The 144,179-nt window shown below is 40.1% G+C and overlaps 3 protein-coding genes and 2 long non-coding RNA genes across 15 annotated transcripts; 2 read left to right on the top strand and 3 right to left on the bottom strand.

Annotated features, from left to right (window-relative positions):
* Window positions 1–12,321: 12,321 nt before the first annotated feature.
* CHMP7 (charged multivesicular body protein 7) lies at window positions 12,322–21,688 on the bottom strand. Of its 2 annotated transcripts, none has more exons than XM_003758070.4 (10): window positions 21,301–21,688; window positions 20,182–20,353; window positions 17,351–17,536; window positions 17,101–17,234; window positions 15,688–15,736; window positions 15,348–15,467; window positions 14,845–14,943; window positions 14,571–14,631; window positions 13,867–14,046; window positions 12,322–13,723 (listed from the first exon to the last, which is right to left on the bottom strand). In XM_003758070.4, exons 1-10 carry the CDS (start codon window positions 21,597–21,599, stop codon window positions 13,671–13,673), a joined length of 1,353 nt encoding a protein of 450 aa, XP_003758118.1. In that variant the 5' UTR covers window positions 21,600–21,688; the 3' UTR covers window positions 12,322–13,670. The 2 variants fall into 2 exon arrangements, with proteins under 2 accessions (XP_003758118.1, XP_031806759.1); XM_031950899.1 differs by lacking the exon at window positions 21,301–21,688 and adding an exon at window positions 20,547–21,177.
* A 29,322-nt stretch (window positions 21,689–51,010) lies between these two features.
* Window positions 51,011–81,229, top strand: LOC105749071 (tumor necrosis factor receptor superfamily member 10A). 2 transcript variants are annotated; one of them, XM_031950898.1, is made up of 9 exons: window positions 51,011–51,391; window positions 74,377–74,458; window positions 75,136–75,264; window positions 76,457–76,571; window positions 76,936–77,012; window positions 77,094–77,198; window positions 78,434–78,471; window positions 79,625–79,688; window positions 80,517–81,229. In XM_031950898.1, the coding sequence occupies exons 1-9, from the start codon at window positions 51,332–51,334 to the stop codon at window positions 80,825–80,827; spliced, it is 981 nt and encodes a 326-aa protein (XP_031806758.1). In that variant the 5' UTR covers window positions 51,011–51,331; the 3' UTR covers window positions 80,828–81,229. The 2 variants fall into 2 exon arrangements, with proteins under 2 accessions (XP_031806758.1, XP_012395505.1); XM_012540051.3 differs by lacking the exon at window positions 51,011–51,391 and having other exon boundaries at window positions 74,239–74,458.
* LOC116421424 lies at window positions 65,668–74,373 on the bottom strand. Its single transcript, XR_004231777.1, has 3 exons — window positions 74,287–74,373; window positions 72,092–72,199; window positions 65,668–65,861 (listed from the first exon to the last, which is right to left on the bottom strand). It is a non-coding gene; the product is annotated as an uncharacterized LOC116421424 (long non-coding RNA).
* Window positions 81,230–82,905: 1,676 nt separating the features above from the next.
* On the bottom strand, window positions 82,906–112,843 carry RHOBTB2 (Rho related BTB domain containing 2). Of its 6 annotated transcripts, XM_031950893.1 has the most exons (11): window positions 109,776–109,882; window positions 108,993–109,548; window positions 104,050–104,251; window positions 97,306–97,409; window positions 96,724–96,909; window positions 94,904–95,919; window positions 93,917–94,035; window positions 89,678–89,828; window positions 88,454–88,542; window positions 87,674–87,779; window positions 85,847–86,165 (listed from the first exon to the last, which is right to left on the bottom strand). In XM_031950893.1, the coding sequence occupies exons 3-11, from the start codon at window positions 104,239–104,241 to the stop codon at window positions 85,948–85,950; spliced, it is 2,181 nt and encodes a 726-aa protein (XP_031806753.1). In that variant the 5' UTR covers window positions 104,242–104,251; window positions 108,993–109,548; window positions 109,776–109,882; the 3' UTR covers window positions 85,847–85,947. The 6 variants fall into 6 exon arrangements, with proteins under 6 accessions (XP_031806751.1, XP_031806753.1, XP_031806754.1 ...); XM_031950891.1 differs by lacking the exon at window positions 109,776–109,882 and having other exon boundaries at window positions 82,906–86,165; window positions 108,993–109,324; XM_031950894.1 differs by lacking the exons at window positions 108,993–109,548; window positions 109,776–109,882 and adding an exon at window positions 112,767–112,843.
* LOC116421423 lies at window positions 110,016–126,826 on the top strand. 4 transcript variants are annotated; one of them, XR_004231774.1, is made up of 5 exons: window positions 110,016–112,246; window positions 112,664–112,826; window positions 118,228–118,587; window positions 120,297–121,692; window positions 125,692–126,826. It is a non-coding gene; the product is annotated as an uncharacterized LOC116421423 (long non-coding RNA). The 4 variants fall into 4 exon arrangements; XR_004231776.1 differs by lacking the exon at window positions 125,692–126,826 and having other exon boundaries at window positions 120,297–121,146; window positions 121,630–121,912; XR_004231775.1 differs by lacking the exon at window positions 125,692–126,826 and having other exon boundaries at window positions 110,024–112,246; window positions 121,103–121,146; window positions 121,630–121,912.
* Window positions 126,827–144,179: the final 17,353 nt, after the last annotated feature.

Below are 144,179 nucleotides of genomic sequence, written 5' to 3'. Positions count from 1 at the left end.
GGACTCTGCAGGTGTTGAGGTCTAGACCAAATGTTGAGGTCTAGATTTGGGGTACCTAAATGAAATTAGGGTTTAGTTAAGGTCTAGTGGCAGGTTTGGGGTACAGGGAGTCAAACAGAGTTCCCCTGCAACCCCCTTAGATTCGGCGCAAGGATACGGTGGTAAATGAGGTCTAGTAGCCGCACGGAATTCCCAATAAAAGCATTTATTGGCCCAGAGAGCTAGATTGGTAAAAGAGGTTTATTATTGACTTTAGAAGTAGGAGACAGGTGAAGGTAGAGACAAGGAAGGCACTGGACAGAGGGTCCAGTGGACAGAGGGTCCTCACATGGCTACCATGTTGGGAATTTCTGCAAAGAGGGGTTCCCAGCATGGCCCCTTTTAAGTCGGAGACTTAGCTCGAGGGGCTTTGGGGTGTAGCCCCGAAGTTGGCTCAGATCCAGGTGGGGCTGGGACAGGTCCCGATCTTCTATTGGAATTCAAAGGGACCAGGATTTGTGAGTCAAAGGGTAATTTACATTAACTAGGGGGGGTTGGGAATCAAAAATTGGAATCTTTCCTGCATCACAGGGAATGGGTGTGCAGGATTGCTGGGTGTGCCATCCCCATCCCCAGGGGGGCCCACAGATGCGGCCTAATGCACTCTTTGCAAAGGTCCCACTCCCACGTGCCATTATGTCCTCCCTGGACACCACCGCCTTGCCTTCGTACTGGCCAACCCCAGGGGAACTATTCTGGCCCCACCTCCCCCTGCTTCCTGGCTGGGAAGGCTCTTGCATCTACATAGCACCACACCACAGGGACAGTGGATGTCACCGTTTCCCAGGATGGCCAGGTTTATATCCCTGATGTGGGACACTGACCTGCACCACCAACACTGGGGGTGCCAGTGAGTGTGATCTCCCTCAGGCCTGTTGCAATTTCACCTCGGCAACTTGCACCAGCTGCACAGGTGGGCCACAAGCCAGGTGCAGCCATCATCATGCACCTCCCCAGAAAGTGACCATGGGGAACCCATTCCGGGATCATCCTGGCAAGCTCCTTCACACTGCTTCTGTGGCTCCTTCCCTAGAGCTTCTCCGTAACCTCCTGAAAGCTAGCATTCCAATCAATAGAATGCTTTGTGACTATACTCATCCATGGGGCGGAGCAACCAGGAGACTGCTTCAGAACCTGACCTCAGGCACCGTCTGTGCACCTAAGGGATATGCCTCCCTCTGCAAAGTAAGTTCCCCATCCCCCTCCAGCACCTCTCAGGGGCTCATTAAGAGAAATACCTCTGATTGGGACCCCCCACCCGTGATTCTCTCTACCCCGGGCCTGACTCCTTTCAAACACTGTGGGGCCTGCACCCTGGGTTACTCGATTACCCCTCTTACTGTATACAAGACCAGTACCCCATTCTGGGGAGACATAAGCAGGATTTTGGGAGAATGCTCTGTGGTACTTGAAGAAAGGGGCTGGGATGCTGATTCCCTGGGTTGGGTACGTAGAGCATGAAAGCTTTCCAACCTAATTGACCAGCTTGCCAAGGAAAGGGCTCATTCTCTGTGCGAGATCCAGGAATCCCTTGATTCATTAGTCAATGTGGTCTGGGATCATCCTCTAGTGGAGGTGCCTGTCTGTGCTCTGGCCTATGCCTCTTACTGCATGTACATTAACAACTCAAGGAAAGTTGAGCTGCACTGAGAATCTTACGGAAAGCTGCCTGGATGCAAGACATCCACGAGTAGTTTCTCATCCCTCCCCGGTCCTCCTCTGAGTGGGATTCCTGGGTATGGTCCCTACTGGCCCCTATACTAACTCCTAATTATGATCCTTTTGCTCATATTTGGTCCCTGCATTTTCAGATTGCTTGTGAGATTTGTTTCCTCTAGGCTCCAAGCTGAAAACTTCCAGCTTCTCTTACAACCTGGAAATCCTGAGACAACTGATGTGCAAAACTTCGCATCCACTGGACACTGTGGCTGCTGCTTTCAGATCTCAATTCTCTCCCCCAAGCACTATTCCCCCTCCCCTCCTTTAGGGTGAGCTCTACGGACCATTTCCAGCAGGAAGTAGCTAAAAGACCTGAGACCTCTGACCCTTTTCCCAAATGAATTATTGTTTGAGGGGGGAGATGATGAGAGAGAACCCAGACAGCCCTGTAAAGTTACGTAAAATCACCAATAAAAAGTTATACAAACTCAAATGGTCTTACATTCTCTGGAGACAGGATGAGCCTCCAGAAAATGACTCTTTTCATATACAAACTCAAATGGTCTTGCCTATTCTTAGGTTTCTGTATAAAGTAGGCTTTTAGAAAATGTCTCTTTGCAAAAATCAATTCTCTCTCTGTTGAGGTGTGGATCGAATGTTGAGGTCTAGATTTGGGGTACCTAAATGAAATTAGGGTTTAGTTAAGGTCTAGTGGCAGGTTTGGGGTACAGAGAGTCAAACAGAGTTCCCCTGCAACCCCCTTGGATTCGGCGCAAGGATACGGCGGTATATGAGGTCTAGTAGCTGCGCGGAATTCCCAATAAAAGCATTTATTGGCCCAGAGAGCTAGATTGATATAAGAGGTTTATTATTGAGTTTAGAAGTAGGAGATAAGTGAAGGTAGAGATAAGGAGGGCACTGGACAGAGGGTCCAGTGGACAGAGGGTCCAGTGGACAGAGGGTCCTCACATGGCGAGCATGTTTGGAATCTCTGCAAAGAGGGGTTCCCAGCGTGGCCCTTTTAAGTTGGAGACTTAGCTCGAGGGGCTTTGGGGTGTAGCCCCGGAGTTGGCTCAGATCCGGGTGGGGCTGGGACAGGTCGGGATCTTCTATTGCAATTCAAAGGGACCAGGATTTGTGAGTCAAAGGGTAATTTACATTAACTGGGGGGGGTGGGAATCAAAGATTGGAATCTTTCCTGCATCATCTCAAGAATTGCCAGCCAAGAACTCCCTTATCTTGGTGTTTCTCTAACAATAAAAGCCTTTTTTATCATAGCCTTTGAGTAAGTGAATTTCCTTCATACAAGCCCATGCTCTGGAGAACCAGGAAATGACTCACCTAATTCTGCCACACCTCTCCTTCAAAACCCTGTTCTCATCATTGGGAAAGCCTGATCTCTCTCTCTCTCTCTTTTTTTTTTCCAGATCAAGGGGAACATAGTTTTATTTTACACAATTTTTACAGAATTCACTTGTGTCATTTGGAAAAATAAAATACTATTATTATTTTTTTTAATGAGGAGGCTTAGATTAGCAGTATCCAAGTCAGATAGAAATGAGGAGCACTATATAAGGATCCTTGGAGGCCACATGCATACTAAATTTTTACATGTAGTACTATCTATATTTTATTGCATTTTTATTCATTTTGCTAAACATTTTTTCAAATGCATTTAAATCTGATACTCATCATGAAAGCATTGGTTGTGGACCACACACAGTTGAATGTTACACCTTTAGGCTACATGACCTCTGAAATCCCCTCTAGCTCTCTTAGTCCTGTAATAATTAGGGTGATTTAGTCTCCACAGAGTTATGAAAAATTGAATTGGAGAAAGGAAACAAATTAGAAAATTGAAACCTAAGAAATGGGAGGCTGGGACCATAAGAACATCAAAGAAAGTAATTGGGGTGGAGGTTTTAGATTTCAACAGGAATCCTTTTCCCCTTTCAGGTTATCTTCCCCCATAAAAATGCAAGCTCCTTGGAGGCAGGGATTGGCTATGTAATGAGGGGTGAAAATTCAGATTCTGCAACTTCTGCAACATTCAATTAATGGGGAATCAAGTGACTTGTACTTCAGGGTAGGAAATAGTGTGCTCATTCTTGCAGGAATGTAAAATAAAATCTTTCCTGCATTCATCAGAGTCAGTGAAGTTCCTGGTAAGAGAGTTCGTTTCTTACAGTCCCATTGATGAGATCCCAAGGGTGGGTGTGGTGGGCAGAAACAAACTGAAGTACGGATCTTTATCCGTAGTTGTTCTCTGGGGCAGGCAGGAAGAAGGCTCTGAGCAATCCTGTCAGAAATCCAAGTTATGTCAAGTGCCTGAGGCTAAATTTCCCCTGGTGGGAAATTTGGGCTTGTGGCCCAAGGCTTCTACATTGACCCTCCTTGGAGTAACTCCCCTTCAGCCTGACATCACTGACTAGTAGGCCTTGTGCTCTGTATTGGTTTGATCAAGTGCTCTTTTATCACTGTGCTTTCTCAAGATAGCATCCACATGCCTTCTAGAGACAAAGTGACACTTCATTCCTAAGAAATTACTAAAATAAACATTTGCCTATAACAAACCAAAACAGAATTGGGAGAGGTTTTAACTGAAGCTTCCCAGAGCTGGTCTCAGTCACCTATGATACCAGAATTTAAAAATTGAAAAAGAAATCTATGGATAAGAGAGATCCAATCTTGGCTTGTGAAGAGAGGAGAAATTGCCTTGAGAGCTGAAAGAGAACTGAGTCCTAACCACTCTTATGAGAGCACACAGTTCATGGACCCATTGGATGTCAACTGTGTCCCTTTTAATCTGTGGGGGAAGGGTGATTCAGGGTCTCAAACGCTCCAGACCTCTGGGAGAAGCCCACCCTTCCGTCCATTACTCCCAAGATAAGTAATCTCATTCAATTGGAAATCTCGGCCTGGTCTATGCCCTATTGAATTGAAAATTAGTCGCTTAGATTCAACCGGAGATTGGCCGAAGGTCAAAGAAGCCCCAATAGATCTGCTGTATACCCAGACATTTCACAAAAGTAATCCTAACAGAATTCTTTGCCCACATCTTAATGTAAATAAATCCCTTTTTGCCACAAAGTTAGGACTTTGCGAATTCTTTCACAAAGAACCTGCAACATTTGATGCGGGTAAGGTCCCTTTAAGATTCCTTTCTTTCTGATTCCCAGTCCCTCCTAGTTAATGTAATTACCTTTTAATTCACAAATCCTGGTCCCTTTGAATTCCAATAGAAGATCCGGACCTGTCCCAGCCCCAGTCCCGACCTGAGCCAACTCGGGGCTACACCCACAGGCCCCTCTAGCTAAATCTCCCATTATAAAAGGGCCACACTGGGACCCGCTCTTTGCAGAGGTTCCAAACATGCCAGCCTTACGCCTGGCACACCAGGACCCTCTGTCCACTGGAACTCTCTGTCCGGTGCCCTTCTTATCTCTACCTTCACCTATTTCCTTAAGTATACTTTAATCTTACTTCCAAACCCCATAATAAACCTCTTTTATCAATCGAGCTTTTCAGGCCAATAAATGCTTTTACTGGGGACTCGCAATGCCACTAGACTTCATTTAACACCGTATCCTTGTGCAGAATCCTTGGGAACTCTATTTGACTCCCTATACCTGGAACCTGCCACTAGACCTCAATTAAACCCTAATTTCATTTACCATTACCATTACCAATGACCATGTACCATTCTTTGCACGTATTAACAATCCTGAGTTCTCACTTGATTTGATTCTTAGCTCTCTGAGGTCAGGCCTTTGAACCGTTTTCACAGCCTTTGACAACACTGATCACTGCCTTCTCCTTAATACTTTCCTCTTTTTATGTTTCAGGTCTGAAGAGGAGCTGCTTTCCTCCGACCACAGCTTCCATCTCCAGCCGCATGTGACTCCTGAGGAACCACAACTAGGGCACCGGTTGGACAACTCCCCTAAGCTCCCACATGAATTCCCCTTGCACCAGGAGACTGCCACTTCCTGCTGTGCCCATCTGCTCTACAGCCTTGGGCTCTTTCTGGATTTCTGGAATTCTGTGTCCCCTGAGGGGAGGCTGCTAGAGCCCAAAGGAGGGACTTCTATCTGTGCTAACTCAAGACAACCCCAACCTGTACATTATAGCCCAACCTCCCAACCAAGAAGTGGAAACCCATCTATGCAAAGCCCTCTCAGATTTCCCATCAACTTAGGCACCTGTTTCTTGAGAGAAGAGAAAGAAGAAGTCAGTGGGAAGAGGAACTTTCATCTCCTATTGATTTCCAACCTTTAATGTATAGTGTAACTGGGCATGTCATCTGACCACCTATCTCTAGCCCGATCTCCAGCCTCCTCTGAGGCTCCCCTCCCCTCAGTGATGAACATTCTCACATCTGGTCATATCCTACACGTCTCAGTGATTCTGAGCCCTGTGACTCATCATCTAATCCTGAATCCCATAGCCCACCTCTCACTTATTCTCATCTTCCTCAACTCTCCTGTTCCAAAGGTCTTTGGACCTTCCACGGTAGAATTCCTGCTCCACAGCCAACAAACCTCCCTTCATGCTAAATCTTTTTCCTCTTCTACTCCTTCCATCTTTCAGTCATCACTGACACCTGGCTCCTCCACACAGCATCCCTTTTTCAGTCCTGAATGCACCTTTATTCATTTTCCTTCTGGTTTTCCCTCAAACACTCTAACCATTCAGCTTCTCAACCTACTTCCACTTCAGCTACACACAAAGACAGTCGTAACCTTCATCTTGCCCTCCCCTACAAATGCACCACCTCCATCTTCAGGAATTCTGAAATCCCTTTACCTAACCTTAACCTACCCTCTCTATCTTCCCCTAGCAAACCCTGCTCTTTATCCATCCTGTGACTTTTAGTCCCCCCACCTCTCAGTTCTCTCTTCAGGCCATCACCCCTGCACTAACCACACTGCTCCTTTCTGCATTTTTGACCCCTTGGTGAACCAGTTCAATCTGACATTGTCCTTTTCTCTTGAAAAGGTCCTTATCATATCAAAGGGTTTCATCCTGATAAACCTCAGTAGTAGATAACTTGCCATCCACTGTCATCACCCCTACACAAATACTGAAGGATGAAGGTAGACAAAATCATAAGACTGTTCTAAGTTCATTACATATTTATATTACATTATCTTACCTGGACCCTCACTGCTTCTAGGCAATTACTATACCTCTTCTATCATTGTCCTACTCTCCACAGGAGCTCTTCAAACCTTTTCATCCCTCCTCAAATCTTCCATCCTCTTCGCTGAAAACTTTGCCTCATTATCTTGTAGCCATGAGCTTCCTCTTCTCCCCTCTCACTTTCACTCAGATGGCCTCTACTACTCTCTTCTCCTTCACCTCATTTCACCTGATGAAGTGTCCATATTGCTTACCAAGGTTAATGCCTCTACCTGCCTAAAAAACACCCTTTCCACTCTGTTTCTTCCAATAGCTTGCTCCCTCAGTTATCCCCACTCTCACTTATTTTCAATCTGTCACATCTCTTTTCCCTGCTGCCTGTAAATATACTCATTTCTCTCATTCTTAAAAATTTTTCACTTCATCCTTTCATTCCTACTAACCAGAACCCTATTATCTCTTCTGCCCTAAAGGCCAAATTCCTTGAGAAAGTCATCCACAATCAGTGCTTCCACTTTTGCTCCTCTCAACCCCTTGAATTGATTGACTTCATCATTCCACTGAATCAGCTCTCTCCAATTATCAGTGATCTCTTTATTGCCGATACAATGCCCTTTTCTTAATCTTCATCCTCAACTTCTCTGCAATCTTTACCATTGCTTGATCCTTCTTTCTTTTTTTTTTTTTTAAGCTTTTATATATATATATATATATATATATCTTTTTATTTACAAGATATATGCATGGGTAATTTTTCAGCATTGACAATTGCAAAACCTTCTGTTACAATTTTTCCCCTCCTTCCCCCCACCCCCTCCCCTAGATGTCAGGTTGACCAATACATGTTAAATATGTTAAATACAATATATGTATACATGTCCATACAGTTATTTTGCCACACAAGAAAAATTGGATTTAGGCAGAAGGTAAAAATAACCTGAGAAGGAAATCAAAAATGCCGGTGGACCAAAACAGAGGGAGTGGAAAAGCTATGTTGTGGTTCACACTCATTTCCCAGAGTTCTTTCACTGGGTGCAGCTGGTTCTGTTCATTACTGAACAAATGGAACTGATTTGGTTCATCTTATTGTTGAAGAGAGTCACGTCCATCAGAATTTTTAGTCCTTATTTCTTTCTAGATTTTAGAAATATTACTCTTTCCTGGCTCTCCTACTTGACTGCTTTTTTTCAGTCTTCTTTACCAGATCCTCTTCTAGATCACCTCTAACCATAGTTGTCCCACAGAGTTATCCTTGAATCTCTTTCTCTTCTTCCTTTATATTATTTCATTTGATGATCTATCTCATCAGTTCCCATGGATTTAATCATCACTCTTGGGCTGATGATTCCCAAATCTAATTATTTAGCCCTAATTTCTTTGCTGAACTCCCATCTCCATGTCTTTCAAACATCTCAAATTGGATGTTCAGTAGATATCTTAAACTCAAGAGGTCCAACACTGAAATCATTATCTTTCCCCTCAATTCTTCCCCTCTCCAACTTCCCTATTAATGGTGAAGACAACACCATCCCCCTAATCCCTCAAACGCACAATTTGGGAGTCACTCTGGATTCACTACCTGCCTTCCTCCCCCAAATCCAATCAGTTGCCAAGTCCTGTCCTTTTTTCCTTCACGCCATCTCCTGTATATGTTCTCTTTTCCCCTCTGACATTGCCCCCACTCTGATGCAGGCCCAGATCATCTCAGACCTGGCCTATTGCTACTCATCTTTCCCTACTCCATTTGATCCTTCACAGGACCATTAAATTGCATGTTTGACCATTTCACTATCCAATTTAGTCAACCTAGTGACTCCCTATTGCCTCCAGGGTCAAATATAGAATTGTTTGGCTTTTAAAGTCCTCTATAATTCTGTTCTTTTCTATTTTTTTTTAGTCTTATTCCACGTATTCCCATTATATAAACTGCAATTCAGTGATACTGGCCTCCTTAGTGTTCCTTAGAACAAGATACTCCATCTCCCAATTCTGGGCATTTTTATTTGCTGTCTCCCATGCCTGGAATACTCTCTCTCAATTCCACCTCCCAATTTCCCTGACTTCCTTTGAGGCTCAGCTAAAATTTCACCTTCTGCAATGAGTCTTCCCTATCCCCCTGAATGTTACAGCCTTCCCATTGCTGACTAACTCCATTTTACCTGGTTTATCTTGTACAGTTGCATGCACCATCTTCCCCATTAGACTTTAAAGTTACTTGAGAACAGGGCAGTTTTGCTTCTCTTTGTACCCCTAATGCCTAACGCAGCAGGTGCTTAATAAGTATTAAATTTTCCCAGCAGTTTAGGTTCACAAGACAAAATAGTCTATAGCAATCTAGGGTTTGACAAACCCAAAGATCCCAACTTTGGGGATAAGAATTCATTATTTGGCAAAAACTGCTGGGAAAATTGGAAATTAGTATGGCAGAAATTAGCCTTGGACCCACACTTAACACCATATACCAAGATAAGATAAAAATGGGTCCATGATTTAGGCATAAAGAAAGAGATCATAAATAAATTAGAGGAACTTATAGGATAGTTTACCTCTCAGACTTGTGGAGGAGGAAGGAATTTGTGACCAAAGAACTAAAGATCATCATTGATCACAAAATAGAAAATTTTGATTACATCAAATTAAAAAGCCTTTGTACAAACAAAACTAATGCAAACAAAATTAGAAGGTTAGCAACAAACTGGGAAAACATTTTTACAATTAAAGATTCTGATAAAGGCCTCATTTCCAAAATATATAGAGAATTGACTCTAATTTATAAGAAATCAAGCCATTCTCCAATTGATAAATGGTCAAAGGATATGAACAGACAATTTTCAGATGATGAAATTGAAACTATTGCCACTCAGATGAGTGTTCCAAATCACTATTGATCAGAGAAATGCAAATTAAGACAACTCTGAGATACCACTACACACCTGTCAGATTGCCTAAGACAGGAAAAAATAATGATGAATGTTGGAGGGGATGTGGGAAAACCCGGGATACTGATGCATTGTTGGTGGAGTTGTGAACGAATCCAACCATTCTGGAGAGCAAACTGGAATTATGGCCAAAAAGTTATCAAACTGTGTATACCCTTTGACCCAGCAGTGTTTCTACAGGGCTCATACCCCAAAGAGATACTAAAGAAGGGAAAGGGACCTGTATGTGCCAAAATGTTTGTGGCAGCCCTGTTTGTAGTGACCAGAAGCTGGAAAATGAATGGATGCCCATTAATTGGAGAATGGTTGAGTAAATTGTGGTATATGAATGTTATGGAATATTATTGTTCTGTAAGAAATGACCAGCAGGATGAATACAGAGAGGTTTGGTTTACATGAACTGATGCTAAGTGAAATGAGCAGAACCAGATCAATATATACTTCAACAATACTGTATGAGGATGTAGTCTGATGGAAGTGGATTTCTTTGACAAAGAGAAGATCTAATTCAGTTCCAATTGATCAATGATGGACAGAAGCAGCTCTACCCAAAGAAAGAACACTGGGAAATGAGTGTAAACTGTTTGCATTTTTGTTTTTCTTCCCAGGTTATTTTTACCTTCTGAATCCAATTCTTCCTGTGCAACAAGAGAACTGTTCAGTTCTGCACACATATACTGTATCTAGGATGTACTATAACATATTCAACATGTATAAGACTGCTTACCATCTAGAGGAGGTAGAGGGAGAGAAGGGAAAAGTCAGAACAGAAGTGGATAATGTTGTAAAAAAAAATTACCCAGGCATATGTTCTGTCAATAAAAAGTTACAATAAAAAAATTTTTTTTGGTCAAATAACAGCAATTTCATGGGAGAATCTGGACCATAATCCAGATCTCCCAATTCCTGGTTCTTTGTACCTATGAAACAAAAAGTTTAACTTGGGCAGGACCTTTCCTGCCAAGATGTGCCCATCTTGATTTCTTTTTATACCTTGAAAACTATGTCAATTTAATAAGTTTCCTTTGAAATGCCATGTATTTTATTTTACACATTTAAAGACATCATTCTGAGGAGTCTCTAATCTTCACCAGACTAACAAGAACCCCTGGACTAGAGGTACTCCAAGATCAAGTTCTACCTTCTCAACATGTTATTTATGCCTCCTTTTCACTGAGCCACCACCAAGTGAGCTCATACATAGTCTTATAACCTGACCTCCATTCTTCAAATCTCTCTTCTCCAGTCCTTCCTCCACAAAACTTTCCAAATGACATCTCCAAAGTACGGGATCTGATTAGCCAGTCCCCTGCTCAAAACCCTTCTAGAATGTGCCTGACCATATAAGTCTTCCAGATGTTACAAAGTATCATCCGTCAAACAACATACTTTCTAGTCCAACTGTCCTAGTTCTTCCTTGTACAAGGCATTGAATTTCCCTTTTTCTGTCTGCATAGGTAAGTTAGTTTTCCATTTTTGGAATTCATGCTTTTATTTTCATATCCTTACTTTCTTCAAAGGTCAGTTCAAGTACTCTTCTAGGTCTCCTGACCACACTCCACACTTACTGGAGGCTTCCTTTGACAGAATGAAAGCTCCTTGACAACAGAGACTATTACATTTCTGTCACTCATTCCCAAAACTTAATGTATCAGTACCTGATAGATCACAGTCCACAAAGACCTTTGCCAATCTTTAAAAGAAATCTCCTCCCTTGAAGGAATGTCCCTCTTATCACCCACCTGAATTACTGCATTTGCCTTTCTAACTTATCCTACCACTTCTGTTCTCTCCTCTTCTAATCCATTCTTTATACCTGTTGGTCACCTCACTCTTCTCATCAAAAATCTTATTTCCCATTACTTCACACACAAAGTTTGGTTGTCAAGCTCTCCCAATCTGGCAATACCCTACCTTTTCAGCTTTATCTCATGATGCTCTTCTTTACCAGGTAACATTTTACCTGACTGTACAAATCTCTGCCCTCTTAACAAATTTAGTGTTCACATCTCCATGCACGCCTTTTGTTTAGGCTGTTCTAAAATACCTTAAAGAACAACTCAAACACCATCTCCTCTATGAAGTCCTTCCTAATCCCCTTAGACTCACATAGAATGTTGTTTTGCAATTTCAGAATATATGAGACACCCATTTTTTCATTTAATACCAAATCACATTTTCAGCTTCCCTAAGATATTGAAGTTATTGAATGTTGCTTGGTTGGATTTTGTCAAGTTCTTTTTTATACAATGATTATACATCTTTCTGTGTTGGGCCTCCTCAAGGCAAGGGTCTTTTGTTATCTAAATGTTTTATTTCAATAGCACTTACTGTACTGCACCCAGTAGATAGTTAATCACTGTTTGCTGCATAGTGCTAGGATCCTTCTGGGGCTTGGTTTCAGAGTACTTTAAACATCACTTGTCTTTTAAGTCGACTACCACCATCCAGGACAAGATTTAACAGACCTTAAGTTAAACAGCAGACTTGACAGCATAGAACAGTAACCCAAAAGAAAAACAGAGCCAGAGTAGACAATGACCATGATTTGTTTTTTCTTTTAATTATGTACCAGATAGAAAAGGGGAAAAAATAGTGATTGTTTCTCTTCACCCCCAACAATTCTGTTATTCTGTTTATCATGGTGGAATGGGAGAGAAATTTGTTGACCATGAGTCTTGCTCCTGCCCTGGATTAAGTTCCTTCTTTCCCTTTGCTCCACATCATTTTGGGGGCAAGAGCAAATAAGTTAGGCAGAAATACTTGTGCTTCTGCAGCCACAGTGGCAACATAGCCGCCATCTTCTCTCCAGACTACTGTTTCACTCAGCTCCTGCTCTGTCTCTGATTCACCAAAGGGCAGAGACAGAAGCAAAAATGTGGTAGCCTCAAGAGGCAACAGTAGGTAGCGTGTGTTCTGACAAATAAATAATGTGGGAGGCATATACCAAGATGGCAGAAGGGTTTCAAACCCTTCTGCTTCTATTGCACAAATTGGCTCAGATTCCCCTACCCTTAACAGTGGTCTATCTGTGAAAGAAAATTCTTCTGAAACTTGAGCAAAGAACTCACTCTTGTTTTACAGGCTCATAGGAGGGAGGTTTTGTTGTGTAGTTTGTCCGGGGTCTTCTGACCACCCCAACAAAGGCAGAGCAAGGGGGGGCAGCCTCTTGCTTTGTAAGAGATGGGACCTGGCCATCCACAATCCACAAAGGATGGCTCCACAATCACCCAGGTCTCGCCACCCCAAATTCAAATGGGAGTCAGTAAGAGCCAGAGGAGACACCACCTTGAATTACTCAATTTCAGAGCCTAAAAAACTTGATGCAATGATAATAAAGAGCAGAAACTTTTATACTGTTTGTTTTCTCCTTGAAGAAGCAGCAGTTAAGTCCCCTTGAATAAAACTTGTCTGATTCTCCTCACCAGTGAAAATGGAAATGGGTAGGAATAAGTTATTTAAGTAAACTTATAAACACCTACAAGTAAAGATGACAAGTCCCTCTAACCAACAGGAGAAAAACTGTCTGCAATCTCCCACCTTTGTTGGCTGGAACAAAATTCTAGTGGGAGTTGGTGGGTGAAGACAAACATAACTGGGCCAAAGTTAAGGACTGCAGGCTATATGGAACAATAGGTCAAACACGGGACATCATAGATTGTGGCACTATAAAGATGAGAAGACAGACAGGTCCATGACACCAGCTGGGAGCAAGCCTTTGGAGCAAAACTTCCAGAAATTACTTCTGTCCTGTAGTAACTGGGAGTATCCAGCTAAATAGAGTAGTCTTTCTTCCCCATCCCATCAAATTCTTAAAGAGTTTTTCAATTAAATAACTATGTACAAACACGCACGCCTGATATCTCCTTATGTAGAAGTCCTGGGATAACATTAGAGAGTGGGTTCCAGCTGTCTTTTGGAAGATTCATGGTTTGGAAGCAAACCTACGGAGAAGAGAGAAGAAAACATGTGGCACAGATGTCTAGCTCCAACCCACTGGGCCCTCTCCATCCTGGGATCAGCAGCCACCTAGCTAGCTGGGGTGCCAAAATCCCAACAGAAGCCCGTTGTTAACATGTGTCCATACCTTCTTCTGAGAGGGACAGTTTCTCCAGCTCAGCTTCAAGCTCAGCATCTGAAATGCTGGGATTAGGCACATTGGTGGAGAAGAATGGCTTTTGGGGAGTATCAGGCAAATCCAGAGGTTCTTTGGTGGTGTCCTGGAGGAGGATATCCAGTTCCTTCTCCAGTTCCTCACTGTCACTATCTGGAGAGAAAACAAGTCAAGAAGCCACATAAATACTCAAAGAGGGAAAATGATCAATACTCAACACTGGCAGATAATGATTAAAAAACAAACCATGACTAAGTCTGTTAAGTTGGGAATACACTGTAGCTGTACATGGAATGACTATTTTTTATGAAATCACTAAAGAAAAGGGCATTCAAAAGGAGTTTCATTTTTAGCAGATTGGAAGAAAATACAATATATAAGTAAGGTCTCTCTTCTGACCCTAGGAAACCTTTTGTGCCTTTTAAGGGAATGCAGTTTCCCCAGTGATAAATAAAATACCTTATCATATCCCCACATCCAAGGAGAGTGAGATACAAAAGGAACCTTAAATCGGAATGGAAGTGGGGCCATGAAGGGACACATCATTTCCTGCAGCTGCTTCCATGTTAAAAGTGTCAGGCACACAGGGGCTCTAGATAAAGCCCTGTTTGCTATCACATGTGGGGAAAATGTGGCCAGATGAAGGAAGGTATGGGGACATTTTTTGGACAACTCACCTAAGCCATTTATCCCCACCCCAGCCAGAGTCTGAGAAACTTCATCCTGGGTATCACAGAGCTGTAAGAGAAATAGGTGAGATCTTGAGCCAAGTGCTTCTAAATAGTATAAAATGTAGAGAGGACAAAGGAAATGGCAAATACTCAGAAATGGAAACAATAAATCCAAGTAGGACCTCAATAACCAAAAAAAATAAGATCAAAGGAGATTTTCTCCATTTCAACTCCATTTCAATCTTCTTATCATCTTTGTTCCCAGTTCCACATTCTATACCTCTTGGATCTGGTCCACCAGACTCTCTGCTTTCTCCACTGTGATGTCCTTCATGGAAAGTTTGAGGGCTCCTACACCAGCCTGATAGGCATTAAAAACCTAAAAGGAAAATAGAAGTATTGGTACAGGTAAAAGAATATCTAAGAAAACAAACAATATTTTGTTTGGCTTCTTGAAATCTCTATATATTTTCACAACTGCTAATCAGGAAAGACCACAGGCTTGCCACAAAGAAAGAACCCTGGTCAAGCAAAAGCAGGAAACAGTGAACAGGCAGCAAAGGGGAAGGAGCAGGTTGGAAAAGCCAAGTGTGACAATGAGTTCTGCAGTAAGGAAGGCATCCCTTGGACCTTCAAGAAGAAAAGGAGCCAATCACGTTTTGCATAGGCTAGTTAGATCAAGTCTAATGTATGGAGAAAAATTACACAGCAGTCAAAGCACTAGCAAGGCCAAAGAGTAACTGAGCTCAACTAATGTGGTTGTCCCCAGTGCAAGCAGATTACCATCTGATCTGTTTGGGAAGCATAGATCCGATCCAGAATGCCTTGTACTGTGTCCAGCTTGGCATGGAGGGCCTCAATGCGCTTTTCTGTCCTCTGCTTTGATTTGAGATGCCTTAGTGCCTAGAAGAGCAAGGGCAGATGTGGTCAGGATCTCAGTCGAACCCCAATCTGCAGTAGTGGGCAGCGAGGCCGGAGACTCCCAGGAGCCCTATTGGCCCTGTTAGGGGGCCAAAACTGCCCGGTTTTCCAGACATGTTCTCCCTCCCAAGGTTCACAGCGGGGTCTCTGTCCAGGCCGCTGAACAGGATGGACAGCATGGGAAAGGAGGACAGACGCTCACCAGCTGCTTCTTTCCAGTGCGACATGCTTGTCGGGCATCTTCTTTACACCTGTGAAACACAAGGGGAGACTGAGGAGAGCATAGCTAATGGCAGAGTGGGCAGAGGGGGCCTGGGATCCAGGGACTCACCTTCCTGAGCTCCACTCTGGCCTCACCCACCTGCTGGAGGCCTGCCAGGGCACTTCACCAAGTGTGCCCAATTACCACCTTTATAAGATGAGCCAACCCCCCCAGTATCTTTGCCAAGAAAAGCCCAGATGGGGTCACAGAGTCAGATACAATTGAAAATGACTTAACAACCATCAAGCAGGTGAAAAAAAAAAAAAAAAAAAAGGCAAGGGACCTTGAGCCCAAATCTCATTCTGCCTACTGATCAATATCAGTATCAATGATTGTACTGGCACACAGTTCTAGAATGCAAGTCTATGAGATCTTAGAGATCTTAGAAAGGCAAAGGGGCTTGAATGACCTGCACTATCAAAAAACCAAATTATTGGTAATGAAACCAGGAATTCCCCTCCCAGAGCTAACAACCATCCCAAGGCTCCCATTCAACAATGAAAATATTCCACTTACTCCAAGGGACCAAAACAAGAGCAAAATAGAAAATAGAAAATAGAACTGATCTTAACAATTTAAGGAAATGTTCTCATCTTCAGAGTCTAAAAAAGAGCATCTACAAATTAGTCTAAATGCCTATTACCATCCTTTATCCTGTTGCCTTCAGCTAATTTCTCCTTAAGGACCTTAGCAAGGCAAACCCATGCTATTTGAACTTGCTTTGTACAGACCACCAGATCCAGCACTACTCACATTTAATAGCCCCCATTTTCTTGGATCCTGAACACCATATTTTTTGTTGTGCCTTTTGATCTGCAACTAAACATTGAAATAAATCAACTCTAAGGGGCAGCTAGGTGGTGCAGCGGATAGAGCACCAGCCTTGGAGTCAGAAAGACTTCATTTCAAATCCAGTCTCAGATGCTTGACACTTATTGTGTGACCCTGAGCAAGTCACTAAACCCTAAATACCATAATGAAGACCAAAAAAAAAAAAAAAAAAAAAAAAAAAAGGAGGGGGACAAGTCACCATATGCACTTTGGAGTGCTGTTTTTGCTAGTGCATGGCTTCCTCCATCCCCAACCTTACAGAATTCAGAAAACCAAGACTCAACTCTCACCACTACTGGTGCCCCCAGGTAAATCCCTTCCTCTCTCTGGCTGTCTTCTTCCCTCAATAAAATGGACAGAATATTCCCAGTTCCTAAAACTACACCTATAGTGACTCAGTAAACAGTGAACAGCTTTATAGGAACCTGAAAAGAAAACATCATGCCCCCAAGTGCTCTCAAGAACTCTGAGGACTAATCAGGGCAGGGAAGGCTCAGTTAACGCTTTAGGGCAAGAAGTTACCTCTCTGCTTCCTGGGACAGGGACTCCACCTTCCGTGAAAGCAGCCGTTCACTCTGCATCAACTGGTACACCCCCACATCCACATCATTTACTGGGGAGACCTTGGCATGTAGCCCTCGGGCAAATTTCACAATCTGTAGGAGAACAACAAATTATTCCTGTTCTGAAAAAAAAATTCACACAGAAAACCTGATGATGATCTATTACTAGATATTCAGCAGATATTTATAGAAATTCCATCATTCAATACCTTCTCACCATTCTGCTCTAAAACAGTGACTCTCTTCTCTTTCTGCAGCTGTAGCAACACCAAATAGAAGGTTCGCTCATCCAGGCAGGAACTAGCACAGAGGGTGCTCAGCTCTGACAGGGCTACCACAGGATGAGAGGAGATTGGAGAGTTCTGATACAGACGATAGACATCCTCTGCTTTTTCCTGTGTGAGAAGAAAGGAACTTATATTCCCTCAGTGTTTGGATAAAGAGACCTGATCTTTCTAGATCCACAAATATCTCGATCAAGCCAACTTCTTCAAGTGAGATTTTCTTCTTAAAAGTTTTGCTTTTTAGGGACAGCTAGGTGGCACAGTGGATAGAGCACCAGCCTGGAAATCAGGAGGACCTGAGTTCAAATCTGAACTTTAGGAAGTGCATAACACTTCCTAGCTGTGTAACCCTGAGCAATTCACTTAACCCTAATTGCCCCAGAAAAAAAAAATAGAATAAAAGGAAAAAGCCATGGAAAAAAGTGAAAATAGTATAGTAAAAAAAAAAAAAAAAAGTTTTGCTTTTTAAAAAGATGAAGAAAAAAAATTAACTAAATATGATTTTTAAAATTTAACTTAAAATTTAACTAAAATAATGAGATAGCCTAATCTTATAAATCAAAATCAGGCCTCCAAATCTACCCAATTTAACTATATACTCATATGCCTTCCACTTGCCACTACTTCAAACAAGTCTTTTGCCTCCACTACATCATTTTCCCTACTGATAAAATAAAGCAATTTAATGCGGTGGGCTGGAATTAGGACACATGAATGTTAATCTTAGTTCTGTCATTAATGAGCTACATGATATTGGTTAATTCATCTCTTTGTGACTAGTTTATATTGTATAGAATCAAGATTGAACAAAATCATATATAAAGTCTCTCAAATCATCCCTAAAATCACCTCAAAAAATACTATAAAAATAGAAATACTAAATCTTGCCCCTCTCCTTTCAACCAAAGGATTTTATATGTAAGCTAAATACTAGAGTTAAAAACAACAACAACAACAACAACTTTTTTTTTAATTAAAGGTACAAAAAATTCAATTTTAAAGTTTTTGCACAAACAGAACCAAGGCAACTAAGATTAGAATGAAGTTAGAAATTGAGAGGGAAATTTTATAGCAAGAGAATTGAGTAAAATTTATAAAAAATGTGTCATTTTCCCAACTGATAAATTGTCAAGGGATATGAACAAGCAAGTTTTCAAAAGAAATCCAAGCTATTACAGTCATATAAAAAAAGCTCTATGGGGAAAAAAAAAAACACTCAAGAAAAATAGTTCAAAAGAGAGGAAAGAGACAGAGAGGGAGAAACAACAACACATGACACACACAGAGACAGACAGTGGGGGAGAGGAGAAAAAGAAAATGCTTCAGTCTGTATTCAGACACAATTAGTTCCTTTTTTGGATATAGTAGGATTTTTCACCATAAATCCTTCAGAGTAGTCATGGATCATTATACTGTGGAGAACAGCAAAGTCATTTACAGCTGGTCATACCAGAACATTGCTATTACTGTGTATACAGTACATTTCACTTTGCTTGAGTTTGTGGAGGATTTCCCAGGTTTTTCTGAGAGCATCCTGCTCAACAGATGAACTCTTGATGGAGTTATGAGTTTGTTTATTCTGGAGAACAATTTGGAAGTATGCCCCAAGGGCTACAAAACTATGCATAACCTTTGACTCAGCAATACCACCAATAAGTTCATATTCCAAAGAGATCAAAGAAAAGGAAGAAGTTCTAAATATATTAAAAAATATTTATACCAGCTCTTTTTGTGCAAAAAACTGGAAACTTTCCATCAATTGAGGAATGAACAAGTTGTGATATATGATTGTGATCAAATACTATTATGCTCAAAAAAAAAAAAAAGATGAGCAGGATGGTTTTAAAGAAACCTGGGGAGATTTATATGAACTGATACAAAGTGAAATGAGAACTAAGAGATCATTATACATGGTAAGGGCAATATTGTAAGACGACCAATTTTAAATGGCTTACAATTCTCAGCACTACAATGGCACAATTCTGTAGGGCTCATAAGGAAAAATGCTATCCACGTCTAGAGAAAGAACTGGCAGAGTCTGGATATAGATCAAAGCCAATTTTTTTTTTTTACTTTTTTTTTCTTTTTTGTTCCAAGTTCTCCTTTGCAAGAGGGCTAATATAGAAATATGTTTCGCATGATTCACATGTATAATCTATGTCAAAATACTTTTCTTCTCAAGAAGGGGGGGGGAGGGAATTTGGAACTCAAAAATAATTTTTAAAAATGTTAAAACTGTTTTCACTTGTAATTCAGAAAAAATGGAAACATTCTTTAAAATAATAAAGGTACAAAAAAATTAAATGAAATTAATTATATAATGATTTTGGGAGATATAACTATAAATCCTAAAAAATTATGCCATCTTTTCCCCTTGGACAGAATGAAGACTTTCTTACTTCTTGGGGAAGCTGATTATGAATTTTTTCAATAAATCTCAGATCACAAAAATTTCCTAAATCTAGTTCATTTTTTATTCCTTAAATCCTAGAAAGCAAATTCACGTGTTCTTAATTTAGTCCTCACACAAAGGGTTTTTCTTGTAGCATAGGAGAATGTCCAAGTAACTATAACTAATATTCTAACACTCTACAAGAGAAACCCCTAATTCTCCCTTCCCCCTACATATTCTGTGGCAGACTGAGAGTACATCAAAAAAAATTAAAAAAAATTAACTCTATCTCAGGATCAAATGGCGAAATAGTTTTAAAAAAGAAAAACGTGTTCCTCTTCTGCTTGTACCCAAGTGCACCTACCTTAAGCAGCTCCACAGCCACCAGCACCTCTTCAGCAGGAACCTTGTTGTCCCCCAGAACATTAGAAAGAGTCCATTTGAGAGGCTTCAAGAGGAAGACACCTACTCCCCATGAAATCCAGCTGCTGTCCACACTGGCCATGAAATCTGACTCCCGTTGTAGCTCCCCTCGGCTCCAAGAACAGAAGAAAAAAGCCCCGTCAGCTGGGGTGTGTGGGACACTTTCAGTCAACGCCCCCCCCCCCCCCCCCCCCCCCAGCCATCAATCGGTGAAAAACGGAGACGAGAGGACCTACGAAGCCCACGCTGCGGCCTCTTCTTATAGGCCAAATAGAAAGAATCAATAAGTGTTAATTGGGAATCTACCAAGTGACAAATGCCGTGGGGGATAAAACGATAAATCAGACGCAGTCCCGGAGTTCATGTTGTCAAGGGCCGCAGGATCAAGCGCAAATAAAATTCAAATAGAAAAACGGCCTATTTCCGTTCATCTTGTTGCCCATTTCCTGGCCACGGGACTTTCCACGGGACTTACTCTGAAGTGGGCCGCCACTGACAGCTCATAATAAGCGCGCGCGCGCCCGCCGACAGAGGTGCGTTCGCAGGCGAGGAGGCCTGAAGCAAAGACCAGCACTTCATTGCCGGATCTGGCCGAGTGGAGTCAGGGAATGGGCAAACAGCGGCTTTCCCGCCACCGCCTCAACAGCTCTCCATTATAGCCACAATCCAAAGCATGCTCCACAGCGACAGAGGGAGTGTGTGCAGAAAGACTTAGCTTAGCCCGTCCCATCAGTCCCAGACCACCCGGCAATGTGGAATCAACATAAAAAGGGAAGGCTTCCACCTGACAAAGAACAGGCGCGCTCAGCCGTCAGTTTTTCCTCAGAGAGTGCGCCCTGCATAGCATCCTTGGCTTGGGACATCCACCTCCACACGCATGCCCTAAATCTGTCTTTCCAGATCACAAGATATCCCAACAATCCTTGATGATCCTCATCTGTAAAATGGGTAGGGAAACACTTACCTGCCCCTAAGGGCCCCTCCCCCTTAGCAGAGGGGAAAGAGAGGGTGCCACCCTGTCCCCGCCCCCAGCTGGAAAGGCCCCGCCCCCGCCCCTCACCGGAGCAGGTCCTGGAGCACTGTGGCCAACCCCAGCGGGACGCTCCCCTTGCGCTGGAAGGCCTCCTGAAGGTCGCGCAGGCGCAGACGCACCGCCCCCTGGCGGCGACTGTGGCTCAGCACCAGCGGCGCCCAGAAGCCCATCTTGCTGTCCCAGTCGGTGCTGTTCACCTCCCGACTCCTCTTGAAGGCGGAGAACAGGAAAGACATCCGTTCTTCATCTTCTTCCCACTCGGGGGGCAGCAGCCCCGCCGGGTCCCCCCCGGCTGAGGCCTCGGACTCCTGCCCCGGGGACCACATCGGAACCCCTGCCCCGCCGAGGCTCCGGACACAGCCCTGGCCCAGGTCCCCTTCCGCCCTAGTGCCTTCCCGGCTTCCGTTCTTCCACCGCCGCCTCCTCTTCCGTCATCACCGTCGCCACCACCCCGGATGAAAAAAGTCCCAGACAACCTCACTGCGCATAAGCCAAACCCTCCTTTTTTCCGCCAAACACCGGTGTCGGGTTTAAAAAAAAAAAAAAAAAAAAAGTCTCGAGGCCTCACAGGGCGCCTGCGCCACCCTCTTGTGGCCTTTGTGAAGGGAAAAAAAAAAAAAAACTAATACATGCGCGGTTGAGGAGGATCGCGAGGTATTGTTTTAACCATAGAGTTTTTCGAAGAGTCATAGAGTGGCAAACAGTTACGTCACCTATCCCCATGCAGACATCCTTTCCAGCGAGTGGAGCTGGCGCACGCCCACGAAAAAGCTCCCACAACAATTCCTCCAGGATGCCCCGATTAATTTCTCGCCGGCACCCTTTCGGACTAAGCCTAAATTCCCTTTAGATTTCCGCGTCTTCCCGCCTCGGTGACGTCACAGGGAGCCCTCCCAGTCGGTCGGCGCGCCAGGCACGTGCAGGTGTGCGCAATTCCTCGCGTCACCACGTGGGCGTGCCTCCCGCCAGCGCCCCTGGAGGGATCCGGGAAAGGGCGCGTCTCCCCGGGAGAGCGGGGCAGAGCTTTGCCCGGGGCTCGCCCATCGGGTGGGGTGTAGCGACTGCTCCTTGATGCTACGCCGTCCTTATCTCGGTTAAAAGTCCGACGTCTAAGGAACCGACGTTTTAATTTCGTTTTTTTTAAGTGAAGGTCCCGTTCCTCAGTAGGGTTAGCGGTCAAAGGATAGGAAGTGGCGATTCTAGAATAGTAGCAGTATTCATAATGGCAAAAAAAAATTAGAAACCGCTTTTGCCCGGGAACGGTGTGGCGTATGGACATAGAAAGATGTTACTGTGCCATGAGAAGTTACAAGTATGAATCTTACCAAAAAATGCAGGAAGACAAATTGAGGGAAAGAGAATAATATCAGGATAATGACGTATCATCGACTGTGACTATAAGTGATAACAGCAGCAACAAGACCTGAAAAAATACACAGATCTTAGAATAATACATTAAATAAGTCATTTTTGCCACTTTCTTGCTACCACTGAAATACACATTAAAAAAAAAAAAAAAAAAAAGCTTGGAAAATAACGAATTGTAAATATTAAATGTTGTCTAGTTCTAAAATCCTCTGAACTTGTTTCATACTGGATATCTTCTGGGTGTCTCATGAATATCTCCTATTCAATATGTCCAAAAAGGACTCATTACCTCCCATTCCTAAATTTGCTTATTGTCCAAATTTTTCTAGTTGAAGGTACCATCGTTTTCTGTTGCCCAGTTTAGCAATCTCTCCCTTACCCTGATCTCTCCATATCCATTCAATAGCCAAATTTTGTTGGTTCTGCAGAGGGGAGTACTGGTAAATATTTAACAAGAAGCTTTTCCTCAAAAAAAATATATATATATTCACAAAATACTTTTGATGTGATTTAGGTGAGCAATTTCTAATTCCAAATGATGAAATTAATGTTGAGGCACCAAATTTTCAGTCATGTGAAGAATTCACCATGGCCATTCTCTTTGGCAAAAGGTAGGTTTATTTAGAAGTTACAGACAAAATGAAGAGATATAATAGAAAACAGGAATAGTAAATATGAAATAGAATGGGGAGAGCATATAGTTAGCAAGGAAAGGGTTTAACAAACCTTGGGAAGGACAAATTCCCTAGTGGAAAAAGGAAATATCCCATGAGGTTGGAGTGTACTCTTAGCTAGGCGGTTAAATACTAAAAGGAATTTAGCACCCTAAAAGAGTTAACTATAAAAAGGAGAAAGACACCTTGAAGCAAGGTGGGGGGGATGAAATGAGAGACCCCACCTGGCATATGGGAGGAGTGAAGGGAAAGAATGCCATGACAGACTATAATCCCAACAGGGATCCAGCAAAGATGACAGATTTATAGGAGAAATTTAACCTCAAAGGTTTGACATAACTTGGATTTCTGGCTGGACACAGTAAACTGGGGCTATAAGGTTAATCTGATCTCCATCAGTGCCTTTCCCTGCTTGTCTTTGGAAATAATTCCATCATTTTCTTTATCCATCTCTGCCAATCCCACCTAGTTACACTTTTAAATCTAACTGACATTCACATTTTCTCCATCACCTCATGAAAGTTTGGACCATCAACAAATAAATTAAGCACTTATTTATAACACATCAATTTCTGAGATCTAAATGCTCATTCTGAAATGCTAATAAATGACTGTATCGAAGGGTCCTTTTAAACTGGCTGGCTTTAAGATTTCTTACCCTTCTGTTTGCTTCTCACTACTCATGCAACCATCAACCTAGTTCAGGCCTTCATCCCCTTTCATCTAGATTGCAATAATCTGCTACTTGGATTCTAGTCAATATCCAATCCATCTTTTCTATATAGTTGCCACTATAGGAAAAGATAATGCACATAAGAGAAGGGGTTTTAGACAATATTCTACTTCCCTTATTCTGTAGCCAACTAGTCCTCCTGTTCCTTGCACAGGACACTCCATTTCCCATCAGTGCCAGAAATGTCTAATAGAATCTCCTCTTCCTTTAAAATGATCCCCAGATTATCTTTCCTAATGTCTTTCCTATTGTTCCCCCCAACTCCTAGTATCTATAGCTAGTATCTGAGGCTGCATTTGAACTCAGATCTTCTTGACTCCAGCCAATGTTCTATCCACTTTGTCATTTTTTGTATTTGTGTGTTTTTGTATTTATATATTAATTTTGTGTATATTTGTATACATATTTGCATGTATTAATTTTATATTTGTATATATTGTATTTATATATTTTAATTTTTGTATATATTAATTTTATTTTTATTATCTATACTTGTAAATATTGAGAATATCTCTTATTGGAATAAAAACTTATTGCAACAAGGGATTACTTCATTCTTTGTAATATTTCCAGTGCTTTGCACAATGCCTAGCTTAATAATGCTGCTGACAAATAATAGTTTATAATAACTATTTAGAATGCTGAAGTTCTGTTCTAACTGTATCCTGGTGTAGAATAGAGAGAGAGTACTAATAGCTGTGGACTAATTATAATAATAAATTGTATTAAGTTTTCCCATATTAAAAATTTTATAAATTTCAGTTAAATATTACAATATTGTTGGTTCATCTGAATCACTACTACTACATACTAAGCATACATACTACATATATGACTGGAAATAAGAGCTCAGTGAAATTAAACAATATTAGGCATTTACTTGGTATAAAAAATTTTGGACTAGTTTGAAAACCAAATCAGAATTTTTTTTTAATAATTATAATTTTTTATTGACAGAACCCATGCCTGGGTAATTTTTTTACAACATTATCCCTTGCACTCACTTCTGTTCCAACTTTTCCCTCCCTCCTTCCACCCCCTCCCTCAGATGGCAAACAGTCCTATACATGTTGAATATGTCACAGTATTTCCTAGATACAATATATGTGTGCAGAACCGCACAGTTCTGTTGTTGCACAAGACGAATTTTATGATAAATGCCATTTACTTATTTTTTTTTATTGTAACTTTTTATTGACAACATATGCCTGGGTAATGTTTTTTTACAATATTATCCCTTGCAGTCACTTCTGTTCTGACTTTTCCCTTCCCTCCCTTAATCCCCTCCCCGAGATGGCAAGCAGTCCTATACATGTTAAATAGGTTATAGTAGATCTTGGATACAATATATGTGTGCAGAACCAAAGAGTTCTCTTGTTGCACAGGAAGAATTGGATTCAGAAGGTAAAAATAACCCGGGAAGAAAAACAAAAATGCAAGCAGTTTACATTCATTTCCCAGTGTTCTTTCTTTGGATGTAGCTGCTTCTGTCCATCCTTGATCAATTGAAACTGAGTTAGATCTTCTCTTTGTCGAAAAAATCCACTTCCATCAGAATACATCCTCATACAGTATTGTTGTTGAAGTATATAATGATCTCCTCATTCTGCTCATTTCACTTAGCATCAGTTCGTGTAAGTCTCTCCAAGCAACCAAATCAGAATTTGAAAAATTATAGAATATTGTGTTCCAGTTTCAAATTTAGAACTTAGAATGAACGTTTAGATTTTTTTTCCCTTATGTTATAAACCCTGTAAAGGTGTAGATGTACACATAAAAAATGTTATATATACATCTGTATATATGTAGAGAGGCAGGGACAGAGAGACAAGACAAACAGGAATTATGGTTAGGTCATCTCATCAAAGTGAAGAACCTGACTTTTAGCAAGAGCCTAATGTGTATATCCAAGGAACCAGAGCACTTACTCCATGGGATCACTTCCACCTATGTTTTCCCACCAGTTAAATAGTCGTTGTCCACAATATATAAACTAGGATTCTTTAGGCACATGTCCATAATCCCAATTTTGTACAGTTTGGCTCTGAGAAGGCTCAAGCATTGTCTTTTGAAGGACTTCCCTTATTACCTAAACAATCTCACAAAAGTTACACGGCAGAGGAAGTAAAGGCCTCCTGATTGTCAAGCAAAAACTCTTTAAGGCAGACCAGAACAAATCCTAGATAATTCCCAAACTAAAGAGTTTTTTGCAAAGGCCAAGGCCTGTTATTATACAATGTCTGCCTGTTGCCTGTTAAAGGACTGTTCCAACCCTAATACTTACAGAAATTAAAGTAAACAATAAAAGTTTAAAAATATATAAAATAGGAAAGGAAAGAAAATGAGATTCCCCTCTCAGAGGAAAAGTCTAGTTTCAAATGAGCTTTTAATAAGGATTGGGGACCTGGATTCAACTGGAAATTAGCCTCCTCAAACTCAGCTGAGAAACCAAACTATCTTGAATGAGTAAAAAAAATTCCCACAGATACTGAAAGCACAACCCATACATTTGTCCACTGGATTCTTTGCAAATGTACAAGATAAATTCTCTCCAGGGATCTCTGCAATACATGGAACCATATTTCCCCAGCAAAAGGATAATGTGTTCCAAATGGAGGTCCAAATTGATCTAATAGGACAAACAGGCTAAACTCCTATGACAACAGAGAGGCACTCTGTTGCTTTTTCACAATTGTTGACCTGTTAAGCAAAAAAGAGTTTCAGGAATATCTTCCACTATAATACCTTATAGGTGAGTATTCCATAGTATTTTTGGATTAAGCCAGACTGAATCAGTACTAGATACCATTGAATAATTCTCCCCTAATCTATTTAAAAATATGAACAAGATTTTCAAGTTTTATTTTTAAACTGCTTTACTTTTTGTGTAAAGCTTTAGATTTCATATATAATGAATGTGTTATTTTCAAATTTTCCATTATGATACTAATCTATTAATTAAATCTTATCACTTAAAGAATTCTAATTGATCAAAAATTTCTCCAAACCCCTCCAAAGAACAAAAGCCTCCCCAAAAATAAAACCCAATTGTCACTATATGTCAAAAAAAAACTTGCAAATTTTTTTTTCTCCAAATTAGATTATTTTCCTGGGGTTATAGGCCTAAAAGAGACCTAAGAGATAATTTACATTATCTTTACCACACCCAGATATCAAAAGACTCAGGAAGGTTAAGGAGTAAGCCTAGGATGAGCTGCCACTGCCCATTACTTCCCCTATTGCAAACTAGTCTTGGGGTAGCGTTACAACCAATGGTTCTTTAGAGAGAAGAATCTTTTACTTCAGTCAGAAAGAGTGTGCTCATGGGAATGATACACCTTGAATGCAGAAACAGGAGGAAGCTCTATACTGTTAGTGCCCTCCCTTACCCCTCCACTCAAGGTTCAGATTGGCCAGTTACAATTGGTCCGATTTATAGTTAGTTAAAATTGGTTGGATTTACAGTCAGAATTACAATTGGTCAGATTTACAGCCCTCTTTATTCACCAATTCCAAATGTTTGTGCCTTGATTGGCTCTAGAAGGTTTGGGCCAGGTTAAGCCTGGACAATTTTGTCAGGAACTTTGTTATTTAGTCAGTTCCTTGATTCACATGGTGATTCTCTTAACAAGATATTTCACCCCTTCCTTCATCCTGTTTTGGCATCCTGGTTATCGATGGAAACCTAACTTTTCCTAGTCTTCACACAATTAATCTTTGATCAGTAATATTTTGAAGTGTTAAAAGTGTTCTTTGCAGAAATGGAGGACTAAAGTTATGGACTACAATAATTCCTATATAATTTTTCCCTTGGTATGATTTTTTAGGTTTGTAGATCTGCTTTCATTTCCTCTTTTTTTATTAACCATAATAAGTGATGTCTCATTAAAAATAGAAAGGGGATATGATGTATTTAGAAATTAAGATGATATAAATATAAAAGATATCAAAACAATTTTAAAGTGGCGGAGGATGGTTTTTTTAAAGTTCAGACAGTGTAGAATCAAGATTTCCTTAAATTTGGTATGTAAATATTCGTGAAACTGCTAATTAGAAAAAGAAAAAGAAAAAGAAAACAAAATATGAGGAGGGAGCAAAAGTATGATATTTCCCTGAGAAGAAAGTTCTTCGAATACTCAGGTTTAAAGTCTCTACCCTCTGATGTGGCTCTTAGCAAAGGTTTAAATTCAAGATAACTGCTTCAGGAAATGCTGAATCATCATCTTGGGGCATGTATAGGCTTTTCTCCTATATTCTCTAAAGTTTTAAAAGTATTGCTTTTACTCTCTTTAGAAATTCAGCGTACAAACAAAACTAATGCAGACAAGATTAGAAGGGAAGCAATAAACTGGGAAAATATTTTTACAGTCAAAGGTTCTGATAAAGGCCTCATTTCCAAAATATATAGAGAATTAACTCTAATTTATAAAAAATCAAGCCATTCTCCAATTGAAAAATGGTCAAAGGATATGAACAGACAATTCTCAGATGAAGAAATTGAAACTATTTCTAGTCATATGAAAAGATGCTCCAAGTCATTATTAATCAGAGAAATGCAAATTAAGACAACTCTAAGATACCACTACACACCTGTCAGATTGGCTAAGATGACAGGAAAAAATAATGATGATTGTTGGAGGGGATGTGGGAAAACTGGGACATTGATTCATTGTTGGTGGAGTTGTGAACGAATCCAACCATTCTGGAGAGTAGTTTGGAACTATGCTCAAAAAGTTATCAAACTGTGCATACCCTTTGATCCAGCAGTGTTACTACTGGGATTATATCCCAAAGAGATTATAAAGAAGGGAAAGGGACCTGTATGTGCACGAATGTTTGTGGCAGCCCTTTTTGTAGTGGCTAGAAACTGGAAACTGAATGGATGTCCATCAGTTGGAGAATGGCTGAATAAATTGTGGTATATGAAAATTATGGAATATTACTGTTCTGTAAGAAATGACCAACAGGATGATTTCAGAAAGGCCTGGAGAGACTGACATGAACTGATGCTGAGTGAAATGAGCAGGACCAGGAGATCATTATATACTTCAACAACAATACTATATGATGACCAGTTCTGATGGACCAGGCCATCCTCAGCAACGAGATCAACCAAATCATTTCTAATGGAGCAGTAATGAACTGAACTAGCTATACCCAGAAAAAGAACTCTGGGAGATGACTAAAAACCATTACATTGAATTCTCAATCCCTATATTTATGCCCACCTGCATTTTTGATTTCCTTCACAAGCTAATTGTACAATAATTCAGAGTCTGATTCTTTTTATACAGCAAAATAATGTTTTGGTCATGTATACTTATTGTGTATCTAAGTTATATTTTAATATATTTTAACATCTACTGGTCATCCTGACATTTAGGGGAGGGGGTGGGGGGTAAGAGGTGAAAAATTGGAACAAGAGGTTTGGCAATTGTTAATGCTGTAAAGTTACCCATGTATATATCCTGTAAATAAAAGGCTATTAAATTAAAAAAAAAAAAATAGAAATTCAGGGGGCTGAACTTTCTCTGCTTCCTAAAATCTCGCTAGCAATCTTACTGTGATGAATGATGCAAGAGTAGACCAAAAGCTAAGGAAATTCATGAAGCAAATTACTCCTTTTAAAAAATGGTTTAATATTTCCAAATTACATTTTAAAAAATTGCTAACATTCATTTTTAAAAAATTTTGAGTTTTAAAGTCTCTCCCTCCACCCCACTCTTGCCCTGTCCCTTGAGAAGACAACCAATAAAATATCAATTATTTGAGAAGGCAACTAGTAAGATATCAACTATACAATGATGAAGTCATGTGAAAGATATTTTCATATTAGCCACATGAGTAACCCTTTTTTACCAACAGGAGGAAGCCTAGAGTCAGCTGAGTATACAGCTGGGTAATAAAAAGAAAACTAACTCCCTCCAATTACAAAGCTTTGAAGAACATAGGCAACCACAAAAGATAGATTAATATTAGATCTGGATGGATCATTTAGAAGAGTCCATTTATTCATGGAGGTATAGAGGAACAAAGAGGGGAGATGACAGTGTAAGGGATTTTGAATTTTGTATCTAATGCTAGGATTTTTTTTACTAGGCCATGTTTCTTTCCTAAGGCAGCTGGACAGTTAAAGGTGTGACCTATAGGACTAGATACTTATTGGCCAGAGAGGGAGGTACAAAAGCTTCTGAGAGTGAATAGTGAGATACTGGTAGAGAAATGGCCTTATTCCTGCTGAGATTGTGTTCTCTGTTGAAACAGTTACTTCAAAGAAAGATCCTATCTCCCCTCCCTGTACTAGCTCAAGCTAGGGGAGGCTTGAACTTTTTCCCTTCTCCACAATTCATTCCCAGACCTGTTTGGTTCTCTAGGACTATATTCACGGCTTCGTGTTTGCTAAAGTTTCCAGGGTAAGGAAGAGGAGCTAACAGATTTCCATAGCATTTTTATGCCATTTGTCTCCAAACTTCACTTTGTCACTGTTCTTCCAGCGGCACAGATCTCCTGCTACTTTCAAGTCATGGAGCCCTTGAATGAGGGCTTGATAAGGGCTGGGGGTGAGGAAGAGACATAACTGGGAGTCCTGCCTGGGTGGGAAAGATAACAGTCTTACCGGAGGTGGTGAAAAGTCAAAGCCGTTCTGGAGTTCAAGTTTTACATGAAAAAGAAAAGATGTCCAAGAACGATATGACTTCACTGCATCCTGAGAAATCCTGGGAGGAAATGTAATCCAGACCAGCTTTGAACATAATCTTACATTAACCAGGAAGTCTAGGACACAAGCAGGATAAAGAGCTATGACCAGGAAGAAATTTCAGCCTTCTTGTTCCTCTAGGGATTTCTACCCAAATGCAGATTGGAGGAAATCTGTAGAATAAATTAATGGGTGATACCTTTTAGTATACAATTTAGTATTTTCATCTTCTTTTCTAGAACTTTCTATCGTACCTGGAATTCCCTTTCAATAATGAAATCACAGGTTTGGGCAAAAAAAAAAAAAAAAAAAAAATTCTGGACAACTCTAAGGATTCTAAAATTAATGGATAGCTGTATTTTTCCTCCCACATCTTCTTCAATGACTTGAATAAAAGCAAAGATACTATAATTATCATATTTTGAGTTGATACAAAACCTAGAGGATGTGCTAATAAGTTGGCACTGGGATCCAGGCTGGAATGATAATCATAACTGAAGAATATAAAGTATAATAGGAAGATATATACAAATTGGGGGAGAGACAGAGAGAGAGAAAGAGAGAAAGGGAGCCCTGTACTTGAGATAAAAACAATCAATACATACATTATAATAAAATTATATTTATATTACACATTAAGATTTGTTATTTTGTTCAGCCATTTCAGTTATGTCCAACTCTTTATGATTTTATTGATTTTTAAAATTACACTTTAAAAAACAGGCTTAATGGAAAAGTGTTAGAATCCTTACAAAGTGATGTCAGTTGCCTAATTTGGCATGGTACTTAGCGAATTCTCTAGCTTACTAATGTATTCAAGTACTCATTGGAGTTCACACTTTTGGGAGATTCACAAGTCAGTATTCAGAGTCAGAAACCCACAATCCCACTCTCTTGGAGAAGGAGTCTCGGAGGAGCTTCAGTAAATCGGTCAGAGTCAGTTCAGAAGAAGCCCACTCTCGGAGGCAGAACCAGATTCATTCATCCCATCTCACACCACCGTGGTGGCTGGCCTCCTGTACTTCCCCCACTGAGACCAAGGCTGGTCTGAAAGGCTCTCCAGAAAGCTGCCCAGCCCCACGCAAGGAGACAAGACTCTGAAGGAGAAAATAAATGCTTGGATTTTATCAGCTGGCTGAATTTGAGGTGATTATTACTCTGAACTGAAACTAAGGCTGCCTCCAGAGGACCTCCCCCAAGAAACTTGCTCCCAGAGAACGATCATATTATAAAAAAGAAGAGAACACCACAGAAAAGTTCAATGAACTAATGCAAAACTGAAATAAATAGATCTATGTAAGCAATATATACAATGACTACAACAATAAAAATTGAGACAACAGAAATCATGTCATTCCTTTTCACAAGAAGCTTTAATAGTCTTTAGGGCAAGCAAAACCTCTTATGTTTAAAGCTTTTCACATCTGACTCAAGCCTGATTACTCATTATTCCAGGCTTCTAATTTCAGATTTCTGCTAACATTCTTTTCCCTCAGACAACCTACAGTTTGGTCAAACTAGTCTACTTGCTGTCCCCCTGTATATGGTATTTGTGTTTGAACTGAGGACTCTAGCTCTCCACTTCCAAGCATGCACCAACATGACTATTTCCAGTTATAAACCACTTTACAGGAAATCATCAAAGAGAACTGCCCAGAAGTAATAGAACCAGAAGGTAAAATAGGCATTGAAAGAATTCATCAAACACCTTCTGAAAAAGACCCTAAAATAAAAACTCCAAGGAATATTGTGGCCTAATTTCAAAACTATCAAACTAAAGAAAAAATATTACAAGCAGCCAGGAAAAAACAATTCAAATACAAGGTGCCACAATAAGGGCCACTCAAGATCTGGCTGCCTCAACATTAAAGGATCAAAGGACCTGGAATCTGATATTCTGAAAGGAATTTTCAGTTTGTGGAAGAAGTGAGGAAGTGAGGAAGAAATGGACTTTTGAAAGAGAGATGAGTCAGCACTGGGTATGTATTCAAATAGTGTTAACTAGCTCAGTGAGTCTCAATATGTCTCTGTTTCCTTTATGGATTGATGGAGATAGGGAGAAAAAAATGGAGTTATTCATCCCTTTAGAATAAAGAGGCAAGGATTCTTGCAATCTTCTGGATAGAGAGACAAGGCTAATGCCCCATCCATATGTACATATGGCCAGGGAATGGGCCTCCTATTGCTTCTGTCTCTACTGTGTCTATTTTTTCCTGAGGCTGAGCCATGTCTTGCCACTGGGTTTCTGATGACTCTGGGAGAGAAAATGAAGCTCATGACTGTGCATTTCTGCCCCATTTAATCCAACTAGTGTAAGTCAAGCCATTGTCCTCATGACCATCTTTGAGAACAAAGGACAATTTTTTTCCTGCCTTAGTTGAAGGAATGTCAGCAGTTAAATAGATCAGAAAATGAGTTGGCAGAGTTGTGGATGTTGAAGTCTCTGAGTGTTACTCAGTGTTAGTCAGAGAGTACTGACAGTTTAGCCCAATCCACCAGGCCAGCCCTGAGGGGTAACAAGGACACTCCCTAGTATGGGTTGGATCCTGCTGCCAAATGCTTCACCAATGCTGCATTGGAAGGGTGGAATGCTTTATATTAACGGCTTTAGATTTAAGTCCTCTTGCTATGAGAAAAGTGTTGCACTGAAATGCTATTAGTAAAACTGTGAATTGGTCCAACCATCTTAGAAACCATATTAGATCTAAACCCTAAAAGTTACTCAACTGTGCATATCCTATGACACAGATACACCACTATTATTAGGCCTATATGCAAAAAAAAAAAAAAAAAAAAAAGGAAATAATTGACATATACAAAAATAATTATAGCAACTCTTTTTGTGATAGCCAACAATTTGAAACTAAGAGAATGTCCTTCCAAAGGAGAATAGTTAAACATTGTATTATATAAATGTAATAGAATATAATTGTGCCACAAAAAATGTTGAAATGGTCACTTTCAGGAAAAAAATGTGGAGGATCCCAAGAAACTAATAGAGAAGTGAACAAAATTAGAAGAAAAGTTATTCGGTGATAAGCAATAAAAAGGATTTAGAAAGAAGGTAAAAATAACCTGAGAAGAAAAACAAAAATGCAAGCAAAGAATAACAGAAAAAGTATAAATGCTGTGTTGTGGTCCACACTCATTTCCCAGTGTTCTTTTGCTGGGTATAGCTGGTTCTGTTCATCACTGATCAATAGGAACTAACTTGGATCCTCTCATTGTTGAAGAGAGCCACGTTCATCAGAATTGAAACTCATATAGTATTGTTGTTGAAGTGTATAATGGTCTCCTAGTCCTGTTCATTTCACTCAGCATCAGTTCGTGTAAGTCTCTCCAGACTTTTCTGAAATCTTCCTGCTGGTCATTTCTTACAGAACAGTAATATTCCATAATATTCATATACCACAATTTATTCAGCCATTCTCCAATTGATGGGCATCCATTCATTAAAAATTACACTAAATTACTAATTCTGTATTTCCTGCCATCATAATATCCCCAAATTGTGCTTTTCTTTTTCTTTCCCCCCGCTTTCCCCTTTCCCTAGTATTAAACTTATAAGCCCCACTTGTGTCACAGAGTTCTCCCTCTTTAGGATCTCTCCCTCCTCCCTTTGAATCCCTTCCTCTTTCTGGTACCCTTCCCTTATTACTCTTTTTCCTTTTCCCTTTTCCTCTATCACTTTTTAATGAGATGAGAGAAGATTCTCTGTAAAATAAATATGTCAATTATTTTCTCTTTGAGCCAACAACACAATGTTCCTTCCCCTCTCTAAGTTCCCTTAGATATGATAGGTTCCCTTTGCCTCTTTGTGGGATGTAGTTTCCCTCTTTTTATCTCTCCCTTTACCATTTTCTGACACTATCCCTTTTCCATTTTTACTTCCCTTTTTTATGGTTTATCAGTAAAATCAAATTATACATGTGTTTTTTTTGTTTTTTTTTTTTTGTATATCCACAACTGAAATACAGTTCTCAAGAGTTCCTTTTACCCTTTTCTGCTTCTTTTGAGTCCTATGGTTGGAGATCAAATTTTTTGTTTACTCTGGCTTTTTCCTTAGAAACAAATGGAATTCCTCTGTTTTATTAAATGTTCATCTTCTTCCATGGAAAAAAATGCTCAGTTTAGCTGGGGAGTTTATTCATGACTGCATTCCAAGTTGTTTTTCCTTTCAGAATATCAGATTCCAGGTCCTTTGATCCTTTAATGTTGAGGCAGCCAGATCTTGAGTGGCCCTTATTGTGGCACCTTGTATTTTGTTTTTTCCTGGCTGCTTGTAATATTTTTTCTTTAGTTTGATAGTTTTGAAATTTGGCCACAATATTCCTTGGAGTTTTTATTTTAGGGTCTTTTTCAGAAGGGGCTCGATGAATTCTTTCAACGCCTATTTTACCTTCTGGTTCTATTACTTCTGGGCAGTTCTTTTTGATGATTTCCTGTAAAAGAGTATCTAGACTCTTTTTTTCATCATAATTTTCAGGTAGTCCAATGATCCTCAGGTTATCTTTCCTAGATCTATTTTCCAGGTCTGTTGTTTTTCCAAGTAAATATTTGAGATTTTTTCTAATCTCTCATTTTTTTGGTTTTGCTTGATTGATTCTTGATGTCTCAATGAATCAGTCATTTCTATTTGTTCAGTTATGATTTTTAGTGAGTTATTTTCTTTATTAGCTTTTTTTACTTCTTTTTCTATATATCCAATTGAGCTTTTAAATGAGTTGTTTTACTCTATGGAATTTTTTTCCATTTCACTAAATTTTTTTTTTTTTAGTGAGTTATTTTCTTTTTCCAATTCACAAATCTTACTTTCTTGGGAATTCTTAACCTTTTCCAATTCATAAATTCTGTTTCCCTGCACTTCTTGGGAGTTTTTTACCTTTTCCAATTCACATTTCAGGAAGTTGTTGCTCTCTTGCGTAGCTTCTCTTTCCTTTCCCCATTTTTCTTCTAGTTCTCTTTTAAGGTTTTTAATAGTCTCTTCTAGAGAGCCTTTTGTATTGGGGACCAACAATTGTCTGGAGACTGTCTGCTATTAGTCTCCTCGGGGTTGAAAAGCTGCTCTCTTTCTATATAGAGCTTCTTTCTATATAGAAGCTATTGATCATCCTTTTGATTTTTTACTCATTTTGTTAAAGCCTGTAGGGTTTGTCTTCAGAGCCAGAAGGTTACTAGCTTCCTCTGCAGAGCAAAGATAGCTGTCCTGCCAACTGTCTACAAAGAGCAGTGAGGTACTGGAGTGCTCTGGGAAAGAGTTCCCTACTCAGAAGTAACTCAGGCCTGCAGGACCAAGCTGGGAAAGTGCCCTGCAAAGAATCCTGCTGTGTGGGTTAACGACTACCCTGGGGCTAGACGCTGAGCAATGAAAGTTTTACTACTCCAAGCCAAAGCCCGCCCTGGAGCTGTGGGTATTAGTGGCTGAAGTGAATAGTCCCCTGACAGGAAGTGTCCCTGGTCCCCCTGCAAAAGTTCTATTGCCCCAGGCTGAGCCCCCCCACTGTGCATATTAGAGGCTGCCCCAGGCTGTGCCCCCCTGCCATGCAGATTTGTACCTGACCCCACAAAGGCCCTGAACTGCAGGATGTAGCTGCAGGGCTGTGTTACAGGTCTGTATGAGTCACTTCTGGTTTTGAATGGTTATTGCCGGATCTTGTTAGGTTCTGGTGTTTTTTAGAGAGTACCTTCTATCTTTGGCTTTAATTTCTCTGCCGGTTTACTGCTTTATAATTAAGGCATAGCAGGTGGCCTATGGGAGAGTCATCTCTAGCCTCAGAGATCATTCCCGCTCCTGGTCTGCTCCAGACACTAGTCTCTCCCTGCTTGGGCTGGTCTGTTCCTGGCTCCCTCTCCAGCTGGTCGTTTCTTACAGAACAGTAATATTTCATAACATTCATATACCACAATTTACTCAACCATTCTCCAACTGAAGGGCATCCGCTCAGTTTCCAGTTTCTGGCCACTACAAAGAGGGCTGCCACAAACATTCTTGCACATACAGGTCCCTTTCATTGGGTGAATTCTCAACTCCATTTGGTTTACCTTGGCAATAACAAGGATATGTGGGAGACGTTTGGATGCCATTTGGGATAAGGGATGCAGAGGAAAATGCCTGGAGCTCTATAGGGATATCTTATATTATAGGAATTCTTAGGAAATTTAGGTATGTCCTGTTTAGAAAGGGACACTTTTGTGTAGACCCCACTTGGATGAACTTATGTACTGAAGGAGCCATTAGAAGGGTTTCAACTTAGGATCATTTTCTCATTTGATAAAAGTGATAATTAGTCAATACCACTTCCCTGATCACTGAAATGATTGGGGAACTCTGTAGTTTAGAAACCTCACTGTGGTTTAGGTTTCTGGAAGCCAGTTTTCTTTTTCTTTGTTTTCTTGTGGTTGTGGTTTGAGAAAGGCTATGTAAGGCTAAGGTTAAGCAAGTAGAAATATCTGGTGAACTTTGTAAAAGATTCTGGTTGTTTGGAGACTTAATTGGATGACATTAGGGAAGCACATGAAAGAAACATTGCTTATATCTCCACAGAAAACTGTTTTGAATTTGGGACAAGGAAGTGAATTTGGGATGAGAACCCCTGCCTATTTGCTGGGAAATGGAAATTTTCAATTGGGGAAATATATAAATGGATCTCTGGGAATGTGTAGACTGACTCATCTGGAGGCTTCTTATGCTTTCTACCACATAGATAGGAGTAGCCCCTTTTACAGATTGTGTGGCCAGAAAAGTTTCGCCGTTAAAACAGGCCACCCTGGAACAGTGTTTTTCCTTCCTGTGTGTTGTCTAGAGAATGAAGATCACAGTTCATCTACAGGACAGGTGCCTCAAACTGATGCAAGGAGGAGAACTTCCTTTTCTCCTCCCTCTTTTACTCAAGCACCTTTTGTTCTGTGTCAGCAGTCATATGCTGGCAGTGATTCCCACCACACTGGCATTTTCGCCATGGTAACCTTGAAGTCAGGAATCCAGGAAGGATGTTGCAACTAGTCAACCCAGCAGGGAAGTCCAGAGCAACTAGGGTGCCCTGGAATTAAGCCAAGGGTAGGTGGGGAAGTTGGACTTGGAACTTTGTGCTCACTATGTTCTGAACTAACTTGTGAATCTAATTTCCTTGCCCAGAGACAGAGGTGGCACGAGAGAGAAGGATACTTGTGTTTTCCATGTTTTGGGGGAGTGAGCTTGTATATTTGTGATTATACTCTCTGAAGAAATACTTTTTTCTTGCAAAAGATAATCTGATTATTGGAACCTCTATACTTGACGAAAAAACATTAGTGCATGTCAAGCCTTTTGCAACTCCTATGGGATTTTTTTTTTCAAAGGTTTTAAAGCTGAAACCTTCCATGTGTGTTATTTCCCCCTCTAGATGTATTAATTCAGATCAGACATTGTCTTGATTTTCTATTTCTATGTATTTCCAGTGTTTACCATAGTGCTTTGCATATAGAAAATGCTTAATAAATGCTTTATTCACTTAAGAGAGCTGTGTGGTAGGATGCAAAGAATCTTAGATTCCCTTAAAACACTCCTTTGACACTTAGAGATGCACCACTGCATGAGGTCGTAAAAGAATTTGCCCTCAGCTTCCTGCACCCAATCCAGAAGTTCACAGAGTCCTTATGTTAGTTCTAGGATAGACAAACCACTCAGGCAGGTTGAAGATGAACATTTTGGTTATGGAAAATTTAGTTTTCTTTCTTTAAAAAAAAAAATCAAGTTAGCTGATTTTATTTTGTTACTGGTTTAAAAAACAACAACAACAAGAAGTTGAACAGTGGAATAGATTATGTACACAGCATAGAGAAGAAAACAAAAATAGCATCTGAAAAACCAAAAGACCCCAGTTACTGGGATAAGGAGTCACTATTTGACAAAAACTTAGGGGAAAATTAGATACCAATGTGACAGAAATAAGATTAGGCCAATAGTTTCTGCTATATACCAAGCAAGCTCCAAGTCGATACATTACGTAAATATAATATAAAATATTATATATTATATATAAAATAAAATATAAAAATAAAAGTCATTATAAACAAGATAGAGAAGAAAGAAATTGCCTTTTAGATCTATGATTAGATGAAGAATCCATAACTGAACAAATGATGATCACACAAGATAAAATAGACCATTTTGATTATGTAAAATTAAAACACTCTAGTACAAACAAATCTAGTGCATCTAAGATTAGAAAAGAATTAATTAAGTGAAAGAAAAATGTTTTTGCAACAAGTTTCTCTGATAAAGATTTCATTACTAAGATAAAAAAATGATTCAAAATTTATAAGAATAAGAACCATTTCTCAATAGATAAATGATCAAAGAATATGAACAGGCAAATTTCAAAGGAAAAAATCTAAATTGTCAGCAATCAGATTTTTTTTTAAATGCTATAAATCACTAATAATTAGAGAAAGGGAAATTAAATCAACTTCAAGGTTTCACTTTGGCAAAAATGATGAAAGATGAAAATAACATTGGAAGATATATGAGAAAACATACACTAATGCACTGTTATTGGAGCTGTGAATTGTTCATCATTCTGGAAAATTGGAACTATGCCCACAAAGTTAAAAATTTGTATATAATCTTTAACTCTGATATACTATTAAGACTATCTTCCAAAAAAAGAGGAAAAGGATCTATATTACAAAATATTTATAGCAGCTCTTTTCATGATAGACAAAAGTTGAAGAGGAATTTGTCTTTCTATTGATTTTTCTAAAATGAAGACATATACTCATCAGTCCCACTCCACAATAAATTCCAATGACTTCTATCATCCTCAGGAGTAAATACAAAATGCTCTGACATTCAGTGCCTTTCATTATGTTTATCCCTTATTTTTGCCAGTCTTCTTATATTTTACTCCCTAATTTATTTTCAGTGACGTAGGCCTTCTGGCTGTTACATGAACAAGAAACTTTTCTTGGGTTTAGGCACAATTTTTTCTGGCTGTCCTTCTTGCCTGGAACTCTGTCTTGTGCTCCAAAAACTGAACTTCCTGGCTTCTTTTCAGTCCCAACTAAAAACCCATCTTCTACTAGAAGCCTTCATTAACCTCTCTTAATTCTAATGGCTTATCTCTTTTAATTATTTTCTATTTAATCTGGTATACACCTTGCTTTGTACATATTTGTTTACATATTGTCTCCCCAATTGGATTATAAACTCCTTGAGGTCAGGGACTATTTTTTGACTCTTTTTGTATTCCCAACACAATGCCTGGAACACAGAAGGCATTTAATAAATGTTTATGTAATGAATGAATGAATGATTGAAAGGCTTAATAACTTAAGATAAATATAATAAATATTGTGCCACAAACAAGGATGACCTGGACAATTTCAGAGGGAATTAAAAATACCTTTATGAACTGATGCAGAGTTAAGTGAATGAAACTAAGGGACAATTTATAAAATGAAAAACACCATTATGTAGAAAAACAACTCTGAAAGGTTCTAGAACTCTGATAAATGTCATGATAAACTACAACTGAATAAAATAAAATATTCACCTGAAATAGACGCGATAGAGTTAAAGTTCAGAAAGACATATACATTTTTAGACAGAACTAATGGAATAATTTGTTTTGTAGGAGAAAACATTAAGGAATTTATTTTTTTTTAATTGTTTAACATGGAAGAGAATAGTAGAAAGGACAAATTAATAAAAAAAATACTCACAAAAACAAGTATGCATGAAATAAAATGATTTTTAAAAAAATTTCTAATTATTTTGTAGGTGGTAAAATTTGTTCTATCAAAGCATTTCAAAGAAACAAAATGAATCTAAAAATAGCTAATTAACAATGATGGAAAATTGGAGCTCACCTATTATTTACAAGTTTCAGTTTGGAAGATATATATTAACTAGTATTACAAATAATCAAAAGGAATAAAATCTATTATAGAAATGACATTGTTTTACTCGTCCAGTACAAAATCTTTATTTCTATCCAGGGAGACAACATCACACATATAAATATGAAATACATGCAAGATAAATTCAAAATTATTTTGTGGGAGAAGGCACTAGCTATTGTATGGATGAAGAAAGGCTTCATATAGAAGAAATGGAACTTTGAAAGAAACTAGAGAATCTAAAAGCCAGAAGTAAGAAAGGAGTTCATCCCAGGAAGAGAGAACAGTCAGTGCAAAGTCAGAAAAGTGGGAAATGGCATTTCATGAGTGAGAAACACCAATAAGTCCAGTTTGGCTGAACACAAGAGTATAAAAAAGGGAGTAATTTACAATAAAACTTGGTATCACTGACTGGGGCCAAGTGGTAAAGGATCCTAAATGTCAGAGAACTGCATGACCCCTGAAGTCTCTTCCAATAGTGAAATTTGGCAATTCATTTACCTTCCTTTAAAAATTGCCTTGCAGAATTTAGAAACACCTAGAAAGACTTACATGAACTGATGCTGAATAGTGAACCGAACCAGGAGAACATTGCACACACTAACATTGTGTGATGATCAATCATGATTGATTAAGCTCTTCTCAGCAATACAGTAATGAATATAATTCCAGTATTCCAATATAATTCCAAAAGACTTAAAATGGTAAATGCTAGCCACATTCAAAGAAAGAACTAGTAGAGCCTAATGAAGATTGAAATATATTATTTTCATTTTCCATTGTTTTTTTCTATTGTTCTATTTCTTATTTTACAACACGGCTAATATGAAAGTGTTTTACATGATTGTGCATGGGGCAGCTGGCTGGCACAATGGATAGAGCACAGCCCTGAAATCAATCCGCCTCAGACACTTAACACTTCCTAGCTGTATGACCCTGGGCAAGTCACTTAACCCCAATTGCCTCAGCAAAAACAAACAAACAAAAAAGATTATTCAATGTATATCCTTATATCAGATTGCTTGCCATCTTGGGGGAGGGAAGAGGAAAGGGAGAGAGGGAAAAAGTTGGAATTCAAAATCTTTCAAAAATTGAGTGGTATATATAATTGGAGCACGTAAAATACTATTAAAAAGAAAAAAAATGCCTTGATGAAAGGTGTTTAAAGAGATTATTATAATCCAAATATATCTAATTTTCTATAGATTGATAAGTTCTGTCTAAGATTTAGGTGTGGACTAACAAGGCAATAATGTACTGAGAGTGAGCCAATTATTAACTACTAGCTGAAACATAGAAGTAGAAAGATGAATCAGTGTTGAGAGAACTAGAGCTATTAGATCAGTCACAAGGCGAGTTATAATATTACAGATAAACCTGAAGAAAGAGTTACAAATATCTCTTGGTGACAATATTAGAGATTGCCCATGCAAAAAGTCCATTGCATAAAATTGCATGCTTCCTGGTGTCATGTGAAGTATTACGTTTGAATAAGCTTATTTTTTATTAGTTATGATGTTCATTTATAGCAATGTCTCCAAATTGTTTTCTGCATATACTATTGTTTATATTTCAATCGTGTTTTATATAGAGACCTATTGGTAGTGTTAACTGTTACAGCTAAGCAGCTTTAACTTGTTATTAGCCATGCTGATTGTTTTTGATTTATTGTTCATAGATATGCATGAAATTCTGAAATGTATGTCATTTCCTGTATGTGGTTAGTTATGTTGTCACTGTAAGATTTCCTGTGTGTAGTTAGTCACTTTGTTCTTCTGGATGATTTTCAAAGTAGTGCCATGGCCCTTTTTCAGGCCTTCTATTTATCTTTATTTTGCACCTTTCACTCAACTCTCACCAGTCTTTAGGAAGCTGTGATTTGCATAGTTACTACACCTTGGTAAAACATTTCAGCAGGAGGATCTCAGGCCATGAGTAAGGGGATGACTACCCCAAGCATTAGTGGAAAGGCAAATGTGAATAATTTATTCCAAGGGACCATGAAGGTGATAACAATTCAAAGGCAATTCTGGTTTAGAAAAGATTATTTGAAAATCATTAATCTGAGATTATGAAAAGCATAATCTTTCCAAAGAATGAAAAGTAGTTGAGAAAATGATCAGGTTCTTCTTGAAGAGGTCCATGACATTAGGGAAGTGACATGCAGGTGAATTGGATTTAAATGAGGATGGGCAGGTAAGATCACCTGCCTCATTTTCCCCTCCAGAGCCAAGAGCAAGATGACTGGAGGTGGCCCTGGATGCGATGGGAAACTTTGGCCTTTTTAAGCTAGATAGATCTGGGTTAGATATCAAAGACATCAAGATCATCCACTGCATCCCAAGCCATTACTAGCTTTTTTGACTTTTGTCCTGGTGACTCTGGAAGAAAGAATGAGACCAATGACTTGATGCAAAAGACATCATTCTTACCATTTTGCCATTTTCAACCTACCTCAAAATCCTGTGATAATGAGCAAAGAATGATGCAGCAGGTACAGATATATTAGGAGCTATAGTCACAGCCCTACTCACAGGTGGTCTAGGTTAAAGGGTTATCTCCAACCTTTTAAATGGTAGTGGAATTTAGCAGCTGGGGTATCTGAGTTACCTTTTCTAAGGACCACACTGCTCACCTCCTGGTATGAAAAAGGGTCTAGAAAAAGGTGCCCTAAAAACTGTCTGCTTCACTTAATCTAACCCTGGTTAGCTTATTGCGACAGATAGGGATACCACCCTGTGGTAGAAACACACAAAGACACATAGACACACACAAATGTACAAAAATTTTGCAAAGATGATTTCATTCAGCATTGGTACATGGAATGTGTGCACAATTACAGACAGCAAGAAATGCAGTAGATCTGAAAGACAAACAGCTCCTGTTGTGAAAGAAACTGAGTAGGTATCCTAGACAAAAAAGCAGCCCTGAGCGAACAAGGTTGTTAAATGTAGCCCATTTTACCAAAATCAGAGCCAGATTCACATTTTTTTTTCTGGAATGGCCACAGTAAAACTGGCTGGCATAGACTTTGGAATAAAATTTAATTTAATTTAGTCAATAAACTCACACACCCCACAAAAGAGCAAACTACAGATTCTTGACAATGTGATTGCCATTTGCAGAAAAGTCCATGACAGTATGATGAACCCTTATGAGATCAAAGAAAAATTTTATGAAGATTTGGAGACCCTTATCATCAATGTGACTTACTCTCTTTCTAATTAGGAAGAAGCTAGTATCAAATAATTTTATTATCAGATAATTTTCAGACTGTGGGGAAGCAACTCTTTAGCAACCCCCCCTTGGACATCCCCCAATCTCTGGGTATCTTCAAACAACCTTTTGAGATATTGATTAACATATCTCTAGCCAGGTACATTCCATCTGACTCCTGATCTCTCCTTCTGAGCTCCCAGGTCTGGCCTCTGGTCCCTCCCTCTGAATTCCCACCTTTACTTCTCTGGTCTCCCTAAGAAATCCATTAAGGATAAATTACCCCTGTAAAAGATCTGCTTATGATGAAAATCTTTGCTAAATTTCCTTCAGGATTAAGTCCACTAGGAGGCACTCTCTTTCTCTCCTTCATAGTGTTTTCCTTCTAATGGTGTCATTCTCCTTACTCTAACTAACTTAGATCAATCTCACCTGCTAGACAATAGCTTTCCTCTCACCTCGTGGAGTATTTACTTTCTCCTGGTTAATTTATGAGTTACTCTCGGGAACTTATATACTCTCCCATCTATTTCATACTTACCATCCAATCCATCCAATCATTGAACTACTGAGAAGAACCAAGTCTTTCATAGTTCATCATCACACAATCTTGTTGTTACTGTGTATATTCCTGGTTCTACTTGATTTGCTCATTATCAGTTATAAACCTTTCCAGGCAATTCTAAAATCTGCTTGTTTGTCATTTTTTATAGAACAATCATATTCTATTACTTTGATATACCATACTTTATTCAGGCATCCCAACTGATGGGCATCTACTCATTTTTCAATTCTTTGCCACTGCAAAAAGATCTGCTATAAACATTTTTGCATATGTGGGTCCTTTTTTCTCCTTTATGATTTCCTTGGGATACAAATCCAGTAATAGTAGCACTGCTAGATCAAAAGGTGTGCACAGTTTTATAGCCCTTTGGGCATAGTTCCAGATTGCTCTCCAGAATGGTTGGATCATTTCACAATTCCACCAACAATGCATTAGTGTCCCGGTTTTCCCACATCCCCTCCAACCTTTATCATTATCTTTTCCTGTCATCTTAGTCAATCTGAGAGGTGTGTAGTGCTATCTCAGAATTGTTTAATTTGCATTTCTCTAATCAATAGTGATTTAGAGCATTTTTTCATATTTGTTTTTCAGGATTTACTTTCTCAATACCAGCAGCCTGAGTGGTCACTGAATTCCTTTTACAAGCTTTTGCAATTACGGGTGCAAGCAATAAAGATAGATAATGAACCTGCATATACTTCTAAACATTTTGCACACTTTTGTGCACAATACCTTTTAATCCTCAAGGTCAGACAATAGTAGAGAGGAGAAACAGACATCAAGACACTTTAAAGAATGGCTTTAATTTCATCATCTGAAATTTGTCTGTTCATATTTTTTGATTATCGTTTGGGGGAAATGTCAATTATTTAGAGCACTTTTCCCAGCAAGAACAGTTTCTTGCTTATGTGGAGGGAAAGTTAAGTCGACATATAATAGGCATCAGTGAAAAGAAGCGGGTAACTTTCAGAGATTTGTTGTACAGCACTGCAATTATTCATCTGGGCAAGAACACTCACAATCATCACAAACAGGATTGGTTTGACTAAAATGATAGGGAAATTTGGAAGTTACTAAATGAAGAACAAGAACTTCATGGGGTCTTACCAGAAGGATAGTTCATTCATCTCTAAAAAAGATAGCATTCTATTTCATTTAAAGTAAAGTACGAGCAAAGTTTAGGGAGATACAGGATTCTTGGCTCAGAATTGTTTGTTCTTTGTTCTCCATGACATCATGAAGTGATTTGCGAGTGAACTGGATTGTAGTGAGGGAGAGTTGTGTAAAGTCACCAGCCTCACTTTCTCCTTCAGAACCATCTGGATCCTGTGGCAAGATATAAATCAGGACAACTAAAGATGTCTCTGGATGCAGTGGGAGACCTTGGCTTTATTAAACTAAAGTCTTTCCCAGGTCTCAGTTTGACTGAGACAATGCCCATTCATTGATTAAGGCTGGGTAATAAATGAGGCAAATAATGACCTCTTTTACCTAGTCAAAAAAAAAAAAAAAAAAATCAATCTGGGAGGGGAAGACCAGGGTTTGGCCAAAACAAAAACAATTGTTATTTACACTCACTGTATATCTTGGCTTAATAAAAAGGTAGCTGAAATTCAGTTTTATGTTAATAGTAACAATCCAAAGTGTTTTTATGATTCTCTGATAGCTTTTATGGACCAAAAACCTATGATGCATCTCACTTACTCAGTGTTAATGAAGTCACATTGATTAGCGATAAGGAGATGATCCTGGAGAGATGGACTGAATATTTCCATAGTGTTCTCGACAGATTGTCATAAGCCAATACTGAAGCCATTGACCATATACTTCAGTCTGAAAGTCAATCTGTCTCGAGATGAACTTACAACTAAAGAAATTTTGAATGCCATTAGGCTCTTCTCATGTAGTAAAGTGCCTGGTACTGATTCTATCCCAAATGAAATTTAAAAGGCAAGGGGTCCGCTGCTCATGGAAAAACTGACTGAAATCTTTTGTAAGTTATATGGCAAGAAGAGGCCCTCAGGAGTTCAAGAATATTTCAGTTTTCTCTCAGTCATTGCCAACAAGGTTCTTGCCAGACTCTTTCCTAATAGGCTGATCCCTCACCTGAAAGAAGGCTACATACCCAAGAGTTAGTGTGGCTTCATAAAGGTTGAAGAATGATCTATATTGTGTTTACTGCCTGACAACTCCAGGAGAAATGCTAGGAACAGAATAGAGACCTTTGTATGTACATTTGTCGATCTGACCAAAACCTTTGATACTGTCAGCTATGAGGATTTGTGGAAGATTATGTGCAAAACTTGGTTTCCCAGACAAGTTCATCAGTATTATACATCAGTTATATGATGGCACATTTTGCACAAATTCTGGATTATGGATAATACTCTAATGCTTTCTCTGCCATCAATGGAGTAAAGCAGGACTATGAAATGCTCCTATGCTTTTTAACATAATGTTTTCAGTGATATTGTTAGAGGCTTTCATCTAGGATGAAAATAGCATCAAGGTCAGCTACCACCCTGATGGTAAATGTAACTTGAAAAGGCTCCAAGTCAAGACTAAAGTGAAGGGAGAATTGATGCATAATGTTTTCTTTGCACATGATTGTGTACTCAGTGCAGCCTTTGAGGGTGAGATGCAACAGACTATGGATTGATTCGTTGCTGTTTGTGTTAATTCTGGCCTAACAATTAACTCCAAGAAAAACACAGATGCTCCACCAGTCAACACCATACCGTTCATATGTGGAGCCATCAGCAAATAGAGCATTTTTTAATGCTATGGATAAGTTCACTTATCTTGGCAGTATTCTTTTCAGGGATGTGTATAGATGAGGAGGTTGATGCACACATTGCCAGAGCTAGCCCAGTGTTTGGAAAGCTTCAAAGGAAAACATAGGAGAGAAGAGCTATTAGGTTGCCTACCAAACTGAAGGTCTATAGAGCCATTGTGCTAACTTCACTGTTATACCTGGACAGTATACCAGAACCATTCCAGAAAGCTGAACTGTCTTATGAAGACTCTGAAAATCACCTGGAAAGATAAATATACTAGATACTTAGATCCTTTCATGTGTTGAACTACCAAGCATTCAAACTCTACTGCAGAAAGTGCAACTCCAAAGGGCTAGCCACATTTGTCTAAATGCCAAGCAACATTTGCCTAAAAGACTTTTATGGATGGAGAACTCACACAAAATTAAGTGTTCACATGGAGGTTAGAAGAAATGATATAAAGACACTTTCTTTTTTTAGTTTCTTTTTTTATAATAGTTTTTTATTCTTCAAAATATTTGCAAAGAAAATTTTCAACATTCATCCTTGTTAAAACCTTGCGTTACAAATTTTTCTTTCTCTCTCCCTCCTTCCCCCTCCCTTAGACAGCCAGTAATCCAATATAGATTAAATGTGTGCAATTCTTCTGAACATAATAAAGCCACTTTCAAGGTCTCTCTCAAGAACTTTGGAATCAATGGTGAGTCATAGGAGATACTGGCACAGAGTAGTCTACCATGGCGTGACTGCATCAAAGAAAGTACTCTAGGGGCAGCTAGGTAGCACAGTGGGTAGAGCAGCAGCCCTGAATTCAGGAAGATCTGAGTTCAAATTTGTCCTCAGACACTTAACACATCCTACCTGTGTGACCCTGGGCAAGTCACTTAACCCCAATTGCCTCATCAAAACAATAATAATAATAATCTATGAGCAAAGCAGAATTTCAATAGTTTAAAAAAAAGAAAAGAAAAAAGAGGAGATCCACAGATTTAGAAACATACCTACCTATTCCAAATGTTAAATGAACTATTTGTGCCTGATCTGTGGTAGAGTCTTTGACTTGTATTGATCTGATCCACCACAGTGGGGATATACTGTATACTGACCCCAACATAGTGATATCACTTTAGTCCTCTTCAGTTATGAGGGGCAATAACCAACTACACATTGTAAAGTTCTTTGGTTTTCCTGGGGTCTCTGGGGTAGCCTTCTTTTCAGAAGATTAATCACCACAACAATAGCTAGGTGTTAAAAGTCCAAATCCTTTATGATCTCCTTGCCTGAGGCTGGGCAGCTTTCTTAGAGGCCTTCTAGAGTCTTGGTTTAAGTGGAGAAGCTAAGGAGACCAGGCCAGCCACCACAAGGCTGATGAAGATGGAAATGAACTTCTCTCTCCTCTGAGTCCCAGGGCTTGTGCTTCAGCCTCCAGCCACCACAAAGGTGGACGATGGAATGAATCTTTCTCTGCCTCCTTTGGCTGAGTTTGTCTCAGTTTATATGCTCTACACTGAGGCAGGGGCCCTCAAACTTTTTAAATAGGGGGCCAGTTCACTGTCCCTCAGACTGTTGGAGGGCTGGACTATAGTATAAACAAAAACTTTGTTTTGTGGGCCTTTAAATAAAGAAACTGCATAGCCCTGGGTGAGGGGGATAATCGTCCTCAGGTGCCGCATCTGGTCCGTGGGCCATAGTTTGAGGACCCCTGGATCACTAGGAAACCATTATTTGTTGTAAGATTAAATCAATTATACTGAACTTAGAGAAGTATTAACCACTATGCTAAACTAGACAACCATTGTATTTATCAATTCCACTGACTTAACATCTTGTAAGAATCCTTGTTTCTTATTGTGTATCTAATTTATATTTTAATGTACTTAACATCTACCAGTCATCCTGCCATCTGGGGGAGGGGGTGGGGGGTAAGGGGTGAAAAATTGGAACAAGAGGTTTGGCAATTGTTAACGCTGTAAAGTTACCCATGCATATATCCTGTAAATAAAAGACTATTAAATTGAAAACAAAACAAAACAAAACAAAAACATTAGTATTAAGTAAAAAAGAAAAAAAAAGAAAAGAAAAAAAAAAGAATCCTTGTTTCAGAGTTCTGGCCCATAACAAGGTATCAATGTGCACTTATGTTATTTCAGTTTCAAAAGTACTGAAGACTGGTTACCCTGGAACACCAAGGAAATCATCCTTGTTATTTTAAAGACTTAAACTGTATAGTTACAGGTTTGGGATTTACCCCAACTGATCTTTGCAAAGGACTGCAAAGACTTTCAACTCAGGGGAATTTAACCCAACTCCCCAAACCCATTGGTATGATATTCTCTCTGCATTGGTGGAGAGTAATGCCTCCCCATCTATATGAAAAGCAGGAAAGATAAGGAGAGAGGAGAGCTCTAGTCTCTTGAAGAACTCTTGAATCTTGATTCTCTAGGTCCCTTGGGTTTTCTTCAGCCTCTACAGACTATAGGTAACTCTGTGTCCCAACTTTGAGGGAGAAGATGGATGGTGGACCCCATTTTATGACACTTTGGGAAGATGTTGACATTCGAGGAGGTGGTAGTCTCTATCTCACTCCTCCCCCCAGCTTGCTAAACTAAAACCCAGGAAATTTCCCCTCGGGTAAGATTGGGGATCCTCTCTTGATTAAGATGACTTACTCCCCTCCCAACGTGAGAATCCGTTCACTCTGTATTGGGGGTGTGTGTGTGTGTGTGTATCATATATAAATAATTCCTCTGATTTCTATTTCGTTGCTAACTCGGATGGATGCTTTCATCGCTGTTGACAAAAACAACCACGTGAATGAATAAATAAAACGTCCCTAGCCCTAAGCATGTTTCTTGAGGGCTCTAGTTCTGACTGTCATCTAAATCTCTCCTGCGTGGCAAACGGTCTCTATTTAATGAAACAAGATGTAAGTCTGGAAGAAGGAGTAAGAAAGGACCGCTTCCGAAAAACAAGGTTTATCCATCATTCTGCGGAGCACTCTTTTTGGGCCAGTCTCCTTTAGAACATTCTATTAAATCGTTCCTATTTAAGGTTGTTTTTGATCGGGGAGTTGCGCTTCTGAAGGATTAAGTCCGACAGAGCGGAGGTAAGGGAATCAGAAGACTTTGACAATAGTTCCAGAAGAGAGGCAATAAAGAGAGGTGGCGAGGACGGGGACCGAGTCTGGGACGGCTAGGATTTGATTGAAAGTTTGTGAAAAAGAGGATGTGAAGGGGAAAGGGGCATCTGTGACTCAAAGATTTGCTGGCCTTTACTTGCTGAGGCCACTTTCCATTGTGCCGTGACACTTCCGGTATACATGTTCCCAATAGAATCCATAAAGATATTCCAGAAAACCAAAGGAATCACAGGATCGAAGATCACAGACTCTCAAGAAGGGCACGGATAAATTTCAGTGTTGCAACAAACAAACAAACAAACAAACAAACAAACAAATGAATGAATGAATGAATGAATGAATGGATGACGACCTATGTTTCCCACTCATCTCCAGCTGAAGTTTGGCGTTTTCCTTCAAGTACGTTTAAGCAGAGCATCGAAGGCCCCACATTCCTCGTACCCCGTAAGCACAAATATTTTGCGGCTGAAAGTCGCTCTGAACCGAGAATCCCCAATTCTAAAATTCTAAAACAACAACAACTATAACAACCCCCCCCAAAAAAGAAAAACCCAATTTCTCTGAAAGCGCGCTCCTGTTGCGCAACCCAGGGAATTTCCACAGAGCCCCTCCTCCGTCCGCACCGCGGCCCCGGGAGTGAGTTCCTTCTCGGGTCCCGCCCGCTCGGGGGCGTGGCGCGCGTTGGATCTGGCGAGGAGACTATAAATGGGGGGTTGTTGGGAGCGGCAGGAGCCGCTAGACGCGCCTGAGAGCGGCGACGCGACCTTTCCCAAGCAGGGCGCTCGCTCGCTCGCTCGCCCGCCTGCACCGAGCGTGGGCTTCCTTCGTCGCGAAAGGAGAAAGCTCTTCCTGGCGCTCCCGAGGCTAGCGGGGCGCGGGCGAGCGCGGCTCCCACAGGTGGCGCGTGCGCGGCTCGGCGAGCGCGGCCTTCCCCGACCGATGGAGGGCTGAGGTCCCGCTGCTCGGCCGAGCACGTGCGTGGGCGGGCGGCCCGCCTCCCTCCCGGGGGGATGTGCGCGCCGCGTCCCGTCCCCGGGAAGCATCTCCCTGTCGTCGTGGTCCTGAGCCTGGTGAGTCGGCTTTCCTCCCTGCCTTAGCGAGGGCTCTCGGGGCGCGCGGAGGAAAAGCGCCGCCCGCGTCCCGGCCCGGGAGTTTGGCTGGGAGGAGGGCGGGGTCGGCGTTCAGCTCCCCCGGCCCCCGTCCTCAGCCTTGCACCCGGACAAGCCCGGGCAAAGCGCCCTCTTCAGGGTTCGCGGGGGAGCCCCGGTGGGAAGGGGAGGGCCGCCCCTCGGCTGCCTCGAGCGCGGCGCCCGTCTGGGCTCCGCTTCGTTACTTATACAATGAAGGGATTGTGCCGAGCCCCTTCCGCCCCGTCCCGTCGGTCCCACACCTGTGGTCCTCCAGGGAAAGCGTGCCCTGCTCTGCACCACCGAGAGCGAGGGTTTCCTCCGAGAGACTGTGGAGGGAGGAAACAGTTGTGCGCTTTCCAGCTGTAAGGAAATCTCAAAGCATCTTGACTCATTCTCGTACTTTCCCCCCCCCCCCCCCCCCCCCCCCCCCCCACTCTACCTATCACGCATGCCTGGAGCCTTTCGTTTATAAACTTTACATTATTTCTCTTCTGCGTAACAGTGAGTCATTGGGTGGGGAAAGGCATGACTTCTAAGCCGCGAAATGACGGCGTTTTCTATTTCAAGTGCGGAATGAAACACTTATCGCGGCAGGGGAGAGAGAAGGGTATCCGACTTGTAGTCGGCCAGAGCCTGATGCTTAATCGCCGTGTGACTGCAGCTAATTCCCGAGCCACAACTCCCCCTGTGAAACGGGGAGAATGACCCCTATACCTCCTCAAAGCGGCGTTTTTGGTTGCTTTACCGGCTTCTGAGAAAATCTTACTTAAAATTGTTCAACATGTTATAAACACATTTCTGAGGAGATTTCCTTTTAGCGCTTCAGGGAAATTTCTTTCTTATTAAATAAAGCTTTTTATTCTCAAAACATACGCATGGATGATTTTCCAACAATGACCCTCGCAAAGCCTTGCGTTCCAAATTTTCCCCTTTCCCTCCACCCCCTCCTCTAGATGGCAAGTAGTCCAATATAGGTTGAACCTGTTAAAATATGTGTGCACATTATGCTGCGCAAGAAAAATCAGACCAGAAAGGAAAAGAATGAAAAAGAAAACAAGACGCAAGCAAACGACAAAAAGTGGAAATGCTCTGATGAGATCCACGTCCACTCTGTCACACCCAGCTCTGCTTTAGTTCTCTCAACTATGAAGTGAGGATTGTAGCAGCACCCATCTCCTAGGTTGTTGTCAGCATCAAAGGAATAAATGCTTGTAAAGTGAGGCGCTTGGCAAACAGTGCGCATTAAATAGATGCTCCCCCTTTCCCCTCACACGGTCACTTGAGGAAAATCACTTTGAGAGTTGGATGGAGATAGAATGAGGAAAGATCTGAAGTAGACAGACCTATTAGAAGTTTGTTATAGTAGTCCCAGGAAGAGAGGGGAAGGACCTGAATTGGGATAGTGGCTGTGTGAGTGGAAAGAAAGGGATGTATGTTGGTACAAAGAGAGGACAGGATCCTGAACAAGCGAGGGTGTGGACAAGGCGGGTACCTGGGAGGACAGTGGTAGCTCTTTCTCGGGAGACGCACAGCATCTTCTTTCATCGCTCCTTTGTAGGTGACTTGAATTTTCATAATGCTCAGAATAACTATGATTTGCAGCGCTGTTACTGTACAGTTTTGGTTCTGCTCATTTCATCATTTCATGCAAGTTTTTTCATTTCTTCTAAAATTGATCTGCTCATCATTTTTTACAGCGTGGTAGTATTCTGTCACCGCTGCAGACCACAGCTTGTTTGGGCATTTCCTCCATTTCCGGCCCACAAGGAGCTGCTATAAATACTGTAGGACATACAGCTGGGAATGAGGTTGGAGAGTGTCAGGTGGATTGGGGACAGACTAGAAGGGGAGCATATATGGGATGGGAGAAATAGCTTCAGTTTTGGAGTCAGAGCTTCATTCTTCACCCTTTTCTACTTCTTTTTGATTTTAACTAAGCCATTTATTAGGTATGGATAACACACCAACATCCTGCCTTATGTAGTTTAGACTGTGCTGGGAGAGGAAAGAGAAGATGTTGCATCTACTTAGAAGATAAGTAAGGAGAGGAAAGAGAAGATGTTGCATCTACTTAGAAGATAAGTAAATATAAAGTAATTTTAGGAAAGGGTGAGCATTATTAACAGCTGATGATATGGGAAATGTTCATGATTGAGGCTGCACCTAAACCTAGAAAGAGAAAGTCTAAGCCTCAGGGATGAAAAAGGGAGTACTTTCTAATTACTTAAGCTTTCTAAACTTACTTCCTTCTCTATAATGGGCATAATGACAATATTGAGGTGATGGAATAGTTGGGTTTTTTTTTCTGTTTTTCTTCGCTCTGAATAAATTCATACAAATTTTTCAATGTTTTTTTTTAAACCATCCTTTTCCTTATCTTTGACAACACAATAATATTCTATTACATTCATATACTGCAGTCTGTTCAACTATTTGCTAACCAAGCACTCCCTTGGTTTCTATTTTTGTTGTTGTTGTCGTCGTCATAGAAAAGAGGTGTTATAAATATTTTTGTAAGTTAGGGTTTCTTCCTTTTTTTCTTTTATCTTATTGGGAATATAGATCCAGCAATGACTGCAAATTCAACATTATACACTGTTGAGCATCTTTTTGCACTTAATTCAAAAATACTTTCTAGAATAATTGGGCTTATTCATTTTTACCAATATGCCCATTTTCTTGAAACCCCTCCAACATCTGTCATTTTTTTTCCTGATCAATCATGATTTCAGAGGAATCCTTCCAGATTGCCAGATGTAGAATAAGAAAAACAAAAATAAGTTTAAAAACTTGCTAAAAATATTTTAAGAAACAAATTTTTTGATATGACCAATGTGATAATATATTTTGCTTGATTATACTTATGTAACATATTGCTCTCTCTTCTCTAGCTCTTCCTTTCCTTTCTCTCACACCCTCTATTTTTTACTCTGTCTTGTTATAGGCTCCACTCTTATACATCTTATACCTTGCCCCAGAAGCCTCCTCACCCTGGAAATTTGCTCTATCCCAGATTTTTCACACTCTGATCCTGTGGACTCTTCTGACTGGCTAGTTTCTCCCAGAATCTCTATGTTAAGGACAATGCCCAAATCGAAAAATGTCTCTGATTCTTTCCAGCCTCTATTCCTGACTTTCTGGATTTTTTGTATAATTCCCCCATGGGGCACCTTCTTCCAGCTTTCCTTTTTCAGAAAAGCTTTCCTTTCCTTCAATGTGCAGTTTTTCCTTATTGGACTATAAACTTCTAAGGCAAGGATTAAGTTTTTTTTCTGCTTCCATTTGCATTTTTGATAGTTGGCACAGAACCTTGTACATAATAAAACTTAATGAATGCTTATTGACTTGGTTTGCCTTTCATCTTTCCTTCATCCTTCCCTCCCTCCCCCTTCTTTCCTTCCTTCTTTCTTTTCATCCCTCCCTCCCTCCTTCCCCTCCTTCCTTCCTTTCTTCCTTTTTCCCTCCTTTTTTCCCTTCTTTCCTTTTAGTGGATGGAAGGAAATAGGAGAAAGAAGGGGGAAAAAAGATGTTTGGAAAATGGAAAAAAATTTAAATGCTGATAATAATACTTGCACATATTTTAAAACCATTGAATAATTTTAACATTGGGAAAAGAGAAAAATATATAGGATAAATTGAAAGTATAAATGTAAAGTAAGTTTTGCTTTATTTTTTACAAGATAAGTTCTGAACCTATAGTAGGAATAAATAAAAAAGCTTTTATTTAGTATCTACTCTGTGACAGTACTGTGTTAAGTGCCATAAGAATAGTAATTTCCCTCAAGGAGCTTACCATTTAATAGGGGGAGGCATCACACATGGGAAGTGATCCAGAGGAAAGTATATTTTGGTTTGCAAAGTTACAGGGATGGTGAGTGAAGCCACAGGAACAGAGTTATCTTGGTTAAAATTTTGAAACTAGAATGTCAAGAGGAGGGAAGGAGAAGAGGGCAGAGTGGTTAGAGAAGAATTAACCATGAAATGAAGCAAAATGAGTGTGTCATTAGCCTAGGCTTATAAGTAGTGAAATAATAAGGTAACCACCAGTCAGTATATAGGGTTCCTGAGTAGGAGGTCTAGGTTTAAGGGCTTGGTTTCTGGGGTTTATGGTTTGTAAACTTGGGAGATGATTATTTGATGTCCTAGAGGTTCTTTCTCCTTACTCTTTCTTGAAATGATTGTTTTGTTTCTTGTATAACTAGCAGTGACATACCATAGACGGTAGATTGCATGATGGTCAAAGCAAATGGGCAGACCTTCTTCTGCTCTGTCCATCTGATAGGATGATTGTGCTGAAGCTTAGGAAGCTTCACTTAGGAAGAGGTAGCAGTTATAACTGAATGGAGGAGTCTGGGTAGGTTTTCTAGAAAGGGAAGCTGGGAATCCTTGGTTCTTGCATTGGAAGTGATAGAAGCTGGTGGAGGAATCAGTCACTCATATTTTGGAATTAGCTCTGTATTAAGCACTCTAAGGAGTTTATGGTCTGTTTGATCAAACCATTACAATCGGAGTTGAATGAAAAGTAAGAATATTGATCAACACCTGATCCATTTAGAAAGGAAGTACTGGAACAATTCAAAGAAGGAAGAGGGTACTCTTGGATGGATTGGTTCAAGAATGCTGAAGGAGAAATATTGCATAGAAGTGGGAACTCTAGCTCATCTGCTTCATTTTATAGAGAGCAGTGGAAGTTTAGAGAGATTAAATCAAGTGCCCACTTAGTTATAACACTGTAGAAGAAACTAGAATCTAGACCTAAGTATCTATTATACACTTGATATGAGTTAGGGCTCCTAACTAGATGGAAATAAGATAACAAGAATAAAGGGAAGGTGGTCATTGTAGCCATGAAAATGTCTTATATTTATATAATCCCATAATGGATTTTCTTTGCTGAAATCTGTGAAATGGATAGTACTTGTATGATTGTCATTTAAAACAAAACAAAACAAAAAAATGTACTATAGTGCAGTGCTTCTTGAACTTTTTCCACTAGCAACCCCTTTTCATCCAAAAAATGTGTATGTGATTCTGGGTATATAGTATATAAAATAGATTTACAAATCAAACATTTACTGATAATAAATCATAATTCCATGACCCCCACATTCAGTTATGAGACCTTCCATGGGATCACAAATCACAGTTTAAGAAGCTGGGATCTACCAGCAGTGTTACTACTGGGATTATATCCCAAAGAGATTATAAAGAAGGGAAAGGGACCTGTATGTGCACGAATGTTTGTGGCAGCCCTTTTTGTAGTGGCTAGAAACTGGAAACTGAATGGATGTCCATCAGTTGGAGAATGGCTGAATTAATTGTGGTATATGAATATTATGGAATATTACTGTTCTGTAAGAAATGACCAACAGGATAATTTCAGAAAGGCCTGGAGAGACTGACATGAACTGATGCTGAGTGAAATGAGCAGGACCAGGAGATCATTATATACTTCAACAACAATACTAGATGATGACCAGTTCTGATGGATCAGGCCATCCTCAGCACCGAGATCAACCAAATCATTTCTAATGGAGCAGTAATGAACTGAACCAGCTATACCCAGAAAAAGAACTCTGGGAGATGAACTAAAAACCATTACATTGAATTCCCAATCCCTATATTTATGCACACCTGCATTTTTGATTTCCTTCACAAGCTAATTGTACAATATTTCAGAGTCTGATTCTTTTTGTACAGCAAAATAACGTTTTGGTCATGTATACTTATTGTGTATCTAAGTTATATTTTAATATATTTAACATCTACTGGTCATCCTGCCATCTAGGGGAGGGGGTGGGGGGGTAAGAGGTGAAAAATTGGAACAAGAGGTTTGGCAATTGTTAATGCTGTAAAGTTACCCATGTATATAACCTGTAAATAAAAGGCTATTAAATTAAAAAAAAAAAAAAAAAGAAGAAGCTGGGATCTAGCAGAAAGAATACTGACTGGATTCAGAAGACTTGAGTTCAAATACTGCCTTATGTGAATTTGTGTAAGTCACATAATCTCTTTCGTTCTCAGTTCCCAACTTCTGTAAAATGAAGAAGGTTGAATTCTATGGTTCCTTTCAGCCCTAGATCCATACAGAAGATCACTAGCAACTCAGAGTTCTAGCAAAATACCTGAGGCTACAGGTATGGAAGCAGAGATATAGCTAGAGATAGGTGAATAGAGAGAGAACTATAGACAGATAGAGATAGATATGTAGATGGGGAGAAGGAAGGAAGGAAGGAAGGGAAGGAGGGAGGGAGGGAGGGAGGGAAAGGAAAATGTATCTTGTTCTGGCTGGTTCTCTGACCACTCCTCCATTCTCCCCTTCCAGTCAATATAAGTAAGGTAGACAATCTACAGTGGCAACAAATTGGCAGGAAGTTGCACAGGGAAACTTTAATGTTAATGTAAAAATTAGCAGTTAATTAAAAGTCATGTAAAAACTGTTCCAAAGATCAAAAGAGCATGATTTACAAATTGTATTACATATTAACCAAAATTCACATCCTGGTAATATATGCTGAATCAGCAGAAGCCATCTAGAAGCACTCTCAGGGGTTCTGGTCCTATGATGTGTAAATCTCAGACAAGTTCCAGATTTGTCTGCAGTAAAACCAGCAGAAGACCAAGTGATAATTTAGAGAAAATGTGAATGGAGTAACTTAAAATTTTACTAATAACTTTGAGATAGTTTGGATATGAAAAATGAAATTACCCCAAGGTAGCACGGAGAAAGATTAGTCTGTCAGATTTCTGACCCATCCCACCCTGCCCAACACACCTTCATTTTTGCTGGGTCCTTACTGCCCAACACTCCCAACTCTAATCCACAGTTACATGAGTGATGCTCTCTGCTTCTCCCCCTCCCTCTCCGCAGCCCATTCCCTCCCCCCATCCTGTCAGTCTTTGTATCCCTTCTCCCTGTTTATTTCTGTACTATCTATGCCTGTTCACCCCTATATCTGTTCCTTATTAAAACGTGATTGCTACTTTACTTCTGGCTGCCATTATGGCGTTTCCTAGTCTGTATCCAAAGAAGCGGGCATACCTGCTCCATTTCAAAATTTCATAAATTATCAGTTATTTGTGGATATAGACGTAGACAGATAGATACCTATGATGGAGACAGCATTCTATATGTAGTAAGAACTTTGCTAAGTGGAAAAAATACACATCTCTCACAGGGCAAATGAGATATCTGTAGAAGGCTTATTAGCACAGTGTTTGAAACACAGTAGATACTTAATAAGGGATTGCTTCTTTCCTAATAGAAGCAAATGAGTTATTTTCTGTCTTCAAGAACTTAGATTGCATCTTCTGTGAGAAATCTTTCCAATAGAAAATTGAGGTTAGGGAGATTACAGCGAGTATTTCTGATAAAGGTCTCATCTCAACTACATAGAGAACAAGTCTTGATCAATGGTCAAACAGGCAGTTTTTAGATAAAGAAATCAAAGCTATCTATGGTCATGAAAAAAATGTTCAAAATCACTATTGATAAGAGAAAAATGTTTTCAGCAATATAGATCTAAGCAATCCCTAAGGACTCATGATGGAAAATGTTATCCATTTCCAGAGAAAGAACTAAAGTTGCATTTTCTCCATCTCTCTCTTTGTCTCTCTCTGTCTCTCTGAGTGTGTCTCTGTCTCTCTCTACCTCTCTCTGTCTCAATCTTTTATTCAAGTTTTCTTGCACAAAATAATATAGAAATGTTTTATTAGTTGCAATTGCATAAGCTGTATCGGATTACTTACTGTTTCAGAAAGGGTGGAGGGGAGGGAGAGAGAGAATTTGGAATTCAAAACTTAGAAACAAAACAAAAATAATTTTTAAAAAGTTTATATGTGGAATTAGAGAAACAAAATATTATTTAATACAAAAATAAATTTTAAAAGTCTTTCCTAGTCCCTTAATGCTACTAACCTTCTCTGCGAAATTATCTTCCATTTATTATCATTCAGTCATTTCCAACATCTCTCTGTCTCTATTTTGGAGTTTTCTTGGCAGAGATATTGGAGCGGGTTTCAGGCAAACAAGTGACTTGCTCAGCTACTAAATGTCTGAGGATAGATTTGAACTCAGTAAAATAAATCTGACTTCAAGTCTAACACTCTATATGCTATAACACTTAGCTGCCCTCAGCTTCCATTTACCCTGCATACATCTTGTTTGTACGTAATTGTTTGTATGTTATCTTCCCCATGAGAATGTGAGCTCCTTGAAAGCTGGGACTGTTTTTTGCTTTTCTCGGTATGCCCAACACCTAGCACTTGCTGGGACACATAGTAGGTACTTAATAAATGCTTACTGATTTGGGGGAAGATAAAATTAAAAAAAAAAGGAGCTGAAAAGGAGCACTGTATATAGTGCTACCCACTATATATGGGCAGCATAGTTGCCATTGTTCTGGGTAAGGTAACAGAGAACGCTCTCCTATTAAAACTCAGGATGGTTTCAGGTCTTCAAAGTCAATGTCTTAAGTATCTTGTGGGAGGCTTTGGAGAATACCTGAGTGGGGTGGAGCTTTGGTTCTGGGCAAGAGAAATTGAAAGCTTACCTCTTAAGTGCCCATAGTGGATCTAGGGAGCAGAGTTCAAGATGCAGTGCCTTCTCCAGAATAAATTAGTTTGTGTCAAAACAGGAATTTGAACTTCTATCTCCTTTACTCTGTTATCAGCTATCTACTTCAGGCTCCATAAGCAACTTGCCTACATCAAGAGCACTGTTCTGGTATATTAATCTGTTTTATCAATCTATTGGGAGGTGGAGGTGGGGGATATTATGGTAAAGAAGTTACTGAAGCTAGGGCAAAGTGATTCCCCACTGCCCCTTCACCCTACTCCTCTCTCCCTTATAAACTGAGAATAATCTGTTCTCAGCTACTGCCCCCTTCTCCTCTTCACAATGTTAGGAGGGCTGAAGGTTCTTAGGGCCAGCCTTGAAGTCATTTAACAAGCATACATTAAGACAGATTTAAGTGCTAGGCACCGAGGATACAAAAACAAAAAGCTTACCTGTTATTGGAGAAATATAATACATACAGGGCAATAGTGATCACCATTATTTCTCTTTTTTCAATTTCATCTTCATTTTCAAATGTTCTGCTTTCATATCATTTATATTGCTATGACATACTCCTAATAGAGGGTATTATTATGCCTGATCTATGAACTCTTCAAGGCTTCAGTCTTTCTTTTTCCAACTTTTGATGGAAAACCTTGGCAAGTTTTATCAGAGATATGTCTCTTGTGTATTGTCAGATTTTCTAGGATAAGGTAGAAGTGGCAAATGTTCATAGTCCTAGTAGTGACCCAGCAGTTGCAGAGATTTCGAGTTAGACATAGGGCAGTAGTTTGTCACACCCTTTCCAATCGCAATTTATTGCTCTCTGAGCTGGGATAGAATTGGGAGTAAGGTACTTTGTGCTTTGTGGCAGGACAGGTGGCTGGATTCCAACAATGGGCTAGCCTTGGATCAGGATCCAAGTGCATAGTTACAGTAACAGTCTAGGAGTCTAAGGTCCTAGATGAAGTGGGCTGTAGTGAGATTGGCTCCTCCTGTCCCAGATCCCAATTTGTTTACTTTATCAAGTACTTTGAGTAAAAAGTGTCCTGGAAAACCTCCCCTTGGGCTCCCTTGTGGGTAGGACTGTGTAGTATATATTACTGTTGGTTTATTTGTCTCACTTAACCTTCTTCCCCCAGAATGACCTTTGGGTTTATGGAAGGGCTGGCAATTAAAGGGCTGTTTCTAAGACTTTTTTTTTTTTTTTTTTAAAGTCTAAGACAGCTCCCTGAAATTTCTGTGAAGGACTTCAAGTAGGGGAGGTTAATGGTTGAAAAACTTGGAATTTTGAAGAACAATCAAGCAATTTATCTAGCATCATCTCTTAGCACCCGTGGAAGACCAGGAGGAAATGCAAAAACAAACAAACAAACAAAACAAAACAAAAAAAAAAAAAAACTTTCTTCTATGGGGGACCTCCCATTACACTGAGGAACTGGGAACAAATAAAACTGTATTATACTAAACTGTAGCACATTCTCCTTAATCAAGAATCAGTAGCTGGAACTGAGAGAGAATCCTGCAGAAGGATTCTGGAGTTAGGGCTTTGTTCCTCTCTGACTTTCTTCTATAACTCTATGAGTGTTTTTAGACCCTTCAAAGATGTTTCAATTAAGTGTTAAGAATTTTGACTCAGGGTTCAATTTCTGCTCTGGGACTTTTGCCTTTCCAGTTGAGTTTTGTTAACATAATGGGAAGAATATTTTTTTAGTCTATTTTACAGATGGGACTTTACAGAGGCACCTGAAAGAGAGGCCAAATGACTACTCATCTCTATGGCCATGACTTTCACCTTGACCAGTGGTTATTCCTAATTTAATTAACATTTAAGAAACTTTCATCACCCTCATTCCTGACTTCTTCCACTAGTGTTCATAGAGGGTGTACCTGGTATTGCCAAGAATTTCTATTTTGAGATAAATCGATCAGAAAATGTTTGACCTCAATACAGCTCACTTTTAAAGTTTCTATTTTTAATGTAAAAATTAGCAGTTAATTAAAAGTGAATTTAGTTATGTTTTAGTTTGATGACAAAAAAATAACATCCTTTATGGGAAAAAAATAAGCATTTATTAAGCACCTATTAAATACTATAAACACTATATAATAGTATCTCATTTGAACCTCATAACTCTGGAAGGTAAGTGCCATATAATTTTCATTTTATAGTTGAGGAAATTGAAGCAAAGATTAAGTGATTTAGCCAGGGTCATACAACTGCTAAGTTTTTGAGATAGGATATGAACTCACGTTCTTCTGACTGCACTCTTAATATTAATCTATCCATTGATCTACCCAATTCCCTCGTGAGCCTCTTGTACAAAATGTCTAACCGGTGGTAATCCAGTCCCTGAATACTTTGAATTACAGGAAATGCCCTGTCTTCCAAAGAAGCTCCTACTATTTTGATACCTCTGATTGTTAGAAAATGTTTTCTTATCTATTTCCTAAAAAGATACTCATAGTCCTAATTCTAACCTCTACAACCAAGCAGCCTAGATCTAATCCCTCTTTCAAACCTTTGAAAACATCAATCATCACTCCCCTCCTCGACCTTTAGGTCTGCCACAGGGCCTGAGCCTGCATAGTTTCTTCATTCATTTCTCTAGTTTGCCTTCCCCAAAATAGGTTGCTCAAAATGAGCCACAGGGCCCTAGATGTAGTTTGACCAGGACAGAATATACTGCAAGACTACAATTGTCTATTCTAGATACAAATTTCTTAACTTAATGTAGCCCAATTTCCTTCTTTGTCACTAAAAATATTTTTATTAAAAAACCCACAAGAAACACTACCATCCCATTCTACCTCCCCCCCAAAACTCAGATGCATTGTGGTTGTTCAGTCCTATCAGACTTCTTGGAAAAGATATTGGAGCAGTTTCCCATTCCCTTCTCCTGCTCATTTTACAGATGAGGAACTGAGGCAAACTTGAATTAAGTGGCTTTCCCAGGGTTACACAGCCAGTAAGTGGCTGAAGCTGAATTTAAACTCAGATCTTTCTGACTACAGTTCTGGTCCTCTATGCACTACACTACCTAGCTGCTCTCTTGTTCTCTGCCCCTTTCCCCAAAGATATATGGGTGTACAAGAAAAGTTGCAGAGACAATATACACAAGGATCTGTGTTTGCTGCTGCAATAATTTTTTTTTACTTAATAAACATTTTGATTATCTTTTCTTTAAGTATCACCCCACCATTTCTGAAAGTAGTCTTCCTTTCCTTCTCAGATCTGCAAGCCATTCCTTTTAACAAAAAAGAAAAGGGATGGGGAAGGGGAAGAAGTTAAATAAAACTAATCCACACATCAATCAAATCTGATGATATTATATTCCACAGCCTCCATCTCTCCAAAGAAAGGAAAAAAGTCAACATTTTCTTTACTTGGTTGCCAAGCTTGGTCATTCTAATTATACAGATTCAGTTTATTTGTTTTGACTGTTTCTACTTCCTATGACATCAAGGAATTGATATCATTTGAAACAAAATGAGTACAAAATCCCACATGTCCTAATTTGGAATCTAGCAGTCACCTTAATCTTCCTTCCTTCCTTCAACATATACTCCAAATTTCTTGCCTCCTTTCCCCAGACTGTTAGTATGATTATAACCTAAGGGCATAAAACAGATTATTAATATTTATAAATATAGCTTATACCTTCATTTATTCAAGAACTATGTTCCCATAAAAGTCTTATCCTTAATTGTATTTTAAGCATACTCTTTAAAGAACCTTGTAGTGAATCTCTTTGTACTTACAATAATTATTCTTTAAATCATCTTTCTTGTTTATTAGAATGTTTATATTTTGAATTTTCTTAAAGTAGGGCATACCTGCACTTGGCCCATAACTCATCATATGACATTCAGTATATACATTCATGACCATCCATGCCTCTTAACCGTATCACCCTCTTTTCATCTTTATCTTTGTCTTTCAGAATTCCTATCTCCCTTCACAGTCCTAGCTCAGTGTCACCTAATTTGTAAAACTTGCCCTGATTCATCCAGCTAAAAGTTTTCTTTCCCATTTCTAATTTTCCTAGAATTCTCTGGATGTCACTGTTGACCCTCATCATTACTTATCTTATATCACACTATCAGTCCACATAGTAGATGTCCTTTACTTTCCTAAACCCAGTAGAATATAGGATTTTTTGAGAAGCTTTTAATCTTTTTTTTTTTTTTTTTGTCACTATTAATGGGTCCCTAGTAGCTATTTAATAAATGTTTGAAAAAAATAGATTCAGAAAATGAATGCCCTGTATTCTGGAACTGTAGGAATTGATTTCATCTCATTAGATTAGAACTAGGCTGCTTGGTTCTAGAAGGTACAATTAGGACTATGAGGAACCTTTTAGGAAATAGTAGGTCAGAACCTAACATAAGGAAACATTTTCTAACAATCAGAGGTATCAAAATAGATTGAGCTTCTTTGAAAGATGGGCATTGGAGATGGAGATGGACTAGCTGTAAGGTCAGTTTCAGGAGACTATAGTGTATAAATCATAATGAATAACAAGACTAGAAGGATGCTGGATTGTGCAGTTTTAAATGACAAATGGAGGAGTTCATTTTTTATAAAAATAAAGACATTAGAATTTCTTTGGAGGAATGGGGGCTAGTTTACACAATCAATCCTGTACTTTAGGAAAATTACCTTGGGGGCTTTTAGGAAGGTGAATTGGAGGATACCAAGTAGAAAGGTATTACCATAGTGAAAGGAGGTGATGGCCCGAATTAGGGGCCTGTCTGAGTTGGGAGGAGAGGACAGATAGATGGCACAATAGAGCACAGGACCAGAACAGAAAGCCCTGAGTTCCAATCCAGCCTTATAATTTGCTACCTGTGTGATCTTGGGCAAGGCACTCAGATTCCTCAGCTGTAAATTGGGAATGATAATATTAACTACCTCCCAAGATTGTTGTAAGAATCAAATAAGATAATATTTGTAAAACACAAAACACATTTTAGTAACTTACCAGTATGACATTTTCTGGATAAAAAACATCATCTTGGCTAAGCTGGCAAGGAGAGCCTCATGGAACACAGGTTGGTCTTTATATGACAGTATTTTGATGGGCTTCTACTCAAAGCCCCCTATTAGGTAGGACCTACCAGAATTTATTCATTGTTGACACAACCTTTAAGAACTCTTGTTTACCTCAGTAACACTGGATGTCATTTTAAAAATAACAGTGAAGTTTGGGGAGAGTCATGAATGGGAGGCCGACCTGAAGATTTTAAGAGTCAGGAAGACCTGAATTTGAATCCTTTCTCAGGTAACAGCTGTGTGATCCTAGTCAAGTCATTTAAATTCTCTCTAAAACCTTAGCTATCTTATTCATTAAATGGAGATGATAATAACAACACCTCCCTTATGGGATTGTTGAGATTATCAAATAAGGTAATACATATAAAGACTTTTGCAAAATGTTTCTAAATTCTTGAGGCAGGGATGCACCCAGGCACAACTTTAAAATTAGAGACATTTTCTTCATCAATTTAGAAATGAGAGCCATTTTCTCCATTTTCTTAAGTCTAGACAATCAACAAAACAATATATAAAGTCTTGATTTGTAATATTTGCTTCTGAGGTATAGATATTCACACTGAAAATTTAATTAAGGCACTCTTCCCAAGCCAGTATAGAAATGATATGAACTGGTTCCAGCATGTCTGTTTAAAATGTGTCATAAATGCGAACCATTATTGTCTATATTTATGAGAATCGATACCTGTGAAAATATGTCACACAATCCTAAGCAATGACTCATATAGATATAGTCTACTTGCATTTGCTCCTGGTGAACTTTGATCTCAAAATCTGTCCCTTTAAGGTCTTCTGGGCTGTGGAACAGAAACAAAGATTGAAACGGAGATTAACTGAAGGTGAAGCATGGTAGAGTGGAGAGAGAGCTGGCTCTGGCTTCAAGTGTCCCCTACTGATACTGTGTGACCTTAGACCAAATCACCTCTTTGGGATCTCGATTTTCTCATCTGTAAAATGAGGGGGAGAAGGGCATCTGATTTCATCTAAGACCTCTATAGAGGTCCCTTCCAACTATAGAATCTATGATCTTAAGTTTCTAAGTGCTAGTTTGAATTAAATAATTACATGAATTATACATCCAATAGTAGCTTTAAGAAGGGAAGGTATTGGCTGGAGTAGCTAGGACATAATCCTTAGAAGAAATGTCTTGAGCTAGGTGAAAGGAAGAGTAGGCTTTAGATAAGCCAGGGATGGCGTAGTGAATAAGAGAGCTCCAGACCTGGATGTTGTTTGTTGTTGATTTTGATTCTCCTTTCTCCTCTTCCTCCTTCTCTTTCTCTTCTTCCTTTTATCTCCTCCTCCTCTTCCTTTCTCTTTCTCCTCTTCCTTCCTCCTTCTTCTTCCTCCTCTTCCTTTCTCCTCCTCTTCCTTCTTCCTCCTCCTCCTTTCTCCTCCTTCCCTTCTCCTCCTCCTCTTCCTTCCTCCTCCTCCTTTTTCTTCCTCTTCTTCCTTCTTCCTCTTCCTTCCTCCTCCTCCTCTTCCCCCTTTCTCCTCTTCTTCCTTTCTCCTCCTCCTTTCTCCTCTTCCTCTTCCTTCCTCCTCCATTCTCCTCTTCCTTTCTCCTCCTTCTCCTTTTTTTCTTTGTCTTATTTCCTCCTCCTCCCCCTTTCTCCTCCTCCTCCTCACTTTTCCTTGTTTCTCCTTCTCCACCACCTTCCCTCCTCCTTTTTTCTCTTCCTTTTTCTTTCTCCTCCTCCTCTTCTTTCCTCCTTTCTCCTCCTCCTCTTCCTTTGTTCGCCTCCTCCTCTTTTCTCCTTTTTTCTCCTCCTTTCTCCTCCTCCTCCTTCTCTTTCTCCTCTTCCTCTTAACTCCTCCTCTTATATCCTCCTCCTCTTTCTCTTCTTTCTCTTATTTCCTCTTCCTTTCTCCTCCTCCTCCTCTTCCTTCCTCCTTTCTCCTCCTCCTTCTCCTTTTCCTTTCTCCTCCTCCTTCTTCTTTCTCCTCCATTCTCCTCCTCCTCTTCCTTTCTCCTCCTCCTCTTCCTTTCTCCTCCTTCTTTTTCCTCCTCTAAATTGGTCATATTTACCTTTACAATCTTATCCTTTGAAATGTGGTATGACAAGATTTTACAAGGATGAATGTTGAAAACTACTTTTGCATACATTTTGAAAATAAAAAAACTATTAATAAAAACTTTGTGAATGTAATTGGAAAATTAATTTAAATTTATAAAATACAATGCAAAATTAAAGAAATGTGGTGTGAATAATTAAATGATTTTAAAGGATTAAAAGATTTTTTTGGGAGGGAGTGACTAAAATATGACCCAGAGATTCCATTACTAAGTATATATCCTAAGGTTATTCACTAGGAAAAAAAGTGTTGCTATAAACATTTTGGTGTATATGTGACCTTCCTCCTCTTTCTTTTCTTCTTCATACCTGCCTTCTTTTTAAAAAGTGTTTTGCGTCTTTGGTTTTAAATGAGCCTTAAGAATCAGGTGGATTTGTTATCTCTTCCTGCTCTGGTAGCTAACCATCTAAATCACTAATCACATTAACAAAAGTCTGGAAACAAAGGGAGTCCAATAAGATGCTTAAGAGTAAGTTATCATTCATTCACTTCCATATTTATGTTAATATGAAGAAAACCAAGGATGAAAGTTACCCATGTCACCACTCGTGAAAGGACTTATGTCAGCCCCATTCCTGGATTACCTCTGTTGATCTTACTATTATTAAGACTTTTAGCTCTCTCTGATTTGGTTCTTGAAAACCTCATTCTTGGCTGGTACCTGTAAAGTTTTTGGTTTTAGTAATAGATAGAGCTCTGAGTTAGCAAAAATGGAAGGAGATAAAAAGCAAACATGTCTGACCATGGGAGAAACTCATGATTTATTATAAAGTAATAAGGTCAGTTGTCTAATGTGACTTGTAAGCTTGCTCTAAAGACAATTTTGAAAGAGGAACAAGAACGAAAAAAAAAAACACTTTTAAAAATATTTTATTTTTCCCAATTATATGTGAAGATAGTTTTTAAAATTTATTTTTTTTTAATTTATAGTTCTAAATTCTCTCCTCCCTCTTCCTGAAGTGTTAAGCAATTTCATATAGCTTATATATGTGTGAGCTTGCAAATCGTATTTCCATATTAGTCATGTTGTGTGAAAGAGGACATAAACCAAAAAAGGAAAAAAAAAAACAAAAAAATAAAGTGGAAAAAAATGTTTTGATCTGTATTTAGACTCCCATCAGTTCTGTGTTTGGATGTGGATAGAATTTTTTGTCATGAGTCCCTAAAAGCATTTTTTTTTTTAAAGATGTTCTAAATGGTAAAATCATATGGAAGGGACAAAATGACTAACCAATTCTGGACATGTGGAAATGTACCTCTTTCAAAATAAATTGGTCATATTTATTTTACAGTCTTATCCTTTGAAATGTGGTGTGACAAGGTTTTACAAGGGTGAATGTTGAAAACTACTTTTGCATGCATTTTGAAAATAAACTATTAACAAAAAATGTGTAAATGTAATTGGGAAATAAATTTATAAATAAATGCAAATACAATATAAGATAAAAAAAAAGAAATGTGATGTGAATAATTAAATGATTTTAAATGGTTAAACAAAGTAGATTCCTATTGGTGGGGAATGGTGGCTAAATGAATTGTGGTCCATAAATGTGATGAAATATCACTTTGCTCTAAAAAGCTAGTCTAAAGAATATAGAGAAGATTGTGAAGACATATTTGAACTGAGTGAAGTAAGCAGGACCAGAGTTCAGAAGAGAGGTCAAGACTACAAATAAGGATTTATATAAATCACTACAAATAAGTGCAGTGGAGGTTTGGGGAGTGATTGCCAAGGAAGAGGGAGTATTAAGTGGGAAGAGAAGAGAGCTCAGGCCAGATTCTTGAGAGCATCTTCACACAAATGATTCAAGGGAAAGTGATTTAAAGGTAGGAGGAAAACTAAGAGAATATTGTATTTCTGAAGTTGAGGAAAAAGATGAATAAAAATTGTGGCCAGTGATGTTAAAAGTCTCACAGATGTTGAAGAAGCTGAGAACTAAGAATAGATCATCGCATTTGCCAATAGAAAGTATACAGATATAAATGAAGGAAGGCATTCATGACCTGTAACAGAGTAGTTTTAGTGGACTGGAAGCCAAAAGGAGTTTAGAATGAGTTGAGGAGAGAATCATTAAAGGAGAAATTAAGTCATTGAGTGTAGACAATTTTTAAAAATGTTAACAGTGAAAGGGAAGAGAGAAATACGTTGAGAAGGTAGCTCAAGAGGGCTTTTAAGAAAAACTTAAGCATGTAAGTAGGAAGAAACTGAAGAGAGAAATTAAAGCTGCATGAGCATGAGAAAAAAAGGGATGTCTGATGGAACAAAGTTCTGGAGGAGTAGATAGGGAGTGTGATTAAGGGTACAGATAATAGGAATTAATCTTAATGAGAAAGTTTACATGACCAAAGTGAAGAAGGAGAAGATGAGCAATGATGACACAGAGAAGATTTGGAAAATGGAAATGAGGGAGCTCTTGTCAAATGACCTTAAATTTTTAAAATAAAATTTTATTGATCTTCTATTTTTACACCTAAATTTCCCTCTGTATTCCTCCCTCTCCTCTCCTTCTCAGAGAGTAATCCCATATAATCAAAATTTTTTGGGGGGGGGAGGGCTGAGGCAATTGGGGTTAAGTGACTTGCCCAGGGTCACACAACTAGGGAATGTTAAGTGTCTGAGGCCAGATTTGAACTCGGGTCCTCTTGACTTCAAGCCTGGTGCTCTATCCACTGCACCACTTAGCTGTCACCCCAAAAAAAGTTTTTTAAGAAAAAAAAGGAAAAAAATTTGTAAAACCAATCAATACATCAAAGCAGTCTGAATATAAACACTTAATATATTAATATGAGATAATGATATTAATTGTGCTTTGCACTGATGCTACAAAGACAGAAATGAAAGAGTCCTACATTACAATTGCTTGAATCTCAGATTCCCTAAAAGAAATTTTATTTTGTATTTGGAATATCTTTGGGTCAAAGTTTATGAATAATTCAGTGACTTTTTTCATGTAATTCCAAATTTCATTACAGAATGATTAGTCCAATTCACAGTTCCCTTAATAGTATATATGTATGCCCCTCTTACAGTCTCTTCAACACTAACTTTTTGCTTTTTCTCACTTTTGCCAATTTATTAAAGTTACCCTTTGAAGACAAATTTAGGTGGAGAAATAGGAGAAGTAGAGGAGAGACCTTGAAACCTATGGGGAAATCATTGCTCAGGAAGGGAGAAGATAAGGCTTGCTGGACATAAGTGGCAAATTTTTTTTTTTGAGGTAGTTGGGGTTAAGTGACTTGTCCAGGGTCACACAGCCAGGGAATGTTAAGTGTCTGAGGCCAGATTTGAACTCGGGTCCTCCTGACTTCAGGGCTGGTGCTCTATTTACTGCCCATAAAAGTGGCAATTATTCACACGGTAAATTTTTGTGTTCCTTGTTTCCCATTTGATTCTGAGACCCCCAGGTCAGACAGCCTGATGGGAAGCCTGGTCTATATCCTTGTAATACCTTGATATTACCTGCTAGGAGGAGGCAGAGTGGCAGGTAGAGTGGCTGGAGAAGGTTCCTCCGAGCTTGATTACCTCCCTCAGCCTCCAAAATGCAGAGAGACATGCTGGCAGATTTGGCAACAGTCAGACCCCAGAAAAGAACTGAGCCTGCAGCTATGAGGGATAGCAGCCCCAGGGTCTGCTGACAGAGCTGAGGGGCAGTGGGTCCTCAGGCTGGAAGCACATCTTATTCTTCATTCAACTCATTCAACTCGTCTGTTATTTCTACTTACTTAAGGAGTAGCAGTGCTTTTTGCACCTTTTAAAAGTCAGTGCCCTTTGGCCAAGCTTCCATCACCCTCCCTTAGTTACATCTCTGTCAGTTAACCCTGTGCAGAGTAACCCAGTATTCATCAAAGGATTACTTGAGTGTTCTAATAATGGTATTCATGAGAGAATTTTCTAATAATTATCTGAAATGAGGGCCTGCTTTTGTAGACAGGGATTAAAGCTCTTGCAAAGTAAAATGGGTTTCCCATTAGGGTCCTTTGCTTGGGGTGGGGCCCTTATTTGAACCAAATAAGAGGATTCAAGCACAGAAAAGAAGTATTTCCAGGGATCAGCAGCGTCAGGGTCTAGGAGCACAGAGTAATTGTCTTGTGTAGTCTCACCTAAGCCAAGAGTATAGAAACTTATTAACCAAACCACTCTGAGTCTGCCTCTTTTTGGCAGTTTAAAAGTCCTAGTTTTGTCTCTAAAGTTTTAAAAAATGTGACAAATTGATGTCTTGGATGTTTTCTGGGAGAAGGGAGAGGTGTCTGTACAAGAAAAGAGTTCTGCAATCATCTGGATGGCTATATAAATGGATTGCCTATCAGTTGAGTTTTCTCTGATTATTTTCTTGATTTATGGTTTCTCTGTGTTTGGTTGGGTCTCCATTATTATTCGAGCTGTGTTCTAGATATATCAATTTATCTTGCAAACCTATTCTTCATTTTTTTATTACTAATATTAACTTGGGGGGATGTTAACTTTTTATTAATATCACCTTCATTTCCAATTACATTCTTTCCTTCTACCCCTCCCCAGTTAGCTATTCCTTATTTTAAAAAGAAAAAAAAAAACGTTCAGCAGGATCATCTAGCAACTATGACTAAATACAACATTCTACATCCATAAGGAAAATACATTTTTTCCCCCAACTCCTGGTGAGGGCTTGTTGACTTATTTTTAAAATAAAATGTTATGTTTTATTTTATTTTTCTTTACTTTGTTCAATATTTCTCAATTATATTTTAATCTGATTTGGGCCTCAATTAAGAGTGTTGTGGGCTACAGGTTTTGTGTTTCATCAGTCAATAAATCATAAACATTAATTAAGTATGTGCCAGACACTGTGTTCTAACTACTGGGATTAAAAAAAAGAAAAAGTTAAAAGATAGTCCCTGTCCTAAAGAAGTTCTCCTCTAATGGAGGAGATAATAAACATATACAAATAATAAATATACAAAGCAAAATATATACCTCTGGTGTCATGGATACCAGGAATCAAGAAATCCAAAATTCAAATTCCACTTTGGACATGAGCTCTGTGATCCTAGAAAGTCACTTCCATTTCTCTGTTATCACCATCTGTTTTGATAGAAGAAATTTCCTACACTTAAGAAATGATTTCATTTTCTTTTCTACATACACACTGTACATACACATACGTATATGTAATTTAGAACTGCTATAGTTTGCTGAATCCTGCCTTCCTTCCTTTTGCTAGAGCCGTTTCTTTCCTAGTTCCCATCCTTTAGTGCCTTCCCTAACAGATGACTTTCCGTTTTTACCTTGTATACACCTTGTATACAATTTCTTCCACATCAGCCAGCAAACATTTATGAGATGCCTCCTTTGTGTCAGGCCCTATGCTTGCTCTTCCCCCTTTACAATGTAAGCTCCTTTAGGACCGGGATTGTATTTTTGCTCCTTTTCCTCCCTATCTGTGGCACACAATAAATGCTTAATGTTTGTTGACTGACAAAATTAACTATGAATAATTATTATATGGCACTTTGAAATTTGCAAAGTGCTTTACAGTATTATTTAATTTTCTCTTCACAACAACTCTGGGAAGTCAGTGCAATTATCATCCCCATTTTACAGTCGAAGCAAATAGAGATTAAATGACTTGCCCATAGTCACATTACTTTTAATATCTGAGATCAAATTTGAAATCAGGTCTTCCAGGCTCCTTACCCAGCACATAATACAATATGTAGCAAGCTTTCATGTATTTAGCTTTTTAAGGTTTATGAAGTACTTGAAAAAAAATTTTTGGGAGGGCAAACAAAGGAAGGATGATTCAGTGCTTACAGGCTTCCTTCCTGGTTTTGTGTGTGTGTGTGTGTGTGTGTGTGTGTGTGTGTGTGTGTGTGTGTGTGTGTTTGCTACTGGGATTAAGTGATTTATCCAGAATCACACAATCACACAGCTAGTTAAATGCTACATGCCTGACATCAGATTGAACTAAGATCCTCCTGACTCCAGAGTTGGTGCTCTGTCTTCTGCACCATCTAACTTCCCCCGCGTTTCTGGCTTTTAATGGAAAGAGAGGATGGGTAGGTATGTAAGGGACTGATTGGGAGGGGAGGGGATACTGGATATATCACTCTTATTTTTGTGAAAATTTCTTTTTTTTTAATTAATAGCTTTATTTTCAAAATATATGTAAAGATAGTTTTCAACATTTACCCTTGCAAAACCTTGTGTTCCATATTTTTCTCCCTCCCTTCCTACCTAGACAAGTAATCCAATATAGGTTAAATGTGCAATTCTTCTATACCTATTTCCACATTTATCTTGCTGCTCAAGAAAAATCAGATCAAATAGGAAAAAAAATAAAGAAAAATAAAACAAGCTAACAACAACAAAGGTGAAAATACTATGTTGTGGTTCACGTTCAGTCCCCATAGTTCTCTGTCTGGATGCAGTTGGCTCTATCACAAGTCTCTTCAAATTGGCCTGAATCACTTCATTGTTGAAAAGAACCATGATCATCATATAATATCGCTGTTGCTGTGTACAGTGAAATCCTGGTTCTGCTCATTTCACTTAGCCAGTTCCTGTAAGTCTCTCCAGGCCTCTCTGAAATCATCCTGCTGATTGTTTCTTACAGAACAATAATATTCCATAATCATATACCACAATTTATTCAGCCATTCTCCAACTGATGGGCACCCACTCAGTTTCCATTTTCTTGCCACTAAAAAAAGGGTTGCCACAAACATTTTTCCTGTGCAAATTTCTAATAGAGGAAAATGGGAAAACTCTAATTTAGAGATGAATATGAACAAGCCTATAAAGCCTTTGGGATGGAGAAGTGCAGGAATTTATTTCCTAGGATTAAAAATAATTTTAAAAAATCTATTAAAAGGAGCAGAAACTGTGGTTTAGCACAGGAACAAAACTGATTATAGACAAGAGTTTCAGTCTCAGTTAAGTCACATTAGAAGAGTTTGGCTTTTTCAATTACGTTTTATCGTGACCCTTATCTGATTGATTGATTTGGTCTGCTCATATTTAGACCTCGTTTCAAACTGGCAAAACTAAGATACTCTATTGCCAATCAAGGAGATTATGAAGGCTTTTATTAACAAAAATAAAAAAAAACAGCCCTTTAAACATCCATTCAACTAATATAGATATAGCTATTTAACTTGATTGAACTTAACATTTCAAACGATGTCAGGATGGAAAGTGGGCAGGAGACGACAAGGGAGGAATCTGGGTTCAGGCCAATCCTTGTTTCTCTGTCTCTGCAGTTTCTTGTTGATTCAGTTGGTACCATGACGGCAGGCCCCCAGCAGCTCCAGAAACATGGCCCGGATGTCCAATGTCCAGCAGGTATTCTGAATGAAGTCTCTTACCTCTTTGCCTCTCCCCACCCCCTTTCATTTTCTGGAAAAGGAAAGAGGATGAGTTTTTGTCTTGAAGTAGCTCTTTGTCCTTTGCTTTCATTATCCATACCTAATGTTTTGGGTACACAGAGAGAGTTCCAAGCCCTTTATCCAATTTCAGGGACAAAAAAGCACTTGGATGAGTTCCATTAGAGTTAGTCAATAAACATTTATAAACCGGGCATTTTGCTGAGAGCTGGGTATACCAAGAAAGGCATAGGATGGTCCAGGGAATGAGGGATGGGGATGGGGACAGATACACATAAGCTGAAGAGGAAGGGATAGTGGACCAGAGACATGTAACTCTGCCCTGGTGGGATGAGGGATGGAGATGGGGGCTGAAGACAAAGGGGTAGTGGACCAGAAACATGTAACCCTGCCCTGGTGGGATGAGGGATGGGGATGGGGGCAGATACAATTGAAGGGTTAAGGGGTAATGAATGTGAGACAGGTAACCTTGCCCTGGTGAAGTCCAGGTCCCAGATTGGGAAATGATGAGAAGAAAGGGAGAGTGTCAGAGTTAATTATGCCGATGACTCTTTCCTGCTTTCATATCTCAATCTCCTAAAGCCCTATCTGGGTGAGCCATAGAAAAGGTCACCCCTCACTCTTTTTGATTTCTAGGACAATATCTGAAGACTATTTTGGCCCGTAACAAAACAGGAGTGTGTGCACCCTGCCGCAGTGGGATAGATTTTACCGAGTACCCCAATGGACTTCCCTCCTGCATCCCTTGTCAGATCTGCAAGCCAGGTACAGAGGATGGGGGCCTCAGAAGGCTAGAGTAGAGACAGGGTGGTCCAGTATTGGATCTTGGTTTCCTCTTCAATCAAATAAAGAAGTTGACTTTGGGGATATCTGAAGTCTTTCCCAGTCCTAACAACAATGTGGTTCCAAAATAATTGGGAGTGAAGGATGGAGGGATGGGGTTTGGGGGGAACTTGTACTACAAGAGTATTTCTACCCTTAACCAGCAGAGGGCAGAGGGAGACTCAAGTCTAAGTAGTTTTTGAAATAGTAAAGCATTAGAATTTGACTCCTAGGAATCAAACAATCACACTATCAAAAAAAAAACTATTGATAGCTTAGCAAATGAGTGCAGACAGAATTTGAGGTAGTACATGGTGTATTTGAAGAATTTGCCTTTTCTCTATTCTTCATTTTTTGAAAATGAGTGTATTTGGAATGATCCTGATTTTACATGGATTTTCCCTATCTGTCCTTGGGGTGTGTAAAATACAACAAACTTTGATGTGACTCCTTGCATTAAGAACAACTGGTAAATGAGATCAATTCAAAAAGCATTTACATACTATGTGCCAAGCAGTGTACTATACATAATACATATTATTCATATAATATGATTTATATATATTATGTGCAGAAAATATAATGTACACTATATATAAATATAAAATGCCTTATATGCAGAGATATACCACAATCTATACATACATGTAAAATGCATGTGCATATATACATACACATGTGGAATTGTATATTTGTGTGTACATGTTGTATTCTGTGCGTGTGTGTTATTACATTACAACAGTGTAGTAGCCAGTATCCTATACTCAGTCCTGCTCAGTTCCAAGCATCCAAACCCTTCCCATACTCTAAAGCCCAGATTAAGAACTCCCCACTTCATGGAATCTTCCCAGTTGCCCATGCTGATGACCTTCTATATCTGTGCCACTTACTTAAGCCTTGAAAAATAAAGACAAAGCAGTGTCTATTAGCAGTCTCAGGTGCTTCTTGGATGTCTCTCTCCATCTCTCACTCTCAGACCTAATATTGGATACACAGAAGATGGTCAGGCAAGATTTCTCAGGCTGAATTGAATTGCCCTGCAGGAGCAGGGGAGGCAGAGGAACTTGGAACTGAGCAGTGATGGAAGGTGAAAGGGGAGATGGAGCCTCAGACCTAACTTTCTCTGTGTCCCTAGGCCAGAAAGAGGAGAAGCCGTGTACCATCACCCAGAATACCCAGTGTCACTGCAAGTCTGGCACCTTCTGTCCAAAAGACCATCCCTGCGAGATTTGCAAAAAGTGTAAATTCGAGTAAGGCCCCAATAAGGCTCTCCCCAGATCTGGGGACTACTGGTGGAAGACAAAGACAAAAGCTTTTCCATCAGTCCCTCCCTCACCCCTTATTCTTCATCATTCTCTTCCTTTCTTCAAGTACTTCTGGGTCTGGCCATTCATCTAGAAACCCCCAAACTATTTTATCTCTTTTTCTCCTCCCCCACACTACTTTATCATTCCACTTTGGGTGGTTCTCACCTAACGGTGGAAATCAATTTTGCATGACTTGCCAGTCCCCAGCCTCAGCACCTGCCCTTGCCTATCTTCTGAATCTGGCCCTGCATTTCTTAACTATTTCACCTACATTTGGTTCATTTCTTCCTCTTTCTTTTCTGTCCAGGTGCCCCAAAGGGATGGTAGAAATCAACCCTTGCAGCCCCTGGAGTGACTTGGAGTGTGCCAGACCTCTGACATCAAGTATTCACACAGCACATGGATTAGTTGGTGGGGACTAGGTGGCTGGAGCATGCACATTGACCATTCTTTCTCTGTTCTCAGACACAAGAAATCATTGGCTACGATATCTATTGTTAGCACCAGTATTGATCTTCGTGGTTGGTCCCTTAATTTTTTTCCTCCGTGGTTTTTGTGCATATCCTGAAGGTAAGGGAAACACCCCTGGGGTAAGGAGTAGATAGAATGGGCTAAGGAGTCCTTGTTCATATTGTATTATTCCTCCATCCCTCTCCCAACTCATCCCCTCTTTTCTTCCATACACACATCTCCCTCTCCACTTGTGCACATCCTACACATCCATTTTTCAAGACCCAGTCTTGCCTCCTTCATGATACCTTCTCCAGCCATCCCCTGCCCTTCTTTATTAAGCTAGGTGATCTCATTTAGACACTTAGCTCCCTCCTAGGATGAGCTGAATTCAAATCCCATCCTTGATGCTTTTGATCTATGTAGCCAAGTCATTACATCTGGTAGGTAGCAAATGGCTATAAGATTGTTTTGGGTAGTCTCTGGGGTATCTCCTTGAGGGTTCCCAGAAGGATGTCTATACAGATGGCCTTTCCAGTTTTAGTCAGCCACATAATGAGTTTTCTTATCTGTAAAACAGGAATAATAATACCTGGATCATTATGAAGCTTAAGTGAGATAATATAACTAAAGGACTTTGTAAATCTTCAAGAGTTAATAAATGTAGTTATTATTCATCTCTCCCTCATCAGTTCCTACAAATACATCTGTGCCATGCAATTTAGTACTTGACTGTATGCTGACTTTTATTATCTCATAGTATTTGCTAATTACTTTAAACTGTTTTGTTTTTCCAGTTAAGTTATGTGCAGGTGGGGACTAGGCTCTCATTTATGTTCTCTCTCCTCCTTCAGCTCCCTCCCTCCATAGAACTAAACCCAGTGTCGGGTAGGTAAGAGGCAGTCCTGAAAAACTTTGGCACAAAGCTCTGATTTAGAGCTGGAAGAGACCTGAGAGTCAGTGAGTCAAAGCCCTTCATTTTATACATAAGGAAACTCAGAAGTTGTAACATCTCTCCCCTTACTGGGTAATATCTTCTACCTTGTTGAGAAAACCTTGAGGATAGTTATAAAGAACCATTACTCATGGCCTATGACTTCTGAAATCTGACTACCTTCTTTAGACTGGATAAGTTTCCTTAAACTATATCAGCCATTCCTGAGGTCTGTTCTCCCCCACATCCCAACTAGATCCAGAGCACTAGAAAAGCTATCATTTTTTCTGTCCTTGTCCCCTCTTCACTAAATCAAATGCCCATTCTATACCCAATACCATCTGCACCACTGGTAGGATATTGTTGGAAAGATGCAGTTTCCCTGATCAGGTATTTTCTCCTTCCTTTCTAAATATGACAGTTGATCCAGAAAAAGCCAAGTCTCCTGAGAAAATCGAGGTGAGACACAATTATATTTATTTGTTTTTCTTATTTGTAAATGGGTTGCAGAATATCTCCTTAATTCTCTAAAAGATACCTAGGGCACATATCTTTCAGGGTCCCAAATTGCATATACCCTTCAGCATTCTCGCTTGGCCATTTTGCCTCAGGCAGTCTCACTTGGGATAACATTGTTAGGTCACCCTACTGAACACTCAAGGGTCTTGGTAAATAGTTCCCAAGCAGGAGCCTCAATCTCTAGGATGGTGTCAGAGGTGAGAACTACAACTTCCTCCTTTCCCCAACACTTCCTTCACACCCACCAGTGCCACAAGATATTCCAACCTCAGCAGAGAACGGCTATCTTTTAGTGAGTGAACTCTTGGGATCAGAGGGTTACAGCTGAAAGATGACCTCAGCGGTCATCCCCTTTCTCCCTCCATTTTACAGATGAGGAAACTGAGGTCTGGAAAAATTAAGTAATTTATGTAAGGTCACATAGGGCAGCCGAGGTGGCTTAATGCACAGGGTATTATATTAAACCTGGAATCAGGAAGACCTGATTTCAAATCCTGCCTCCAGCACTTATTGTATGATTCTGAGTAAGTTATTTAATCTCTGTCTAACTAACCTCTGTTAATTTCCTTATCTGTAAAATCCTCCTAGGGTTGTTTTGAGGATAAAGCACTTTATAAATCCTTAAGTATCATAGAAATATGATGGCATTCGCTATTATTAGTGATAAGTAGGAAAATTTACTTTTAAGGACCTAGCATCTCATTACCCCATATCTTGAGGCTTCTTGACCTGCCTGTGAAGTAGAGACTGCCACCCTCTCAATATGTCCACACAACATGGTCTTGTCAATGGGCAGACAAGGTTCCTCAAGAATGGGGGAATGGCTTTCCTGCAGGGAAGGGCTGCTCTTGTAATAAGGCTGATTAGGCGTTGAGGAAAAAGGAATTATAGTTAAGAGAATTAATATTACATTTCTCTGGTACTTTTCATCAGCCAGTTGAGATTGAAGGGATAGATATAACTCTTCCTATCTTACAGTTAAGGAAACTGTTCTACCAAAGTCAAAAGATTTTTGTTTTTATTCACTGTCACACCACGTAGTAGGGCAGCCAGGCCTCCTGACTTCCATTGCTTTTCTCATTCTCTCTTGCAGATGACTGGCCTTCTAAATCCACAGTCACTGTCACTATTCCCAGCTGATGGTAACCATATAAAGAGTAAGTGTCTTTTTCTTTTAAAAGTCTTGGGAGTAGGATGAGTGCCAGGGAGTAGAGGGCCTGAAGGGGATGCCCTGAACCAGCAAAGTCAAACTCAAATAGAAACCATTAATCTGTGTAGGGATTTCTGCAGGCTTCATATTAATTTAGTTTTATAATGTAATGTTACCTATGTTGAATTCTATTTTTATTTATTTTATTAAATATTTCCCTGATTACATCTTAATTTGGTTCCCACTTTACTCTGGAGGGCTACAAAGTCTGAGTGTTTGACACCTCCCCCTTAAGTTTCCTCCTTCATTTCACCACGCTGGCTTAGTGCTGCTGGGAAGGGATCATTTGGAATGAAAGTGTAGGAGTCGGGCAGTAATGATTTCTACTGAGTTACTGAAATCCAAAGTTGAAAAGACCCCAGAAGGGCTCAGTGTGTTTCTTGTAGATTTCTTTTGTTATTCCTCTCTGTTCCCTGCCAATCCACGCCAACAATGACCACCTCCCTTCCCAAATTCTTGAGGTATTCACTGTATATATAACATTCATTTGGCATTTATTGCAGACTGCTAGTTTCCCTAGCTAAACTGTATTCCCTGTAAGGGTAGTAGCTATATCAAACTTTTAATTGGATTTTTTTTCAGTCCCCTTCAGAGCAGTCCTTTCCCTTCCAACATGGCTAAAATATTCATTGGTAATTAAGAAAGGAGGCTAAAACATGCAAGTTATATCATAGTAGCCTGGTTCCTATGTCAGCTACTCTCATTGACTCTTATTTCATATCCCTAGAAGTCTTTTTTCTTCCCTCTCACCCCAAACTAACTATTTCTTCTCTAGCTTTGGAGAAGTCTTTTTATATCTTTGAAGAGGAGGTACCTTGGGAATCCTGGGACAAGTACATGAGGCAGCTGGGGCTGAGCAACAATGACATCGTTTCAATCAAACACACTGAGACGAATGCTCAAGAACATCCGCATAAACTGCTTATGAAATGGCTGAATAAAACTGGCAAAGATGCCAGTGTGGATTGTTTACTGAAGACCCTGGACCAGATACACCAGAAAGCTGCCAGACAAAACATTCAGGACAGACTCATCAAGAGCAACCTCTATATCTGTCAGGAAAGAGAGGATGAAAAAACAAATTAAGGAAGGGGCTTCAGATATTGATACATGCTACCCTTCTTATTCTGTGAATACATTAACTTTGAATGAACAATCAAAGAATAACCAGACATGAAGGATATGCAGATACCTGATTTCTAAGGATTCATGTTTTCCCCCATTTGTAAAACCAAGAGATAGTTGATCAAGGGGTTCAATTCAAGATCAATATTTCTCATGGGGTTTCTGGTCTTAGGATGGGTATCAGAATGTCATTGCTTTGTATGCTCTAGAACCCACTGCCTTAAGGTAGCAGGGTAAGAGTTATGTGTAGGGATTATTTATATATTTATCTTAAAATTTGTGTCTATATGTTCATGTATACATACACACACCTGTGTCGATACTGGTTATGGGGGCGCATTAGCTGCCAAAAAAAAAAAAAAATGGAAACTGGAAAATGTCTAAAAATCTTCTAGGCCAAAGAGAAGGTTTTTCCTTTCTGGCTCTGCTTTCTGTATTCTTTTGTTCTGCACTTAGTTTGCTCTTAGACCACTTTAGATAAAACAGTGAAAGGAAGAAGCTGGAGAATGGGGATTTGGGGGAAGTAGGTAGTCAACAACTACTTTCCTGAAGTTTTGCCATATTCTGAAGGCCTGTGATTTTTTTAAGGTCGTATCTGTTTACATCTATATGATTACAGTATTACCAATATGCTGCCCGTGTTAAACCCTTGCCCAAAATAAGTGTTGCTTGTTTTGAGGCCTAAGATACAATACAGGTGGTTCTCAAATGTTTTTTTTTTTTATTCTATACTTTAAAAAAGTAAATTAGAAAATGTCTTTTTTAATCCAGTGTGTCATTTTTTTAAAAAATAGTGTCATTTTAAAAAATTCTTTGCAGTAAGAAAAATACTATGACTATGTAACTAAGTCCAAATATAGTATTGTGACCTGGGCAAGTGGCTTCACTTATCTGATCAATAACTTTTTAATTAGTGAAAATGGGGACAATACACATCCGTCTTTACTCCATGCATATTGAGAGGATAACATTCAAAAGCACTTTGAAAACTGCTACAAAAATGAACTTTTTTTTAGTTTGAATAATTATTTCATTGTAGTCTAATGGAAATAAGCACAAGACTTGGTTCTTTCTAGTCCTTATTGCACAGTAAACTTATGTGACCATGAACCAATGAACTTTGTGAACAAGTCACTTTACTCTGGGTCTGTTTCATCAAGAAAAAGAACTTGGGGCAGCTAGATGGTATAGTAGACAGGATAATGGCCCTGAAATCAGGAGAATGAGTTCAGATTCAGCCTCACACTTAATACTTTCTAGCTGTGTGATCCCAGGCAAGCAAGTCACTTAACTCCAAATGCCTCGGGGGGGGGGAAAAAAAAGTGAAGAGACCATCAAATCACTTTTAATCAGTTCTACTTTTCTTTGTTAGTCTGAACCAGTAGTTTCCCAACTTATGTGGCTAGGTTGGACTCTTTCAGGCGACTTGTTTCTGGTTATGTTTCAAACTCTATGGAACAAGAAAGTTACTGTCTTTTGGGGGGAGATGTTTCACTTTGGTTTTTCTTATCTCCCAGTCATATATTCTTCACTTCTGATAAGGACTTCATTGCAGCTGGTTTTCTTTGTAGAACCTGTGTCTAAAACATACATTGCAAGTTTTGGGCTTATGTTCTGTAGTCCTGTTACACTGTGAGTAATATTTACCTAATTTTTCTCGGTTGGCCATATGTGGGGTGGAGATGCTGATGAATAGGAAGGAAAAACCAAAGGGAATCTCCACCACTGAATAAGCTGCTTTTGCAGAAAAAACTGAAATGTCCTGCTGCTTAATCAGACACTACTGCCCAGGATAAGGGATTACTTGTGTATCTCAGGAATCATTTCAAGTTTAGGGGATCACTGTGAATTCTGATCCTACCAGAGAACAGCTGTGACTAGGAAATGGAAACTTTATGCACTTAATGTGGAATTAAATGTTTTGTTACTAACGAAGTATAATTGTAAATGGAAGGACCCTTTTTTTTGCTTCCCTATTTTCTCAGAATTGGTCCAAGAAACAAGGTCATTCCAGAAGAGCAAGAACAATAACAATGGCATTGTGTATAAAAGTTATGTATTTATGAATTTATGATCAAATTAAATATGAAACCTTGTATAAAAAGAGGGTTTTTTTTTCTCCTCCTCCCCTCCCACCTCCCATTGAGTATCATCAGTCCTTTTCCTCTGTAATTCGGTCAGCCATGCCCTGCATGGATGAGTTTATGTTAACTCTTGCCAACTCCTGGAGTTCATCTCAAAGGCTGAGGAGATGTGAGGGCAACGTCTCCATCTCTTGCCCCAGCAGAGAGGTATATCTGCTTTGCTGCTAGGGGTCAGAGTATGTCCACCCTCTAAGGGCTGGTTCAGCAAGGTTGGCACCCCAGGCCACAAACTGGACCAGAGTGTGATAGAAATTGGCTCTGAGGGCACAGCAGGGGAGAAGGGGAGAGGGATCCCTGAGGGAGTAACTGTCCTTCACTGGGCACTGGGCAGTTTCCCTTTTTCTCCTCTCTTCTTCCTAGACTCTATCCAGGCCTACCTAGGAAGAGAGCCTTTGAAAAGGAAGAAGTCACTTTTCCAATCAGGAAACTCCAATTGCTTAGCTGGATCTCTCCTTTTCTCCCTCAATTGACTTCCTAGCCTCTTACTCCAAATGCAGACCTGGAAATTTTCTGGCAACCTCCCTGTCAGGTGGTCTTCTAGAGCCCCCCACCCTTTCATCTTTTGTCGGGCAAGTCCTCATCCAGCCCCCCACCCTCCCATTCTGCCTTGTGGCTTCATGAAAGCCCTGGGAAGATCAGTTCTTCCCTGCCCCTATGTAGGGAGGCTTGCAACCCTTAGCTCAGACTTGCCCTTTTCTTACGGAGATACTAAGGGTAAAGCAGCATTTGTCAACATAGCACCAGCCTTCCGCCCCTGCGCCTGCACATACAGGGAGGGGAGGCCGCCAGCGGGGGCAGCGCATCGCTAAGGTGACCAGTCAGCTTGGGAAACGGAACCTTGGGGAGAGTGTGTACGTGGAAAACGGATCTCTAGCAGTCCTCACAGTTCAACTGTTCTCCTGGGACAAGGCTGTTCTCCAGTAAGCCCAGCAGGCCGGTCAGTCCAGCCTCTCAGCCATTTCTCCGGTCTTGGCCTAACACTCCCAACTCCCAGGCCTTCCTCTTCCTCACCTGTCCTGTGGATCCCAGGAACTAGACTGCTACAGTAGTTACTAGATAGGCCTGTCTCAGTTTCCCAGAAGAGGCAGAGTCTCTGAGGGGTTTCAACCGACCTCCCAGGCCTCTATTTAAAACTTAAGGTTACCAAAAAGATTAGCCAAAAGGCTACTAAGGAAAAAGATTAGGGGAAGGAATATTGAGAAAGGAACTTTGCCAGCCCTCCTTTTGCCCCATGGGGGCTGCAGGCACTATTATCACCCCTTTCCTTTTCCCCTCAGAACTACAACCTTGCCCTATTTCTCAAAATGGCCTTCTGTTCTGATCTTAACACTATCCCTTTTCTGCTCTTCCCAAATTGAGGGGTGGGGGAGTGGTGCCATACATTTGAGGTAAAGCCAGTTCCCTAACTCCTCTCAATTCAGCACTTCACACACACAACACAATACCTCCCAGTACCACCCGGTGAAGACCAGGTGTGTGACTTTGACTCTCAGAGAAGAGAAAACCAAAGGGTCAATCTGGAAAAATAACAAAAGCCACTGTGGGCAGAAGAGTCAATTGCTAGGCTTTGAAGGGCCAAATGCTCCCTTCCAGCTCAGCTGAACTCTCACCCCCAATTTCTTCAAGGCTCCCTTAAGTCAGGAAACAGTAAAGGTGAATCCCTTTCTACCTGGAGAGCAGCTGTGGAGCTATTCTCATAACTCAATCTTTTTTTTTTTTCTTCAACAAACCTTCTCTTGGCCTCAGGGGGGCTTTTGTTTGGCTTAATATTGTTAGCTTTTTCTGCTTTTTATTCTGTAGTCTGATGGGGATTTAGAGGGATTTTTTTTTTTTTTTTTGCTATATTTACCTTCCTTTGTAATTTTTTCTCCACCCTCCACCTCATCTCCTCCCCCTCCCCAAAACCAAAACTGAGTTTGGGAAGAGCCAGTGAGTATGATATCGTGACAGAGTAGCTGAATTTGAATCCTAGCCCTACCACAAACCACTCATGTAGCTCTAGGTCAATCACCCAAGGCTCCTAAACTTGTTTGTTCATTTGTAAAAGGACAAAGTCAGGCAGGTTGCCCTTTCTGGTTCTAAGTGCTATGAGTTGGTGGTAGTTAAACACTCTTCCCTCTCTTCTCCCATACTTCCTATCCTCCCTCTTCCTGGGGGTTTCTGTCCAGTGAGTTTTCTCTAGGCCTTGGGGGAGACAGGAAGCAGGGAAGAGTCTCTCACTGGCATTAAGATTTCTAGTCTGGGGAGTTCTGAACAGCTCTAGTCCTATTGGGATGATAGGGGCTTCCTGGGTCTACCAAGCCAAATCTAAATGAGTGGGAGAAGGCTCTCCTGGCCCTCCCGCCATCTTCCTCTCAGACACTGCCAAGAGAAACGGCTCTTAGTGATGGAGGGAGGATGTAGCCTAGATTAGCTTACAAAGGAAAGGTGGGGCAGAGGACAGTGCTTAACTCGGCCCCAAGTCCAATTTCCCCCAATGCATCTGCAGACTACAAGTCCTTTGGGAAACAAGTCAGTTCTGAGAAAACCTTGTTGTCTTCTCACCAAGGAGTTTGTGGCCCTCTCCCCCATTCAAAGAATAAATCCTCTACAAAAATCACAACTTGGATTTCCTTGGCTCATGGATATCCAGTCATGACGAAGACTCCAAATCCCAAATGGGAACAAAGAGGATGGATGACTGAGGCTCGGCTCTCCCTGACACCTCGTTTGGGGAGTCCCGGCAGCTCGGGCTCCTTGCCATCCTCGGCCAGTCCCTGGGCCTCCCTTCCGTCGAGATGGTTTGGCTGGTGTGATCTGCTCCACCCTCATGGGTCCCCTTGTCCCTGGCGTGGGGAGAGGGGCGATGCAGATGGAGGAGGGTGGAGGGGCTTTGGGGTAGGTGTAGAGAGGAGGGGGGACCGTGGCAGGGCTGTCCTGGAAGGGTCAAGGCAGCTCTCAAACTACAGCTGAGGAGGAGGAGGGGGACGAAGAGGAAGCCGCTGAGGAGGAAGGTGAAGAGGGGCCGTTCCAGAACAGCCATCTCCTTTTCGGCTGTCGCTTTAAGTGGAGGTAGTCCTCCTTCTCTCGCTCTTTCCGGGCTCGCTGGTAATGATCTTCTTCTTTTAGGTACCAGACGGGTGGCCATCGATGCTTCTCAAAGTACTCCTGGTTTTCTGCATAGTACAATGGGGACTTGTTAGAATAAGGAAAGGCCGAGAGATCCCTAAAGACACTCCTTCCAAGCTCGAGTTCAATATATATATATTGAATATATTGAGATTGAGATCAATAACTGTTATTGGCTGCCTTATTATGGGTGTGCAGCTGACCCTGGGGCGGGGGGGACAGACTGATGAATAGACAGTGGGGGAATAGACTGATGAATAGACACAATCCCCACCTACTGGAAGTTCTTAGTCTAAGAGAAAACATAAACACTACATGTAAAGCAGCTTGGAAATAGTAGACACTGTCACTATTGTCAGAGTTCAGAAGAAGATGAGAGTGCTGTTATGTGAGTTTCTCAGGTCTTTCTGTGACAGTAACAGTCTTTTGCCACTTCCTCCTCCCCCCAACAAAGGTGCATAGCACAGATTTTTCCAATTATTTTGTATTAATAAATTGAATTTCCTCAAGAAAAAAGAAAAAGAAAAAAAAGATGGGCAACCTAAGATGGCTTCATTAGGCAGGTCAACTTTTTGTACCTGGTCTTGAAGAATGCCTTGAGAGGCAGTCTGGTGTAGTGGACAAGACACCAGACTTAGTCAGGGAGAACCAGCTCCTGTGGACCGTATCTTCAAAGTTAAAGGTCTGAACTGATCCGAGATTTTAGAGCCAGAAGGGACCTTGGGAATATGGCCTAAATCTACCTCCTTCTTCATTTTGAAGATGAGGAAACTAATCCTTCCCCTGGAAAAATGACTTGTCCAAAGTGACATAGAAAATATGAGTAGCAGAGTCAGAATCTGAACCCAGTTCTTCGGGCTTCAAAATTTCATGCTCTTTCTACTACTACACCACCCTGGGCAGAATACCAATCTTAATTGCTGCTCCCACCCTCGCCCCCTATCCTAGGCCATGTCCTGGTCTCTCACCCTTTTCCAGCTCATTAGCACCCCCATCATCCCTGGCCTGGCCTGGCTGCACTCCTGCAATACGGAGGGGTCTTGGGGCCCCGCTCCCTCTGCCCAGCACAAGCCAGGTACTCTAATCCTAGCTCCTAGGCTTGAAGATCCTAGAGGTTGCTTCCATCTCAAAATCACAGGCTCCAATGACGACTCCTCCCATACAGCCAATGTATGTGGCTCAGGGGATAGAGTCCCTGGCCTGCACTACTAAAGAAGACCTGAATTCACAATTAGCCTCTGACACTAAAAATGGCTCTGCACAAGTTACTTGATTTGTTTTCCTCAGTTTCCTCATCTATAAAATGGGTAGCACCTACCTCCCACAATTGTTGTGAGGATCAAATGACAAAATCATTGTGAAGCACTCAGCATAGTAGCTGGCCCTTAGTGTTATAAAAATGCTAGCTATTATTATTAAAGACCGGACTGCTGTTTCCCAATATTCCTGGGCCCAGAGAAGAGGCTTAGGCATGATTTTTAATGGTCCATAGTTTACAGAAAAAAGGACAAAGTTGGGGGTAAGAAGGTGGGGAACTGAGACCGAAAGCACTCACCTGGAGACATGGCCTTCATATCCCGGGGAAACTTCCGGCAGACGTTGTTGTAGTTGGTGCAGATGTGGTGGAGACACCAGTCAGCCAACTGGTACGCACAGTGGAACTGGGAATTGAACAAAACACATTATTTTTTACCAGATGTTACAGTAGTTGACTATTACAGACACTCCTCTCTTCAGAAGTAAAATTCTGGATGAAGGAGCAGAGAGACACGGAGTCTTTGAAATCTTCTCTGCTTCTTCCCCATCATCTTAAGGGTTTGCCAAATTGGGCAAAATCACCTCCATGACATACTATCAAATGTCATCCTACTACCTTAATGACCTAGACCTAACGTCCCTAGTTATGTCCTACACTTCCAATTTCTTCTCTTCTCTGCCCTCTCCCCACCACCCCACTGAAGTCAGTCACCAATCTGGAAAGGAGTCTGTTTTAATGTGCTATAAGATGTGGCTGACTGATAGGCTGGAATATTATATCTAATGCTTTAACCCAAAGAAACTAGTGCCAAGAGGATTCTAGGCACACTGTGAATAGTTTAGTCTGTCTCTCAAAAGTGGGGGGGCCCCCATAAAGGCCTTAAGACTGAGCCCCTCTGTCTATCCCACCCTCCAGGGGGCGCTCCTTTTCTGCTGTTTGCCAGGCAGATGAGTGCATGGATTCAGGAGACAAGTTTTGTTTCCTCCATACCACTCTACCAGCTCTGAGTAGCAGTACCTTTTGCATGGATGGCCCAATTCAGAAGTGGGATGCTGAGTATCTCCCAACCCCAGCTACCTGAGCCAGTTCCAGGAACACAAGGACATCTCCATCTATGTCTACCATCATCTGCGTGGCTTCCATCAGTCCAGTGACCGTGTATTGTTCTGTGACAAACATATATAGAAATCAGTTAGGGCAACGGATGCATAGAGGCCCACACAAACATACAAATTATTCATAAGGTTGTAAGAGGTGCCATAGTGCTTTTGCATGCTCTTTTATAGCTATAAAAAGGAAAAAAGGCTGTAAGAGTTTAGATACCTGGAAAAGAGTGGCTGGCATCCTTAGAACCAAGAACAAAACCTCACAAGCCAAAAAGAAAGTCAAAAAAAAAAAAAAAAAAAAAAAGGGAAATCTATTGAAATCTACTCAGATTTAGGGGGAAACCAGGATTTTATTGTATAACAGCTAAAAATTAATGAATGATATGCTTAGTTACACATATTTTCTTTAAATCTCAAATTTATTACATGATCCTTTTAAAAAAAACTCCCAGTAAATATTTGTTCTCCATTTTAATAAGTTCCATTTTTATAGAAAAAACAAAATTGAGGCAACTAGATAGCAAATGGCTAGAGCACTAGACTTGGAATCAGTAAGATTTGAGTTCAAATCTGGTCTTAGACACTTACTTAGCTGGGTGACTCTGGGCAAGTCACTTAATTAAGCCTGTTTGCCTCAGTTTCCTGAATCGTAAAATAATTAAAGCACCTATCTCCTAGGGTTGTTCTGAGGATCTGATATTTGTTACTTTAATGCCAGCTAGTATTGTTTTTTAACTTAGTTGGCCACACTTAGTGCAAGTATAGCTGTTATAAAAGAATGAGTGGCTGGGTGTGTCTCGTTCTTCATGATCCCATTTGGGGTTTTCTTGGTAAGGATACTAGGGTGGTTTGCCATTTCCTTTTCCAGCTCATTTTACAGATGAGGAAACTGAGGCAGACAGGTGACTTGCCCAGCTAGTAAGTGCCTGAGGCTCTCTGTACTATGGCGCCACCTAACTGCCAAAAGGGTGAGCCCATAGTCCAAGTCCTCAACCTTGTAGCAGCTGCTGGAACTAGAACTATTTATTAAGAAATAAATAGCCAACTATTAAAAATGAAAAAAAAGAAATGCTTTGTAGCTCCGCGCTGCAAACCCAATTCTACAAGGTGATGAGCCCCACAGCCTGGCGGCCGATTGGGATCCACTACCGCCCGGAACCCAGAGGCAGGGGCGAGGGGTGGGGAGCCGCATTACCTGTGAGGGCAACCAGGTGAGGCAAACAGAGCCGGTTGGCAAGGATGATGAGCTTCATGTCATCCAGGTCAGGGCTGGCGCTGAACATGCCCGTGTAGAGGTACTCCAGCACCGCGCGCATGCAGCTCTTACTGGTGTAAGGAAACATGACCTGGAGGAGCCGAGACCACCAGATCAGCGCGAGGCCAGGCCACCAGGGAGCGATGCAGCCTCCGTGTGGCTGACCCTGGCTAGGTGGAAGCTCCTAGTCTGAGCCCAGCGCCTGGTACACAGCAGCTGCTTAATAAATGTCTAGCTGGACTGCTCCCCCCCATCCTGTCTGCCCTCCTGTTCCCCGAGCCCCTGAGATCTACCCCCGCCAGGCCGGACGAAGACCTGGTTTGTAGATTGCCCAGGTAGTCCCCCTACAAAGTCTCATTGGCTCAGAGCCCGCCCCATAGCCGCCTTCCCCGCCCTCCTCTAATCCAATGCGGGGACCCTCCTTTAGATATGGGCCCCTTGGGTTGCCAGCTCCGCTTGCCTACTGCAAGGAACAAAAAACAAGGGAGGGGAGAGTGAGTGCCAGCGGGAGTCTTCCTCCGGCTTTTGATGCTATGGCCCTGGGCTTGTGAGATCACTTCAGCGCTGGGCAACTGAAAAATGCTTTCTCATCAGCCACGGTCCTTCAGAGCTGTGCGGGGAACCAGCTAGAACCTTGGGCCCGGCTGGCGTCTCTGAGATCATGAGCAGCGGGGGGAGCAAAGTCAGGGGCCCTTCTCCCAGTCTGCCCCCTGGCCACACAAGTAGACAAGCCTAGTCAGTCCCTGAAGCCCACAACAACTCCACTGGTTGCTGAGTTAAAGGGGGTGGGGGAAGGGGAAGGAGGGAGAAGGGAGAGCCAAATGTTACCTGTAACTCTTGCCTACACTGACCATCTGTCCTCATTACCTCACGCCCTTTAATTCTCGCTAGAATCTCTATCACACAGCCTAATGCGCATAGTTTACTGTCTTGAATGATTTTCTCAGTTCCTTGTGTCTTTTTGGAGCATCTACTATGTGCCCAACCATTACTTAGTGTGGTAGAGAATACCAAGAAATACACAACACTCTTCCTTTAAAGGACCTATGGGGCAGTTGGGAGATACTCCGGCCCACCAGGATAGTCCCAAAGACTTGGCTTCTCTGAGATCCACGGGACTGGAGTTACTGCTGTTCTAGAGACAACTCCCCTCTTTCTGCCTGGCAGGCTGGAAACATTCGCAGACTTCTCTTGGCCCCTGCTAATGTAGCCGGGACTTCCCCTAGCCTCACACTGTGGTGCCTCCTTGTCTGTGACATCGAAGATAGGGAACACACGAACGTATGCTAATCTGTTCTCTCCCTTTCAAACTCACGGCCTTAATCAGTATAATTGAGCCATCGTAGTATGACCCTGGTATTTGCCACAAGCACCAGGGAGAGAGGAGTTTGGCAGATGCTGAATTTGTCAGGCCCGTTGCAGGATCCCCTTGACTTCCTCTGTTCATGTCCGTTGTCCACAGATATGCTGTATGCAAACATCCTGCAACTTCCCCAATTGTATCTTTTAATGTCCCTGTCTTTACCTCCAGGCATCTCATACTAGGGCGTAAGCCTTCCTCTGAAGGTCATAATAAAAGTCTTTTGCTTTACACACTACTGGGAAAGCCTCCTTTCTGTTTCAAAACCTCAGGGAACAGACTGAGACAAGACCCTCTAGAATCCAGTGTCAAAATAAGGAAGATTTATACAGCAGTGTTATTATTGGGGTTTAGGAGAGCTTCACCTCCTGAAAAGAAGGAGGAACTAAAGCTATGTGCTGAAGGATTGGGGGGGCCTACCCTTTGGGGGTAGGGTGAAGGCAAGGCAGTGGGAAGGTCAGTCCAGGAGGCAATGTGATGTGTGGGAGTGGAGCATGAGAAAGAGCAGGCTTGGCTTGGATATACCTGCCAGCTGTCTGACCACATACAAGTCATGTCAGCTGGGAGGGACTTTTTGCATGCAGCCAAACCCAGAACTGCTGGGTAAAAAGACTTCCAAAGACAGTGGAGGTTCCACTGGCTCCTAAGGCAGCTTGGTTCCACTTTTGGAAAACTCAGGCTCTGAGCTTCTTTATAATTTCATTTGTTCCTAATCTTCAAGAAAAAAGGCATCTGCTATTTAAGTTGTTTTCAGTAGAATCTGGCTCTTCATGACTCCCACTTGAGGTTTTCTTGGCAAAGACACTGGAGGGGTTGGCCATTCCCTTCTCTAGCTTATTTTACAGATGAGGAAACTGAGGCAAAAAGTTTAGGTAAGTGACTTGTCCAGGGTCACACAGAGCTAGTAAGCATCCAAGGCAAGATTTGAATTCAGGTCTTTCTGACTCCAGAGCTGGCACTCTGAACCCCTGCACCACCTGGCTGCCCCCTCTTTCATATGTCAGCCCTTCAAACACTTAGTCTGCTACCATGTCTCCCCATCACTCCCCTTTTCCAGACTAACACTCTTGTCTTCACAATGGCATAAACGCACTTTCTGTCACCATCCCAGCTAACTACTTAGTCACTCCAGCTAACTACTGTTTTTCCTAAGAACTGAACACAACACTCCAGATGTGATCTGACTATAGAACAGAGACCAGGAGGATGGCCATCTCATTCCTTGAAGCAATGTTATCCTCCTTTTTGGTTTTTTTTTTTAAATAAAGCTTATTTCAAAACACATGCACAGATAAGTTTTCAACATTTAAACCCTTGCAAAACTTGATTTCCAAATTTTTCTCTCTCTCCCCCCCATCCTCTCCTCTAGAGGGCAAGTAATCCAATATTATACATATTTCTACAATCATCATGCTGCACAAGAGAAATCAAAAGGAAAAAAATGAGAAAGAAAATAAAATGCAACAAGCCACAACAAAAAGATGAAAATACTATGTTGTGATCCACACTCAGTCCTCACAGTTCTCTCTCTGGATGCAGATGGCTCTCTCCATCACAAGACGATTGGAACTGGCCAGAATCACCGAAGAAATGTCCTCCTTAACCAGCCTGAGATCAAATTTAACTTCTAGCTGCCATCTCCCCTGCTGATTCATATTGAGTTCTGCCATCCTCTCGAACACCCAGATCTTTTCTCAAACTGCTCTCTAACAAGCCTCCAACTTCTACTTTTGAAGCCAACTTTTCAGACCCAAGTGATAGCCTTTAGATTGATTCCTCTTAAAATTTCATCTTTGTACATTTTCAGCCCAATGTTCCAGACTGCCAAGATTTCTTCTGGATCCTGTCATCTACTGTCAGCCATCCCTCCTTGCTTTATCTCACCTGCAAATGTGATCAGAGTGCCCTAGTTTTCTTATCTGTAAAACGGGGCTAGTGCTATCTACTCACCTTACAGGATAGTTATAACCAAAATTAAAAAAGAAAAAGTCTTGCAAACGTAAGCATTCCATAGGAACATGAGCTTCAAAGGTGTTCCTTTGTAGTTCAGGACCTCAGTTTCCTATAAAATGTAAATACCTCTTTCACTCAGCACCACTGTGTAAACGTGAATATATGAATGCAACTATTATTGTAGACAAAAGAGTTGGCTTCAAGACTGAGCCAAGCCTATCTCAGAGGATGCTAGTTGGAGGAACAGAAATGAGGAAGGGGCTGCAGAAGGAGAGATTCAGGGATGGAGAGGCAAGACCGACTTGCCAGGAAGGAGTTAGATCTTGATCCTGTCAGCAGTGGAAGGTTTTTAAGATGAGATGACCTGTGTTTGGTTTTGGGAAGACTAGTTTGATGGCAGGGATACAGAATGACCAAGAATGTGGGTGAGACTGCTAATGAGGGCCTGAAATAAAGTGGTACTTTAGAACACAGAAAAGATGGATGCAAGACATATTTCCAAAGAAGGGATGGGTCTCTGTGTCATAGAAAATTAAAGAATTAAAAGTCACCAATTAATTTTCAAGCATGGGCAAAACTAGAATAGTGATACCATCAACAGAAATAGGGAATCTGGAAAGAGGTTTAAGGGCAAAAGAGATAATTTCTATTTTTGACACTGAGGTTCTTCTAGCTGTTTCATAAATTCTTGTCTTGTCTCTCTACTAGCCTATTTGCCTAAATAGGCATTATCCCTAGCACAATGTGGACACAAGGTAGGCACTTAATACTTGCTAATTGATGAGCCTATCCCCTTGATGCGCCACCTCCATAAATCCTCACCTCCCTTGTTGAACCTTTCACACTGCACTGCCATAAATCCTCACCTCCCTTGTTGAGCTTTCCACAAATGGCCCTCCAAACATGGCAGCCATCCAGTCACAGCTAGAGATCAGCAGCGGCTTGTGGGCACTGATAGTCCCATCATCTAGGATGAAGGTCACATCTACAGAGGAAAGAGCAAGGGTTACAGAGGAAGTTAAAAGAACTACTTCCCAGGAGACTTATATAAACCAAGGCAAAGTGAAGTGAACAAAGCCAGGAAAATTAACACAATTGACATGGTCAATGCATCAATGTTTTGTTTGATCTCATATACGTCTTTATAACAGTTGTTCTTTGCTTTCTGTACAGAGGGTGGGAGGAAGTAGGATGAAGATAAGGTAGATCTTCAATTGAAAATAAAATTTAATTTTAAACCAAAGAACTACTTTCTGGGGCTGCCAGAATGATTTGCCAGCAATTAAAGCCTCTCCTTAAAGCTTCACCTTCTCCAATTCATGTTGAGTATTTCCTTGCTCTCACCTCTATAGTACCCAAGTTGTCATCCCAGGGACCCCATAGTTATTTTAATACAAAGCCTAAGGATTAGATGACATAGTGATTCAAAGCACGAGAAACTAAGTATCCCAGTTACTTAACAGCAAAACTCTTGATTCCAAATCTCCCTTGTCTTAGGGCTTCCCACCTTCCAGAAGAAAGGAGATGCTGAGGGACAGGAAATGAGAGAAAATTCTGGGAATGGTGCCATCAGACGGGAGGCAGATAAACTCTGGAGGGTTTAGAAGGGTACCCAAGGCCCAGGGGAGAAAAGCCAAGTAGTGACTGCCTTTCACTCACACACTAGCTCAGGAGGGACTGGGACAGCCCTGAGGCCTCTTTGGTCATCGTGAAGGAAGCTGGAGCAAACCATTGCCCATTATGAGCCAACCAAGACTCAAGAGCAACATAAGTGAGGGTAGTCCCTCTGGTTCCTCTCACTACTCCTCCCGCAGGTGTTCTTGCCATCTCCTGCCCACTCTGCCACCCCATACCTGAAAATGTGCCTTTGGCCAGACACTCCTTGACCCGGTTGGTCCTTCGGACATGGAAGGCCTTAGTGATCTCTTGGTTCATGAAGGCCTCATGGTTGAGGATGTTGGCAACCATCATGCGCAGATCAAACACTTCCAGCAGCTCAGCAATGTGGGCGATGTGCATGAGATCCCGTTCATTCTCATCTAACTCCCCAGTGTAGAGATACTTGAGCACAGCCCGGAAGGGTCCGGGCTGAATCGAAGCATCCATCTTCACCACCACCATCAGTCGCGACTTGTAGGTGAGGGGGTCATCGGCCATCTCTTCCTGAATACTCACAAAAGCGCGACTCCAGGAGGAGAGGACCCGGCCGCGCCCAAGCAAGTAGCCAGCCCCATTGCCCCGAAGGATCCCGTCACTGGTGGAAGCTCGAAGCCCAGCCGGACCGGGACCGCCACCCTCCTCTGCGCTCTCACAGACGTCAAAGCTGGCTGCGCGCAGCAGGAAGTCCCGCCCATGATGGTGGTGGTGGTGGTGGGGGTGGTCGGAGTGAACTTGGGGTTCCTCCAAGCGGGGGCCTCCCGACCCAGAGGAGCCCCCCAGCTCTCCGTCACTCAGGTCCATGAGGAATAGGTCATAGAACTTGGAGGAGGAGGTGGAGAGGTAGATCTTGTGGGCAAAGATGCGCACCCGCTCCTGCAGCACCAGGATGACGTCCGCACAGAGAGGGTCCTCCAGGAGGTGGGCAGGACACTCCTCGGTGGTGGAGGGGGGGTTGGGAACCACGATGATGGGAGGCGGTGGCTTGGGGGGGAGGAAGGGAGCCTGGAGCAGGGGGCGCTGGACGTTGCGCAGGTGAGACTTCCAGAACTGCAAGTGGCGACGCGAAATGAGGGCTGCCCGGATGGCGTTGTCAAAGACATCTTTGATGCCAAACTGTGCCACCACGCTGGTCTCATAGTAGGGGATGCCCAGTTCCTTGGCCACCTCTCGGCCCTTCTCAGGAGGCAGGATTTCATTTGGCTTGATGGGCCTGGATTGGGGGAGAGAGAGAAATGGTGGGTGGGTAGTGGAAGAAGGGAGGAGCTCTCCCCTAAACTCATGGCAAAGGCCAGGGAGTCTACTCAACATCCAGATCCCCCTGGGCAGGCCCTCCCAGGTGTACACCTCCCCTGACCCTCGGCTCAGGTTGCTCACTTCTGCTCTTTGACCTATCCAAATTCCATATCAGATCTATATCCATCTATCTGTCTTATCTATCCTTGGCCCACCTAAACTTGATACACTAAGATTAACCCAGCATCCTCCTCCATGAAGCAGTTCCTGGCCATGCTAGCCTAGCCCCCTCTTTTGCTTTCCCCTGGGATACTCTGTGTCTATACCTAACCACTGACTATCCTATATTGTGCTTTTTAAAAATTTTGATTCCCCAACTAGATTTTGAAATCCTTGAGTTAATAAATACATCTATCTTTTTTTTTGTTTTTTTTTAATCTCTCATACCTCCGAACACAATGCTAGCTCAATAAACATTTGCTAAATGAATGCAATTGGACTGGGAAAAGTTCTAGCTTACAACTCGATATCAAGCATATGCAGATAAAAAGGAGATAATGGTTAAGGAGAGAGACTTCCTTACTCTTGGGACCTTCCCTCTATTTCTCACCTAAGGGCATAATCTATTTTCCTCCTTTGACCTTCATCTCCAGCTTCCCTTCTCTTCTTTCCCATCTTTTTCTTCACTCTTGATTCTTTCCAAGGCTTCTTCCTTTAGCTCTTTTCAGAGGAAAGTCAGCACCTCTACCCTCCCATCCTAGATTGCTCCAGATCCCTCTACCTGGCCAAAGGGCGCCTGGCCCTATTGACGGCTTCCAAGTCAGCATAACGTAGGTCCAGCTGGCATCCCACTAGGATGACAGGAGCCCGGGGACAAAAGTGCTTGATTTCTGGGTACCACATGGTCTTGACATGGTGCAGGGAATTGGGATTAGCAATGGAGAAGCAAAGAACCACAACATCGGATCTGCAGGTGGGGATGACAAAGTAGGTGCTGTTAGGGAGTCACCTTTTTCAGACAGTGTTTATATATATATGTGTATATATATATATATATATATATATATATATATATACATGCACACATATATATACACACATGTACAAATGCAACACTCAAAAGAGAAATTCCAGCTTCACACAGAAAACAAATTTTAACAATATCTATGGACACATCTGTAACAGGAACATCAGATATGAGGATCCAGACATATTTTTTACCCTGAGGGACTTTGATATTACAGTTCCTCCCCACTCCTTGGAATATTGAAGCTCAAGGTGACTCAACTCCACCTCCCTCCCCAGTGAAGGGGGAAAAACCCACCCACCTGGCTCCCTGCAGGCAGCCAGGGGCTGGTCCTACCTCCCGTAAGCAAAGCGCCGGTCTTTGTGGTGGTCTCCAAAGGTGTCCCACAGACGAAGGGACACACTGACATCATCTACCACATCCCGGGAACGTTCCAGCACCTTCAAGGAGGAGGGAAAAGAGAATCTGTTTAGGATCTATCTATAAATAAATCAGCTAAAGGACCCTAGAAGCAGAGCCTTGAATAATTCAAACAGTTTGGGTCTTCCCCTAACTCAACATTTCTTTAAGGATAAAACATATACCAAGGGCAACCTTTACAACAAAAGAAAACCCTAAAAGTTCTAACACAGTATTGAGGAAGAAGTGAGAATACAGGTATTCTTGCCAGGCTTCCAGTCCTAGTTCCCTTTATTTACTTGCCTATTGTAGACAAGGGCCAAAGGCTTTTTTAAAATACCATCTGTACCCATTATTTTTTAAATTCTTCTTTACTTGTCATGTGCTTCCAAAAATATGAGGACCTCCAAAGCTTAGGGGGCGGGCTCTAGGACAGCTTAGGGTTAGGACAAAAACTTCAGGTTCCTAAATCCTAAGTATATTTCTATTCCTGATCACCAATTTCTTAATAATCTGCAGTTTTATATAGCACTTTTAGGCTTACAAAGCACTTTTACAAATACTATCTCATTTTATCTTCACAACAACCCTGGGGGGGATGCAATTGTCTTTACTTTATAGCTGAGGAAACAACACAACTAGCAAAGTGTCCAAGGCCAGATTTGAATTGGTCTCCCTAATATCAGATCCAGAACCACATCTACAGAACCATTTGGTTGCCTCATTTTTAAGAAGGGGATTGTTCTTCTGAACTCAATCCAGACCAAAAAGACACTCAGTTGAAACAAATGCAAGGAAAATAGTGGGGGAAAAGTGGCCATATCATCTTGGACTATATGTTAGCAAAGGATGACATGTCATCTCACTTGCACCATTGACATAAAAAGCAGTTTCCAAGCATGTGAAGAAAAGATAGGAAGTAAATGGAAAGCATGAAAAAGCTATAGCTAAAGGGACGAAAGGTTCAAAAGTCTTCCATGTGACACAAGTATAGCAACTGATGAAGTTACCATTGTGCTTGACAAGACAATAACCCCATTTATGATAATGTTTCACTGGCTATCTCCCATGTGTCTGCCCTTGTCTCTGTCTCCTAATTTCCCTCAATTCTCAACTAAAACCCCATTTTTCCAAGAAGGAAATAACCAATACCCCTTCATTTTATTTAGTATCTTCCCCCAAGTATTAGCTTGCATTTTATCCTGTCTATATCTTGTATGTAAGTAGTTGTTTACTCATTTGTCTCTACCCTCATTAGATTATGAGCTCCTTGAGGATAGGGACCATTTTTGACTTTCTTTGTATTCCTAGCATTTAACCCAGTGCTGGGCACAATAAAGGTGCTTCATAAATCTTTGCTGACTTGTAAGGTTTGCTGACTCTTGTAAGATTTCTGAAACCATCTTCTCAGAGAAGAACAAAAGGTAAAAAAAAACTCTTAAGGACTTAACAAGCGCTTCCAAAGCAAGGCAATATACAATATCTTGACATATAGTGATTCAAATAGCGCTCCCCAAATTTTTTGTACTAGATTTTTGTGAAAAAAGCGCATTGGAAAATATATAATCTATGATTAAGAATCTTCAAGCATTTCAGGGGCTGTTGTGTAAAAATAAGGATGAGACTTGTTCTATTTGGCACCAAAAGGCCAAAACAGAATGGGTGAAAGCTGTCAAGGACCTAATTTAGGTCTGATATCAGGAAAAGACTTCCTAACAAAGACTACCATCCCAAAAGAGCATGGGCTGCCTGCAAGGAAGGTGGCAGGTTCCTCCCTCCTCTGTAGAGGTCCAGAAGGTCCACTTGTCAAGGCTTTTCTCAAAGATGGGTTGGATTAGAGAGCCATTGAAGTTCAAAACCAAATTCTGAGAAATAGAGGTACTTGAGAATTACTCAGAAATCTCAAGCTTTTGAATCATAAATATAATTCTCCAAAAAGAGAATGAGAAACCTATGGGAATCCTCTAAGCTGTCTACATATACTTGTATCATCAACTAGTCAACTAGTTATTTGTTATTGTTTTGGTCATTCAGTCATGTCCAATTATTTGCAATCCTATGGACCAATACACTTCAAGCCCTTCTATGCTTCACCATCTCCCAAAGTCTCTTCAAGCTCTTGTTCACTGCTTCCACAAAACTACTTATCCATCCCATCTTTTGCCATTCTCTTCTCCTTTTTCCTTCAATCTTTCCCAACATCAGGATCTTTTCCAATGAGTTCTGCTTCTCCATTATGTGACCAAAGTATTAGCAAAAGTCAAAATATAGAAATTACTTTACATACATACATATATTTGTATTTTAAGTTTACATGTTCACATTATCTTCTTCCTAAGCAGAATGTAAACTCCCTCTAAGTAGAGAGGTTGCTTTCATTTTTGTTTTTGAATTTCTGGCACTAAGAAAATGTTTATTAAGTGAAAAGAAATGACTAATACTTGACACTTACTAGCCATGTGACCTTGGCAAGTCACTTAATTCTGATTGCCTCACAAATAAATGAATGAATGAAATGCAACATCTAAGTATAAAAAGTACATATAATGTAATTATAAGAGCAATACCATGGAAAGAACACTGGTTTTGGAGTCAGAGGACCCAGTTTCAAATGTCACTTGTGATATTTACTACCTGGCTAAGCTATGGGAGATAAAGTCACTTAAATTTCCTGGGTCTCATTTTCCTCTTCTGTAAAATGGAGGAGGGGGAGAGGATGAGGGGAGAAAGAGACCTGAGGCTCTTTCAGCTCTAGTCTATTACCTTGTGAACCAATACCCAATACCCTTCCCCAAAGTGACTTGACTCTGAAAAATGGGAAATGGATAAAGAGTGTTCATAATTTCTTACAGAAGGTTAACCAATGTAAAAAACAAAACAAAAACAAGACAACCCAAAAAAGCAAGAAACTACAATCAGCAAAACACTTAAATCTTGTTAGGGGGCAGAATGTAGGATTTAAGAGTTGGAGGGATGTAGTTCAAAACACAAATCTGCTACTTAGTCACAGTGGGTTCCTTATCTATAAAAGGACAGGCTTGGGCCAGATGACCTCCAATTCTAAATCTATCACCCTATGATCCTATGATGCTATGACCTAAGATAGCTCAAGAAGGATAGAACAACAAAGATGATATGCTAACTAGAAAACAATGAGGAAAATGGAAGCGTTCTAAAGAAACCAATTTGGCTTTACAAGATGCTTTAGGTTAGCTCAGCTTTTACTTACATGACGGCAAAATAATAATAGTAGTAGTTGCAAATGGCACATAATCAAGGAAAAAAAACAAAATCCTGGCAAAGTCCTATAAGAATGGTAGCAGGAAGGCTAAGATGAAAACGAGCTGAGGCTTGCGGAAAAAAAAAATGCTGCGTGTAACAAAAAAATTTTGAAAGAGTATGTTTCGGTGCAAAAAGAACGAGAACGGCCAGCAGTTGGTGAGAATGCTGTAATATTTAAGAGATGACAAAGAGAAAATGGAACTAACTATTCAACAGCTGTTTGGCTTCCAATTTCTCTGTCAAGGAGAAGAATTTTCAGACTGGAAAGCGAACAACAAAAGCACTTTGAGAAGGTCTGAAAATCAAAGACCAGTAGGAAACAAGGGAGCAGCTACCTTCTTTAAGTTCAAATTGCCTGTCTAGGTCAATTACTAGGTAGGGTACCAGAAAAACTTAAGGATATGATCAAGGAACTGTTGACAAGGATCATTAAAGAATTACAGGAGAGCAAGAAGGGAAATAGAAGACACCATATTTTTTTAGCAGCACTTTTCAAAACTCCCACATATCAGCATATTATCTATGTTCTATTGTATTTTTTATCTTGTGACATCTTTCCCAATAACATTTTAATCTGGTTTGACCTAGACTTAAGAATGTTAGTAGTGTGGGAAGCAGTGTGGGAAGAGAGATTAGTAAATTTCTAAAACTGACTTGTTGGGTTTTTTAATTTTAAATTTTTTTTAATTTTTCTTTTTTTTGTCTTAACATATTATTTGTTACATGGAATGGTTCTTTGGGAGTGGAGAGGTGAGAAGGGATACTGGAGGAAATTTTGGTAACTTTTTTTTTAAAGACACCAATAAAATTTACTGTGAGAAAAGAAAACAAAAAAATTCTGGAACTAATTATTAGGCAGTGGTTTACAGTTACAAAGAACATTTACAAAACAAAAAAGCTGATTACTGGGAGCTGGCACAAGTTCACAGAGTATGTTATATACTATTAGACCAAGTGTTCTTAAATTGAAGTCCATGAACCTCTAAGGGATCTGGAGAGATTTCAGGGGATTCATGAACTTGAATTAATTGAAATTTTAACATTTCCTTAATTTTAAAATATTATTCTGAGGAGTTCTCAGGTTTTAACAAAATTGCCAGAGGATCTGTGTAACACAATACATTAAAAACGCTTTTACTAAAATCTAATTTTCTTTTCTAACAGTTAATAGTTGAGGAAAAAATTGCAAAGACAATATATCTTAAATAAGCTGTGAATGACTTAGCTATTCTCAGCAAGACAATGATCCAAGATAGCTATCCATCCCCAGAGAAAGAACTGATATCTGAAAAGAGATTGAAGCATATATTTATTTTTCTTTTGTCCATGTTTTCTTTTACAAAATATCCATTATGGAAATGCTTTGCAGGACTTTTATTTGTATAATCTATATCAAATTGTTTGCCTTGTTGATGAGGGGGGGATTGGGGAGGGAGGAAGGGGGAGAATGTTAAAAACTGTTTTTACATGTAACTGAGGAAAAATAAAATAGTAAATGAAAAAAATCATTTAAAAAAGATAGAATCTATCTGGATTTGACAATATTTTTAATAGTCTCCCTTTGACAGCCTTATAGACAAGATGCAAAAATGTAGACTGCATGAGCATAGAGTTAAGTTAGGTAAATCAACCAAAGAGAATTAAATCATTATTCAAGCTAAAAGATGTCTTTAGTGGTGTGTTATAGAACTCTTATTGTTGCTGAGTGAAATGAGCAGGACCAGGAGATCATTATATACTTCAACAACAATACTATATGATGACCAGTTCTGATGGACCTGGCCATCCTCAGCAACGAGATCAACCAAATCATTTCCAATGGAGCAGTAATGAACTGAACCAGCTACGCCCAGAGAAAGAACTCTGGGAGATGACTAAAAACCATAACATTGAATTCCCAATCCCTATATTTATGCCCACCTGCATTTTTTATTTCCTTCACAAGCTAATTGTACAATATTTCAGAGTCTGATTCTTTTTGTACAGCAAAATAACGTTTTGGTCATGTATACTTATTGTGTATCTAATTTATATTTTAATGTATTTAACATCTACTGGTCATCCTGCCATCTAGGGGAGGGGGTGGGGGGGTAAGAGGTGAAAAATTGGAACAAGAGGTTTGGCAATTGTTAATGCTGTAAAGTTACCCATGCATATACCTGTAAATAAAAGGCTATTAAATAAAAAAAAAATAAAATAAAATGAATTTAACTGAAAAAAAAAAAACTCTTATCGTTCACTCTAATGCATTTAATATTTTTAATGATTTCTAATGAAAACATCAGAGACGGAACTAACATAAATATAACTGGACTGGAACTAGAAATGATAGTTATAGAACTGGAGATGTTATACATTGGATGAATGTATAGAGAAACAGGATATAGAAAAAAAACTTGAGATAAATGTAAAAACTTGGCACGGGTTCAAAAATCAACTGAATAACTATGGGGTAAGAGATGAAGCTAATTCACATTAAAAGAAAGAATTGGATATTTTGGTGGACTGAAAATTCAATGTGAGTCACAGTAAAATGTGGCAAAAATTAAAAATTGTATCTTTATTTTTTCCCTGGATTTGTCATCTGATAAGTATAGAGAATTCACAGGGAGAAAACTACCTCTACCAATATAGACCAGCAAATGTTCTGCAAATTATGGTCTTACAGAGTTTCCTGTGCCATGGAAAGGTCACAAAGACAGTATCTGAGGTGGGCCTCCAACTTAGGTCTACAAACTCTGTCATCTCTCATCCACTATGCCGCAATGCCTTTCCTCAATTAAAACCTGAATTAACAGGACAGAGTCTCAAGTGACAGGGATGAGGGTCCTGTTGTGTCCAGGCTGTTAAGACCATACTTTTTGGAGCATCTTAGTCAGTTTGGAGAAACCATGGTTTAGGAAAGATATTGATCAAATGAAGTGTGTCTGTGGAACAATGAGCTAAAATAAGAGGAATGGATGAAGGAACTAGGAATGGATGTCTAACATGGAAAAGAGAAGGCATTAAGGGGGAACTGACAGCTGACAAATCATTTGAAGAGCTGTCATGGGGAAGATGGCATTATATTTATTCTGCGTGGCTCCAGATGATAGAACAAAGACCAATTAAGTGAGTGGAAGTCAAACTCCAACTGAATCTAAGCAGCATTCTCTGTACCACAGTGGCCTGACAGACTTGGTGAATTCCTCATCTGGAGCTATTCAAGTTGGAGTTGGGTGACTGTCTGATTAGGAATGATAATGGAGAAGTTGCACTAGCTAAAACTTCCATGTAATTCTACATTGATGTATTCCCTAAGTGTCTGGGAAAGCTTTTCCCTTGTTAGCTAAGAGCCCCAAACCAGGCAGAGAAGCCTGCAGCCACAGGTTGGGAGGCCCCACCCCTTGTGCCTCTTACCTCCTGGCACACCCGGTACTGGTCGATGGCCCAGACTGTGGGCACATGGGTGGCAAGTAGCTGGTACTGGGTGAGGGTGGCATTGCAGGCACGGGCACAGATGAGCCTGGTCTTGCCGACAGCGTTGTCCCCGACCACGACGCACTTGATGGTCTCTACGTTTGGCCTCTCATAATCCATGTCAGAATCCATTAATTGGGACCTGGGAGAAAAGACCGGGCCTAGTCAGGGACGCTCTCCACGTCATCTCCCCCAGGGTTTAAGAAAAGTACTGAACTCCAAGCAGGCTCTCTCAACAGGGGACGGAGGAGTTGGGCTGGAACAACTCCCAGGGTACCATGCAGGAGGATGGGGAGGGGGCGGTGAGTAGCTCTGGGGGTTGGGCCAACATTTGGACTGAGGGGGAAGTCTGGGCATGGAGGAAGAAGGGGGTGAGGATCCCCCCACAGCTGGGAGAAGGGGACCACTCTTAACAAGCGCTCACCTCCAAGCCAGGCATCTGAGGGGGGCGGGGGAGGCACGGGTGGGGTCCCTCTGACTTGGACCAAAGGAGTGCCAGTCTGACAAGGCTCCGTCCCTCCTCCCCGCTCTCCCCTACCCTCCTCTTTCTAGCGCAGCGGTGGCTACAGAACAGCAAACAGCTGAGAGAAGATGCTCAGCCAGGTCCCCACCCCTTCCCAGCATGCACAGAGGCAGAACCACTTTAAAATTTAATGGACTTGTCAAAGCCAGCAGCAGGCTTTCCCTTCCCCCTCTTGTCTTTTTGGAAACTCCTACCAGGCCTTTCCTGGGGCTAGCAGCTCTTTCTCCTCTCCCCAGAGCCCTGGCTTATGCTGCTTCAGGAGTTTCTCTCCCTTTCTTCTTTCTCCCTCTCTCCCCCTTGCCAATCTAGGCTGGGGAAGCTTCTAGAATTAGGATTCTCATTGCACCCAGATCAGGGACCCAGGGATAAGGAGGAGGGCAAAGCTGGGAAGTCTGTGCAGCCCTATCTACAACCCTTCTCATGACTTCCACTTTGGCATCTCCCCCAGACATACTATGTCCTGGTTCTAGAAAACTGGTTAAGCTCCCATAGTCACTTTGCACTCATTCAGCAAAAGAATCCTCATTTTGGAAGTTAGTCACTGGGGTGTCCCTGGCAGGAAGCTCCTTGCACTGACTGGCTGTTTCAGCAAAGGATGCTCTTCCCAGGGACCCCCGCCCTGAACTGCTAGATGAAGAACAGATGGAACAGTGACTACTTTCCCACTCGACCCTTGCCTCAGTTTCCCTCTCTGAGGGAAGAGACTCCAGAACTAGGAAAAGGGGGAATCATTATTCAGATAAACAAGCAGAAAGTACTTGTGACCATGTCACAAGTCTCAGAGAGACATTTAAAAAGGTAGCACAGGGAGGCCCCGACCTCAAGGGAGCTACACCTACCAGGCTCCACAATGGCAGTAACAGCAAGTAGCCTGGGAATTCACTCCAATGGGAAGGGCTTGGGTACAAGCCTAAAAAAGCTGAGCCGGCACTATGCCCATGCATTCCTGTGTATACTTTAGGCACCTGGGTCATACAGGGTAGGGTTAGGAGGCAGGGTGGGCAAGCCGCACAGGCTGTGAGACGCAGCCAGGGGCTGCAGGACAAGCCAGCCGTGCAGGGCCTACAAGGGGTTTGGGGAGTGCAGGGGATGCATGAGAACAAAGGGTTTAGGTCATGTACAGCCTATATGGTATGTATATGCATTCAGGGCATAAAGGGTGAAGGAGGCATAGGGGATTCAGGGTATATGGGGCATTCAAGCTACGGCAGGTGTATATAGTGTGTATATAGGGACAACCAGGCTGGGCAGTCCCGGCTGGCAGCTGGAGCAAACTGGATTAAGGGTTCTAGGTTTAACAAAAGCAGAAAGTAATCTGAAGGCAGCACACAGACAGGCCTGTCTGCCCAACCCATCCAACCCTACAGGCCAGCTTGAGAGGGAGGGAGTAGAAGCTCCCACATTCCTGTGAGGCTCCTGGGATGCTGTAACATTGTGCCAATGTGCAGGAATGCAGAACCAAAATATCCAAGTAACAATGGCAACGGAGGTTTTTGTGAGTGGGTGCAACTGAGCAAAAAAGTACAGTAGGGATTTTTACAGGGATGTTATCTCCTCCGGATTCACTCTATCCCCATTAGTATAAGGTAGCCCACATCCTGACAGTGCCCCCTGCCCCACCCCACATACCCCTACCACACTACCATCAGGCTGATATTCAGAATGACAAACTCATCCTGCAGTACTGATTCCTTGTCCACTCTCCAGACTTAGTCCTATAAAAGTCCCTTCTTCCCTTTTTTCTTCATCTCATTAACAAGAATATTTTTTTAAAAAATGGGTTTCTGATAAAAAATAAGAACAGTGGTGCTGACTAGAAGGGAGAGAAGTTATAGTTTCAATTTTGTCTTTGTCATTCATACCCCTAGTATACATACAGTTCCTGCCATTTAGTAGATACTTTCTACTTGATTGTGAGTAGACTTGGGTGTTTTGGATAGAAGGTTGAGGAGGGCAGAGAAGGGGGAGCTTAAATAATGAAAATTAGGAAACAGGATATCATGGGCCAACTAGGTGGTGCAGTGGATAGAGCACCAGCCCTGAAGTCAGGAGGCCTTGAGTTAAAATCTGACCTTAGACACTTAACACTTCCTAGCTGTGTGACCCTGGGCAAGTCACTTAACCCCAATTGCCTCCACAAACACACACACACACACACAAACAAATGGAAACAGGATATCAAATGGTAATGCAGGAAAGCTGATGATGATTGAAAAATCTTGCAACTTAAAATTACTACCATGGAAACATTCAGGGGTCACTTTCTCCCAGAGAACTCTAGGTTCAGGAAATACGAACTAGCCCTCCTGCACAGATTGGACTCTGAGACTAGTATAGCCACCCTCCTCTCCTCTCTGAACTTGGTTCTGATTTAAAAAAAAAAAAAAAAAAAAAGCAAAGAAACTTACGCAACATTCCAGTTATAAGCAGGGGACAGTTAACCAATGAGATATCACTTAGAGAATCAAACTCCAATGGGAGGTGACTTCCCACATGAGCCACATTTAAGGAGAAGAAAACTTGAGGGGTCGGGGGAGGAAGAAGGAAAAAGTCCTGTACAACAATATCAAACATGAAGATGTTCTGGAGTTAGTCCAATCTAAAATCCCCCTTTGTTGCCCATCTACTGACCAGGATTTCTTTCAAATTCCTATTCTGACTCTCTCACTATTCCTCCACACTCTGCTTGATATCCTCTAGCTCCAACATATGCTCTCTCTCTCTCTCCAGTTCAACTGTTCACTGCCTAGTTTCAGTAGGGAAAGTGGCTCAGAGTGAGACCAACCACTTCACTTCCCTGGAGGGCACGTGACCTCCCCTTTTGGGAAATGGGGATGAGAACTTCATGAGGTCCCCTGAGTCTTGGTTAATTCATATCAGCAAATTGCTTTGAGATTCTGGGATGAAAAGAGCTACTTTTTCTTCTTATGTAATGCTGACATTATATAATACTAGATTCCATATCTATATATGTAATTACATCTCCCGCTATAATATAGGATGGCCCAATTAAGTCAGGCCACTGGCAGCATAATCAGGCCTATTTTAAATGGGGACCTGTATCTGAGACACAAACAGCTTTCTACTGCAAAACATAATTATATATTATTCTAGTTATCAGTATATATCATATATTCTATTATCATTATCGGTATAAGACAACATTCTAAATCCTAGAGTATTACAATGTGAGTTAATTTGCTCCTATGGCTGGTACTCAATGACCCTTGTTAACATCCTCTGAAGATTTTTTTTTCCTTCTGAAACCCAGACTTTTTCCTAACAACCCTCCTTAAAGACTCAGTTCATCTTTCTTCCCCCCAACTCCCAACATGCAAGTATGATTTTCTTTCCATTCTCTAAATTATGAGCCCCTATTTACTCCCTTCATCCTTATTTATCAAATATAATCTTTTAGCAGCCCTCCTTCCCCCCCCCCCAATCCTTATTGCTCCCCCCTAGATTTTCCTCACTTTGCTTCCCTCGATCTTTGTACTCGGCCCCACGAGACCTGATTTATTTAGACCGTTCTTTCATTGGGTTCCCATCTCAACCTTACCCCTACTTACTAGAATCCAGAAAAGCCCCCTTGTCCCACCCACAGCAAGAGGAGAATGTTTACTCATTAGAGGCTGCCCCAATCCCTGGTTGTCAAGGAAACTACAGAATTTCCCAGAGAGCCTATTCTGTCTCCTAGCAACCCACGGAGAATCTCCCGTATCCTGCATCTTACACAAGGAAAAAAGGGAAGGAGAAGCCTGAAAAATAAGGGGAAGGTATGATCTTTTTATTAAAAGTGGTTCTTAGTAGGACGCAGAAATATTTCTGGGTTAGATGGAGACGCCTCCGACATTCTGACTGAAAGGAAAGCTGGGCCCCGAACTCTTTCCATATTATTTCGGAAGAAGAAGAAGAAGAAAACACCAGTACAAGAAAAACCGAACGCCACCAACATTTTTCGGTGCAGGAAAACGCCAAGGGGCAAGCTCTGAGGCTCCCGGGCCGGCAGTGAAAGCCGGGATCCGGCTGATTGCTACAGAATATCGCTCCCAGTCTGGGGTGCCTCCTTTTTTTCTTTTCTGGAGGGTCTGCTATCCTACACACACACATGCACACGAAATAAAGGAGAATCGGCACAAGCACCAATGGAGTAAAGGCGGCTCCGTTTCTCTACAAAACCCGGAAAAGGCTGCTCCACACCCCCTCCCCCCCCCCCCCGAGAAATCCGCCCCCCCCCCCCCAGCCGCAGAGGCAGGGAAGCCGGGGGCAAGAGACCAGGGGCACAAGAGGGGGGAGGGGAGGGGGTCAGCGGCAAGGGGCGGAGGCCACCCGCGGGAGAAAGAATTAATGGTTTACTTACACCGCTACATGTGACTGGGTAATGCGGAGGGCAGGGATCACACCTCGTCGTGCAGAAGAGACTCATTTTTAGTGGGTGGCCGGGGTGGGTCCGGCGCGTGCAGGCGGGATGCGGCGGCCGGGGCCCGAGGCGGGCCCTAGATGAGGCTGGCCCCCGAGGGCAGGCCGGCCGGGCCCGGCAGGACGGCGGCGCCGGCGGCGCGGTCTCCGCGCGCTGGGCACTGCGGCCGCGGCCTCGCGCGTCTCCTCAGCATCTCCGCGGGCGCGGGGCGCTCGGGGTCATGGGGAGGGGCGCTCGGGGTCACGGGCAGGGGCGGCGGCGGCGCGCTCGGGTCACGGGCTCCGCCGCGGGGGTCCCGGCGCCGCGCTGCGCGGTCGGTCACTGCCCGGCCTACCCCGCGTCCCTCCTTGGGCCGCCGAGGGCGGAGGGAGGGAGGGAGGAAGGGAGGGAGGGGCGAGGCTGCAAGGGCTCGTGGGCGCCCGGGTCCGCTCCGGCGGCGGTGACGGCGCAGCCAAGCTGCCTGGTGCTGCAGTCTCGGGACCTGCCGGGCGACCTCCTTTTTTCCATTCACAAAAAAAAAAAAAAAAAAAAAAAATCACACCCAGAAACGGCGGCTGCGACGGGCCCGCCCCTTGCGCGTCTCATTGGTGCAGAGGTGGGGGAGGGGAGAGAGCACGGGAGCGGACCGCGAAAGGGATTGGATGCTCCCGCCCACTTCGCTCACGGCTCCCCCCGCCCCAACTCCGCCTTCCCGCGCCTGGGGAGCGCTCAGCCGCCGGTCACCTGCTTCCCGGAGCGGGCTGGTCGGTTTCCGCTAACCCTCCGGCCCGGCCCTTTGTGCTGGTGGGGGCCGACGAGAGTCGGACTCCTCGTTCAAAGCCGAAGGCGCGACGGTTAGGCCCGGGGCTTCTTTCTGTCGGTGCCGTGCCAGACCTTCGCCCGCGTCCCCGCCCCTCGGACCCCCGGTCTCCGTCCTGGCCCCGCGCTCCTCCGCCCCTCGTCGCGTTTCCCTCTCCCCTGTTAACCCCCTCTTCCGCGGCCCCTCCCTCCTCGCCCCCAGCCCGAGCCGCCTCCGGCTCATCGCTAGGGAAGACAGAAGACCGGCGGGTCGGCTGCTTCCCCAAAGGTTCCAGATCCTATGTCATAACCCCCCCCCCCCCCCCCCCCCCCCGCTCCGGCGGCCCCGCGACGCTGGGGACGCACCTCTAATCAAAATGTTTTTAAACATTTGTGTAGTGAGACGTTAGTGGGAACGAACAAAGGACGTAATTTGCTCTTCCCATTCAAGTTCATGAATCCCCTGAAAGCTATCGAAGGGGCCTGTGGACCCCAGGTTTAAAATGCCTGCCCTAGTCAGTTCCCTAGCCCTGATCCTTGTTCTGGGGAGTGCCTGCGAACATCCAGCGTCCCTCGTCTGTGTGTAGCTTCCCCATTTAAAAAAACAGGACCGTTAGGATTTGAGGACTGGGGAACGCTTCCAGGTGAAATCAGCCAAACCTTGTCCTGCAGGCAAGGATTATACCGATATTCTCCTAAACTTAAATCTTCTTCCTTAGGAGAATAGAGGAAGCTCAATTGTGATCCTGCGCTCAGGTCTCACGTGAACATTCCCACATACATATACCTGGTCTTATGTCATGGCTGGTCGTTACTAGAATGAATAGTACACCCCAGTCCCGACTATCTGACTGCAGATTATCCACAGATTTAAAGTTCGGACTAGTAAGCAGCACCTCACGTCAGAAATCGCTCCCACACAGCACCGCATCTACTTCGGGTTAGGTGATGTCGTGTGTGTCCCCCTGCCTTTAATCATTACTTCCAGAATACAGGTCTCATCCATTCAGATAAATAAATCCCTCTACCCCGATAGAAAGAAACTGAGTGTCCACTAGTAAACCCTTCCCCCAAGCTCTGACAATGGTAGTCCCTGGTCTCAGAAGTTCCTGATGATTCTCTGGGTTCGAGCAATCCCCACGCCTCCACTCTTGTAAACAGCTAGCTTCCTTCTGGTTCCAGATACCCCACTGGTTTCCCGACAGGCTGAAGTCCCAGTCAGTCGGGAAGGGGTGGGAGCAGAGCAGGAAGCTGAACCTCCTCCAAAGTCACGTAAAAGTACAGCCTAGGGGGGTAGGACTTAAACTCCCTTAGTTAGGTACGGACCTTTTGTTCCCTCGCTCAGCCACAGTCCTTGCCAGACTTCAGAAGATAGTCCGAGGGCAGGGGAGGAAACAAGTTTTGGAATTTGGAAACAAGAAGGGAAGTCCTGCCCCTTTAAGGTTTCTGATTTGGTAGAGGGGATGGATTGTTGACAAAATGCAGGTGCTGCTTGGGATCCAGTTCAAAGACAGACCCATGTCCCTCTTGACTAAAGAAAGACCAGTTTGATCAGACATCTAGTTTTCCTGACTTCCAACTTCTGATCTCTTCTATGGTCAGTTCCTTCTTACAATTCTCAGCTTCTTCACATCACAATTGCTTTCAATCATTCCCATCTTACAAGATTTTCCATTTAGAATTCCATACAGCACCATTACCACTACCATCCCATTTCCCCTTCCCATCCTATCATAACCCCCCACATAAGTCATTCCCTCTGAGTTTGGGTAGCCCTTCCATCATGGACCCCTTCCTCCTTCAATCCCCAGACCACCTCATACATTTTTTCTCAAACACTTATGATCGGATCAGAGAATGTGAGAGCAGAAACCTTAGAGATCATTAGTTCTACCTTCTTCCTCTAACCTCCAAACAGCCTCCTGGTTCCTCCCAGCATCACCTTTAGACTGAGCTCTGCGTCCGCAGCCAAGATGCTACAGGTCTCATCTACCCCCTGTTGCCATGCAGATCAGAAGATGCCTCTGAAGCAGCCTCTGAACTCGTCTTCATTCCATACACCCTGCTTTGGGCTGCTGTGACACTTTTTTCACTTCCCAGCCCCAGCCAAGACTGTTCCCTCACCCTTACTCCTCCCCTTCCCTCCCCTTCTGAATCTCAGGACAACATCAAAGGCCAAGGCAAAATCCAGCCTAAACAGCAAGAGACAATTCAACAACCTAAGCAATTCAGACTCAAATCTGACTCGCATTCCCCTCTCCTCAATGCTCCATAACCTCCATACCGCAGGAGAAGAGCTATTCCAAAAGAACCATATTTCGGCAGAAGCTTCACCTCGCCCTGCCTTGGCTCAATATCCAGCACCTCACCCAAACCACAAAGCCGGAGCTTCTATCGCCAGAGCAGAAGCCGCCTCGGTAACCACTGAAAGAACCCTGGTTTTTGTTAGGTTAGATTATTTTCAAAGCCAGTCATGAGAGGGACTTATGTATGTGGTTTGGTTCACCTTCCCCTTACAAACCTCCTGGCCTCTCTCCTTCCCTTCTCTCTCTTCCCCGTCCTTCCCAAATCTCTGCTTGGAATAAAGCTGATGGCTCCATGAGATAGATCATAATTGCAATTTTATTTCCCAAGTCCAGTATCATCAGGACTACAACTATTGAGTTCCCTTCTCCCACTGGATCACAGGGTAATAATGCCCTACCCCGTGATCTGGCTTATTGGCTCCAGGGGAGCAGAATTTGCCTGGGGCAGCTGGGCAAAGTTCTTGGCAGCTGTGAGCAGGGTCTCATTCCTGAGTCGGCCCCGCCCCTAACTCTAATATGTTTATCCAGATCAGAACCCTGCTGTGACTGCAACTTTCTGTACCAGACTTTCCCTTTCTCCCTGAAGAGGGGCTTCCTGCTGAGGATGGGGGAACCAGCCTCATGGACTTACCCAGAATCAGTCTCTTCCTATCAAAAAGCCTCAGAGAAGAGTGTACAGGAGCAAATCAAGGTAAGACTTGAGCCAAGATCTCATCCTTCCAGTTCATTCAACGGGATGTATTGACCATGGGGAACTGTTGGGAGGAAGGAGCATAGATAAGGGTTGCTTTTTACTTCTCAGCTTGTAGGAATCCTAAGAGGATTCTTGGGGTTTAAATGTCTAGAGAATAGAGCAAAATAAATTTAAGACAAAAGGGGTCAAGCCACCAAAAGGAAACACATTGCTTTGTTATCCTAAGTCTCACATTTCCCTAGCTGTCTGCAAAATATTCCCTTGAGCAGGAACTCTAAACAGGTCTATGGACCCAAATAGAGTTTAGGAGATCCATGACCTTGGGTGATAAAAAAATCACATTTTTTTGTAAAAGTTGTTTTTTTTTTTTTTTTTTTTTTTTTTTTTTTTTTTGAGAAGGGATGAATAGGTTTCATCAGACTATCCAAGGAGTGCAAAAAATATATTTAAAACTGCCTGCTTTCAGTTTCAATGATCTTGTGATGGAGTCATCTACATCCAGAGAGAGGACTATGGGAACTGAGTGTGGATCATAACATAACATTCTCACTCTTTTTGTTGTTTCTCGTTTGATCTTGTGCAGCAAGATAATTGTACAAATATATTCACATATATTGGAACTAATATATATTTCAACATATATACTGGATTACTTGCCATCTAGGGGAGAAGGTGGGAGGAAGGAGGGGAAAATTTGGAACACAAAGTTATGCAAGGATCAGTGCTGAAAAATTATCCGTGCATATGATTTGAAAATAAAAAGCTTTAACAAAAAACAATTGCTTGCTTTAGATTATGAAACTATCTGCCACTGCCACTACTACATCCCAACTGTGTACTTAAGAATGACTATCAGAGTAGTCAAGAAATGGGAGGGGGGCTGATTTGTTGTTCTGGTCCCTCTTCAGGGATAGTCCTAAGTATAGACTCATCTAAATTGTATCTTGAAAACTGGGCTGCTCAGCAGCTAAAACATAAAGTCTTTAACCAGAAGTACTTTGGCTATTGCTTCCTCCTCATTTATTATGGAGTAACAAATGTAGGTTCCTCTTTGTTCCTTTCCCACCTAACTCTTTCCTCCCTCTCAGCATTTAAATGTGTCCCTTCTACCTGGATTTGCAATCAACTCTCTTGGAGTCTAGTATCACAGCTTCTACTCACCTCTGGACATATCCTTGAACTCTTAAGAAAAATTTTTCCATCTCACTATTTGCAATACCTTTAGGGGCAAGAAAACAACTAAGTTAGGAAGAGGAGACCCCTCAGAGGCCTTCTTGGAAATGTCAAGAAAAAGCTATTTTATTAGTCATACCAAAGTTCATGTTTTTGTGACTTTATATAGTTTAGAAAAAGCAAGCTAATTTGACCCCTTTTCATTCTTGGACTCTTGAAATCAAAAGTTTAGATGTGCTCTCTAAATTTAACCCTTGGTATAGGTGAAAACAGTAACCTCTTAGTAGATATTATAGCACCTGGAAGCTCACTAAAGTTCTGTTATCTCCCTGTAGGCAAATTTGCCTTCTATTGGCACCTGCCCCTGTCTCTAAAGAACCTAAGGCTCATGGCACCCCAACCCTCTGCCCAGGAGACTAAAAGTTCAGAGCCAGCAGCTAACAAAGGCAGAGTTACTGCCTATTCAGACCTCTGGCAAGGATGCATAAGATTTTGGCCTGCCCTTTTAATCACTGTAAACTTCGAGGAATCTACAGGATTAGGGTAGGGAAATGGCAGTTTCCTAGTCCAGAGATCACTGTTAATTATACTATCATGTCTTCACAAAGAGAGCAGCCCCAGTCGTCTTAGGTCCAGGCTACAAAGAGAATCTGAGGCTATATCATGAATCAAACTGTTTTGAGCTTCCATGGTCTCCATATTTAGGAAACTCTTGTTATAAAGAGAAAGGGAGTGAGTGCTGGACAACAATGGAGAGTGAAATGAACATGTCAATTTATTCTGAAAAATAGTCAATTGAGTCAAAGTATACTGTCTAGGTTCAAAAACCAGGGTTTCTGCATTCCTAGCTTAGGATCCTTGAACAAGAAAACTCCCTTTAGTAGGTAGGACTCTTAAGGAAAGCAATCATACTATACTGGTCAAGTAGAGGGGGCTAGAAATGGGGACTAGGAATGAGCACCCAGATTTTCTTCTGTTTTTTTTTTTCCTTTCTCCAGATAATCCTTCATACAAACTATCAGTATAATCTGTCTAAGGCATAGATCTATTCTTATTACTCATCCGTTCTGGAAATGGATTCTAGTGGCCATCTTAAATTCAACAGTTCAAAACAAACTCTTTCTTTTCCCTTAAATCCTGTCTTGACCTCTCTACAACTTATTATTACTCTGGATAGAGGGAACCATCTTCCATCTGGGCCTTCAGGCACTATGCTGCTTCCTCCCATATCCAATTTGGTATTAAGAACTCTCAACTTGATCTTTGCAACATCCCTTAAATGTACCCTTTTCTTTCTCCTCTGACACGGCTATCATTTGGTGCAGACCCTCATCACCTCACGCCTGCATTATTGAGGGTGGGCTACTGGTGGGTCTTACCTGCCTCAAGAGTCTTTGCCCATTCCAATCCATTCTCCATTCAAACACAAAAATGATTTTCCTAAAGCACTGATCTGTCCATGTTGATCTCCCCCCACAGTAACTCCCAATATATATTTCAATTGCTCTTTATCAACACTGGAATCAAACACAAAATTCTTTGACATTCAAAGCCCTTCAAAACTCAAATTCCCCTAGCCTACTCCATACTTTTCCTTTCACCCAATGATACTGGATTCCTTCCTGTTCAAAAAGTAAGACATTCCATCCCAGAGTCCTCTTCTCAACCTAATGGCTTCCTTTTAGCCTCAATTAAGCTTACTTCTATAGAGAACTTTTCCCAACTTCTCCTAATTCTAGTGCTTTCCCTCTTCTAATTTCCTATATTCATCCAGTATTTAACTTGTTTGTATTAAATTATTTGCTGGTGGACTCTCTCATTAGACTCCTTGAGGACATAGATTGCCTTTTTTTTTTCCTTTTATCTCTTCCTCCTTATCTCTTTTCCCCTTTACTCCTCTAGATTTATCAAAAGTAGGGCAAATAAGTGGTGCTTACTGTTTATTTACTGACTGCTCAAAAGCCTTCAAGCCTTCCCAAAGTTTCAAAATAAAACAAAAACTCCTTAGACTGTATTTAAAGCCCTTACAATATCTCTTCAATCTACATTTCTGCAGTATTTCACAAAACTTCCTATCACACATTCCACTAGTCAAACTATCTATTCTCCAAACCAGACTTTGCATCTCTTAAATCTGCCATATCTTCTACTTGGAAAAGAACACTCCCTTATCTTCCCTCCTTTTCAGGTGATTCTTACTTTTCTTTCAAAATTTAGCTTATTGGTTATTTCTTCTTGTAGTGTTCTCTGAACCACTGAGCTAAAAAAGGTTTTAATCCCTTCTCTTTTACCTTCACAATCCCCTTATTTGTGGCATTCATGATATTGACTTCCTTCAGGCTTCAAAAAGGCATGTTTAGGGAGCATGTGAAATATCTCAATTGTTCACTAAATAGACCCCACTTAATCCACCAGCCTACTGATATTGTCAGTTTCTCACTAACACAAATATATTTATCTCTGGCTACCAAAGGCCATTCAACCTGCAGCTATCCAAACTGTACCATACTTTTCCAGTGGTTCTAAGCAGTTTGGATTAATCTTCCTTTGGCAAGGAGAAATTAATCTAGCCAGTGAAATGAAATGAGCAGCTAGGTAGCACAATAAATAGATCTGACCTTATATCTGGCCTCAAATGTTTAGTAACTGTGTGACTCTGAGCAAGTCACTTAACTATATAAGATAGGGATGACAATTGCACCTGCTTCCCAGAGTTGTGAGGATCAAATGAGATTTATTTTAAAAAGGACTTAGCACAGTGTCTGGCACATAAAAGGTACTTAATAAATGCTTATTACCTTCCCAGTTTCCCATTATTTATTTTTAAGTTTAAATTTTAAATTTTAAAATTAAGTTCTAAATTATCTCCTTCCTTCCAACCCCTTCCATACCCAATTTCTGTGAACTCCCTCTTTCTCAGTGGTTTCTGTTACTTTCTCTTCCTTTACAACTCTCCCACATGATGAAATGGCCTTTTCGCCCCAGTCATTAAGAGTTGTGTTCAATTCTTTGTGACCCTATTCTTGGCAAAGATATGGAATGATTGATTGATCTTTCTTTCTCTAGCTCATTTTATAGATGAAGAAATTGAAGCAAATAGGGTTAAGTGATTTGTCCAGGATCACACAACTAATAACTGTCTGAGATCACATTTGAACTCTGGAAGAGTTCCTGACTTCAGGCCTGCCACTTTATTCACTGTGCCACTTAGCTGCCCCTCATTTTCCCTAACTCCTATTAATTCCAGTGGTTTTCTTCTTTTAATTATTTACTTTTTATCATCTTGTATATCACATTGTTTAGATGTTATCTTCCCTATTAGATTATAGGTTCCTTGATGGCAGAGGCTGTCTTTTTGTATCCCCAGGGATAAGCACTGTACCTGGCAGGCCAAAATAGCAGGTACTTAATAAGTATTTATTGAATAAATGATTTGGTCCTCATAAACTCTGAAAGATATCTTAAAGTGCTAAAATACTAAATCTATTATTTTGTACATTGTTCATAAACCTGTATCATCTCATTTGGGTTCCCCTCTCTATTCATGGTCCCCTGCATTTACAAAACTCAGACACTTATGCAGTGATTACATAGTATATTAGACATAGAATATAGTGTGTGGGGTGAATTGAAAAAAAAAAGGTATATGTCTTCAAAATATCTCCTATATCTTCCTCCTAGTTTTCATTGTTGATCATCCAACGTGGTAGGGGAGGGGAAAGTGGGAGAAAAGGAAGGAAAGGAGGAGAAAAAGAAGAAAAGAAGGGAAAAAAAGGAAGGAAAGGGAAAAAAGCAAAGAAAAAAGGAAGGAAACAAGCAACTATTAAGCACTTAATATGTACAAGGTACTATGCTACGTGATTTACAAATATTATCTCATTTGATTTTTTACAATAATATCCTGGGAGGTAAATGCCATTATTATTATTATTATCATCCCCATTTTACAATTGAGGAAACTAAGGAAATCAGAGGTTAAGTAACTTGCCCAGGATAACAGTTAAAAAGTGACTGATGCCAATTCAATGCTCTCTCTGATGATAAAGGATTATGGTAAAGATCATCCAGACCTGATTAGAATCAACAAGGGAAAGAAGGGAAGACAGTGAGGGAAGTAGGTTTCCTCACTTACCTCCCTGGTAGAATTCATAATTGCTAGAAGTCTCAGCAATTGTAGATTTTTTGCTTTTGGCTCCTGGTCTTTACCTCTTTACTTCTCTTCTAGCTTCAGGACCTCTTCCACTGCACCATCATCTAGCTGTCTCTTCTCCAAAGTGTCCTAATTTCAAGGCAGCACTGGTCATGGTCTCTGAGATTCCTCATGTAGTTCTTCTCACTCCCCACATTTGAACCTGGAAACAGTAACCACTTTCAAAGATACAGCTTCCAGCTAGCTTGCACCATCTTCAAGGAAGTGAAAAAACTGGAACTTCACAATCAGTGGAAGAAAAGAAAGCAATCATGGGTGCTTAAATATATAGATCACAAGGACTTCTGACCTGCAAATGAAAAATCACTCAGACTCCTGAGGGGAAGGGAACTACCTACTAAGTTCTTCCACACCAGCATCAATGGAAATATTTAGGTAAGTCTCACTATCTAAACAGCATCCCCAGGACTTATTATCTGTTTACATTCCTATGGCTGGATGATACTTGTAACTCATTAGAACGTTCTCATTATTGTGGCATTTAGAAGGAGTATATATAGATAGAGAGCATGGGTATAAGTTGAATATGAAGGGATAAAAATTTTTTAAAAGATGAAATTTAAAGGTGAGAGAGGAATGTACTGGGAGAAAGGGAAAGGGAGAAATGGAATGATGCAAATTATCTACCATTAAAAAAGAGGAGGCAGGGAAAAGGTTTTACAATAGAAGGGAAGAAGAGGGGAAGAAGTGGAGAAGAGAGTGAACCTTACTTACTCTCATAAGAATTGACTCAAAGAGGAAATAACATACATATTCAATATTAGTATAGAAAACTATTTTATCCTGCAGGTACATAAGAAGGGAATAGGATATGGGAAGGGAGGGGAGAGAGGGGGATAAAAGAGAGAGCATATTGGGAGAGGGAGTGCTCAATACCAAAACTTTGAGGAGGGACAGGGTGAGAAGAGAGAATAAATGGGGAGGGGGGGAATACAGTTAGCAATGATAGTTTCTCAGATAATGCCTCAATTTTGAAAACAGAAGGAACTGAGTCAAATTTATAAAAAATAAGAATCATGCCCAATTGACAAATTGTGCCCAAAGGGCTATAAATTCATGCATATCCTTTAACCTAACAATACTACTACTAAGCATGAATACCAAAAGAGACTAAAAAAGACCTATGTGTGAAAAAATATTCATAGCAGCTCTCTGCTTAGGGTGAAAAATTGGAAATGAAGGGAATGTTCAACTGAGGAATGTTTCAATAAATTGTGGTATATGTTTGTGATGGAATATTGTTTTATGGGAAATGATGAGCAAGATGCTCTCAGAAAAAAAAAATCACCTGGAAAATCCTCCATGAACTCAAGCAAAATGAAATGTGCTGTATACAAAATAAGTAATGTTCTGGGATGACCAGCTGCAAATGACTTTGCTATTCTCAGTAGTACAATCATCCATGACTACTCTGAGGGACTTATGATATTAAAAAAAAACTTGGATCTATACAGAGAGAGAACCGATTTGTCTGAATACAGATTGAAGCATTCTTCTCTCTTTATCTCTCTTTTTTTTAAACTTAATTTTTCTTGAAGGTTTTTATTTTCATTAGGGTGGGAGAATTATGTTTTCTTTCACAACTTGATCTTTATGGAAATGTTTTGCAGGATGAGGATTAAAAAAGAGAACCTTGAACTCAAAAAGTTTAAAAACAAATGTAAAAAATAATTGTTTTAAATGTAATTGGGGAAGAATATTTAATACATCAAATACTCCCCAAATACCCTCTTTTCTAAAGAAAAGAAAATAGCATCCTTAGGTTCTAGGGGAAAAGTAATTCATAGAGATTTTGGAGATTGGTCAGGGAAGATTAGACTATACTTTTTTGTCAGGGAACAGATTGTATGTTTCCCAACTTCCACCCTAGCCCAAGGGGGGAATGTAAGCTTATTTAGTAATTTTGTCATTTGTAGTTTTGAATCTCCAGAGGCTAGAAAAGAGCTTTAGCCAAGAAACCCATAGTAGGAGCTTCTTGTTATTAGGTAATTTCATTCAGTCTGACTTCTTGTGACCCCATTTGAATTTTTCTTGGCAAAGATACTGGAATGATTTGCTATTTTCTTCTCCAACTCATTTTCCAGATAAGGAACAGAAACAAATAAGTCCAGGGTCACAAAGCAGTGAGTCAAGTCATATTTGAACCTCAGATCTTCTGGAGTCCACTCAATCCATTTCCTTGCCTGATGTTGTTGAACAGAATAGAATCTTGAAGGCATAATTAGTTAGCAGCTAACCTCAAATGGGCTGGTAAAGTGAGAACAGAGATCCAAGAGATCTTGGGCATTTTATTTAAACTATTTGAGTGGGTTTTTTAAATTATAAATATGGAGAGGGGGGATAGACTTTGGCCTTTCAGAAGGCAATTATGAGAATATATAAGAGGTAAAGAATGCATTATAGTTAGGGGGAATTCTTTTTATTAGGCTAGATACTAACCTAAAATTAGAGTTTAATAAAGATGATGAGATAAGCTAAAGTAGAGGTGGGAGAAAAAGTTTGAGGGGAGGGGGGAGGAGAGAGTAGGCACTAAGGGTGAGAAAGCATTACTAGAAATCTAGTATGGGATGCAATTGTTCATCTGGTCTCTTTCATGATCAGACAACCCAGTCTAGGCATGGGAAACTGCTATATTAAGATTAACCAAAGTAATTGTGGCTGCTTAGTTGGAAAAGAAAATTGGGTTGGGGTGGGGGAAGGATTGGCAAATTTCAATTCACCACAAGGAAGGACTTCCTAATCATTAGAAGTGTCAGTCTTTACAGTAAGTTGGCTGTAGAGGTATCTCTTGGCTTCTGACAGAAGTTAGATGACCAGTTGTCAAGTATGTTATAAAAAGGATTCCTCCTGTTCAAATATGGGTTGAACTCTGAACCTCCTTTCATTTCAGCACTGAGATTCTATGAGATTTCTAGCCCTACTTCCCAAGGTCAGGTAAGTTCTTAATTCTTGCCCACATGTAGCCCCCTTAGGGCCTCAGGAACTTCCCTAAAACTAGTTTAAAAAGGAAAGATTTGTGGGAGTTTTTGAGAAATCAGGGCAAGTAGGCATGGAAAAGGAGGCTAATTAAACTTCAGGAACTTGTAGATCTGACTAGTGTTCCTTTTATAAAACGGGAGTTGGGGGAGCTTATTGAGTGGAAATGTAAGCTCTATAGAAATATAACAATTTGGGAGTTCAGCAAAATTGGAATTTGTTGTTGTTGTTAAGGCTTACAAGTTTCATGCTGCTTGCCCTGGCTGCCATATACAACACTAGAGAAGGACTAGGGCAGAAGACAAGGCAGGTCAGGGTCCAGCCACAACCTGACCAAAGATATGGGATCCAGCCATAGCCTGAGAGTTCAGAGGCAAGAAAATTGAAAAAGAACTGGGAGATAGAAGAGACTAGTTCCAATCTTTCTTCTTTTATTAATAGATGCCTGACCTCGGGCCCTATCAATAAGACAGGAAAAATACTTCCCCTGTCTGGAGAGAAAAGGTAAAATGAGATGCATCACTCTGTTTAAAATAGATGTGTGTATGTATACATATGTGTATATATGTAATTTTTTGCAGAATACATTTTTGTATTTAATATAAATATCTTAACAATGCTTTTTACATTGCTGTTTTTCCATTGATTCTTCTTCTCCCTATATAATGGTTCTCACCCTTGTAACAAAGAAGTAAAGTTAGACAAATCAATACTTTTGTTGTTGTTTGGTCATTCTTCAGTTGCGTCTAACTCTTTGTGATCCCATTTTGGGGTTTTTTTTGGCAAAGATACTAGAGTAGTTTGCAATTTTCTTCTCCAGCTCATTTGATACATGATGAAACTGAGGGTAAATGGGGTTAAGTGACTTGCTCAGGATCACACAACTAGCAAGTATCTGAGGTAGAATTTGAACCTCAGGTCTTTCTGATCTAGCATTCCATCCATTAAGCCACTTAACTGCCCCATGATAATATTAGTTAGCATTTTAGAGTTTGCAAAAGGCTTTATCTTATTTAATATTCACAAGTGCTATTATTGTCCCCATTTTGCAGAGGAGGAAACACTCTTGAGAGGCCAAGTGACTTGCCTATAATCACACAACTAATAAATGTCTGAAGTGAAATTTGAACTCAAGAGCTCTATCCATTGCATTGTCACCTAGCTGTCTATCTTATCTTCCATCTTAACCATAACTCTGTTAAGAATCAACTCCTCTCCCCCTTCACTGGCTTGAAATCATGATCTATGCTCACTGTAATTGTGACTAGCTATGTTTATCAGAGGCCACATGATCTTCCCAGGCCCTTCTAGCTTCCATTTCAGTGACTCTGTGGCCTTTCAATCTCTTCTTCCTTCCCCCTGTCTGCTTTTCAGTGCTGGAAGAGACACTTGTGTGATCTCATCAAAGCAATAATTAGCAATTTGGGAACCCAGGGTAAATAGTATAAAACATACCTCTAAGCCTTTTTTTTTTTAAGACAGAGTCAATTCAGGGTACAGTTGGAAAGCGATCCTGGACATGAAGACAAAGATACTGGACTGGACTTAGGCAGAAATCCCCGGTCTTAAGAGAGGTTATAGGATGCTATGGGGAGAGTTGGCGCGAGTGAGGACAATGGAGAACATACTTGGAATGTGGCCATGGAAGGAGAAGGAAGACGTGTGCCATACAGTAGCCAGGGACAGGCCCGGAAAGTGGGTAACCAACATTAAGTATTTACTCTGTGTCAGGCACTGGGCCAAGTTCTGAAAACACAAACAGAATAAGCAAGAAAAAAAGAGAGATCAAGACTTCTTAGAGGTCAAGAGACTTTGACTTCTAGGAGCTGACATTCTGTGGAGAAAGATTCCAGAAAGGAAGTTTAAAAACAGTACCAGGAAAGAAAGTGACCTTTGAGGAAGTGGGGGCAAAGTCTGTAACAGAAGCAAAGCTCAACTGAGCCAATCCCGGAGGTGGCAGAGGATGACAGAGCAAGGCCAACAAAGGGATGTTTCCTGAGGAGAAGGTCGGGGAAGGCCAGGGGTTTGGGGAAGAAAGGTGGCTGGCCTGGGTTTGTTCCCAAAATGAAGGTCCCAGAAAGAACTCATTGGTTAGAAGAGAAGAGGGGAATCATGGGGGAGATGTTTACAGGGTCAGGAAACCCCAGGCACCCAGAGAAGCTAAGCTCAATTGTTGTAATGCAGTTGAAGGAATATAAATGATATTTGTGCCATCTAAAATTCAGGGCAAAGTCTGATTTTATACCCTGCCGTAATTACAGCAGATAGATTGCATAGTGGATAAGGGCCACTGGGCCTGGAATTGGGAAGCCCTGGATTGAAATCCAATCTCAGACAGGTACTGGCTGTGTGACTGAGCAAGTCACTTACTCCTGTCTGACTCAGTTTCCTCATGTAAAATGACTTAGAGAAGGAAATGGTAAATCACTCGAGTATCTCTGCCAGGACAATCACAAATGGGGTCATGAAAAATCAGATGGGACTGAACCACAATTACAGCTCTGATCTCAAGAAGGTTTTGAAAATTATGCTCTCTGTGTTCCTTATAATCTGCTGGAGGCTTTGCATCTTCACTGTAACAGATAAAATTTTGATTTCTTACACACAAACACAAGACCTAGAGATCCTGAATAGAATTTTTTAGTAAACTTCATTTTTAAAAAAATGTTGTCATAGTTTCCCCCAGTATTCTTTTCCTTCCCTGCCTTATAATAACTTATAATAAAAAGCCATTTTTAAAAACAAAGGGAAAAAATCAGTAGAAGTATCAATACATTCAAAAAGTCTGGAAAGATGTGCAATATATAAAGCCCGTGGATGTTCCATTCTTACAAAAGGGTGGATTAGGAGTATCTTGTCAGGTTTTTTTCTTTCATACCATGCTGGTTTTTAATAATTCTGTAACATTCACTTTTGATTTTTGGTGTGAAGTTGTTCTTTCCATTTATATATCAACATAGTTGCTGTGTATGTTTTCTTGCTTCAGTTTATGTAGATTTTTCCATGCTTCTCTTTCTAAAAGCATAGTAATATTCCATTACTTCTATGAAACACAATTTGTTCAATGAGCATTGATTGTTTCCAAATTTTTGCTATTATAAAAAGTACTTTATTAATAAGTCAGTTGGTAAATAATTAAGGGCCTACTATGTGTGTCAACATTAAGCCTGTGTGAAAATTGGGTGATGACTATTAAAAAGTATTAAAAAGTATGCTCATTGCATTTGGAACAGTAGGATAAAGGGTCCTGGAATTGGAGACAGGAGAAGTCTTGATTTAAATCCTGATTTCATACTTGATAGGCTCTCTGAACATGAATAAATCACTTAAACTCTTTGGGCCTCAGTTTTCTCATCTGTAAAGTGAGGATAAAGTGCTCCTTTTTTTCAGGGTCTTTAATAGGAAGAAACCCTTTGAGGACCTTCAGGCACCATGTAAATGCCAGCCATTATTTCTCTGCATTCTATGTTGTGCCCTAAGTATCTTATTGCTGTACTTCTCCTAGTCACATCTGATTCACATTCTCATTCACACTTATCATCTAAGATATAAAGAAAGTTGCCAATGTTCCATTATTTAGGCATCAGAAAGGAAGAAGATGGCAATAGTTATTCCTACTGAACTTAAGAAAATGTTCTTCACCAAGGCCAAAAAAGCTGCTCAGGTGACCTGGATGCCTACTTTAAAAAATATTGACTACATCCACAGATTTTTGTATGTTGTCTCATTATCATCATCTTCAGTGAAATTGGTTGTTTCTATGATTTGTCCTTTGTCCCATTCATTAAAATTATCTAGTAACCTAATTTTTAATCTGTGCTTCCAAGACCCTTTATTGAATGTAATTTTTATTGCATCCTACCTAATGAAAGAGACTTGAGAGCTCTGAGCCAATGGTACTTTAAAGGGTCCATTGTACCCTCTAATAAGGGGGTCAACAGATTTTTCTCACAATTTGTGATGTCCCCTCCTTCCAGGGCACTATTTTTCTAGGGCTAGCTATTCAGACATTCAAGACAAAGAATAACTCCATTGATTGCCATATGGCACATATGCTAAAATAAGCAAAAGGATATGTCAGCTGGGTCACAAGTTGAATGAAGCAAGGAATATCTCCACTGCTGAATGGATTTCTCCTTAGTTGTTAAGCACAGGAAGATGGTACAAATTATCAGTCAGTGACCTAAGCAATCATAGAATGGTTATAAGATGGTCACCTGCTCCTGTTGGATGAGAGATTTGGTCTGAAGGTACAAAAATATATTGGGGTACTTTCTATGTAGTTGTCATCTCTGCCATCTTGGTCACCATGACAAGGAAGAACAAGGGTGGAGGGCCTCTAGTTAACTTTTGTAATTAAGCAAGTGAACTTGGGTTCTGTAGCTCACAGCTCTGGGGCCTTATACACAGAATTTTATTTCATTCTATCAAATTGGTTAATATTGATAGGAATAGAATAGGGATTAAAAAGAATTTCTCAAATTCTCCCCCTTCAATCCACAGAAGACACCAATCTTTGGATCCTAATAATCTAAATGCATGGAGACTAATCCTCCATAGGCAACATGAAACCAAAAGAAGGAAACCCTCCTGAAGTGCAAGGGTGACATCAGAGAAGAGGGAAAGTGGGCACAACTTCTACTGATTGTTTCATTTGATCAAGCATTAATTCATACTAAATATACAATGAATGTTCTGAGGTGATGCTCTCATTGACCCAAGAACCATGAGGGACAGGTACCTCCTAGCCAAACGTGCCCTACAAGGTAAGAAACTGGGGGGAACCATAGGGCGTATGTTCAACTGCAACAGCATAAGCATTGTCTACTCTATATACTGGTTCTGGAAATCCTTGAGTTTATGAAAACGATTCAAGCAATGACAGTCACCCCACTATGGTGATGCGAGACCTCTGATACAGTACTCTGGTGCTTTTGAGAACTCTTCCTTTTAGGAATACAGAATGAGTGGGGCTTCAGAGCAGCTTCGAGTGGATTTACTTCTTCAGATCACTTGCAGAGATCCCTCTCTGTTAAAATTCTAGTTTGCTATGACAGGTCAGGTAGTGAGAGCTGGTTCAAATCTTAATAGCACTAAACATCACTAAAAAAAGAGAATTTATATTTTTAGATTGGAAAATTCAAATAACTGAAATTTTTTTATATTTAGCATATATTACCAAACCTTATGTCAACTATTAAAACTGCAAAATTATCATTCTAGCCATTTTCTTTTAGCTGCTCATCTGTCCCTTACTACAGAATTAATAGAACACTTTTTTTTAAAACTATGATTACCCCCTGATATATAACTGCATTCATTTGGAATTTGTCAAACCATTCAATTGTTAGAAAAAGCTCTGAGATGGGATGTATAAATTTATTCAATTTCAAGAAAATGCAGATCAATACCACTACACACTTCTCAGACAAGCTAAGATGACAGGAAAACATAATGATGAATATTGAAGTTGTGGGAAAACAGACACAGTATGTTGTTGGTGGAGTTGTGAACTGATCCAACCATTCTGGAACAATATGGAACAAAGCCCAAAGGTTTCTAAAACTGTGCATCCCTTTTGATCCAGCAGTGTGTCTACTGGGTCTGTATTCCAAAGAGATCACAAAAAAGGGAAAAAGACCCACATGTGCAAAAATATTTGTAACAACTCTTTTTGTAGTAGCAAAGAACTGGAAACTGAGTGGATGCTCAATAAGTTATAGAATATAAATGTTATGGAATAATGTTCTATAAGAAACTATCAGCAGGATTTCAGAAAGTTCTAGAGGGACTAAGTGAGCAGAACCAAGAAAACATTGTACACAGCAACAAGAAGATTATATGATGATCAACTGTAATGGATGAGGTTCTTTTCAACAATGAGGTGATTCAGGCCAGTTTCAATGGTCTTGTGATGATGGGAGCCATCTGCACCTAGAGAAAGAGTGGGGACTGAATGTGGATCACAACACAGTATTTTCACTTTTGCATTTTGTTTTACATTTTTTCCTTTTTTTGATTTTTTTTTTGTAGCATGGATTATGGAATATGTATTAAATTATGGAAATTTATTTACATATAATTATGGATAATTATGGAAATATGTATTAAAGAATTGCACATGTTTAACATATATTGGATTACTTGCTGTCTAGGGGAAGGGCTGGGCGGAAGAGGGAAAAAATTTGGAACACAATTTGCAAAGGTGAATATTGAAAACTATGCATATGTTTTGAAAATTTTTTTAAAAAGCTTTATAAAATAAGGGGAAAATGTGTCCTACATGTCAATTCCAGGTTAGTCTCATATAGTCAATTTTATTGACCCAGGCTTAACAGGTATAATATACAGGTGTACTTAAGAGGAAATGTCATACTAGGTAAATCAAGTCAGGAGAACCCTACCTCAACTCATGCCAAGAGTTATCTCTGCTTTTCCCATGAGTATATTACCAGTAATTCATGGATGTCAGCTTCATAGCATTACTGGTACTTGGATCATTGGCCTAACTTGGAATCAGACTCGGAATAATATCAATTACAATCCTATGAAGTCTAATAGCAAGTTCCAATTATCATAGTTTCATAGCTTTAGGTGGTTGTCATTAAGTATCACATAATTAGATGAAAAACATTCAAGGAATTTTAAGCCATGTCCTTAGGTCAGCTCAGAAGAGGCTTCTTTCTTATACAGCCACTTGACAAAAACTCATAAAAGAGCTATAAGAATTGTTAATATATTAAAAATACCTGAAACTTCAGAAAATATTAATTATTGCATCCCGAGGGCCTAAATTGGAAAATTAGCTTGTCTCTCCTAACATTATTAGATAGTTCAAACAATTTTTACATGTAAAATTCTTAATCCAATTTTGAAAATTGTCACATCTAATATGATGAAACAATGTTATAGGATAGTCTCTTACAAATTAACCCACCAATTGTAAAACTTCATGTCTATTATCTGTGACTGAAATTCAAAATATTTCCTCACTAGTGTGTATAACTTAATAAAAATTACAAATATCATTCATTATCCTCTTTCTCTTCTTTCCCTTTTTTATATTCATCCCTATCAATGGAATTTATTATATGAGGAGAAAGGCCAGGGATATAGCATTAGTTCTGGTTGATTTCAGGTACAACTCATATGCAGAATTAACGCAACTCTGAGGTACCATTTAACAACTCTCAGATTGGCTAAGATTATAGGAAAAAATAATCTTATTATTTTGGAGAGGATATGGGAATATTGGAACACTAATACATTGCTGGTGTAGTTGTGAACTGATTCAATCATTCTGGAGAGCAATTTGAAACTATCCCCAAAGGGCCATAAAATTAGCAGTGTCTCCACTGGAATCTGTATCCTAAAGAGATCCCTTATGATCTCTTTGTGCATATGTGCACAAATGTAGCAACCCTTTTTGTAGTGGCAAGAAACTGGAAATTGAGTGAATGCCCATCAGTTGGGGAATTTGCTGAGAAAGTATTAGACCATTTCTAGAATACAATGGGATGAGAATGAGCTCAGATTCCTTAGAAGAGTCCTCATAGGCAAGTGGGTCATATCTGGGCACAAATTCCTTTGTGAAAGCTATGGTATCAGAGGGAACTTTGGCTTTAAAACTAGGAAATAGTTCAACCTTGGTTAAGGACAAACTTGTGCATAATATTTTTCTGTAAGTGCTCAAATAGGGGGTGCAAGCAGATGGTCAACATGATTTGAAAGGCAAGTTGCTTAAAAGTTACACAAGTTGGACAAGTAGCTGTCATATAAGTTGCCCCTGGGGTGGTATCTGAAGTAATCCATTCTTGCTTAATTTAATCTATTATCTCTTGTGAGTCACAATAATCTCTTCCCCCATCCTCACCCCTTTTATGAACTAAAAAGTATACTTGGTGATAGTTCTGGAAAGGAGTGGTTTATCTTTCTTAAGTCACCCAGCCCCAGGAGATTTGTGTAGCTTTGTATTTTTTTCCCCACTTCATCACAAACTCATACACAGTGAATAATTGGTTCAAAATAATGGCATTAAAAGATGCATGAGTTTCCAAATGACACCTACCTTATTATTCAAAAATTTCATTTTTCCACTTTGGGAGAAAGAGGCTCTAGTACCTCAAATGGCAGCACTAAGTTTCATAATACTTTGTCAATAGAGCTTATCCCAAGGAACCTCACAATGATCTTTTAAGAGGATTTTACCATGTTTTTTCCCTCAACAATAAGTCATTTATTTTCTAGCTTTTAAAAAATATACTTTAATCACAATATTCAGACTGAAAAGAGGAAGAACTTGCTTCAACAGCTTCTCTTAGACTTCTTGTATTAAAACATCACCAATCTATGTGATAAGTTAGTTAAATATCTTTCAGACTTATGCATTCATAGACATTTATCTTATTACCCCTGGCATTTTCATGCTAATCATAGTAGTTTAGGTAGGGTCTGTTATATGCCAATTATTTCCATATCTTAAAAGTTGCTTAAAGGGAAAAGGATGCACACATGCAAAAATACAGCAGCCCTTTTTGTAATGGCAAAGAACTGGAAATTGAATGGATGTCCATCAGTTGGGAAATGGCTGAATAATTTATAATATATGACTGTACTGGCATATTATTGTTCTATAAAAGATGATGAGCAGAATGATTTCAGAAAAACCTGGAAAGACTTACATGAAATGATGGTGAGTGAAGTGAGCAGAACCAAGAAAATGTTGTACACAATAACACGATTTTATAATGATCAATGGTGTTGGACTTGGCTCATTTCAGGAATGAAGTGATTCAAGCAATTCCAATAAATTTGTGATGAAAAGTGCCATCTGCATCTAGAAAGAGAACATTGGAGACAATGATGGATCAAAGTATGGTATTTTCACAATGTTTTGGTTTTTTGTTTGCATGGTTTTTTTCCCTTGTATTTTTTTCCCTTTGATCTGATTTTTCTTACACAGCATGATGAATATGGAAAATGTGTTTAAGGGAATTGTATATATTTAATCTATATCAGATTGCTGTCTTGGAGAGGCGCGAGGGAAGAGTGAAAAAAATTTGGAACACAAGGTTTTGCAAAGATGAATGTGGAAAAACTATTTGCATGTAAATTTGGAAAAAATAAAATACTATTTAAAAAAAAGTTGTTTAAACCTATTTTAAGTAATACTTTAAAATGTTTTGTCTATAATTTCTTAATTTTGTTAACATTCCATGCCAATTAGAAAAAGTACCTATAAATGGTATAGCATTTTTGTGAATTGTCTTCTCACAAGATCTGAATAGGATGGCACTCATGCTTTACACAAGACAGGCACTGTGTTAAGCACTTCATAACTGTGAATTTCTTCCGCCAACTCTGGGACATAGGTGTAAATGTTTATTATTCCCTTTGTACACAAAGGACTAATTAAATTCTCTAAATTACCAGCATCACAATATTTTCAACCCAATCGATTTTGGTTTATAATGACTAGTGGCAATAACTAATCATCATTTTACACAAAATTCCATTATTTTTTATTTTACTTATATTAAAAATTCATGGTACCCTCCCAAGTTCCCATTACTTAATTTGTTTCTTTGAGTTATCCAAAAAGTCAAACCAATTCCCTTAAATTTTCTAAATTACTAACCCTTTAACATAACTATTAAAACCAGAACACAGAGATAATCTTTTCTCTATCAAACAATTGACATGCATTTTATGAAACATATTTTGTAGTCTCATCTTGATTGGGGAAGCAAGACATGCAACTATCAAAGGAATATTGCCTAAGAATATTTCTAAATCTTTTCTAATTCAATGGAAAGGATATTCAAGCTTCAGTGAAATTTCCTTTTCAAAACTCAAAAATACTTTATTTTCAAGTCCTGAATTTGTGCTTTCAGTGCAAACTCCAGTTTCTTTACCCATTACTCACCCTTAACTATTCTTATTTCCTTATGTCACACTAATCTTTCTTCTACCTCCTTAATTTCTCTAATAAACCTTTTTTGGGTCTTTAATAGTTACAAATGCATAGTTCATCCTGATTTTTTTGAGTTTTGGGGCCATCAGAATTAGTTACAAACACATAGTTTTTATTGTCCTTTTTTTTTTTTTTTTTTTTTTTTTTTTTTTTTTTGTTAAGTGATAGGCAAATAAGATTCAAAAACAACTCACCACAAGTTCCTCATTTTAGAGTATTACAGCTTTTAACAAAAACATGACTTTAGAGAAGAAATCATGTAGCTCCTCAGAATTAACCTCTTTTATACTAGAAAAGCATTCACCCAGTTATTTTGGCAATGTCCAAAGGATTGGCCAAACCCAACTATGGCACAGGAATATAATGGGAATTGCACAACTGGAAAACTATCCGATAGTTTCTAAAGGGCTCAAGGTATAAATTTTTTCTCTATTTTCTTTCAAATCATTCACAAATCCATTTTGTTTGTTTAAAATAATTTTGTAAATTCTGATTTTCCTTCTCAAAATTTCTGCATTTTATACTTTTATAAACCATAAGCTCAATTAAATTTCATATTTTCTAATCTGAGCACCCTTTATTAGGTGTGCACTTAATTTATTTCTCTATATTTTTCCATACATATTCTAGTTTAATTTTATCTTCAATAATTATTTCTCTACCTTACTATAGCATTATTTTATAATTTGAACTTATTTTCACTAATCTATTGATTTTAACATGTTTTATTGTTTTTCTAATTTTAAATTCAATTCTTTGGCCAAAACAATCCCCTAAACTTTTTGTATTCTCAAACCAAACTTTATATAGCTTAATAGGTCTTTCTTTAGTCACCCTCTGAAAGGCAGTCTATCCCTATTCTAATTTGCATCTTGTAGAATGCATTTCTCCCCTTATGCCTGACCCCAACTCTCTTACAGGTGTTCTGACCAGTAATGACATTTTTTTGGTAGGGGGGGAGAACTTCCCCTGAATGAATTGGGCTAGATTCTTGGAGGACCCTACTTTTTGGCTTATTACATCTGAGAAGTTTCCCAATTGAAGGCCCTTAAGATAACTTCTTATGAATATAAATTAAGAAGAGGGAAAGGTGGAGGGAGAGGAAACAGTTTCCTATCTGCCTGAGTTCCACTTAGGCTTGTATTTTTCCTACAGCTAACCCTGTAGTTTTATTTTGGCAAATTCTCCAATACTTCTAATTTTTAATTTCTGGGCTTAAGACCAGTTAACTAGAAGCTAAAGCATTTATAAAGCAATTTTTTTTGTCTTTCCTTTGAAACTTCCTGAAAATTAAGTGGTCAATTTAATTAATTAATTAAATTGGTCAATAACTGACTTGCTCCCAGGATGGTCTCACTCCTTGACAATTTATCATTGAAATGAAAAATCTCTCTCCTAAGGCTGTTGTCTGTAGCCCAAATTATTGCTCCCTCAAGATGGTGTTAGAGCATACAAGTGCTCTGTGCTCAAGTGACACCCCAAATCCTACCCATCACTGGATTGATCATAGGGTCCTATTAATAAATTCCTCACCCTGCTGTGAGTTCCCCCCTCAACCAGATTAAGAGATTTCTCTACTGTTAACAAAAATGGTTAAATTATTCCTTGTTAAAAGAATTTGAAGGCAAAAAAAATCAGTTTTAACCCTGCCAATAGGAAGTTTTAAAAATAGCTAAGTGGCTAGTTGGCTGAAATGAGGAACTAGCAATTATACTGCTAAATCTCCTTGGTCTCAACAAAATGAAAGTAAGAAAAATGGAAGAAATAAAAGAAAAAGGCTATGGTTAAAAAGTTAAAAATTATGGTAATATAATTTTTATAAAAATAGAATTTGAGTGCTCCTAAGCTTGTCCAAACAGTCCCTCTTAGTCCAATCAGGGACTTTGATTAAAGAAAATGAATTTAGTATAAATCAAGGCAGACTCACCAATCTTGAAGAGACTTACCTCAAGCTCAGAGAATTTTGGTATAGACAGTGAGGAGAGTTCATCCTCCCAGGGTTGGTGTCCATAGAAGATAATCAGCAAAAATTTGACCTGAGGTATACTTCCTTTTTTGCTTCATTGTAGGAACCAACCAAAAGAGGTTCGGGTCCATGCATTGCTGTCTCATGTGGGATGACATTAATGTGGGGATCAGAAGTGTCCCACCTACAATGAAAGAAATATGGTAGAGCTCTGAGCCAATGGCACTTCTTTAAAGGGTCTATGGTCTCTTCTATGAAAGGAACTGCAGCTCTTTATCAATCTGAGTTACTTTCTCCTTCCAGGACAATATTTTTATAGGACTAGGTACTCAGACTTTCAGGAACAGCTATAACAAACAGAATAATTCCATCAATTGACATATGATACATATGCTAAAATATACAGACCAATATGTCCACTGGGAACATTATATTATTATTCATCATTGGATGAAGCTAGGAATATCTCCACTGACTGAATGAATGGTCATAAGATGAACAGATTCTCCTTAGGTTAGGCAGGAAGAGATGGGACAAGCTATCATAGTCAATGATTTAATTGATCATAAAAAGGTTATATAAAATGGACAAGAGATTGGTCTGGAGATACAAAAATGTATTAGGAGACTTTTTAGATAGTCACCTTCCCCATGCTAGACTTTGACAAGGAAAATAAGGGTAGAGAGCTTCTAATTAATTTCCTATAGTTAATCAAGTAAACTTACAATGTATAGCTTACACTCCAGGGTAGTATATACAAAATTTTGATATGAGTCATCAAATTGATTAATACTGATTGGAATAAAGTAGGAGCCCAATGAATTATTTCTCATAGCATTATTGTCCCAAAAGGATGCATTTAATATTTCTGCTTTTCTGCATTTGTTTGTAAGATTTTTTTATATTATTATACCAGGTCAATTTTTGTGAAGGGATTACCTACAATTGAGAAAAAGTATACTTTTATTTATTCCCATTCAGTATTCTCCAGAAATCTACTATATCTCTTGTGTTAGATTTATCTAGTTCTGAGAGGAGTAAATGGAGGTCCTCAGTTAGTATAGATTTATGATCTATTTTCTTCTGTAATTCACTTAACTTTTTTTTTTTTAAATTCTGGTGCAAAAATTTTCAGAATTGATATTCATTATCTTTGGTACCTTTTAGCAAAATGTAGTTTGTCTGACTTATCTCTCTTAATTAGGTCTATTTTTGCTTTCATTTTAACTATTTTATTTGCTGCTACTCCTGTCTTCTTCACATCAGATCAAACATAACAGATGCTGCTCCAGTCTGTTATTTTAACTTGATATGTATTTTTCTGTTTGAAATGTATCTTTTATAAACACAATATTGTTAGGTTCTGGTTTCTAATCCAGTCTGCTATCCTTTTCCATTTTATGAGTGAGTTAATTCTATTCATATTCACAGTACTGATTGTTAACTGTGATTTTCTTTCTCCCTATTCTTTTTTATTACCCTGTCCCCTCTTTAGGACTGTTTTGCTTCTAATGACTGTCCCCTTTAATCTACTCTTTCTCTAATTACTCCCTACACTTTCTCTGAGCACCTTCCTCTCCTACTTTCCCTAAGTAGGATAAATTTCTATACCCAATTGTATGTCTATATATTCTCTTTTTGAACCAGTTCAGACAAAAGTGAGATTCAAACATTGTTTGATCCCCTCCCTCATTTTCTTCTTCATCGTAAAAACTTCCCTTTGTATACTTTACCTGTATGTAGCTTGATTGTACATAGCTGCTTATGGAAGGGAGAGGGGAAACAAGCAAACAATTATGTTCAAATAAGCTGTATACAGACACATAGTAGGTACTTAATAAATGCTTATTGACTGACAGTTGATTTCATCAACTTAGAGAACTCCAGGTATAGAAGTCCCTTTACTAATGTAGATTAGTGCCTCCTTCTTGTAGTTTGAGAGAGATCCAAAGTACTTGGAGGCTGACATCCATATCCACGTAAGAGTTCAGTCTAGCCATCCACCCTAGATGAAGAATACCTCTAGTCCAAATGTGTGTAGTTAGAGAGACAGCTTATAGATCTGTTCCATTAGCATATGTAGATCTTAGATCCACATTGCAAATAGGCAATGAATTGGAATCAGAATTGAAGAGAAGGAACAGAACAGTCTATATCACATATAAAAAAATTGTGTGACACTTTCAACAATCCCAGAAGTCACTTTGAAACAAAAACCTCTTCTTCTTGTTTTTAATTTTTTCTTTTAAAATTAAATTTATTTTATTTCTATTCTGAATTTTCTCCCTCTCTCTCCCTTCTCACACTGAGAAAACAAGTAAAACAAAAACTACTACAAACATGTATAAGCAAGCAAAACAAATTCCTGTTTTCATTATATACTCTTATATATATTTCAATTTACATTTAGGACTTATGTCTCTATCTGGAAGTGAGAAGCATATTTCATTATGAATCCTCTGGAACTCTAATTGGTCATTGAGTTGACCAGATTTCCTAAATCTTTCAAAAAAAAAGCAACAGGCTTTTAAAAAAACTTTATCATTATTATTTTTTTGTCGACACTATATGATTGTAAATTTGGAATAAAGACATCCTAATTTCATATCACTTGAAATACAAAGAATGTCTCATGGTGGGTAGAAATAAATTATTGCATATTATTCAAGTATTGCATGCAAAAGGCAGTGTAAGAGCTGGAGTACATAACTAGAAAGAATGGTGACCCTACATTGTTTTACATAGGCAATGTGTAACATCTATCAACCTCCTGCCTCCATGAAAGAGTTGATTAGGAGTATCTTTTCAAATTTCTTCATTTGAATCCCATTTGATCACTGTAACTTTGTTTCATTTACTTTTACTTTATGGTGTGTCATCCTTTCCATTTACATTGTTGCAGATATTGTGCTTATTGTTTTCTAGGCTCTTCTTACTTCACTCTGCATTAGTTTTATGTAATCTTCCATGCTTTTCTGTATTCATCACACATATTTCTTATGACACAGTAACATTCCAATATATACAAGTACCATAATTTGTTTAGACATTACCCAATTGATGGGCAACTACTTCGTTTTCAATTCTTAGTTATCACAAAAATACTGCTATAAATATTTTTGAATATATGGTGACTTGTATATACATAAGTATATGACTTAATTAGCAATCTAATCCCCATTTGCTTTGCAAAATAATTATACCATCACAATGTATTAATAGGCTTCTTTCCCCACACTCCCTATTGACTGTTGCCATTTATTTTTCATTTTTGCCAATATTCAGGGCATGAAGTAAAACCTTAGAATTATTTTGATTTGCTTTTCTCTTATTAGTAATGGTTTGGATCATTTTTTTTCATGTGGTTGTGAATACATTGCAGTTCTTCTCTTGAGAACTGATTGTTCCTATTCTTTGACTATTATCTAATGGGGAATGTTCATTAATCTTATATACACTTATTGTCTACATATCTTGGATACAAAACCTGTTATCAGAGAAATTTGATGAAAAGGTCATTCAACCATTTTCCTTTTTATCCTAGATGCATTAATGTCATCTGTGCAGAAGCTCTTCAATTTTAAGTAATTTCCTCTTTTGAAATTGCTTCTATCTCTTGTTTGGTTAAGAATATATCTCTTGCCCACAACTGTGAGAGGCACACAATCTGTTTTTCTTCTAATTTTTCAATGGGCCTATTTTAGAGCAAGAATAAGAAATAACAAATGTACCCACTTAATGGTGAAAAAACCAGAACACAGACTCTAGCAGGTTATATAGCCCATTACCCACTACAGAACATTTCTAGAAGGATATAGGCAATTTTCACACAACATAAGAAGTCACAGATGGGTCTGATGATTACAGATCTAGTAAAATATGAAAGTATAATTATTATTATTGTTATCTGGACACATAGAACTAGGAGGTAAACTGAAGACATGGGAGTTTCCTGTCTGAGGAACCTTGAATCCTTCCTTCCCTTAACTACTTCCAGTTTACTAGATTTCTGCTTCTTTGGTATGGAATTTCTCTGGTGTTTTTCTCCATAGAATATAAACTTCTTGAGGACAAGTGATGTTTTATTTTTGACTTTGTATTCCTAGCATCTAGCACAGTGCTTAGCACATAGTAGATGTTTAGGAAATACTTATAACTGATTATAGGAAGAGATTATCAGGCCCTTCCCCTAGAGAACTACTACACACATCCCAAAACCCATTCTAGAGATATTCGCAGAAGACATGATCAGTAAGGAACTTTCTGCCCCTGGAGATTTTTGCTCTGAGCTGGGATTCTGAGCCCCCTCCTCCCACATCCCAGGCTCAGGAAAGAGGGCAGCCTCAGTTCCCCAGTCACCATTTCTGGGCAATACCAAGTGCAGAGTGAGAAGCTCTGAGAAGGAAGAGCTGCCAGATCACCCCCAAAATAGACTTGCTTTTCCACAGCTTTTCCACGAGGTGTTGGCATCTCTTCAGGGAGGGAAAAAAAATAGAGACAAGATTGTTAAATAAGGATTATAAAAAGTCCCAAGTGCTCCCCACAGGCTATTTATTTAGCTGTGCATCCCAGGGAATGAGTGAAAGACATGGGGGAGGGAGGCCAAGTGTCTAAGATGACCACTCTCTTAAGAGTAAACGCTGGATAGAGGGTTGTAAGAGGACATCAAAAAAGGGAAGGACTTTTTTGTTATTCACATTGTTAAAATTGGACCCTCTCTCTGAGATCTATCCCCAAAGAAATCCTAGTAGAGTAATTGGACAAATCCTATCAATAGAGAAATGGAAGCCAAAAAAGATTAAACCAAAGTTGTCAGAATAGGAAAACATAGAAGAACCTGAAGGACAAAGGAAGGAGAGAATCATGGACAAAAAGGGAGATTTTCATGTGGGAATGCTACTCCAAGAGTCCACGATGAAATTAAGCAATTAGCCAAAGGAGCCTTGGAAATCTGTAAAAGATGGATGAGAATTTATAGATTTGTAGAGCTGGAAGGAACTATAGAGATTATATCATATAAAATTACTTAAAGAAGGCAACACGGTATAGAGCAAAGGGCATTATATTTGAAATAATAGGGTTTTATTTGGGAACCTGCCTCTGCTCTTTAATAGCTGTGTTAATTTGGACAACTATTTAACCTAATTGGACTTTTATTTCTTCTTCTTTATTTATAAAAACAAGAGATTAGATTAGGTGAGTTCTAAGGTCAATTCCAGATCTATATCTGCAGCCAAATATTGTGAATAGTAGCAGATCCAAGACTGTAGTAGAGGCCACCAATAAGACACAAGTATCTTGTTTGTTAAATCATTTCACTTGTGTATGACTCTTTATGACACTATTTAGGGTTTTCTTGGCAGTGATACTGGAATAAGTTTGCCATTTCCTTCTCCAGCTCATTTTTACAGATGGGGAAACTGAGACAAGCAGGATTCAGTCACGTCACACAGCCAGTAAGTGATTAAAGCTGATTTTGAACTCATGAAGATGAGTCTTTCTTGACTCCAGGTCCAGGGCTTTCTCCACTGTACCATCTAGCTGTCTCACATAGAGGCAGTTCAATAGCTCAAGGTTGTGGCCAATCATAGTTAATTTTGCCCTTTACCATGTGAGTTTGAGGTGAGCAGTAAAAGGACTATTGGCCTGGGGGGAGAACAAAGGGACAAACAGCAACAGAAATACAACAGGACAAAAACAGGAAAAGAAACTGGTGGTCAGGATGGATTGACTTTCACAAAGCAAACTAGACAAATTCTCAAGATGTCTCACCAGACGGGTGAGCTAGCTTGGGCTAAGAATACATTAAAACATAAATAACATTACATTTTAAAGCCACTGTTGTTCATCTAACAGGAAACATATTCAGGTTAGAACATAAGCTAGGATGAATTTGTCATAGGACCACCTGCCTAAAAGACTTTGGTTTGGTTTGGTTTTATTGAGTTGCAGGGTGGTTTCCATAAGTGTATATATACATATATACATATATACATATATATATATACATATATATATATATATATGCTGCATATAGATTTAGTCAGCACCATTATTGCATTTAAACATACTGAAAGGCAGTTATGTAGGGGCTTTATCAATCATGAATGTCAATTTTGGAATTCAGGTTGGTTATCTCATGAAATCCACAAGAATGAGAGACTAAGATAGACCTGAGACTGCTTTATTAGTCAGATCCAACAATACAAAGTGATTAATGTATTTTTTTACTTTCTTTGAAACTACATACCTGAACCTGTGTATCTTTAGAAGAGATTTCTGAATAGAAGAAAACTTGGAAAACAGAATGTGGAGGAAGGAGGAAGTTAGAAATTTATTTAAGTTATTTTCAGTTTTATTCTTGCATTGAAGGGATCTGGTGATGAATAAGATTTTTTCCCTCCTCACCCAGATTTTCTTTTTTGCTTGTTAATTCAATGAAATCATTTTCCTAACTATTCATGTCATTACATGTTGCCATGGAAATTCTTGTGATAGGGTCCAATTTGAGCATAGTAACTTGACTATAAAATAAATAATAAGAAAAAAAATATTCCAGTTATCCCACAGACCATGAGGCTCAATGTCAGGTTAAACTTTGAGGAAGTCTATCCTGGCCTAATATTTCAATAAAAAATTTTACCAAGCTCCCTACAAACTTCATTGCTTAATCTCCTCCCTGGGAAATTACTTATAAGGAATGCTAGCAAACAGACTCCCAGGAACTTTCAAAAAGCTATTTAATATGAGCACCTAGATGGCACATTGGAATAGAGCTCCGAGTCCCAGTCCAGAAAATGAATCTTTCTGAGTTCAAATCTGGCCTCAGTCACTTAGTCCTGTTTACCTCAGTTTCCTTGTCTATAAAATGGGCTGGAGAAGGAAATGGCAAGCCACTACAGTCTCTTTGCCCAGAAAACCTCAAATGGGATTGCTGAGTTGGAAGTGACTGAACAATAACAAAAAATTCTTCTCTCTTCCTCTTAACTTTTATCTTTTATCTCAGCCTATAATAGTTCCAACAGATAAATCATGTAATCTCACAAACATGAATGACTTTTTCTCATACAATCCTCTTATTTTACTGATGAGAAAACTGAGGATCTGAGAAATAATTAGCCCAGGATCATACATACAGCTAGTTAGAGGAAGTGCCAGAATTGAAACCCAACTCACAATATAGGGCTCTCAAAGTTCAATAAGAAAGACAGCCACTAATCCATCAGAAGGAGCCCAGCTGGCTGCATATTGACTTAGCTTTAAAATGCAATGTTATCTATTTTTTAACCTATTCTTATTAATTTTGCTAAATATTTCCCAATTTCATTTTAACTTGGTTCTGGTTGCCCTGGGGAGTAGCTAGCAGTGTTTGACATATCTGCGCTAGAGCATTCTGACTCTAAATGACTATAAGCCCCCTCAGTAAAGAACTCATTCCAATCTTTGATGAGTCAGTAAGGAAGAATACAACTAAAAACATTGAGAGCAGCAACAAGTGGTACATTGTGACCAACATTTTGCCATCTTTTTTAAAGTTGTATCTGACTCTTTGTGACCCCATTTGGAGTTCTCTTGACAAAGAATTTGAAGTGATTTGCCATTTCCTTCTCTAATTCATTTTACAGATCAGGAAACTGAGGCAAACGGGGTTAAATGACAAGTCCAATGACTTGTATGCACAACCATACAGTTAAGTAAATTTCTGAGGTCCCATTTGAACTCAAGATCAGAATTCTCAACTCTAGGCCCAATACTCTATGCACTATAGCACCACCTAGCTGCCTGTGACTAAATGGGTGTTCATGGATTAAGGAATAGTTGAACAAAATGGGGAATGATGTTGAGTAAAATGGAACATCATTGCTCTGAAAAACAAAGGCGGGGGTGGGGGTGGGGGGGGAGAAGACAAATATGAAGAATTCAGAAAAGCATGGAAACAAATGACCTGATTCTGAATGAAGCTGATTACAACCAAGAGGAGAAAATATACCGTGGCTATACTAATAGTGATATAAAATAAATGCAATGTTAAAGGAAACAAACTCAAGTAAATCGATGTGACTAACCTTAGCCGTTGAGAACAGATAATGAAACACATTTCTCTCTCCTTGCTAGAAAAGCAGGGCTATTGGGACCAAAACATTCCATATTGCCAGAAGCAATCATTGGTGGTTAGTTGTACTTAACTGTTTTTCTGTGGTAAAAAGGGAAATGAGAAAGTATTGGGAAATGCTGTATAAAAACAAGTCATCAGCAAAGCTTTTGAAAAAGGAACAAGCTGAGTCAATAGGACTGCCTATCACCTTAAAGTGGGGAGAAATACTATTAATCAGCAAGTATTTAGATCTGTTATAGGTCAGGACCAGTACTGAAAAAACAAATGCAAAAATAAAATACTCCCTCCATTCAGGACTCTTACATTCAGAAACGAAATGTATATTAGAGACCCATACAAACAAATGCAGAGGAATGTTGTTGGAGAAGTCCTAGCAAATGGGGAAATCAAGAAAAAGTCTCATAAAGAATAGTTTGTATTTGTGCCTAGGATAATAAGGAGCACTTAGAGTTTGACCTATGTTTTAGAATGATTAGTTGGGCATCTGGCAGAATTAAAAAAATTAACATCTGATTAGATCTGGGGCTGGAGGATTTGAAGATGACTCTGGAGATAGCAAAATAAGTCAGAAAAATTCCAAGCTTTCCTGATTTCCCCCTCCAAACAATTTGTTCCTCAGAGTGAACATGGACTAGTGAAAAACAAAGAAGAGTAGAGCCAGAATAGGGGTCCTTCTGGGATAACTGGAGGGAAGAAAGGCTCCAGGATGGGGTTGAACCTATATGATGCGTAAACTCCTCCAGGCTATCTCCATAGAAAAGGGACCCTGGAGCTACCTGGTTGAGGGAGATAGCTTCAGCCCCAACCACAGGAACTTTCAACTCTGGGACAATTGGGGAGTTGGGGTAGGCAGGGAAGATTGAGGAAACCTCTGATGATTAGGAACCCCAGGCTGAGCTGTACTTCTGAAATAGCTCTGAGCAAGAAAGAACCACTAACCTAGTTAGTGCAGAAGCAAGGGGGCAGGGCCCTGCTGGCTGTGATCATTTGCATGGGGAGAGAGCTTTAGATTTGGGGTTCAGAAGGGAGAACTGAAGTGAAACTAGAGATACCTCCACCCCCACTCCAGGATTAAAGGTGGCTACACTAATAATTCTTATTTTAAAAAATAGATAGGTAAAGAAAAAAGAATTTAATCATAGAAAGTTACTATTGGAATAGGGAAAACCAGGGTTCATTTTCAGAGGAGGACAATGAAGTTTAAAAAAAACCTTTTCCACCCCAAGGGATAACATTAAATGACTGCCAGTCCAAAAAGAATTTATAGAAGAACTCAAAAAAGACTTTAAAAATCAAATGAGGGAGATTTAGGAAAAACTATTAAATAAACATAAGAGCCAAACAAGAAAAATAAGAAGATTATGAAAAGAAAATCAGCCAACTAGAAAAGGAGATCCAGAATCTTTTTTTTTTCAAATTTATTTTTTTATTTTTTAATAGCTTTTTATTTACAAGTTATATGCATAGGTAACTTTACAGCATTAACAATTGCCAAAACCTCTTGTTCCAATTTTCCCCCTCTTTCCCCCCACCTCCTCCCCTGGATGGCAGGATGACCAATACATGTTAAATATATTAAAGTATAAATTAAATACAAAATAAGTATACATGTCCAAACTGTTATTTTGCTGTACAAAAAGAATCAGACTGAAATATTGTACAATTAGTCTGTGAAGGAAATAAAAAATGCAGACAGGCAAAAATATAAGGATTGGGAATTCAATGTAATGGTTCTTAGTCATCTCCCAGAGTTCTTTCCCTGGGTGTAGCTGGTTGAGTTCATTACTGCTCCATTGGAACTGATTTGGTTCATCTCATTGCTGAAGATGGCCAGGTTCCTCAGAATTGATCATCATATAGTATTGTTGTTGAAGTATATAATGATCTCCTGGTCCTGCTCATTTCACTCAGCATCAGTCCATGTAAGTCTCTCCAGGCCTTTCTGAAATCATCCTGCTGGTCATTTCTTACAGAACAATAATATTCCATAACATTCACATACCACAATTTATTCAGCCCTTCGCCAATTGATGGGCATCCACTCAGTTTCCAGTTTCTGGCCACTACAAAGAGGGCTGCCACAAACATTCGTGCACATACAGATCCCTTTCCCTTCTTTATGATCTCTTTGGGATATAAGCCCAGTAGAAACACTGCTAAATCAAAGGGTATGCACAATTCCATAGCCTTTGGACATAGATTGCAGGGACCATGGAATATTTCCACATCTCAGTGTAATGGTGACGTTTTCCCCAAGAGGGTTGCTGAGGGTGGGGGTTGTAGAGAGAAATGATGATGATATGTCATGAGGACTGTAGGGGAAAAAGGGGAAAAATTCCAGTCTCCGGAAAGAATGTTATTCTTAGGGGAAGTGGGCAGGGAGGTATTGTCTGATAAGGCTGATTCCTGCAGGTCCTGCAGAGAGGCTGACTACATACTTAGGCAGCTGCTATGTCCTGATAGAGAGACCCACACATGACTCTGGTCCCGGCAACCAAAGTAGGCACTGTGCCCATCCCAGCTGCTGCCAATAGTCTCATTACCCCAAACTCAGGCCCAGCTAGCACTCTAGCTTCCTGTGTTCCAAATGAGTTAATTCAAGACCCTAAAAGCTTCTATCTTTTTTGGGTTCTATTCCCTGGTTCTGTTCCTGCCTTGAAAGGAACACACAGGTGTGTTCATAATTCACAGTATTCTTTTTTGGGGTGAGGCAATGGAGGTTAAATGACTTACCTAGAGTCACACAACTAGTAAGTGTTAAGCATCTAAGGCTAAATTTGAACTCAAGGCTGATGCTCTATCCACTGTGCCATCTAATTCATATTTTTAAAGAGTTTCTTGGAGCTGAATGGAAAGCTTGGAAGCTCATAAGTCCACGATGCATTTGAGTAACAGGAAACCAGATTTGGAGGGTAGAGAGTATGGAAGAGAGACAG

The sequence above is a fragment of the Sarcophilus harrisii genome, chromosome 2, assembly GCF_902635505.1.
Source record: "Sarcophilus harrisii chromosome 2, mSarHar1.11, whole genome shotgun sequence".
In the NCBI taxonomy this organism is placed as follows: Eukaryota; Metazoa; Chordata; class Mammalia; order Dasyuromorphia; family Dasyuridae; genus Sarcophilus; species Sarcophilus harrisii.
The sequence above is the reverse complement of the archived record's forward strand: the minus strand, read 5'-3'. Positions and strand labels throughout refer to the sequence as shown.

Bases quoted from the DNA above. Each gene is read 5' to 3' on its own strand.
- LOC105749071 (XM_012540051.3), top strand. From the start codon at position 74,305: ATGGAAAGTGGGCAGGAGACGACAAGGGAGGAATCTGGGTTCAGGCCA. The intron at 76,572-76,935 runs GTAAGGCCCCAA...TTTTCTGTCCAG, and splicing joins TGCAAAAAGTGTAAATTCGA to GTGCCCCAAAGGGATGGTAG. The intron at 77,199-78,433 runs GTAAGGGAAACA...TAAATATGACAG, and splicing joins TTTTTGTGCATATCCTGAAG to TTGATCCAGAAAAAGCCAAG.
- RHOBTB2 (XM_031950894.1), bottom strand. From the start codon at position 104,241: ATGGATTCTGACATGGATTATGAGAGGCCAAACGTAGAGACCATCAAG. The intron at 95,920-96,723 runs GTAGAGGGATCT...CCCCCAATCCAG, and splicing joins GCCAGGCGCCCTTTGGCCAG to GCCCATCAAGCCAAATGAAA. The intron at 88,543-89,677 runs GTAATGCGGCTC...TGTTTGTCACAG, and splicing joins TCACCTGGTTGCCCTCACAG to AACAATACACGGTCACTGGA.
- CHMP7 (XM_003758070.4), bottom strand. From the start codon at position 21,599: ATGTGGTCCCCGGGGCAGGAGTCCGAGGCCTCAGCCGGGGGGGACCCG. The intron at 17,235-17,350 runs GTATTGAATGAT...GTTCTCCTACAG, and splicing joins TAGAGCAGAATGGTGAGAAG to ATTGTGAAATTTGCCCGAGG. The intron at 14,047-14,570 runs GTGAGTTGTCCA...TTTTCTCTCCAG, and splicing joins GGTGGGGATAAATGGCTTAG to ATAGTGACAGTGAGGAACTG.